At 38.7% G+C, this 144,179-nt stretch overlaps 1 protein-coding gene across 1 annotated transcript; it reads left to right on the top strand.

The window, feature by feature from the left end:
• Positions 1–25,659: 25,659 nt before the first annotated feature.
• On the top strand, positions 25,660–143,705 carry LOC149237401 (outer envelope protein 64, chloroplastic-like; the record flags this gene model as incomplete). The annotated part of the gene is made up of 5 exons (XM_089369259.1): positions 25,660–25,832; positions 26,979–27,103; positions 97,534–97,659; positions 143,082–143,264; positions 143,428–143,705. Coding segments are annotated over 5 exons (870 nt in total), but the record flags the coding sequence as incomplete, so codon positions are not given.
• Between the last annotated feature and the right edge of the window lie 474 nt (positions 143,706–144,179).

Here is a 144,179-nt window from a genome sequence, read left to right as displayed (position 1 = left end):
TTCTCACAGTTCAAGGATAGAGGTGGTTTTTCTAAGTGTCACAACCTTTTGAGCAATCTGGAGACAAGTATAATTGTAAGTTGGAGACCAACATCAATGTAATTAATAAATTTTTCAGATTATCCCTTTTATAGAGACCTCAAATTATTAGTTCCTAAATCTCTACATGTTTTCCTCCTTCATATAAATACCTTCTCCTACATACTTTATTTCCAATTGTTACTCAACAAGGTGGTGCTTACTGCACCAATAAATGAAAATTTCTAAGAAATAAATGAAATCTTATAGAAACAAATAGAGAACAAGTTTCAAAACAAAAACTCAAAAACAATCATGTAATTGGTCATTACCAAGTTAACCTAGTTTTAATTCTTTATTCTACCGTACCCTACTTGAAAAGGAAAATGTTTTCTAAAGTGTAGGAGTATTTCAAGTGTAACCATTTATGGATCAAAACATCTAATGTGCTCATATCCAGCTCTGAAAAATGTACCTCGATGTCTACTGGGATATGAGAGGCTAGTTGTACACGAGTTTGGTCCCAAGATTTGTTGAAGAATGGAGGAATGTTATGGCCTAAAAAATGTTTGGAACAAATACTCAATGCATTATTTTCTCTCTTGGTTATATTTAGTTCTCATGCCTCAAATATCTTCTAAAAGCTTTATTCATGCCTTAAAGGGAACCAAGGATTTGGAGACAAAAATGTCAAAATTATTTTAGTTTCTGGCTCAAATGGCTACTCCTAATTAGTTTTAGTCCATGACTCTTGGACCTCCTTAAAATTTCTATTAGGAAAACTAGAAGAAATATCTAAGTTCTCTTACTATGGTGCATGGATCTTCTATTCTTTTGTTGCTTCTTGAAATGCAATTATATCCCTCGTAACTATTCTGGAACTAGGACAAAGGTTTGCGAATATTTTCATGGGGTATGTCTTTTTCTTACAAACAAATGTTTGAAAATAATTTTAGTTCCTTTACTAGTATAGATCTCCTTCCCACAAATGGATTAGTACCACGACTCTTACAACGCCCAAAAGAATAATTGAATTAAGAAAAAATTGAATTTTAAACTAATTACAAAATTGAAAAACACACCACACTTAAGAAAGGAACACTCAAAACTTTGAATAGTTCTCACTATGGTGATGTGTACTAGGTTCTTACCTCTCATCTTATCATTTATTCTTCACCAAGTTATGTAATTTAAAAGCAACAAAAATTAGAAAGTAAATCCTATGTACACATCCCTAACAATGGCACCAAAAATATTAGTCAATTCAATAGTGCTAGAATTATGAAACATTTTAATCTTATCGATATGAGTTTGTAAATTTATGAAGCATAAAGAAAAATATATCCAATGACTTAGCTTCTAATTATATAAAATGTAAATTGACATGAAAGGAAATTCTACTATATGAAAAGAGTTAAATTTGATCCTTCTGAACATGAACATGGTTTTAAAACATTTATAGATCCTCTTTGACATGTACAAATTCAACTGATTTTTAACAACGATATTTTCAAAAGTATTTGAATATAATTGTGTGTATTTTTTAAAGATTTAACTCATATTCAATAAGAAGTTTTGAGTGATTGACCTACAACATATTAATGCATCAAAAGAAATCAAAATCCATACTTTTGAATTTGAAATGAAAAATAGGACCTGTGATGCCTTAATGCAACACTAGTTTGTATAGGTCATAAATGCACTAAAACCTATTCATGTAGGATGGTCATTCGTAGTCTTATACACATCTATCATTAAGCTCGACATTAAGTATATCGCTAATGCATAAAAAAAATTAATCTAACACATGAGTTCATAATTAAATTCTCATAACAATGAATGAAATCATATATATACATACCAATTATATACAACTATAAGAAAAGAAAGCAAAGAGTGTACATTCTTGGCAAAGGTCCCCTCCATTGCTTAGTAAACACACTACATTGTCTACCAAAAGTTGAAAATAAGAATGACATCATATATTAAGAGAAATAAGCTTGGATCTACAAAGATATTTGTCTAAGTATTCTAATTACAAACTCTAAATCCCTCCTCCTTTGAAACAGAGAAATCACTCTTATTTATACATGAATTTCTTTTAAAAGAGGATGAGCAACTCGTAAATTTAGATCCACTTTTCTCTCAAGTAAATACGACAATTTGTTCAAATTAGAAGATAATTATCTATACAAATCCTCTAACAAACCTCTAATATCTTTGATAGGAGATATTATTAAAACTTCCATGATTCTTCTCCATTGAATATGCTTGAATTATTATCTCAAATATTCAAGGGTTGAAGATGAAACTCCATTTTGAGGCTAAATGGTCAAATATGACTTTGTTGGATTCTTCAAAATATGCCTATAAACATCATAAAACTCATCCAACTATAAGTTAAAACATGTTATTTTTGTAATATTTAATCATAAACGCACTCAAAATACTAAAATAAATCTTTTAGAAAATAATAAGCCTAAATCAATAAATAATCATAAAAATTACCTAAATGAAATGTTATAGAGAAGTAAAATATGGTTAAAAGTGAAGAAAAATCGGGTGAAAAAATGACATTCTGGTGAGCCAAAAAAGATAATGAGGGATTGATGGAGAGGGATAGAGAGGGAGGGAGATAGAGACAAATATGTACAAGAGAGAGAGGGAGAGAAGTAGGGTGAAGGGGGAAGAGGGGGAGAGAGAGGGAAGAGGGGAGCTAGAAAGAGAGAGAGTGACATGTAGACAAAGATATGTCAGGGGGGGAGAGAGAGAGAGATAGTGAGGGAATGAGGGAGACAGAGTGAGGAGAGGTGGAGGGAGGTAGAGACAAAAGGGGAAGAATATAGAGGGGGACACATACAAATATATAAATGGAAATAAAGAGAGAATTTAGGGGAAAATAAAGAGGTAGGGAAGGAGATAAGGAGAAAGAAGAGAGAGAAGGATGCAAGTGATACTGAGAGAGGAGAAAGGGAGCGAGATAGAGATAAGGAGAGAGAAGGAGATAAAAATGGAGGAGAGAGAGAAATGGGGAGAATAGAGAGGAGAGAGAAGGAGTGAGGGAGAGATAAAGGAGAGAGAGAGAGACAGAGAGATAAATGAGAGAGAGAGGGAGATTGAGACAAATATAGAGGGGAGAGAGAGGGATAGATATAGAGAGAGAGGGGATGGAGGGGAGAGAGAGAGAGGGAGAGAGTTGTTCGTGTATTAGGTCTAATTATAAGGGCCATGATCCCCGGTACAGGAGCCCTATGTTTGTTGTAATATGCACTACAATGATTCACTGTTGTACACTTTATGCTATGCAAAGTGCTTATATTGTTTCATTTTAGTGTGTGTTTTATTTCTCTTTAGACATAAACGTAATTATAAAGTGCTAGGTAAAAATGAATATAGTATCAAAGCTACTTCGAAGGGACAACAGAATCAAAGTGTATACAACATACAACATAAGAGGGTTTTGGTTTCCTTGTTATTGGAGGAATAATATAAATAGAAAAGTTTGCTGCTAGTCTAAGATACGAGGATAGGTTTGATGGGTTGTCCAACTATAGTCCTTGGAAGGAAAGGATCAAGCTAGTCTTGTTGGTGAACAAGATCCGAGAGTTTTCTCACAAGGAGATCAAGAAACCAACATACCCTAAGGAGTTGGATACGCAGGAAAAGCTAATCATCCTAGGCTGTGTTAGAGATCACTTCATAACTCATTTGTATGGGATTGACACTTTACATGAAATGTGGAAATCTCTTTAGGATATGTTATAGAATAAAAATGAGAACTAGTCGTTGGTATTGAGAGATAAGTTGAAGAACACCAAGATGTTGGGTGGTGAAGGTGTGGCTCCATCTTTGAAAAGACTTTCTCAATTTTGAGATGAGCTTTCTACCATCGGTGAAAATGTTCCAAACTGTGTTGGTGAGGACTACTTTGAAAGGGTTTACCGAGGAATGGAAGTTGCGTATGAAAGGGATCGTTGCTTGAGAAATGCCACGAGATTGGAATAGGTTGTGGGATGACTTCATCCAGGAAGAACTGTAGGACAATAATCTTCATAAGAAGAACAAGTCTTCTATGATAATGTGGCTCCTGTAGGGAAGATGAAGCGCAAGTCAAAGAAGGACTTGAGCAAGATGAACTGTTATGCATTTGGCGAATATGGTCATTATCTAAGAAAGTTTCCGCAGAAGAAGAAGGGAGACAATGAGAAGAGGAAGGGGAAGGAAGTAGTTGGTGTTGATACATATTTTGAGTAGGACAACCTCTCAATCAGGTTGGATGAGGAATTTTCTCTAGTTTCTCATTTCCAAAGGGTGCCATTGTTGAGACTGCATGGTACATGGATAGCAGAGCATCAAAGAATATGATAGATTCATGTGAATTTTTTTATATTCTAACTGAATGGGACTCGAATTTGCACATGGGGGTTGGCAACAAGAGTAAAAAAGTGATCAAAATATTAGGTTTTTTTATATTCAAGATGATTTCAGGTGTTTTTTTTTATGAGTTCATGATGTACTATGGGTACCATGGCTAAGTTACAATGTGATATTTTTATCAATGATCAAGACGAAGGGGTCTGAGATGATTTTCTAGGATGGGAAAGCAAAGCTCAGGCCCAAAGTATCCAACTCTATTGGAGCTATAATTGGAGTTAGGGAGCATGGTCTATACCAACTAATAGATAATCCTATAGGTCATGGGAAGAAGTTGGTCTCTTAGACTCAAAGGGAGTCAAGTTCAAGTAGGATTATGCAAGTTCAGAGGGAGAATCTACAACACAGGAAGAGTACATGGTCAGTAGGGAGCAAGGGGACTTCTGATAGAAAGAAGGAACCGTGGGATGGAATGAATGTCGATCAATAAAGGAACCAGAGAGAAGCCTTTGATGGTAGAGACATTATCGATAAGTGTATGGTTCATTCTACAAGCTATGTTGTAGTGGTGAACATTAGAGATTGAGATAGTGTCGCAAATGATGATGAGTTATTTTTGAGTGGTGGAAGTGCCTCCCTCACTAAGAGGGAGTGTTGATTTGTGTAGCTTGTGAGATACTCCCGCAACCCATGGGGTATTGGATTTGTGTAGAGTTGATCCATAAAAGTAGTTTGTGTGCAATGTACCTAAGTGGTGTATTTTGTACCCAAAGTTGTGGGCTTAAGACCAAGATGGAAAATGTTAATTTAATCATTAATAGCATGAGGGACACCACTAAAGGGCTAAGGGATGCCTAGGGCTTCAATGGTTAAGTCAAGGGTCAAGCAAAATGATTTTTATGCCTCAATAAATTGGTGTTTAAGAAATATTGATAAGGTTGGCTTGGTTATATGCCATAACCCTTGGTCAGAAAGGACACCACCAAGAAACACTATAAGAAGGGATAGAATATAACTCATTTGGTATCAATCTAAGAATCTCTCTTGAGTGTATCTACCCTTAAAGAAGTGTGAGATTCCTCAGTAGAGCAATTATGGTCATTCATAAGTCTATTGAAGGGCGATTTTAAGACCAGGTAAGAGGGTGTTTAGTTCCGTGTTTTTTCAGCCCTTGTTGGAGGTCTATTTGGTAGGTTTTGGAGTAATTTCCTATGTGGTTCGAGCCCTAATTAGGGATTTTTTAAAGTGCTTGTAGCCTCCTATATTATGCCCCAAAGTTATGTTATGTTTTCTCTAGTTCAACACATGGAGAAAGGGATAACAATGCATTAAACGAGGCCTAAAAGGCCTTAGACTGTTGGTTGTGTAAGGACCACAAGGTCTCAAGTAATGCAAGTTGTCTCTGTGGTATAATAGGTTGAGAATACTTCCTGAGGTTCCCAAATAGATGTGCATGGTGATTATGCAAAGAGAAGGGTTATGACTAGAGAACAAGTGAACGACTACTATGTGGAGAGGAGAGGGTTGGAAGTAAAGGATTGAAGTCTGTCCTATGTGGAGGTTAGGATAACTGTTTAGTTTCCCTAGTTTAGTCATATTTTGTATTGTAAATGGGTTCGGTGTCGGCCACTTGGAGAAGCCCTAAGTACAGTGATAAAGGAGTTTTTTTATCATTGTTGTGAGGGTAGAATTATATACCCTAAGGATTGATTTTGAAGTAGTAAATATGTCAGTCAAGAGGGTTGTTTGGTAATTCTCTAGTTTAGTGGGTGAAAGTGGTAATATCATTGATAAGCAGGAAGAAGTTGAAGACCCTAAAAGAAGGTTGTCTTGGAAGAGCAAGAAGGTTGCAAAAGGGCAGTTTGGAGGCCTATGTTCAATCATTCTAGGAGAAACTAGAAGATTGATAGAGGCATATTGGTTAGCTGAAGATACAAGCATTATGAAGTTGCAGAAGTACTTGTGAGTAGTAGAAGAGATGCAAAGGGACCTTCCAGGTGTTTAAGGTACATGGAATGAAAGGGTTAAATTGAGATCTCCTTCAAAAAGTTGTAAGTCAAGTGTGTCTTTTTCAAAGGTAGATTGAGTGTCATAAGTTGTTGACATCAAGCCCTAGTTTTTCTTGTATCAAGGCTAATTGTAAGGGCCATGATCCCTGGTATGAGAGCCCTATGTTTGTTGTATTAAATTTGTAATATAACAAGTTTTGGGCTGAAAATTATCTTGTGTACTATATTGATTCATTGTTGTACATTTTTCGTTGTGCAAAGCAGTTGTGTTGTGGCATATTAGTGTATTTGTGATTGTGATTGTGTTCTAGACATAAACTTGATTTTGAAGTGCTAAGAAAAATCAACAAAGGAATGGTCCCTATTCCAAAAAAGTTAAGAAAAAGGAATGACATGCAAAGGATGGTTATGCCAATATTTTTCTTTAGAAGTAACAAGAGTGGAAACCAAAAAAGATATGTTGGGAAAAGTAGATAAAGGAAAATACGTTAGAATCTGTCAACTATCTGAATGCAAGTAAAAAATTTGATGAAAAAGAAAGGTCTTGATCCACAAGCTCAAACTATAATGCAAATGTGTTGGATTTCTGCCTAAATTCAGAATTTTTTTCTAATCTTGTTGCCACAAGAATAAAAATAACATTGTTTTTGTTGTCACCCAAAAAAGAGAAAAACTTGAGTAACATTGAAAATTTAATTTACATATATACTCATCATTCATTGTAGTATAATAAAAAAATTATGTAAGGCTTGAAATCTTGGTGGAATAGAAACTACAAGGTGAGGAAATTAGAAGCTAAAACACAAAGAGTCATGAAACTTTAAGACTAAGAGTCATTAACATATTTATTAAACAAAATCATTCTACTTATGTATAGGGATCTTGTTTTGGCATGGTACACTAAATTCATATGTTAATAAGAGATGATGTTATCTTGTCCTTTATACTCTTTCTTGCATGTTTGTGACTAGTGGAAAACTTTTCTCACCATTCACAATCTTCTTGGAGCTTGTGGGAATGCTCGTTGCAATCTATAAAACATTATTTTATGTTCTTATAATGTCTAAGCTTAGTTATCTTATGTAACACTACTAAACAATTGGTATGAAGCTACTATTTATCAATGAGTTCTAGGTTTGGTGCATGTCATTATTAACTAATTAATCATGTTTATAAATATGAATAGAGTAAAAAATCACCCGATACACATTTTAAACTTTTGATTACATATAAAAACATTGAATACATATTCAAATATTAGTTAACAATTTCCTTTCAATAATTTTTATTTTATATCTAATGGGAAGTGCTCTATCCTTTTGTGCATGGATTTCCTTGCACATGGTGTTCTTTATTATTATATTTTTACTAAATTTATCACAACTATAAGGTAGATACCACTAGTTAATATTCTCATCCATGATCTGAGAGAACACAAAATGATTTAGTTTGCTTGGGAACTAGGTATGCCATCTAATAACCTTGTTGAAGCCTAACTTCGATTAGGAATTTATTTATCCAAGAGTGAAAATATCCAATCCATTCAAAGAATAAATTGAATGCATAATTGCTCCAGCCAAGCAACATAGAAATATTCTCTAAATCTGAGGATGTTTGGTACATATGATTTCTAAAAGTATGATTGGTTAGAAACATTATAACACCACCAATTGTTAGTGATTATGTCTCCACTCATGCATATTAAGAAGTTTGTTAGTCAGGAATCCTTTTCAATCTATTGGGAGTGCTTATTAAGGTTCATGATGTTTATCCTAAGTCATCAATAAACATCTCCATCTAAGAATCCCAAAAGCCTAACTAATCTTCTATAGTTTACACTTTCGCAACAATGTAAACAGTCAGTGAATCGACCTATTTGTGCATCCTCTCCTCAAACCTATGGTGCCATAACAACACTTCCCCCTAACCCATATGATGAGTTCCTAACCTTCAACCCAAGTGTTTGATCAAAAGTGGGGTTGTATGCTCATTTCATATTCCTTAAATATGGTAACAAACATCAATTCAAACTTAGGCACCAAGAGACACATCACTCTAAACAAAAACCAGTCACATTATGTGAATAAGGAAGGGATGTGTGTTGTCCATTCCCCTCGCTTACTCTAGGTGGCTCTACAAAATGGTTATTTAAGGTGGTGGAGATAGCTCACACAATCTATTTGTGATTATGGATTTTTTTGGAATTGGTCAAGGTCTGGACATGGTGGTGTATTATTGTAGGGGATACAAAAATTAATCATTTGTTGGTTCATGGATCATCTCTCCTTCAACCATACTTGTCATTCCTATTCAAAGTAAGACCCACGTAGAGGGTTCCAGTAAATCATTAGTTTAGGCTTCCTTTGTACATTCATATCCCATTAATTGCTTTAAGTGGATTGAATGATGTTGTTACATCATATATATATATATATATATATATATATATATATATATATAACCCTCTTAATGAAATTATTTCGGTCTCAGGTGAAAGGAACTCTAGTTTCAATTTGAATACTATTTGGTTTTAGTTTGCATCCAATCACTCCCCTATTTTTATCTATTTTGAGTCATGTTCATCAGAGAGGGTAGAGATATACAAGGTGGATGTCAATGAGTTCTGTGTAGATAAGAAAAGAAAAATAAATGAAATAACAAAGCCTTCATAGCTATTATTACTAAATTAATAGAATTAGAAATCACCAATATAAATCACAATGCAAATGTAATGAGTCTCTTACACTTACAAAATAACCAAGAAATGGAATGTAATTATCTTTAAGCCAAAGGATTTTCTATGGTGAGGTTTATCATCACGACACTGTTTAGATTCGTCGTTCCTAACAGAATCTGAACAAGTGTCCCTACCCCTCCACGCACTCTCCTCCATTTAAAGTCATTGGCTTTTATTTTCACAATAATGTGCAAACACTAGTTATACTCTTATTCCAATCCCTGAAATAGATGCTCTATCTTTAATTTCAACGCATACTTAATATGCAAGACAAGTTCAGAAATAAACATTACAAAAAATAAAATATTAATGAAGATTGAAGAGTGGAACCCTTCTCACTATGAATAAAAATCTACTTAGCCTAATGTAAATCACTAAAATATTCTTATATTTTGAAGATAAGTAAAGGATATATCGAAAGTCTTGTGAATTTTATCAACACATGCAGTTTGTTTGCAACTATATAAACTCAACTATTTTCTTTTGTAGAAAAGCTTTAATATAATACCATTTCTATTTTGGTTGAATGAAATGAAATAAAATAATTTTTCCCCACCCCCATAACAACTAACGAGCTTCTTTGAACTGCGTCAAATTCAAATTCTATATTAAGAAATTAAATATTTCATTTTTATATTGTGTTTAACTAGAGTGGGAATATATATATATATAATGTTTTTAACTTGCATCATTATATCTTGCATGGGAACATATATACAGGGCAATCGTTGTGATGGTAAATGGAAGAAATGAAAAGGAAAAAAAATGATTTTAACGTCAAATGGTATAAGTGAATTCTCGTTCATTTTATTTCATATGTAATGTTCTATAATGATATAATTTTTTTATAAAAGCTATATATTATTAAATGTTTATCTAAAGCATGGAATCCATGTACCCTGTTTTTTCGAAAAAAAGGAGGATTTATCTTTTTCATATCAGGAAGATGAGGAGTCTGATGACGACATGGTCTCATTGTACAAGGCCTAGAATTAAAATCTTCACAAGCCCCATGAAGGAGGTTAGGAGATCCAAGTTTTTTAGAAGCGAAGTCAGAGATAATTCTTCAAGGGGTTCCATGAAGTGCACCCATGAATCAACCTCCTCGAACTCTGACAAGGATACCTCTTTATATTGTCAGAAAAATCTTAAGGTATCTTATAGTCACACCTCCAGAAGGTTGGATCAAAGTAGGAAAAAAGAAAGGAAAGAAAGGATGCACCGACGATCAACCCAAAGCTAGGTGATTTCAATGTTTTGTTTTCTACATGTGTTATGTACTTTGTTTCATGGTCATCCTTAAACTTGTTCTATTTTGTGGTTGGCCACCTTTAAGCGGGTTCTCCTCATATATATATCTTCTTTCTGCAATGAAATATAATATTTTTTGTTTACGAAAAAAATGCTTAGTTAACATATACATCATTGTGTACCGAAACTATTAGCTTCTTTTTTATTTTTTGAATTCTGTTTTGTTGGGGGAAACATGGGTTAAGTTGCTCTATTGCCACATAAATCGTTTTAAGATAATTGATCTCATGAGACTTATCTCATATGGAGCGGAGAAAACTTCACTCACTTTGTTGTAGATATCTTTTAAGCATTAAATTATAAATTTAAATTATATAAAAATTTAAAATACAATTAATTTTTTAATTTAAATTTAAGCTAATTTAAAGTAAATTTAGACTTGGATTTATATGAAAATCCAATCTAATAACCCAAATCTATAGTGACAATCACTCAAATGTTAATCATAGAACCAAAATGTAACATGGGAGGACTAACTACTCTTAGATCTTAATTATAGACCCATGATCTCAGACGGGAGGTTTAAAACCCCATATACTTTTCCATAGAATCAAAGCTCATGAAAGTTCAATCTAACTACCCTCTTAAAGCTAAAGGTAAATTAATTCCATCTAAAATTATGACAAGGTCTACAGTGGCTACAGTTCTGTGTGTGGGCAACCATATTGGAAGAACATTGAGTTATTTTTGAATCAACCCCACTTCTCTGGGGCATCATTCTATTGTGTTGTGAAAATGACAGGGTGCATCCTTAAACCTAGAAGTATATTCTTAAAAAATGATGTGGTGATTGATATTTGGTAAGAAAAAGAAAAATCATTTTATTTGAGTCAAAAAGTCAATTTTGTCATCCACAAGACTAAGTCGGCCCTGCTTGGACAAGTCGGCCTAGAAGAGTCACTTATTCGACCTCCTGGACATGTATGGATAGAAGGCAAGTCAACCTCTTTCGGATACTCATTCATCACTTCAATTTCTATGCAAGAAGGAGAACTTCAGTGAAAGTAAAAGGGGAGAGAGAGAACAAAGTAAAAGAAGAGAGAAATTTCTATTTCTGCCCTAGTTTGTGTTCACACGTGCAATAGTTTCTGTGGTATTGCAAACCCGAAATTTCAGGAGATGACCAAATTTCTAGAGATTTGACCAGCGTTGACTTCTATTGACTATGATTTGTTAAAGATGGACTGAAGGAGGGATGACTTGGGTCTTTGTGGCAGTCTTTGTTTTGGTCTTGGGTCTTGGATATCTCACTTTGATCTGATTCTATAAGAAGAGGATTTTCTTGAGTTTTCCCCCTTGGGTTTTTCCCTTGGTTTGGAGCCTAAATCTTTGTGTTCTTTGCCTCTTGTGATCTTCATGTTTTGTACTTTTGGTAATTGCTTGATGAAGAAGAGAACATGAATTTTAATAAGAAGCCAACAAACATTCACAAGTAATTATCAAGGCAAAGAAATCAACCCTATTCTACATGCATCTAGAATTCTCAACAACCATAAAGGTATCATAGTGGACCTTATTTAATGGAAAAGGCACAAAGTACTTCACACAAGCATTGTCTTCAAATATCTTTCTAGTTGATGATTTTCAAACAAGTTACCACACTGAGATATAGGAGGGTTATCCAAAGGTCCTATTAGGTGCTTCCATCCTTAAGGGGAGGAACAATTCCTAGGCCAATCCATCAATCTATAGGTGTATGTAAGAAGTGGTCATGGAATGGGACAACTTCATGGAAGAATGCCACAATCTTAGTATCAGCCTATGGCGTGTTGAAATTTCTAAGTCTAACACGTCATAAATTCTTCCTGCATTATCTAGTTTATTTCACCTACTTATTTATTCCTTAAAAAGTTATTTAACCATATAAGTACTGAAAATAAACACAAATGCAGTCTCAACTCATATACAGATCATCAATTGAAATAATAGACAAACACACAAGGGACACCGTTATTTCTAGGCAATCGTCCCCAGAAAAACCCAATGCGGGAAAACGAGTGCAACAGTGCTGAGGGTTTTATTATTAAGCAGCTTTCTTGAGTACAACTAGGGTGCCAAACTGATTCACCCAACAAAGATTTCTATCTGGCAGTAATACCTCTCTTCAGAAGCAGATATTCAGCAAGTCTGCCCCACAGAAATCCTTCCAGTGCTTCTCCAAGGCTCTGCGTCAGCCCTGCTAGCCTCTGCGTAGCTTTGGAACCCCCTGAGTCAGCCCTCTGCCCCTCTGTGTCAGCTCTCTGGCCTTCTGCGTCACCCACACAGGCCCTGCTACCCTCTACGCAGTCTCTCTGGCCTTCTTCGTGGCTCCTACTAGCTCTACGTAGCCTCCTAAATCACTGCGTTGACCCTCTGGCACTATCTCTGCCTCTTTGCTATGTACTCAGTGCCCCTCAATGAACTCAGATCACTTGTTCAAATTTTCTCCGCAAAACCCGCTCCAGAAAATCGTAATGACTGATCAATCTTGGTGTATCTCCAACTGACGCTCAGTCCTCCTTATACTTTTCCCGTTGAGTCTTCAACGGCCGAGATTAAGTCCCTAATCAACGACTAAGATTAGATTTGGCTTGATCCATGTCATTTAGAACATTCTCACTCAGTTTTATATTAATACCCATTAATATTTTAATTTTCCTGAGTTTAGACTTAGGAACTCCATAAAAAATATTAATTATTTTAATATCTCTCTAACTAGGTGGAATTTCCCCAAACCATTTCTAGGTCTTGGAGATCTCATGTGCTTTAGCCTCTCCACCAATTTTCATGGCTAGAGCACATCCGATGCTACCCCAAATCAACATGGTGTTCCAACATCTTGAGTGAATAACGTGAAGAGGGAGCTATCGTGGGTACTTGATTTACCCCTTTACTCGATCAATTTTTACCACCCTTCTGGTCTGCCTTTTGCTTTAATGATTTTCTTTTCTTTGCATAGCATAACTTGGGTTACAAGCTCCACATTAGAGGAAATTTGAGGTCTAAAATGGGCCTCCTAAGGAAAATAATAAAATAATAGTTAAAATAATAAAATGAGAGATGAAATTTTAAAGGAAAAGAAAGAAAACTATATTTTTAGTTGTATCTTTGGCTTATCTTCTTTCTTTTATTTTTTGTTTTGATTTTCTTTAATTTTTCAGAGCCTTTTTTTCTTAGGACTTGAGAGGGTGGGAGGGGGGCATAGTGAAGTAGTTTATTTTCTTTGCTTAATTTATTTTTCTCTTTACCTCTTTAGTCTTTATTTGGCTTGATTTAATTTGAGGTCTGCATTCTTTTTCTTCATTTTTCGTCATGACCCTTCTTTGGATGATTTCTGGTAAGTCAAACATAAATTAGAGGAATGTTTATTTTTATGGATGGGATGGAAATAGGAGAGTTTTCAGTGAAAAATGTTACATATAGAAAGGATATGACTACGCTACCCACCTTGAATTCCTAATCATACCTAATGGCCTAGGTTAAAACACAGTTATCCAGAGGCAATTCTTGACATGGTTTGATATAGTAACAAGATAACTACTTTACTTAACTATATGCAATAAAGTACCCATCTAATGCCAATTATACTTCACAAGCAAGTCAAAACTCAAGCATCACTTCTATGTGTGGAAAACCTCACAGTGCAACCATACCAGCTGTAGCCTGAGGTGTCATGCAACATCATCTAGCACAATTGATCTCGAGAGAATTGGGCGCCAGGAATGATACTGTTAAAATTGGCAACTAGGGCCAAACTCCATGTGGGTCATCTTATTTATGGCAGCTGACATTTTTCTTGGACTCCTCTCATCGAGAGGTGTAGGATTGATCAAAAGATCATTCGATTCTGATAAGTATTCATGGAGTTATGAATTCATTTGTTTTATAAGACAATTCGTCAAGGTCGGCCAGCAACCAAATAACCCACACGTGCTCAATGTTTTAGTATAAAAAGAGGTGACTTGATAGTCATTTCTACACACACTTCACTCTTGATTTCTCCCCACTTGTTCTGGGTTTTAGTGGAAGAGAAATCTAAGAGAGGAAGCCCTAAACGCAGAAGGTAAGGAGCCCTAGTATGAGACCTAGACGCAGTCAAGAAGGAAGGCTACACGCTGCCCCATACGCTGGTCTCTACAAGCCCTAACATAGTCCTAAGGAGGATGCCCTAATGCAGTCTAAGGAGGATGCCCTAACGCAGTCCTAAGGAGGATGATCTAGCAGTAATTCAAGGGAGGAGACCCCTACTTCTATACTCTGCCTAAAGGAGCCTAGTCGCAGTGCAAGGGTGGAGAAATAACACGATGGAGGAGGCCCTACTCACCGCCCTTATACGCAGGTCTAATCTGCCCTAACTGCAAGTCTGTCCAAGCCCTAGCCGCAGGTCACTTCAAGTGATCGAATTGATGGATAAAGGGCCAAGGATCTAGGGCTGAGAGGGCAGGCTACTAGGCCGAGTAGAGGGAAGCTAAACGCTGGAATTTGAATGGCTGTTTGGGCACGATGAGGAGGCTGAAAGCTACAACAAGCTAGGCTGCAGGCCATAGCAAGTTGTTGGAGTTACTCCATGGCTGCATTGAAAGGATAATGTGGCATGGGAGGAGCCTCTTCAAGGCTGGCTACTAGAGGGCTAGTATTGCTGTGTGTTGGGTGCAGTCACAACAACAACAATGGGACAACAACAACAATGGGACAACAACATGATGGGATAACAACAATGTTGGGACAACAACAATGTGCACTAACAAACAGGGTTGGAGTAGCATGCCAAAGTGTGAAGACTGTTGATGATAAAGGCTACCCAGAATACATGGAATAGTATGACAGCAGTATGGCAAACATGGAATAGAAATGTCACTAACATTGGGATAGCAGTGCTAGTAGTATAATGGCATAGTGCAATGATGGCACAATGGGACAACAACAACAAGAAGGACAACAAGCAATCATGGTGCAGTAGTATGAGCAATATGATGTGAAGTACTACAACACAATGATGGGCATCATGATAATGTGAAGTGTAGCACGTTGCGTGCAACACTTGCTAGCATAGTACAGTGATATTAGATGCTACAATGAGATGCAACATGATTGGCACAGCAAGGTACAGGATGAGGTAGCACTGGTAAGTGCAACAAGACGATAAGGTACAATAAGATGTTGCAGTGCCGGAAGGTGCAACAGTGTGATGTGTGCAGCATGGTAATGAGGTCCAACATAGTGATGATGGGTGCAACACGATGCAACACAGTGAGGTGCAGCATGATGACAAGGTGCAACACAATGCATGGTGATAGAGTCACTTGGGAGAATCAGTTGAAGCAGCATGTCTTCAACTACCTCATGTATCATCTACTTAGAGATGATCTATGCTCTTATTTAAGATAAGTCAAAGTGTTGACTTCTGTTGTAAATGTACTATCTCTCTCTCTGTGCTGAACTATTGAAGAACATATAAGAAGAATTGATCAAGGGTTTCGCCACATTGGGGTTTGTCCCTAGCTAGTGCCACATCTTGTGTCCTCTTGTCTTCGCTTGTCTTCTGTGATCTATGTTTATGTTCTATCTGCAATCTAGAAAAGATATTGAGCTAACTGTGAAAATTGAAATAAATTGCTCTAAGCATAGAACATACCTAAAATTAACATGGTATCAGAGCTGAGGTGAAGACAAAGCCCAAGCAAGAGTGAAAGAGCAATCACCGAAGACAGTTGGGAAAGGAAAAAAGGATCAATGTTATATTTGCAATTTACTTTAATGCTGGTGTGATTGCTAATCTTGAAAAGATATTGAGCTAACTGTGAAAATTGAAATAAATTGCTCTAAGCATAGAACATACCTAAAATTAACATGGTATTAGAGTTGAGGTGAAGACAAAGCCCAAGCAAGAGTGAAAGAGCAATCACCGAAGACAGTTGGGAAAGGACAAAAGGATCAATGGATTCCTCATCCCTCTTCAAATTCACCAAGGGTGAAGTCAAAGCAGAGAATATTATCAAAATGGTGCAGCAGAAGCTTCTGATGGCCTACCTAAAGATCACTTCAATGGGAAGTCCAGGTCTAAGGGTGGAAGGAAAGGCAGATGCCTTGTTTGTAATAAGTTCGACCATTATGCTGAGGAGTGTCCGAATGGTAGGGACACATCGCTTGATGATGATAACAATCATTCCAGGGACATCTTCAATGATCGAAGGAATGCAGGTCATCAAGGAAACAACCGACTCTTCAAAGAAAGCAAGGAACCCCAGTGCTTCAAGGCACTTCATTGGATAGAAGGGTGCTCTCTCTAATTCAGTAGAGATGGAAACAATCATGGGATTATACTTGGAGTCGATGCCACCTATCCCGGAAAGGGTGTAGGGAATGTTACCCCTCAATGGAATGAGAGTAACTTGATTCATTTACGAGAATCTCTTTATGTACTTGATTGCAAGAAGAACTTGGTGTCCATTTCGGCAATGGAAGTCAAAGGTTTCAGGGTAGCATTCATCGATGGAGCAGTACTTATATAAAAATGAAATTTTTCAAAGATGCTTTTACTCATGGGTTCAGGGTTGGCAATTTGTATCAAATTGCAGGATGGTCTATTAGGGACCATGTCATTTGACACATCTCTTCTATAGCACCGGAGGTCTACTTATTATGGGGCCCTACCCAATGTGAGTCAGATGGTGACAGGGATGCCTGATTTCAAGAAGAGCATGAAGGTACATGTCTAAAATGTACCGAAGGAAAATCTTGCAAGGGGACCATTCCCCTCATGTAGCAGGTCCACAGGTTTGGAACAACCCAAGGGGTTCGAGATTCATGATCGAGAATCTCATGTATGCAGGTGGAAGAAAGCCCTCCATGGCTTGAAGCAAAACACCCCGGGCTTAATATGAGAGGATTGATAGTTGTTTGATGAAGCTGAGATTCACTAGGAGTGAAGCCGATCCAAACCATTGCTTGAAGGTTCTGGATGATAGACCTCTCATACTGGCACCTTATGAGGACGACCTCTTTCTGACAGGTGCAGACCCTCTCATTTGCAAAAGTAAGAGGGAGTTGGATTCCAGATTTGGAATGGTGAATTGCAAACCCGCAACTACCTCGATGGATCTTAACTTTCAGAAGTTATGTGGTAAGGATACCAGACCTGTTTTGGGAAATGCCTCTGAGTTTCACAAACTCATACTAACATTGATGTTCTTGGTGAACTCCTGTCCAGATATATGTTTTGCAGTTAGCATGTTGGGCTCATATTTAGTTGAGCCTCACTGAATTGATGCCAAGAATCTTCTAAGATATCTTCAGGGCACAATCTCTCATGGATTGAGATACACTGCTAGAAATGTGAAGCTGCATGAATATTGGGTAGGCAGTGTGGAGGATTGCAAGAGCACTTTTGGGTGCTGATTCTCTTTGGGTTCTGCTCGATATCTTGGATGAGCAGGAAGTAGAAGATGGTTGCTTTGAGCACCGCTTAGACCGAATACATAGCTACGAGTATGACCTCGTGTGAAGCTGCCTGGTTGTGGAAGCTCTTCAGTGAGTTGTTTGTACTCATGATGGATACCATCGTGATCTTTTGTGTCAACCAAGGGGGGATTCGATTGTTGAGGAATCCCGTATTCTATCATTTCTCCAGCATATAGACATCAGATACTACCTTATCTGGAGATGGTACATCAATGAGCGAGAAAGCTCCATTGCATTGAGACTGATGTACAGGTCGTTGACATTCTGTCGAAGCCCCGGGGAAAGGTCAAATTTGTGACTTTCCCGAATGACGTGGAGTTGTTGAGAGACCCTCTTATGAGGGTCTTGCATGATGCATGCATTGAGCTCTGGGAGCTCTGGGGGGGCTTGGGGTACTTCTTGGAGCAACAAGCGACCATAGGGCGACTCACCCTCCCATAATGGTGCGCTGTGTACAGGGTGAATGGTTCAGCCTTCCCCTGTGATACCCCTATGGCGACTTATGGTCAAGATGAGTGGTTCTCCTGTCGAGGCATCCTACCCATGGAGTCTGGGACTCATGGGAAGTACCTCTCATCTAGCCAATGAGTAGGAAATGGGTTAGGGACCATAGTAGTACTAGTACTGTCGATGGACGCATCGTTGTATCTACTGTACTCCCTATGCTAGGATGACCTCCATTGGTCTAGGATCATTATGAGTGGTTTGAGAGACTCTCTTTTGATATTGATATGGGACCAATGAAACTGATCTAGGTTCAGTATGAGTGATTTGAGACACACTCTTTTGATATTGATCTGGGATCAATTGGAACTGACTTTGGGTCAGTAAGAGTGATATGACTCACTCTCTTGGAATTGATCATATGGAATTGACTTCGGGTTAGTAGAGAATGGCATGAGACATTCTCGATCAATTCTTCTTCTTCATGGTTCAGCAGAGCAGTGCAAGGCACTGATGGTGGAGATAGTATGGTCTGGCAGATGGATCAATGGATGGAGTTCTCCCTAGTTGAGAGGGAGTGTTAAAATTGGCAACTAGGGCCAAACTCCATGTGGGTCATCTTATTTATGGCAGCTCATATTTTTCTTGGACTCCTCTCATCGAGAGGTGTAGGATTGATCTAAAGATCATCTGATTCCAATAAGTATACATGGAGTTATGAATTTATTTGTGTTATAAGACAATTCGTCAAAGTCGGCCAGCAACCAAATAACCCACACATGTGCTCAACGTTTTAGTATAAAAAGAGGTGACTTGATAGTCATTTCTACACACACTTCACTCTTGATTTCTCTCCACTTGTTCTGGGTTTTAGTGGAAGAGAAATCTAAGAGAGGAAGCCCTAAACGCAAAAGGTAAGGAGCCATAGTATGAGACCTAGATGTAGCCAAGAAGGAAGGCTACATGCCGCCCCATACACTGGTCTCTATAAGCCCTAACGTAGGCCTAAGGAGGATGCCCTAACGCAGTCTAAGGAGGATGCCCTAACGCAGTCTAAGGAGGATGCCCTAACAAAGTCCTAAGGAGGATGATCTAGTAGCAATTCAAGGGAGGAGACCCCTACTTCTATATGCTGCCTAAAGGAGCCTAGCCGCAATCCAAGGATGGAGAAATAACATGATGGAGGAGGCCCTACTCACCGCCCTTATACGCAGGTCTAATCTACCCTAACTGCAAGTCTACCCAGCCCTAACCACAGGTCTGTCCAAGCCCTAGTTGCACGTCACTTCAAGTGATCGAATTGATGGATGAAGGGCCAAGGATCTAGGGCCGAGAGGGCAGGCTACTAGGCCGAGTAGAGAGAAGCTAAACGCTGGAATTTGAGTGGCTGTTTGGGCACGTTGAGGAGGCTGAAAGCTACAGCAAGCTAGGCCGTAGGTCATAGCAAGTTGTTGGAGTTATTCCATGGTTGCGTTGAAAGGATAATGTGGCATGGGAGGAGCCTCTTCAAGGTTGGCCGCTAGAGGGCTAGTATTGCTGTGTGTTGGGTGCAGTCACAACAGCAACAATGGGACAACAACACAATGGGACAACAACAACAATGGGACAACAACATGATGGGATAATAACAATGATGGGACAACAACAATGTGCACTAACAAACAATGTTGGAGCAACATGCCAAAGTGTGAAGATTGTTGATGATAAAGGCTACCCAAAATACATGGAATAGTATGACAACAGTATGGCGAACATGGAATAGCAATGTCACTAACATTGGGACAACAGTGCTAGTAGTATAATGGCATAGTGCAATGATGGCACAACGGGACAGCAACAACAAAAAGGACAACAAGCAATCATGGTGCAGCAATATGAGCAGTATGATGTGAAGTGCTACAACACAATGATGGGCATCATGACAATGTGAAGTGTAGCATGTTGTGTGCAACACTTGCTAGCATAGTATAGTGATATTAAATGCTACAATGAGATGCAGCATGATGGGCACAGTAAGGTACAGGATGAGGCAACACTGGTAAGTGCAGCAAGATGATAAGGTACATCAAGATGTTGCAGTACCTGAAGGTGCAGTAGTATGATGTGTGCAGCGTGGTAATGAGGTCCAACATAGTGATGATGGGTGCAACACGATGCAACACAGTGAGGTGCAACATGATGACAAGGTGCAACACAATGCATGGTGATGGAGTCACCTGGGAGAATCTGTTGAAGCAACATGTCTTCAACTGAGTTCAGCTACCTCATGTGTCATCTACTTAGAGATGATCTATGCTCTTATTTAAGATAAGTCAAAGTGTTGACTTCTGTTGTAAATGTTTTATCTCTCTCTCTCTCTCTCTCTCTACTGAACTATTGAAGAACATATAAGAAGAATTGATCAAGGGTTTCCCCACATTGGGGTTTTTCCTTGGCTAGCGCCACATCTTGTGTCCTCTTGTCTTCACTTGTCTTTTGCGATCTATGTTTATGTTCTATCTACAATTTACTTTAATGTTGATGTGATTGTTAATCTGGAAAAGATATTGAGCCAATTGTGAAAATTGAAATAAATTGCTCTGAGCATAGAACATACCTAAAATTAATAGATACACCATTGAATCCATGAAGATTTACGAGTCCACGAATGTAGTTGATTGGATGGAGGCACAGGTACAAACAACATCAAATCACACCCAACTGAGTGTGTCTCTAGGGGAATTACTTGAAGGCCAACAATGTCCATGCTTAAGCTTCCTATTCCCACTATGATTAGCAAAAGCAGCCCTTTATGTGAAGATGTGCCAGCAATACATAAATGGCAGCCTTACATGCACATGAGATCTGTGAGAAAAGAAGAAGATGAAAGCTCCAATTTGTTAAGCCCTTCCTCCCTTCCTTGCAAAAAACATTATATTTGGCCTGTTGGGGGATCCCTTTGCTTGAACTTCTAAATTACAAATGAGAGAAAGTTTCCTTATATAGTTTTCTTTTTAACCACTTTCCAATAAAATATAATTTAGAGAGGTCTAGGTCCATTTTTACTTCCATTATTTTACTATAAAGAATCTCTTAGAAGCCTCTTATCATAGAGTGCTCCTTTCCTAAGATGAATTTGTCATGATTTTAGGGTTTGAATGAGTCATTGCTTCGATCTGTCACCTCCCTATAGAGGGTGCTCCTAAAGATGCGTCTTTTCCCCCTTTCAAATCCATGAAATATGCTACCAAAACAATCTCCAATGAAGGGTGTCTCTCTTAAATGATGGATTTTGATCAAGTCTTCAAAACAAACTGTGCTACCTGCGAAATGGAAGCTTCATTTGTAGGGTATTCTCTAGGGATCAAGATTTATCATCATGACCTCCTTTATTGAAGGGTGTTTCTTTAAATATGGGCAATTGACCTTGTTGAAGAGGCTTGGATACCACATCTCATATCCCCAAGCTAGGTGCTCCTTTCTTGGAATTTGTGCTTTCATTAATGGTGTGGAAGAGCTCTTTGGACCACCCTTCACCAAGAGATATGCCATTCAATGCTCAAAGGTGGGGCACTCCTCTATTCTTGTGCATTTGACCATCAATTGTAACATAAAACTCCCCATTGTTTCCTCGTAGGTTGGGCATTCCTCTAGATAGGGGTATTCATGCTTGTGAAGTGTGCAGAAAGGTCTACATTACTCTTTGAATGTGAAACATGCCTCCAAATATGCATCTCAGGCCTTGAGAAATATGAAGACACCCCATAGGCAGCCTTCAATGGAGAAATGTGCATAAAAATATGTAGCCAAGTGTTGAGTGAAGTTGTCATTGATGTCAAAGTCCTAGCCCTAGGATTGATGCCCTAGCACTAGTAATAAAGCCCTGGCTCTACTAATGATGGCAAAGAGCTTGGAATGATGTCAAAGCCCTAGAAGGAATATCAAAGTATGTGATAGCAGTTCAGTAGAAGCCTTAAGAGCCCTAAGAATCCAGCAAGAGGTGTTGCAAAAGGGTTTAAACCCTCAAAAGGCAAAGATGACAACCAGAAGAAGCCCTTTAATAAAATCAAGAAATAAGTGGTCAAAGTCAAGGCAAATGTGAAGGAAAGCTACATCATCATGTAGCCCTCGTCGAGACCTTTAGAATGGTAGGTGGCATGCCTCCTAGCTCACAATTGAGGAGAAATGAATTTTTGAAGTTAGCATTAAAATCACATCCAGTGGAGATGATGGTTCAGCCAAAAGTCAGGTCGGCCCCAATGCGTGACCCATAAAAACTGGTATAAATAGCCACCATCTGTCTTGGCTCATTTTACACTCATATAATTTGCAGATCAAGGAAAACAGATGTCTGACAAACCACAGGAAGAGATCTGAGCTGAGGAAAGAGTGCCAATTCGAGCATAAGGGTGAGCTGAGGGAAGAGTGATTTGGTTCTGTTTTTAGAGCAGCGAAGGAGTAGGAAAAGGAGGCCAACTTCTGTAGGAGGCTGAGCTCAGCTAAAGGTAAGTTCTGTGTGGTTCTTTATGGTGTTACTTTGTGACAGGCTGTGCTGGGTTTGGTGGGGGCCAAGCCCTAGATGGAAGATTGAAGTTCCATGTTACACTAGCTGGTTCTGAAGGAGAAAACACTGCCCCTAGCCGAGCTGTGGGTGGCTGTCTTTTTGACTCTGTTTTTGAGATAATTTTTGACTGTTTTGGAAGCTGGCAGCTGGCTTAAAACAAGCCTAAATTTGACAGGCCAAATTCTTGAGTAGATGGCCTTGGAACAGGCCCTAATTTTCTGTCCTATTGCAGGCTGAAGTATACCTTTGTTGCAAACCTGTTTTAACCTGAAATGAGGCCCTGTTATAGGCCCGAAATCAACTTGAAGTGCAGACCAAAATCTGTGTTGACATGACTGTTTTAAGGATCAAACTGAGGATGATTGTTGAGTGATGAAAAGAGGAGGCCGAGGTCAACAAGGAAGGTGGCGGTGATGTCCATTTTGAGGCTTTTTAGTTCAGTGACCATTGTATTAAGGAAGGATGGTTTGTTGACATTGTTTTGAATCTGAAGACTACAAGTTTGAAGAAGCCCTAATTGCAGAAAGGAAGCTTCAGTGATGAGTATCAGTTACCAGGTGGACATACCCCATCTTTATCAGAGATAGAGGGTTGATGTATTGCAGAACAAGTCTGATGAACTAAGTCAATGTTGAAGAAGCAGAGAATTGTAGTGTACAGGCCAGGTGGCTGTAATCAAGGTAGAAGGGGCAAATCTGAAGATTGCGTGGTAAAGTGATGATCATTCGAAGGAGAATTTGTCGAGGACCTGATGTTATTGACAACAGAACCAAAGTACAGCTGAGTTGGTGCTCTGCTGGGGATTGGTGTCTCCCATAAGTTAGTGCCTACAAATTCACTAAGTTGGTGCTCAGTTGGGGGATTGATGTCTCCCATAGGTTGGTGCCTACAAAAGTTGGAAGTTGGTGGTTACAGAGGATTGGTGTCCTCTTTGTGACATTGTATCAAATTGAAATTATTAAAGAAAAGTTTTGAAGAAAATATTTGTGTTCATATATTGTTGATTGATACTTCTATGTGATCGTTGATTGATACTTCTATGTGATCATTATTCAAGAGGAAAAATAAGTTAATAATTGGTGTGATACTGATTTACCCCCCCTCTTAGGATCACTGTGTGTTCCTACACAAAGTGCTCTAGAAGTGAGATGCTGCCATGTGCAATAGTGCTTCCAAATGTGTGAACTCAACAATGAAACACCCCTCCAAACCAGAATATATCCTTCAACATGTGAAATAAAAAATAATCACATGAATCTCCATAACTATCTCTCCCTGCATGATAAACAAGATGATGCTTCAACCAATGACTCGTATCAAACTCCCAAAGTTCACATCTCTTGGTGCAGTGCTGCTGAAAATAATGCTTGTTAAATTATGTACTTAGGGCAGTGGCCAGGAATAACGGAGCTATGGGTGGTAATTGAAATGACTTGATTGCATTTGAGATTGCGACAATTTATGATAGTTGTCTCCACCAATGGATTGTTATTGTTACTGGTATATTGCATTTTTGTTATTTTATGAGGTTTGAAGATTCAATGTGCATTAGATTTGTGGTGCTATTTTTGAATTTTATGGCATTATCATCAATGTTCCACCAAGTGAACACATTTGGGAAATATGTGGAGACCCCCCCAAATTTTATGAAACATCATAGGAATAGAGGTCCCTGTTGGAATTTCTAAAAAAAAATAATTTAAGTATATGAGAAAGAATGACAAGTCACAAACATGAACATGGAAAATATGAAATAAATATTTACATTTGCTTTAGGATTTTGATTCCTTTGTGTTTAAAAATAATCTGTCTTCTTAAAGGCTGGTGGGAAAAAATCGTGGGGACTTGGGAGTCCCCCTTTTCCATGGGGTCCACCGATAAGCCACACTTTTCCAAAGGGGGATGCTCATGAATCCCCTACAAAAGGGAAATATCTGTGATTTCTTGGGAATGTCACCTTTGTGTTTCCCTGAGTTTCCTCCAGGATGGGATGTGGGGAAATGCTCCCTCTAAGTTTCCCCATCCCAGAAACGAGCAAAACTTGATTTAATTGGTTAGGATCCTTTGGGCCAATTGGTCTTTCGGACCTTTAGTTACCCTTGTATGTGCTTATCTAATAGAGACAGGCAATTCCTGTGCGGCTGTTTTTAAGCTATAAATATTTGGAGTTTGTATTTCTTCTGGTGGGGAATTCTGTCATGGTCCAATTAAGAGCATGCTAGAATACGTACTTCGTGACATGTGTCGGGAATTAAGTTCTGTTTACTACAAGAATGTCAGATTTCTGCGGGGGATTCACGATTCCAATTTCCAAGGCCTAGAAATTCACAGTTAAAAGGAAAAACTATCTACCTAATAAGTGCGTTTAAGTCATTTGTATTTTGGAGTGGATCATTGTACATTCTGTAAAAGAGATATGGGTGTTTAGTTGTGTTGTTAGTAGTATCAGATGAAATTATGTATCTCAATGGGTCTAATCAAGGAAACACATTTACAATTTATAAAGACCCCCTCTTCATTTATGCTTATGATAGAATTTATACTCAAAAGGCTCTTAATTGGCAAATAATTTAGCTGTGGTACTGGAGGGAATTGCCCTAGTTTGCAAAGGCAAGTTGGTATCATAATATGGTGATATTACTGGGTTCAGGGAGGTATGATGAAGTTAGATTTCTGAGTGGTTGGCTGTTTACATTTCAGATAGGTTTTTGTATGTCCGTATTCTGTATATTTTAGCTTTTGGACCTTGGTCCTGGAAATTAACATAACTTTCTAACTTATGAATACTTTTGTGTCATGGCAGATTTGATATAGAAGGATATGTAACTGGCTTTGGAAATCCAGACTGGCGAAGGACCCATGAACCTGCAGTTCGAACGGCACCTGTGGTTACATTTGTTGTACAAGGAGGAGCAACATGTGTTGGGAGAACTGTCATGGATGAGATGGCATACAGGTTGGTCATGGTACCCCAAAATGCCTAAAATTTGTTCTACGTTAGCTTTGCATTTTATTGAATTATGTCTTCAAATTTAAGAAAAAACTCTTAAACCTTTCCCTTAAAACTAATTAAAGGATAACATTTATCAGGGTCCAGAGGCCCTCAGGCTCAAGTCAGCAATTGTGGCTCCACTATCTGAGTGGCTAGTGGATACCCTCAGAAACAGTATCCCAAATTATGATCTACATAAAACATGAAACACATTAAGATATGCTATCCTATGAGCAAAGCCAACAGTCATCAGTGACTTTCCTATGCTAAAAAGATTGTATAGGTCAATGTATCTGGGAGGGAGAGATTCCTTTCCTCTGCCCCTGCTAAGTCTGATCGACAGTGAGCTTGGATCCCTGAAACAAGCTTTCTTGGACATCTGACCAGCTTCCTGTTCGATTTTCTGTAAAGGCGAATTATGTCTTTAGCTATATATTTATCAACCTTTGGATGAACTGTGTCTATGTTTGCCTGCGTAAATGACAAATATAATAAAATAGGCTCGTATCATCCTGAGGGAGCAAGTTAAAAGCCAGTCCTCAGTTTGTTGATATCATACTCATATTTAATTGGTTTGTTAAGTATCAGATTACAGTCAGAAATATTTCTAATACTGTTTCTTGTTATATGATTTTACATATTTTTGGATGCTGTACTAACTTGAAATGTATAGTCTATCGCATTTGCATTTGTTTATATCATTTTTAAATAAGTCTTTACTATAAATGTTTTTGGATAAATATAGGGTGTATTTTTCTAGAAGTATCCGTCTGTAATATCTATTATTAATTATCACTAGCAGTTATCTGATTTCTATTTAATCTATTTTTTCATGTTCTTTGCTTTGTTATAGTAGAAAAATCAGGACGCGATGGTTTTAATCATAATATATAGCACCATTCCTTATAAGAAGAGGCTATAAACTATGCCTGTCATTTATACCTCTATATGTTATTTGCTTGTCTGTCTTATGCAAACAAAGTGAGAATATCTTCTTGTTCTGTCTTGCCCCTCAGTTTATATTCCTCTGGCATTGGAATTTACTTATTATTCATGTCTTGAAAATAGTTGTTGTGTAATTTAGATCTTAATTATATTTCATATTTGCAGCATTATTGGAGAAAACAAACACTATGGAACTCCAACTAATCCAGCTGCACCTTCACGAATACCTGGAGGATCTTCTAGTGGGTCTGCTGTGGCGGTTGCAGCTGAGCTTGTTGACTTTGCTCTTGGTGAGATTTTTAATCCTAACTAGACTGCAATGCAATCTTTTTTTCCTTTTTAACTAATTTTAATTTGTCTTAGTCACCAAGCACATAATAATATATCCTATATAAGCATTCAAAGTGCAACAGCTACAAAATATTTAAAAGAAAAAGGAAATCTCTGTGAACTTGAATGGTTCTTAACAGTGTTACAAAAATATTTAAAAGAAAAGGAAATCTCTGAGAGCTTGAATGGTTCTTAACAGTGTTGCAAACATCCCAATTTTACCGCAATAAAATTGTGAAATCATGATTTTTTGGTCTAGCTGATGTTTGCCGATTTTAGCAATATTTTGGTGGTATCTTAATTTTGCCGATGTTTGCGTTTTTTACCGATATTTTCCCGATTTTTATGATATGTTGGTTTTCGGACCCTTGCTGATTTTATCCCGATGCTGATGTTTGCAACATTGGTTCTTAACACACAACTATAGTCTATCAATATAATTATTTGGAGGTATCCTGTGTTATAAATGAGCTATAGCAGCACTTTATGGAAGATGAGTTGGATTAAATTCTGATGTATTTGTTTCTGTTCTATTGCTTATCAAGAGTTATCCAACATTCAGAAGTAATGAACTCTCTCATTAATGCAAGATTACTCACCCTTGTCTAAAGTTGGCACCAGAAATAAGGAATGTTCGCCATCTGAATTACAATGGGATGCATGTGGGTTGAATTTACAGGGTAAGCTCCTCAGACAGAACACCAAAAGGACACCGCTCACAACCAGATCGCAGATCAATACACCAGTATTTTGACGTGGTTAAAACCCTCAAAGAGGGAAACAGTCCACGGCCTGAGCCAACGCGGCCACTTCAGGCAATTTATTAATAAAAGAATGAAAATTTACATATGTTTCTCTCATGCACGGATTACCCTATAAATGACCCTCCATGCGCTTTAAATAGAATTCATGGACCAATCGGGTGTCAAGCCACGGATCAAGTGTCGGTAATACCGAGGAGAGAATGAACCGTCGGATCACTACATATCGTGACCGTCGGATTGTAAGCTACAAAATGTACAACGGTAAAGAAACACACTTTACCTAACTCTATACCTAACTCTACACTAGACCAAGTTGAACTTAACTATTTCCTATGTGTCGGAATATCCTAACATCCCCCCTTAAGAACAACTTGGGATAGGATTGAAGGATTTACAAATATGACACAATAGGAGAAGGAAGGAGGCACTAGAGCCTATCCCCCCTTAGTGACAACTTCCTGAACTCCAACCATAAATCGAAGTTTAGTGAACTTTGCCTCTGTGAGAGCCTTTGTAAAGATGTCTGCAACTTGATCATCTGTAGAACAATATTGCACTTCAAGAACATGGTCATGGATGAGCTTTCTGATGAAGTGCATGTGCAGTTCAATGTGTTTGCTGCGTTGATGTTGGACTGGATCTTTGCATAGCTGAATGGCACTTTGATTATCACACCAAAGTGTAGTCGGATGCTGCCGCTGAAAGCCAAACTCTGACAGGATCTGACGAAGCCACAAGGCTTCCTTACTAGCTTCTACGGCACCACGATACTCTGCTTCTGCTGATGAAAGAGAAATGGCAACTTGTTTCTTACAAGCCCATGTAATAGGTCCTGAACCAAGAGTGAACACATAACCGGCAGTAGACTTCCGATCATCAGGGTCACCAGCCCAATCGGAATCAGTGAAACCAACCAATAGAGGAGCTGCTTCGGCATTGTAATGAATCCCAAACTGAACTGTACCTCGAACATAACGAAGTATTCTTTTAGCTGCTTTCCAATGACTTTCACGGGGGTTTTGCATGAACCGAGCAACAAGGCCAACAGCAAAGGAAAGGTCAGGACAAGTATGGGTTAGATACAAAAGTTTTCCTACAAGTTGATGGTATAAGGTAGCATCAACTTCAGGAGAATTACAAGTGACTGAAAGTTTGACTCCAGACTGAAAGGGAGAAGGGGCTGGCTTACAGTCTTCCATGTGAAAATGACGTAGAATATCACAAGCATACTTGGACTGGGAAAGGGAAATACCCTCCTTGGATTGCAAGACTTGAAGACCGAGAAAATAGTGTAAGTGTCCTAAGTCTGTCATTTCAAATTTCCTTTTAAGGCTAGACTTCACATGGTTTATAAGGTTGGGATCACTACCAGTAAGGATAAGATCATCAACATAAAGAACAAGGATGATAAGAGAGTTGCCCACTTTCTTGGTGTAGGCAGTATTGTCAGAATGACACCTAGAAAAGCCAGATTCTAAAAGAAAGCTATCAATTTTGGCATACCAAGCCCGAGGAGCTTGCTTGAGACCATAAAGGGATTTCTTAAGTCGACATACAAGGCTGGAGTCTGTTTGTATGAAGCCAATGGGTTGTTCCATATAGATTTCTTCATGCAAGTCCCCATGCAAGAAGACAGATTTAACATCCATCTGATGGACTTCCCATTTGAAAGAGGCAGCAAGGGAAAGAACAAGGCAGATAGAGTTCATTTTGGCAATAGGGGAGAAGGTTTCAGTGTAGTCAATGCCTTCAACCTGTGAAAAACCTTTAGCAACAAGACGAGCTTTATGTTTATCAACTTTCCCATTTGGTCCATACTTGGTTCTGTAAACCCATTTGCATCTAACAAGTTTTCGTCCCTTTGGTAGAGGAACAAGATCCCATGTATCATTTGCCAACAATGAATGATATTCTTCATTCGTAGCTGCTTCCCAATCTGGATGGCCTGAAGCCTCTGCAAAGGTGTCCGGATCATAATTTACTGGAGCTTGAGCCAGTGAAGAAGAGGCTCTCTCGAACTGAGAACGTGTGCGTCGTTGATCTGTAGGATCACCGGCAAGATCACCTGCTGCATCTCGAGTAGCACGAATCCATTTTGGAAGCTCAGGAGCTGAAGGAGGATCCTGAGATGGTGGGGGAGGATTGTCATCCTCACTTTCATCATCTGAAGAAGAAATGTTTTCAAAGGTAGAAGAGATAGGGAGAGGTGGCACATCCGCCGGACTAGGCTCACAGGCCGATATATTTTCATCAAATTTTACATCTCTTCTAATGATAACATTTTTGGACTTAAATGGAATAAGTCTATAGCCTTTGACATCTTCAGAATATCCAACAAAAGTACATTTTTCACTCTTAGGTTCTAAAGCTTTATGCTTTTCATCTGGAATATGGGCCCATGCTTCACTTCCAAAAACACGAAAGTGACTTACATCTGGTTTGATTGAGCTCCATGCTTCTTCTGGAGTGATATTCTTTAAAGCCTTAGTAGGAGTGCGATTTATTATGTAATTTGCACAGTTAATTGCTTCTACCCAAAAACTAAGACCAAGTCCTTTAGATTGTAGCATACAATTAGCCATTTCCTTTAAGGTGCGATTCTTCCTTTCAGCTACACCATTTTGTTGTGGAGTATATGGAACAGTATGTTGCATTTGAATTCCATTCTCAGTGCAATAGTTGATGAATGTGTTTTTAACATATTCTCCGCCATTATCAGATCTTAACTTAAGAATTTGATGTCCAGATTGTTTTTCAACAAAGGCCTTGAAGGCCAAAAAAGTGTTAAATACTTCACTCTTGAGTTTTAAGAAGTATACCCAAGTGCGTCTGGAGAAATCATCAATGAAAGTTAAGAAATACTTGCAGCCAGAGAATGACACAACTGGAAGTGGACCACATAAATCACTATGCACAAGCTGTAAAGGGGCTGAGGCGTGCCAAGAGGCACGTTTTTCAAAACTGTCCCGATGATGTTTTTCGAGTACACATCCGGAACAAACACCATCTCTGCAAGATACCATAGGAAGACCTGTCACCATATTTTCTTTACATAGATGCTGAAGGGAGCGATAGTTTAAGTGACCAAATCGCTCATGCCAAAGTTTGCTCACTTCATCGTTATGAGCAACAAATACTGAGGGAAGATTTGATGACCCAAAGTTGTGAAACTTATACAACCTTGTAGAATCATCAGCAATGCCAGTAGCCAAAATCTGTTTAGGATCTCGTAAGTCCTTGATTACAACATCATGAGGTGAAAATTCAACGATTTTACCTTCACCTGAATGAGTTATCTGATATACAGATAGAAGGTTGCAGGATAAGGTTGGAACACATAATACATCATTAAACTGACCATTGTCTAGATGAACAGTTCCAGTCCCTACAACATTAAGAGATCTATCATCACCAACATATATATTTTTGGTGTTACAATCATTTAAAGAAGAAAACATGGCTTTGTTTTTGGCCATGTGATAAGAAGCTCCAGAATCAATGAGCTACTCATGAGAATGAGAAGAAGAAGATACATTTAATGCATAGCCAGACCGAGATGCTTGACAACCACATGCAGAAAGTGCCATTCCTGAAGATGAAGTTGAAGTTGAAGATTGCCCCAAATGGATGTTATGCTTCTTCATTGCTGCTTCCAAGGCTTCCATCTTCTTAAAGCATTTTGATTCTGAGTGGCCATCTCGATTACAAAAATTGCAATGTCTATCAGTCTTCTTCCCTTTGTTTTTATTTGTCTTATCATTTTGTTGAAATGATTTTTCATTTTGGGGCTGAAATTTCTTAGGACCCTTGTTTGGTTTAGGACCATTCTTTTTAGGATATGACTTCTTAGGATTCTTTGAATTTGGTTGCTGCTGGGCGGCTAATGCTTTCTTGGAAGAGTTTCCAAGATTAAGAAGACCAAGGTGTAAGAGTTTTTCTTGTTCTCTTATTAAAGAATCACAAAAAGAGTCAAAGGAAGGGGGCTTGTAGTCTGTTCCTTGAGAAATGAAGGCTTCTCTTGTACAATGGAAGGTGGAAACAAACACAGAGTAGGCTGGTACCAACTTTGTAAGAATGGAATAGATAAGGTTACTATCTTCTTTCTTAACTTTAACACCTTCCAAAAGATATCTAAGGGTCTTGAACTTGGACAAGAAATCTTCAATGCAAGAAAAATTATTAGGGTCCAATGTAAGCAACTCATTTTCAAGTTGATGGGCTCTAATTTCATTTTTAATCCCAAAAACTTTATTGATTTGTTTCATTGCTTCATCAGGAGTATCAATTTCTGCAATATGGAATCTAAGATCTGGAGAAATAGACATCCCTATCAATCCACGTGCTTGATCTTGCCTATTTTCCCATTTAGCAGCCTTATCTTCATCCTTTGGTTTCTTTTCTTGGCCTGAGGCTATTCTGTAGAGACCTTTACTTCTAAGTAAATCCTCAATGTAAGCCAACCATTGGAAGTAGTTGGTGCTATCAAGGGTAACTTGGTATTGACTTTCCATTTTAATGGAAACTGAAGCTAAAGATGCTGAAAATAAGTGTTCCAATGGATAGATCTCGAAAAATTAGGCTGGTTTAAAAAAACGGCTCTGAAAACGGCTTCTGGATGAAGAAGTTATGGTTTTTTGAAAAAAAGTTGTTGAAGTTGCCGACGAAGTGCGGGAATGTGCGGAAATGAAAAAGTCCGCCCCCACAAAATGGAGACTTGAACCCAAGACCTCTACTCTCTTAAAATGGCTTTGAACCAATTGATCTATACAAAAAATTTGAGAGAGAGAGAGAGGGGGGGAGGGGGGGCGTTTTGGGTTGCGTGCTTGCTTTGAGAAAGCTCTTTTTCCCTACAAAACAAAAAACACAAAACCCAACACGGACATGCAAAGAAAACGAACCTTATGGCTCGAAGTTAGCTTTAGCCGAAAAACTAAATATTTTCAAAAATGAACCTTGCGGCTCAAAGTTAGCTTTGGCCGGAAACTAAATATTTTCCTCAATGTTTCTGATTTTCCGAGATCACCCTGAGGCGCAGGGAAAAGAGCATACGCACGAGAAAAATCCTTCCTTTCTGTTTCTGATTTGCCCAGATCGCATAGAGTCGCAGGGCAAAGAGCATACGCAGAAATGAAAGGTATAGATCCGGTAATAAAAAGGCTAAATAAACCGAAACCGAAATAAATAGAGAGAAAATAACAGTAAACTGCAAATAAACACTGTATACCTCCAGATCTTAAAAATGACGCAGCTAGGGCTACCGGAAACCTTTTCGCGTGAAACGAAAGGGGTTCCTCATTGGAACAGATGCTCCGAACACAATAGAGCAGTCCTCCCGGCCCGAAAGCAGTCAGAAACTACAGATCTAGGAAACGGCAGTCGGATGCAGTTCTACCGGCTTCAGATTTGGATCACAAACGGACGCGGCCCTCAAATAGCTCTGATACCATGTAGGAATTTACAGGGTAAGTTCCTCAGACAGAACACCAAAAGGACACCACTCACAACCAGATCGCAGATCAATACACCAGTATTTTGACGTGGTTAAAACCCTCAAAGAGGGAAACAGTCCACGGCCTGAGCCAACGCGGCCACTTCAGGCAATTTATTAATAAAAGAATGAAAATTTACATATGTTTCTCTCATGCACGGATTACCCTACAAATGACCCTCCATGCGCTTTAAATAGAATTCATGGACCAATCGGGTGTCAAGCCACAGATCAAGTGTCGGTAATACCGAGGAGAGAATGAACCGTCGGATCACTACATATCGTGACCGTCGGATTGTAAGTTACAAAATGTACAACGGTAAAGAAACACACTTTACCTAACTCTATACCTAACTCTACACTAGACCAAGTTGAACTTAACTATTTCCTATGTGTTGGAATATCCTAACAGGTTTATCTTAGAAGTAAACATACAAGATAACCTAAGATAAATTTGTCAATGTTCAACAAAATGATCACGAAAGTAGGTCAGATGGACTAAAAGAATACATCCATTGCTGTTAGTAGGTACAAAGTGGGAGTTGAGAGGCAACTCGTTGGTCAAAACTGAAAGTAGAAAATATAAAGAACTGAGTGTTTAGCTAGCCAGAATATCTAGCTAACATGAGAATAAAATAAAGTGCAAATACAATAAAGTCTTTATCTTGAACAAGAAGTCTCGGTGATGAAAAGAAGAGAAGAGCTCAACACCTGCTGGAGCTGGTTGCCAAGGACAATTTAGGGGACCAAGCAAGGGAAAATATGTCTTTTGATGTCAAATGTAAAAGACAGTGGGGAAATGTGGTAGACTTCTCCAAGGAATTTGAAACGACCCAATGAATTTACTTTGGGAATGCCACTGGGTTTACATTACAAGAGAAAATTTGAAGGAAAGAATTCTCGATTCAGGTGTCTATTAAAGAAGTGAAGCGGGTTTAAAGCGAGACAATAAAAGAAAATGACAGAATTTTGTCTAAAAATATGAGAATAGAAAGAAGATATGGAGTGAAAGAAGCAGATAGAATTGGGTGTCTAAAAACTAATAAACGAGGGAAGAAATGATGGAAGCTTAGAAATGACTATGAGCAATTAGTGGTGGTACCGTGCAAATTTATGTACAAAACAGAAATGAGGGAGAGTGTAAGTGATTCTACCACATCGAAAAGTGCTATCAAAGAAATTCATTATCATTTAACAGAGTATTGAGCATAGATTGATAACACTAAATTTAGTGTCAATGCTCTGTAGCGGAAGGTGTCGTGCAATGCAAAGGAAGTATGTCCTGCAATGCAAATGCCTAACAAGAAGTTTCGTTGATGAACTAAAGAGAAGATGTCGTTGACTGGACTGAACAGAGTGCAAATATGTCTTTTTTGATGTCAAATGTTAAAGACAGTGGGGAAATGTAGTAGGATTCTGTAAAGACGCTGAAATGACCCGTTGAATTTACTTTGCAAATGCCAATGGTTTTACATTACAAAAGGCTAAATTGAAGGAAAGAATACTTGATTTGGGTGTCTATCAAAGAAGTGAAGTAGGAAAGAAGAGATGGAATGAAAGAGACTGATGGAATTTGGTGTCTAAAAATGTGAGAATAGGGAGGGACTTCATGGAGTGAAACAAGCAAATAGAGTTGGGTGTTTAAAAAATAATAAACCAGGGAAGAAGTGATGGAAGCTTTAGAAATGACTGAGCAATTATGAGTGGTATTATGCAAATATATGTACAAAACATCAACGAGGGAGTCTGTAAGTCATTCCACCATATCCAGAAGTGCTGTCACCATATCCAGAAGTGCTGTCAAAGACTCAAAAGCATTCCTAACCATTTAACAGATTATTGAGCATAGGTTGATGGCTCTCAAGTTCTCACATCTAAGGGAACTTTGGAATTGGTAGGGGTTCCCTTTTGGCAGGGAATGATGTTTAAAACGAACCCAACCTTCCCAGTCAATTTCCTATCCAAAAAGGGAGCATTTGGGGGACTTTTGATTGTTCTCCCAACCCGTGGGGCCTGTTACTGATTGATTTGGCTTGTTGAGTATGCAAGGTCTTTCCCATGACAAATCAAAAGCAACTTGAAGACAAACTACTGTCACCTTGGTTTGTCTTCCCATTCTTTGGGGTGAATCTAATCACCACTAGTGAGGCTTCCCTATGTTAACCCTGCCATGAAATGGTAGCCGTTGAAGTATTATGATGAAAGGGAGGTAAAAGGGGATACAAGCTTGGCTACCAAAAATTGCAAGACAGTTGGACAAATGATTGATTCCTGTAGCATCCTTCTCCATAAAGTCTGAGCTTGAAAGTTTATTGGATCAAATATCTTGTCAACCTTGAACACACATATTATCCAATTCCGAATTCTGTAAACTCTGCATCTATATATATATATATATATAATATCCAAACTGCCTTGGCTGCTGCTAAAATATCTTTATATATAATATCCAAACTGCCTTGACTGCTGCTAAAATTATCTTTATATGCTGGTATGGATATGAGTGAATATTCAACAGTACCTTAGTACACGGGATTTCCTTCTTCACTGTTCCTTTAAAATGTGTTGCTATGGATAATAAGCATTAGATTTCAAGTTAAAGCTCCAGCAAGGATATTTTGGATATTCACGTCCAAGTTTGCTTCTTTTCAGTGATTCCAGAGTGATTTATGTAGCAGATTTGATTCAACATTTGAGGTTTATAAGTGGGTAGAATGCGGACCCGACATCACCAATATGGTTTACAGGTCACATGGATAGATTATCACACATCTACGTCATTCCTTCTCTCTGTTGCCAAGCCAACACACACACAGAATTCTGGGCAAAATTCTGAGAGATATTTGCCTGCTATTTATGAATTTTTGCCTTTGAAATTCTGGTCATACAAAAGGCTGATTTAATATAACTAGAATTATGGTCTCCAGGCAGAAGGTAAATTTACCAGTTTGTAATTGTAACTCTGAAACCAACATGCTAAGACTGAAAAAAAAGGTTGTTGTTCAGATATAAAAAAATTTCATACACTGATTTCTTCAAACAATTGTCATGCAGCCCTCTATTAGTCTGCCCTTAACTCATCCTATAACCGAAAAGTGCACCAGAAGACCTTGTATAAGAGAGACAAGGCCCCAGCATCTTTGATTTTATTTTCAATCTCAAATATAGGGAGGTCTGTAGGTAATCATATCTGCAGTAGATATATCAATGATTATTCAATCAAGGCCGTCACACAAATCTGAAAAAATTGCTCAAAGACATTTCATCAAACACTTTGCATGCAACTAAATTTGTCAAAGATGTTTTGTCAAACATTTAGCATGCAACCATGTATTCCTCTGATTGTAAACTTATTTTCAGCATCCAATACAAGGCTAAATTTTCTCATACACAAATCTAGGATCTTGGGCATGGAACAGAAGTAAGGTGTTCGAGAAAAATAGTGTGTGTGAGTTACAGCCAGCACCTTGGATTTTATTACCATGACATGGGGACGCGCTGACTTGAGGGGCAACAGAACTCAAAAGATAAATATAAAGCACATTCCAGATCTGCTACTGAAGGAAATCTCTTTGAAATAAAAGATTGGTGATGGTTGTAGAAGTGATTTACAGTGCTTTGTCAATCCATTGGGCTTGTTCCCTACCGAAAAGTGAGTAACCCATAGGAGAGAATTTCTCCTTCTTGGACATGTTGAGAAATCTAGGGGCAGCAAGATGAGTGCTTTCTCTTTCTTTGGTAATTGCTTGTGATGACTTTTTACTTTTCTTAGATTGTTCTTCAACTTGATTATTATTGTGTTCCTTTCATCAAACAATTACCAAAACATAAAGAACAATGAGACAAGAGGACACAAGATATAGGCGATCAGCCAGGGCCAAAACCTCTCCCAATGAGAGGAAAACCCACAAGAATTCTTCTTCTTATAGAATCTTCAATTGACGAATTCCAAGACCTAGACCCTTGACCAAGAACCCCTCCAAGACCAAGTCAAACACTGCTTTCAATTAGCACTTCTTCCACAAAGTCAACACTGGTCAAACTGAGTGCACTGCTACAGACCATGGCTCTTCTTCACTTTTTCGGCACATATCACAGGTCTGCGGTTTCGGTCTGCCTGTGATCTCTGAAATTCCACATGTGTGGACTGAATAGGACGGATTTACAAGACTTCACTTCTTTGCTGGGGATGATCTTCCTTCCTTAACAATTCAGCTCTATTAACTGATCCTTGACATGTTATTTTCTCGGCTTCCTGAGATGACTGTAACTTTGACCTTCACTGCCACAGAAAGTAGCCCTAACTGTCTTGCACGTGTAAGATGGATAACGCAAAACAGTCCTTACAATCTCTGTTCATCTCCTTCTTTTCTTCTCTCCTTTTTTGCTGGATTTACACGAGCTTCTTGTGCTATTGAACGAACCTGATTGATGCCCTCACAAATGAGGTCGAGCTCTCTATTTATAGTCTTCATGTCACTGCTTGTGGGGCGACTTGTCACTGTCCCTGGGCCGACTTGTCACAGTTTGGTAGGCTGACTTGTTGCTTGAATTTTGATGAGGTCTTGGAGGTATCTTTGACTCTTTTTGACTCAAATAAATTTTCTTTTACAATATGTAACATGCCCTAATTTGGTCTTTCATACATGACAATGACTTAATGACTTGTAGACTCAATGACAAGCCCTAGGAGCTCACAATGGGAGCTTGACCTATAAAATAAATTTCCTTTATCATGAAACACATGCCTCAAGAACAACAATAATAACTTCATTTTTCTCATTACATCAAATACATAAAAATCATGATTACATATGTCATTATGCAGATCGAACCTAGTTAGATATTTCAACACGACAACCAGCGAGCTAGCAACCCTATATGACAAAACATAACATAATGCCAGGATCCTCCACTTCTTTCTTCGGTCAAATTTCTCTCTCCCATCCAACATTTCTTCTGGAAAGAGGTGGGCCATCCATTGGGAAGGTACTTTAGCGATGTTGTAATCATGTGCTTTCACTTAATGTTTTGGGCATACTAATATGGATCAATGGGCAAATTGGATGATTGACCAATATTGACTTTATTCTTGTTCCCTTAGTTCACCTAGGAGGTTAGTATTCGACTCTAGGCCATAAAACTTTGGCTTGGAGGTTGATGCAGCGAAAAGAAAGGTAAAAGCATAGTAAAGCCATAATGAAAGAAAAAGATAAAATGCAAAAGATGGCTGGGACTTTTGATTAGCGCGTGGGAAAAAGTCTAGCATGAGCCCTATTCCCCTCATTAGCCATCACCTAGTTCCTCAAACACATGATGCTTCATCTATTAAAAAGAACTCTTGTATTGTCCCAACCCTGATGAACGGTAAATTGACTCATCTTCAAGGGGTATTAAATGCAAAGTCTCAAAAAGCAAGCTTGGGCTCCTGAGCTATATGTACCCAAATCAAAGCAAATCATAAAGAAGTAAAAGGCACACTAGAGGGGTGGAAAAAGCATGCCAAGGAAAGGGATAACTCATGCCTCCATGATTGCTCCCTCCTTAGATCTGTACACTAGGATGTTGGACCTCTAGTACCTGGTCACTTAGCTCTGGCATCTTGCTTTGAAGTTTTTCCCACTTTGTTGCAACCACTCTCACACACACCTATAATTGATGGGAAAACTTCAGACATGTCACTAACCTTTGGGCCCTGGGGGTTGGAAACATCTAAAAAGGTTATCCATCTAACCATCCCTAACATAAGGAGGTAACTTGTTTAAGGGACTTGGTCTAGTTAGACTTTTGAAGGTGAACTTTGTGTGAAGTATTGTTGTGCCCCCAACTTTAGTTATTGTCCACTATGATAAATTTATGATTATTGTCCCCAATGATGGCTGATTTTCACTTGATCTTGAGAGGGTTTTGCCAAGTGTTTGTGTCACAACAATAGAGGCCTCTTGAGAGATGATTATCCTCCTCAGTAGCATTGTAAAGACCATTTTACCCATTCCAGAGAGAGGATGTGACCTTCTTGATGCAACTTTGCCTATCCAAATTAGAGTTTCGGGCTACTTGATGACCCCACATGGTACTTGACACTCGAAGTACCCCTAGAGGCTAAAATGATAAGCCCATGAAGCTTTGTGTTGGAGATATTGATGATGTGCCTTGTAGACCCAGGATGCCCCCAAGTTGGCCTTGATATTGTTTGATGGGTGTTACTTTTAAAGGAGCTCAGATGTTGATGGTCATCGTTGAGATGACAGGGGAGGGCTTGTACATCACTAGTTAGCCCCAATGCTTGAGTAAGAGACTGCCACATCACCCCTCTTTCCCTTTAGAAGTTGGCATTGGGCACCATGCAAATGACGTCTTGGTATGGAGGCACTTTGGAGGCATGCCCATGATCTTAGGGCTACATATTGGGGTATGGATCACTCATTAGCCCACTTGACACTCACTTGTGGCATTTAGGGCACATTTGGAGGATGACATCATAGTGGAAGAAGTCTTCCTCCCACACATGTGGTCATTTATGGAATTTTATGTTTTGTTTTTGAGCTATGAGGTTGGCTTGTAACCTCTCTCCTGTAGAACACTCAAAGTAAATGTGTAATTAGGGTTTGTTACTTGTATTATTGTAGAATGAGTGGGATAAGTCTCATATAAATAGGGACTCCCCTCATTTCATTTTCATTGTCGAATATTCTATTCTTTTCCTCTCTACGAGTGCGAACTAGTCTCTTTCACTACTATGGGCAAGATGTGATCTTTTTGTGGTGCGACTTTTGTGGGGAATCAATTTTTGCATGGAGAATTTAATTTGGGATTGAAAGAAGTGCTTCTTTGAAGGATTTTGTAAGTTTAATGCTTTATCATTATATTTTGCATATTGAATTTATGAAGTAGGGTTTCTATTTGTGCCATGACTAAATGCTAATTATTGTTTGCATCTTGCTACATTATTGCATGTAAAGTTATTCTCCCAAAATCCTATAGGGAAACTTTGAATGTGCATTCCCTCTATTTAATTCTCCCCTTCACAAGAATAGTAGTTAGGGGTTTAAAAGTGGATGCCCTAGCCATCCCCTCTTACTCTATCAAAGTCTTTCCCTTAAAATTTAATCCCAAAAGACTCCATTAAACCCTGGTAGGATGATCCATAAGTTTTATTGAATTTCATCTTCTTTCTACCATTCATAGATGTCAAGGGTTAGCTGCTAGGGTTTCTAGGGCAGACTTATGCATAAAGGTGAATTTTATGTGGATGTCTGTGGCTCATAAATTGGGAATTGCATCATAAATCATAGAAAGGCAACATGTAGCATAGTGCATGGTAAATCTCCCTCTTTTAGGGTTGACATCATCCTTCTTTTTGCTGTTTATGCATACCTAATAACCATAAAAATAAATTTCCTAACCTAACCCTAGTCTCAATTGGAAGGCCTTTGTTCCCTTGTTGTTGATCATCATTGGAAGGCATCATTGGCTGCTATATGGCTTTGTGCACCTTATTTTTGCATATCAATTAAACCCTAATGTATAGTAGCGTTATTTTTGATGTAGGAATAGAGTATTTGACTTGTAGTATAGAACATCTAGGCCTTCCTAGGCCTTGATGTTACTCTATCCAATATTATAGACCTCTCATTCATCGCTTTGAGCCATAGTATGAGAATGTCCTTTAGGTGATCCAAGAAACCTCATTTGTGGTTTGATACCATTAAAGACCAGGAGAAAGGTTGCTAAGGCGACATTGGTCACCCTTTCTCCTATTACCATAAGGTTTGTCTTTGCGCAGTGAGGCTTTACACTAGGCATACTAGCTTTTGCAGCAACAGTGTTCTTGCAGTCAAGTGTGGACACTACCAAGGTTCCTTCTCATATATATTTTTTAAACCACGAAGTATAGGCTCAAAATTTTACAACTCTTGTTGCCTTGTGGTTTTGGAAATGGTTCAGACTATTGCAATTATAGATAACCCTTCATTTATCATGAAATCTTAAATTTGTCCAAGAACTTCCTCTTCAAATCTGCAACAAATCTTAAAGAAACAAACCCTTGCAAAGATTTTTTAAAAGACAACATAAGAAAAAGAGTGAGACATTATCAAATTAGAACATATTCATGATAACACATTCTATACCAAGTGCTCAATGAAACTTGGCGCTGAGAACCCTAGTGGGTGTACCTCACTTAACCATCCAAGAGGCAAAAAATGGAGCAAATTAGAGGCATTCTATTCCTCACTCCTTAAACCATGTTTTCAAATGAGAGGGTGAATATTTATAAGAGATGAGCGAAAAGAAACCATCATTTTACAAAATTATAATTTCCTAGGCCCAAAAAATTATTCAAAATATAAAATAAGCAATCTAAGTGGAGCACTAGGCTTCTAGAGAGGTGTAAGTCTCTCTCTTAGAATCTAGGTCAATACATCAACCTTTTACTAACATTTCTCATTAAATAATCACCAACAATATTTGAGGGCTATGCCCCTCCCCTCCCACTTTTTCTTTCTTTAGCTCCAAGGTGAAATAGTAATAAACACTAATTCTGTTTATGTGGACCCCTCCACATCACATGGGTCCCATTCACATCCATTTTGTTAATTCTTGAAATGAGGAGGCAGTTCCATTACCAAATGATGACTTTTTACTATGTTGGGTTTGAGAGCTTATGATTTCATGTGTGATAGCTTCTTTAAGCATGAGATTATTCCCCACATTATAATAATTTGTACCTCCTCAACACATGCCTTCATATAACCTTTAATTAAAGATCCCCATGTGGTATATCACAAATTAATAAGGTGGGAAGATCCCCTATATTTGCGCTTTATGCCTTTGAATCTTCATAAAATACCATCGCCTTTCATTATAATAGTATAATATAATCTTTCATGAACATATGTGTCCCCTATTTGCACATGGGGAAAACAAAGTATGCATCATAAAAAGGTGGGGAATCACTAAACTTAGGATAAGTGACTTCTTAATTGGCATGGTATCAAGTAGTAGCTCATAAGTTTTCTGAACCATGGTGAGAAAAGGTAGTATCTCCTTGGCACACCCCAACATAAGCCAAAGTCATAATGAAAGGAGACTAAGACCATCCATGAAGAACTTAATCATCTACTAATAACATCAAGGAGTGCCTCAATTTATGAAATGAAACCACACACCCTAACCCTGAAGCTTCATAGACCAAGATATGGCAACATGAAGAAGAACCCAACCACGATAAACCACCTAATAAGCCACTTCTCATCCCATGCCACTGGCAAACTCCTTCAACATCCCAATCTTGATACCAACCTTCAAAAATTTGAAATAGGGGATCAAAACCACAGGTGCAATCCTCATGCAATATGGTGGGTAATAGGTCCTTAACATGCTTGTTTGGTGTCAACTCAACTAAGATTGGGTCCTTTTGGGGACAACTTGGCTAATAAACCAAAAGCCAATAATGAAAAACAATCCTAACCCTAAGCCTACAAATGAAAAATAGCCTCCTCATTTTACATGTATGTATCATATAACTTGTTACTTTGAGGTTATTCTTTTATACTTTACATGCATTCATTTTTCAAGTTTTCATGATGGCTACGTCTCCTGGTCCAGCCTTCAGTGTTGACCTCTCTATTATGTCTTCAAGAGCAGAGTTTTACAAAATGTGAGCTCAAATTGAGTCTCAACACAACAGATACAAAACAGCAGGAGTTTGCTTGAATCCCTCAAGCCTCTCTGAGTACACAGACTCTTTCTCTCCTTCTTTGGCTCTGTTTTCTCTCTGTCTCAACACTGCTTGCCTTTGTTTCTGTCATTCTATGGCTTTTAAGCCAATCGGCACTGTCTGTTCGTTTCCTCTTCTGGGCTCTCTGGCTTCCGGCCTCTGTCCACTCAAATCCCCCTTTGAGCGTTAGCAATCATTGCTAAACGCCTTCAGGGATGGTGGCCACCTGTTCTGTAACGGAAGGACCATCAGCGCCTTTGAAATCCTCAGAATAGTCATTCTCTGTTTACACAGAGAAATACACTAAAACACGGGAAAATCCGCCAATCTGCCGTTTATCGGACCTGAAATATCATTAAATCCGCCCTAGACTCCTATCAGGTCCACCTTTATATCGCTATCGCATATCCACCATTGATCTGAGTGATCTTGATCCAACAGTTGAGATTCATTTCGAGCGGCTTATGCGTACAGGGATTAACCGCCCGAAAAGGGTGGTTTTCTCTCTCCGGCGCCTGGCCACGTGGCGGCCAGTGTATGGACTCGGGCGGAGCTCGGCCAATACCACTTACTGCCTACAACTCGCCCGAAATCCCGCTTGTTTCGGAACTCAAAACATATACCGTTGCGTCTAAAAACCCTTTCGGGTCCGTTATATCGCCCAATTCGCATTTCCTTTGGTTTTCATTTATTTAATGAAAACGCGAATTTACATTAAAAAACGCCTTTTTACGGAACTCAAAAGATATATATTTTGGCCCATAAGACCCGTTGGGTCCAGCTTTATCGCAAGTCGCATGTATTGGCCCCCGCTCCTCTGTATTGTCACGATGCGATTTTGCAATGCGATTTATCGCAATCGCATATCGCATAGTCCTCGGGCCTCGGTAGTCCTTCTGCATGTGAATTGCGATGCGATGGCGCGCGAGTAGATATGGACCGTTGATCTGCGTGCATAGATCAACGACTCGTTTAATCGCGCCGATCGCAATCACGATTTCTCGTAAAGCCGCTTCTGATGGACTCTGCTTGCCCTTGCCGATTGCGATATGCCGATCGGATCTGGACCGTTGATTGGCCAAATCTGACGGCTCCTGTGCATCATTCTTTTGACCTCCGATAGCTTTGTTTTTCACTGTTTCTTCATGTTTTTTCACTCCCGATAGTGTTTTCCGCCTTTTGTAAGGTTTTTCCTTATGCGATAGTTTTTGATTTTGAAGACTGAGAGGGTGTTTTGGATCCATTTTGGATCACGCCTTCCCACTGAAAAAGCTTTTGGACCACCAAAAGTTGGTTTTTAAGCATCAATCAAGTGAGGATACAACTTCCTCACTTGTCCAATTTCTATCCATCGTGCACTGCTTGGTTTTGAACCTTTGAGTCTGATTCTCAGGTACTCAACATCCCCTCTGCGCGTAGTTCTCACCTTCCTGTCCAGAACTGTATCTTCTTGCAACTCATTGAGATATTCAGGCAACAAATCATCAATAGAAGGCAACTGACTTTGCTCTTCGGGATCTTCAATCAATGAAGGTTCAAATAGTCTCAAGTTCTCTGCATTAACGACTGAATAGATGTGCATATAAGTTGGCAAATTAAGGCGAGAAGCGTTTTCACCAATTTTCTCAAGTATCTTGAAAGGCCCATACCTTATTGGCTTCAGCTTCTTACCTTCACCCTGCATTCTGTCTTTGCTGATGTACAACCAGACTTGATCACCAAATTGGAAGCTATGCTCACTTCGATGCTTATCATGCCTTGCCTTGTACTTGGCCTGGCTTCTTTCCAGCTGTTCCTGCACTGCCTAGTGAATTTCTTGGATCTGTTCAACTTGGTTGCTTTGTCCACATCATTGTGTCCATCAACTGCTATGTATTTACCAAAGACAAAATCCAAGGGAGACTTTGGTGTAAAACCAAAACAAGTCTCAAAAGGATATCTTTGAGTAGAAGAGTGCTTGGCATGGTTGTAAGCATGTTGCACATAACACAAATGTTCATCCCAAAGCTTGGGATGCTTGCTGCAATAACCCCTGAGCAACTGGATCACTGTCCTGTTGACCACCTCTGTTTGGTCATCTGTTTGTGGATGAAATGCTGTGCTCTTCTTCAATCTGGTGTCCATCAACTCCCATAGACTAGACCAAAACTTCCCAACAAATCGGGAATCTCGATTAGATACAATGGAAGTCAGTAACCCAAAATGAACCCATACATGCTGAAAGAACAACTTCGCTGTTTGTTCAGCTGTAATCTGCTTGTTATAAGGTATTAAAATACACATTTCGCTGAACCTATCCACAATAACATATAAATAATCATGGCCTTTTCTAGATTTTGGCAATCCCCCAACAAAGTCCATGGAAACACTTTCCCAAGGACGAGAAGGAAGTGGAGTGTACAAGCCTAGTTTTCTATTGCTGAGCTTGCTTTTAGCACACATGGTGCACCCTCTAATATATCTAGAAACTGTTTCATGCATTCTTGGCCAATAACAGAACCTTTGTAGCTGTGCACTTGTTTTACTTACACCAAAATGACTTGATATAAGAGAAGTATGTGCTTCTCGGATTATGTTGACTCTTTCAGTTTGAGGAATGCATAACTTTCCCAGTTTGAGGAATGCATAACTTTCCCAAATGATATAAGAGTTGGTCCTTAACATGATAATCAAATTCTTCTACTTGTTTGCCCTGACTTAAAGTTGCATATACATCTTTAAAATCTACATCTTGAGCATATTGTTCAATGTAGCTTTCATGCAATACTGAGTTATACTCAAGTATAGTAGATGCATTTATGATTGGTCTTGATAACATATCTGCAACCTTATTGTGTATGCCCTTCTTATATTTGATGACAAGATGAAACTGCTGTAGAAAACCCATCCACCTATAGTGTCTTGATAGCTGCAATTTAGTTTGTGAGTGCAAATATTGAAGTGGTTGATGATCTGTATGTATGATTGTTTCTTTGCCCATTAGGTAATGTTTCCACTTCTTCACACTCTGTACTAACGCATACAATTCTTTATCATATGTGGGATAATTAACTACTGTAGAAGTAAATGTCTCAGAATGATAACATATGGGTTCACTGTGTTGCATCAACACTGCTCCCATGGCATAGTCACTGGCATCTTTTTCAATCTCAAATGGTCGTTGAAGATCTGGAAGTGCTAGTACTGGTGCTGTACTAATTTTTTCTTTCAAGGTGTCGAAGGCTTTCTGCTGTTTGCCTCCCCACTGAAACACCTTGTTCAATCCTGTCAAAGCATGTAAGGGAGCTGCAATCAAGGAAAAGTTAGCAATAAACTTTCTCCAATATTGGAATGCTCCTAGGAAACTCCTAACTTTTGTAGCATATTTGGGTTTAGGCCAATTCACAATGACTTCAACCTTAGAGGGATCTATCTTCAATTCACCACCCCCTATAATATGACCCAAATAATTTAAAGATGTTTTTCCAAATTCACATTTTGATAATTTCACATAGAGAATTTCTCTTTTCAAAACATCTAGAGTCTGCTTTACATGCTTCAAATGTTCTTCCCATGTTTTACTGAAAACAAGAATGTCATCTAAATATACAATTACAAAATCATCAATAAAAGGTCGGAGTACATCATTCATAACTCTCATGAAAGTGGCAGGAGCATTAGTTAAGCCAAAAGGCATAACCAGCCATTCATATAGCCCTTGCTTTGTTTTGAAAGCAGTCTTCCATGCATCTTGTTTTGCTACTCTGACCTGATGATAGCCACTACGCAAGTCCAACTTGGAAAAGTAAACAACTTCTTTCAGCTGATCTAATAGATCATCAATGCGAGGAAGAGGATAACGATTCTTGATGGTTATTTTATTCAGTGCTTTGTAATCAATGCACATCCTCCACGATCGTCTTTCTTTCTCACCGACACAATTGGAGATCCACATGGTGATGTGCTTGGCCTTATGAACCCTTTATTGAGCAGCTCCTATGCTTGCTTCTTGATCTCTGCATTCTCTAAAGCGGATAACCTGTACATTACGATGTTAGGCAATGGAGCATCTTGCTGCAAATGAATATCATGTACTATTTCCCTTTCGGGTGGCAGACTTTTAGGTTCTTGAAATAGGATATCATATTCTGAAACAACTTTTTCTAAATCAACTTTCTGTTTAGTATCACAGCCTTCAAATACATTGGTTTTATCGAGGTTCTTTTCCTTTATAACCATTAGTAAAAATTGTTTGCATGAATTTACAATTCTTTTCATCTGCCCTGAGTTTATGAGAGTGTAGTTATTTTTGAGTTGATGAGCTCTTACAATATATTCTATTCCATCTTTTGTGAGTAGATACTTATTTTCAGTTCTATAGAAAATGGCTTTTCTATCATACAAGTAAGGACTTCCTAAAACAATACCACATATATCCAAGGGAACTCAACCTCATCTACAAAAGTTGACCCAATAGCAAAACTAAGTTTACATTGTCTAGCCACTTGTAGCTTTGCTTTGTCACATACCCAACCTAATGGATATGGCTTCTTGTGAGGTGTTGTTAGTAAGCCCAACTTCTTTACAATTGTTTCAGAAATCAAGTTTACTTGTGAACCACTATGAAATAAAGTATCAATCTTTTGGTGCTTGGAAATAACTCTAATATGGAAAAGCTCATGTCTTTTCCTCTCATTATCGTCATTATCAATAGATTGTGCATAATTACTTGTAGATGCTTCAGAATTTTTACCTTTTATACCTGTGGCTGTGACTGTTGTTTCATCACCTGAGTTTGACCCCAAGTCTTTCTGAAGAGCAGCAACAACCTTCTTCTTCTTATCGCTGAACTTCTTGGGTTTCAGCTCCGGATGCAAAGACCAGCAGTGTTCATCACCGTGTCCATCCTTCTTGCAGTGAGTGCATGAAGGTTTGTCTTTCTGTACAGCGTTTGCCTTCCTCTCTTTCCATTTCTGCTTCTTCTTTTCCTTGTTCTTACTTGCAGAGGGTTTTGATGATCCCCCAATCTCTGGGTTCACATTCTTGCCTCTAGCCTCTAGATGTGTAGCCTGAACTGATACATCATCTAGGCTAGTGGGGTTAAACATGAGAATGGTGTGCCTCAAATAACTACTATGCAGACCACCTATATACTTAAACAAAGTTTCAGGTGAGTCTAGAGAAATGCCTAAAGTTAAAGCTCTTTTTCTAAATTCCTGGGTATAGCTTTGTACACTTTGGCCCTTTAATTGGCGAAGAGTTTGCCAACTCATCATTGCTTGCTGCATATAAGCTAGAGGATAGAACTGTTTTTTAATGGCAGAAACAAATTCATTCCAGGTAGAAAGAATTTTACCATGCTTCTTCAAATCAGCTTGTGTCCTGCCTTCCCACCACACTAGGGCAGTTCCTCCAAGGTGAAGGCTAGCCAGCTGAATCTTTCTCCTTTCTGAATTAATGTTCTGCACCCTGCAATATACATCAATCTGTCTAATCCAGTTATCTAGCTTTTCTGCATTTAATTCACCATCATAAATTGGCAAATCAAATTTCACATCTAATTTAATCACAACTTCTAATTTAATCACAACAGTTTTCTTCTTTTTCTTTTTAGGGCTACTTTTATGTGAAGAAGATGATGAGGATGGTGATGATGGAGTAGATGGTGGAGAATGCCTCTCTGCTTTGCCTTTGCCTTCTGGATGGGCATCTAGAAGAGGTTCCTCTGCTCCTTTATCTGGTTGAGACGCTGAAGTGTTTTCACCTTGGCCTTTCTTAAATTCCCGATACATCTCTTCCACCATGGCTCTCATGGTCATGAAACTATCCATGAACTGAGGTTCTACTCCCAAGGGAATTTCTTCTGCCATTTTCCTCCGAGGATAGACTCTTCCAATTTCTGGATTGGCCTCAACAAGTTCTCCTTTTCTCTGTTTGAGCTTTGACCTAGTTAGCATTCAAAAAAATCCAGCACAAGCTTGTCTAACCTTAGCAAACCTAAAGCTTTGATACCACTTGATCTGAAAATGAGATCTTAGACTAATATTAAGGTATTACAGACTCATGTGCATGGATTTGCCTATATTACTTAGTGCAATGGATCGATAAGATTGCAAATAACATAGACAATGAAGCAGTTAAAGAAACATAATAGACAAACACACATAACACAACAAGTTTAATATGGAGTTCACCCAAAACTCTTGGGCTATGTCTCTTGGTCCAGCCTTCAGTGGTGACCTCTCTATTATGTCTTCAAGAGCAGAGTTTTACAAAATGTGAGCTCAAATTGAGTCTCAACACAACAAATACAAAACAACAGGAGTTTGCTTGAATCCCTCAAGCCTCTCTGAGTACACAGACTCTTTCTCTCCTTCTCTGGCTCTGTTTTCTCTCTGTCTCAGCACTGCTTGCCTCTGTCTCTGTCATTCTATGGCTTTTAAGCCAATCGGCACTGTTTGTTCGTTTCCTCTTCTGGGCTCTCTGGCTTCCGGCCTCTGTCCGCTCAAATCCCCCTTTGAGCGTTAGCAATCATTGCTAAACGCCTTTAGGGATGGTGGCCACCTGTTTTGTAATGAAAGGACCATCGGTGCCTTTGAAATCCTCAGAATAGTCATTCTCTGTTTACACAGAGAAATACACTAAAACACGGGAAAATCTGCCAATTTGCCGTTCATCTGACCTGAAATATCATAAAATACGCCCTAGACTCCTATCTGGTCCGCCTTTATATCACATATCCACCGTTGATCTGAGTGATCTTGATCCAACGGTTGAGATTCATTCGGGCGGCTTATGCGTACGGGGATTAACCGCTTGAAAAGGGTGATTTTCTTTCTCCGGCGCCTTGCCACGTGGCGGCTAGTGTATGGACTTGGTGGAGCCCAGCCAATACTACTTACCGCCTACGGGCCACCCGAAATCCTGCTCGTTTCGGAACTCAAAACATATACCGTTGCGTCTAAAAACCCTTTCAGGTCCGTTATATCGCCCAATTTGCATTTCCTTTGGTTTTCGTTTATTTAACGAAGACGCGAATTTACATTAAAAACACCTTTTTACGGAACTCAAAAGATATATATTTTGGCCCATACGACCCGTCGGGTCTGGCTTTATCGCAAGTCGCATGTATCGGCCCCCACTCCTCTTGTGTTGTTGCAATGCGATTTATCGCAATCGCATATCGCATAGTCCTCGGGCCCCGGTAGTCCTTTTGTGTGTGAATTGCGATGCGATGGCGCGCGAGTAGATCTGGACCGTTGATCTGCGCGCATAGATCAACAGCTCTCGTTTAATCGCGCCGATCGCAATCGCGATTTCTCGTAACGCTGCTTCCGATGGACTCCGCTTGCCCTTGCCGATTGCGATATGCCGATTGGATCTGGACCGTTGATCGTCTAGATCCGACGGCTCCTGTGCATCGTTCTTTTGACCTCCGATAGCTTTGTTTTTTACTGTTTCTTCATGTTTTTTCACTCCTGATAGTGTTTTCCGCTTTTTGTAAGGTTTTTCCTTATGTGATAGTTTTTTATTTTGAAGACTTAGAGGGTGTTTTGGATCATATAAGTTATATAATGATTGATTTATCAAAGTTCTGACTTAATCCACTTCATCATATATTAAACAGAAAATAAGGGGTTGATTCACTTAATGTGAATGAATGCTTTTTGCTAAAATAGTCATGAGTAAAGCTAGCAAGAGGACGTGATGTTTCCACGGAGATACGAGCTAAGAAAATCATATTTTCTTCTTTTGCTAGAACAATTTAGCCGAGATAACCCTTTCGACCTCATTTTTTGAGGATTTTATTATTATTTTGGTAAAATACTTCCTAAGAGTGAGTGAAGGAGAGGAGCAAACTGCTGAAGGAGGATATACAAGTCATCTAAGCCATATTTCAGCCATGGAAATGAGAACACAGATAGGTTCAATAGATCTTCCTGATAGTAAAGGCAGGTCAAGAACCGTGGATGATGATGCTTTGAGGAATTTTGACACCAATTCAATGTCTTTTGGTATTCTTATGGAGTTTAATGTTGCCGATCTTTCTGCTACAGAAATTCAGTGGGTGTTCATCATTGGATATACTTCATACAAATCTGAAACATCCAGCTTGAAAACTTTACTTTAATACATTACCAGGCTTTTATGTGCAGCTTAGGTTATCAAATTAAAGGTTTTTACCAGCTTTCTATGGTCTTAAAAGATGGAGCTGCAAATTAAAATTAATGGAAGGTCAACTAGATCCATATCAATCTAATTCCAATTACATGGGTGGAAAATCCATTACAACATAAATTTCTGAAGTTTTTTCTTTTTGATAATAAGGAAGTTACAAACTTTTTCTAGATTGCAAGAATCTATTCATATCTGGTCATAACCATCTGTTCCAGAGATACTACGTGGTTCTAATTCAGATGCAAAGAAAATTGATCTAAGTTCATCTAGCAGCATTAGCAGTATTGTGAATTGAATTGAATTTCATCAGATAAAATAATCACAACTCATATACAAGTCTGCAGAAAATACATCTCAAATTTTCAGGCAAATGGTTCAAGCAAATGGAAGCATTGGCAGGTACTTCTGCACAGGCCTAAGTGTGTAGGCATGCAGAAGTTGCCCAAGATCTAGTCACTTGCTCTAGTGTGAGCACGTTGCTTTTGTAACTTAGCCTATGTTTTGACTTAGGAAAGCACATTATCACTATGTTGGCTGATTGAGCTGTAAACTTAGGAAAAATGAAATATTTACTTTAATAATTATATTTCAATCTCAGCCCTTGATCTCAAGTGAGGTGATATCTAATCTCAGTTGTCAATCACTTTGGAGATTAGAGTTAGGGATTTAGCTCAATGCAAAGTTATAAAAGCAAGGCTAAGGAGAGGGAGAAGACATACCATACAACAACACAAGACATTGAGAGAGACATCTCAATGAGGAGTGTGATACTTTAGTCTGTTGGGTTCGAGGAAGTGCAAAAGAAGAGATTGGAGATCTCTATTAGCCAAGGGGATCGATGATCGAACTAGGACATGATCTGTTGAATTAGATCCAAGGTATATTATAATTTGTGATTTTCTTAGTTGGGCTATTATCCCTGGATGAGAGTCCAAGTAAGTTCTGAATATTAATGAAGAACTGTTGATTGGACATAATCTATTTGTATAATATTGAGATTGGTTGTGTGAAATCTTCTTTTACTAATTATGTTAAGAATCTAGCCGTGCTTTCATTCAGTAGATTTGTAATTTGCTAGGTTAATGAATTGTCAAGTGCTAGGTTCAATGAAAAATTAATAGTTTGCAGGAGGACTTTTTTTTGTTTTTTGTTTATAGAGGCATGTTGGATGAGTAGTTAAGAGGTTGGACATTTCATTTTCTAGACACTTTGATAACAACAGACAACTCTTCACTTTCCCATTATTTAGTTTTCATACCACTAGCTCCACTTCAAGCGAAGGAATTCATGGCAACCTGTCACCCATGACTCATTATGGTGCGACTTATTTCTTTGGTAATCTGTGATTTTTTTCGATCCTGTTTAATCTAAACTAGATGAATGCATTGAGTGCCATTGAATAATTTTTCTTGCAGTGTTTTGGTAGTTTAGAGTGCATTTATTTTGAATTTGCTTCACTTAAGGAATGCATTGATAGAGCACTTTCCTAAGCCAATATTAAAGAGCATTTTTTTTGGGCTCAAGACATATTTGGATGTCTATAAATAATATAGTGATCTGTCATTCAATGGGTAAATTTGTTGTAGAGGAGGAATACACATAGGAAATACAAGCAATTTCACTTGGTTGGACACCCTTGTAACAAGTTGCTGGCACCCCTTCAAGTAGTACCACATTAGCCTTCATCTCTATATATAATTTTCACTTCTGCATATCTTAGGGTATTTTGAAAGTTCCCTAGGCCACTTGGAACCAACTTTAGCTAATCTGATCGATTGTCTTGTTGCTATAGTGCATCAAGAACCACACTTGGAAATATTACTCTCTAGTACCTAGGTCAGCAGGTGGTATGGCTAAGGGTATGGTTGAGCCTCCATAGTTGGTGCCCAAAAATTAGGTCTAGTACTACTACTGGACCTTGCACGTATATTAGAGAGCTATAGCACTTGGCACTCCCTTGTGCTTGGGACCCTCAAAACCTCACTCCTTGCTATTAGTCCATAAAATTCCTACATAAATTGCAGTATTGGGAATTTGAGAATTTTGTCAACACAATAATATCCAGGCTAGTATAACTTTGTACGAGTAAGACAAAAAAAGTATGGGTCCTACTCAGAGGACCTATCTTAGCAAAATCTTCGTGTAGAAAATATTGTCTTGGTACCACTCTCTAAGTAAAGTCTTTTTGGAGGACTCTTTTTCCCTACTACTAGGCAACTATCTCAATAGACCCATAACACAATGTTGATTGGATGGTACCATCTTCTGGGAACCTTTTTCTTGTGGACCTGTTATTACACAAACTAGTAGGCCATATAAATAGGTAAAAGCTAGAGGGGACAGCAACACACTGGGACAGAGGCCCGCTACCACCACAACCCAAGTCCCCTTCTCTTCTCTGATTTTCACCGACGAGAGTAGTCCTAGTATCCCTCACTTGTGATAGATGTGTCTAGGATAAGTTTGAAGTGAGGCAAGATGGTTCATTCAATGGAAAGGTTCAATGACAGTACGAGCTTTGGGAGAAGCTGGGAAGACTTTCCAAGAAAAACCCCTTGAAAGAAAGACTACACGAGACCTAGGGTCGAGATATTTGACAAGATAAAAGTTCATCCAAGATCAAGGTAGTCCAGAGAAAAATCTATGAAAGATATACTTCAACAAGTACTAAAGCACAAGCCTTAAAGAAATCCCCAAGTTGAAGGATTAACACCTAGGGTTCCCTCTTGATGTGATGACTAGGGTATCAAATTATGTGGACAATCCACTATGGGAATTGACTCAAATCGGGAGGAGAGCTAGAGGAAACACCAGCGCAAAAGGATGTCCAAATGGTTTTGCAAAAGATCCTCTCTAATGCAATTCGCACCAAGCCCTAGGGAGGCCTCCTTGTCCTTAAAGGGATGAGGAAAAAGAGGGGACAAAAAGGTGAAAGAAAGATGATTTGTTGAGTTGAGAGTGATCACCAAGGGTTTAGGACCGATGCCTAGCTATTGGGAGAATTGGAGTCAAAATGATCTTGGTTTGTCAACCTCGCTCTTCAAGGAGACCCAGAGGCAACTTCACTAGCCCTAATGGAGGCAACTACATGACTACTATAGAAATTTACACTTCGTTGGCAATGATTAATGGAGTTTCAAGGATGCAATATGCAAAATGACCTCTAGGAACATTCATTCATTCATTACCCATGAATAACACATGCAAAATTTCCAATAGCTTCAATGTTCTTACAAAATTTCATTAATTAGGGCACATTAAAAACCATAAGACAAGATTCCATGCATTAGACATTCATTAGATCAGAAATATAGCATTAAATGACACCTACAAGACAATGATGAATATATCCATCCACCAAATTGCCAACAATGAGCTACTTGAAAATCCCAAGTGTGATGGTTTTTAACGAGACTGAGTCTCATGTATTTATACAAGCTCTAGCAATTGAATTTCTTATTACAAAGCCCCTAAAACATAACAAATGATGTGAAGACCCTTGGTTACAAACCAACCAAGATAACATTAACATTAATTATTATTTAATTTCTCCTTTAGCCCATGTCATTAATGCAAAGTGCTCTCCAATGCTAGCATTGAGGCCTTATGTGTTGAGGATGAGGGTGAGGGCCTCAAAAGTGATGAATAAGAGGGGGATGCCCTCCAAATGTTGCAAAACATCTCCAAACCCTAAGTTGGGATTTGTGGGCTCCAAATGGGTCTCATGGGTCTCCAAATGGCTCAAGATCAAGTCGATGCTCCATCAATGAGGGCTAGAAAATGACACATGCCCTCTCATGTCTCCCCAGGAAAGACAAAACCTTCTCTGGGCCCTGGATCAGTTGCCAAGTGTCGAGTGCAATGTGTAGCTGGCTAGGCAATGTGGTCCAAGTGCATCATCATCTCTGTATAACTACGACGCGAACAAGCAATGTGGTGGTGCTGAAGAAGGCCATGGTGTGGCAATCAATGCTATGAATGGATGGAGGCCCGTAAGTCTCAATTTTGACCCTACTAGTGCCATTATGACCACCCTCTGGAGGGCTTGGATCCCTTTTAGGGAGGCCAAGTCTAGGACGAAAACCCACCTGCAATTCTGTATAAGATCCAATGCATCTCCTCATCTTCTAATACAATAATTCATTAGTGCGATTGAGTAAATATGCTTGCTAATCAAGGGCAGAAGTGGACACTTCATAGTGGCTTTCCCTTCCAAATGAGGCTTTAGACATGCCCAAAGGTTTCCTTCCTTGGCAAGAGATGTTAATGAAGGACCCTATTAGGTGGTTTCAACCTTTAAGGGAGTAACAGGTCCATGGTACATCCATCCAATGGCAGGTGTCATGTGAAATAGTGATGGAACAAAGTAGGGGCAAAAAGGGAGGCTTCAAGCCAAATGCCATGGTACAAGGGTAGCTATGATGAAGGAGGCCCACACCTTGGGTGTACGAATGTAGGAGGTAGCGATCATGGTACATGAGTTATTCCGACCTTTGTTTTTCAACCCTTTTTCATTTGTCTTTTGCCTTTTATTGTTTTTTTTAAATTTTACTGCTCGGGGATCAAGGGGATGAGAGCATGGTGTGTAAGATAAACAATGATCACCCCCTTAAGGTGGGGCAGTTCATCGCCCACTAGGGGTTGGGAGATTCATGGGTTCCTTAATGATGCAAGGGGCACTCATAGAGGCCCTAGGAACTAGGGTGATGGCCATAATGATAGGGGGTAGAGTTCATGCTTGGATTTTGCCTACATGCTAAATTTTATTGTCCCAACCATCTTTTGCATTTTGTGTTACATTTCTTGTTGTATGTGGCCATGCTATGCTTTTATCTTTCTCTTTAGCTGCATCAACCTCTAGGGCATCGTTCCAGGCTCGACCCAAGGTGTGGACAAGTGGAAGGGGCGACTAACACCTTGTGGACCTAATGGCCAAATTTGGACCTAGATGGGGAAAATGTTAAAAGGGCTTGAAATGAGCAAAGGGGAGTGAAATATATGGTATTGAGAAGTGGGATCACGCGACCAAATTTTAGGGTTTCCCATGTAGTGCCACTCCTAAAGCTAATAGCCAATAAAGGAGATCCCATGGGACTAGGATATAGGGTTAACCCCCAAGTTGAGGTAAGTGAACAAGAGTATAGTCAAAACCCATTCTTTCCTCTGAATCCCCCCACTAATCCATGCCCAAATGTGCACAAGAAAAGCAAGCATAAACACCCAATTACATAATGAAAAATCATACCTTCAGGGTCGGATGGACCACCTTCAAAATATGATCACAACAGATGAGTGAGGGCACACAATGGCTGGCTCAGGTCGCGGAGAATGTTAGCACATCAAGCTATTGGGTGGCTGCAAGGGGCTCTTGGCTGCCGACTGAAGACAAATTTAGAAGAAAATTTCTCCTATAGGGATCATGTACTGATGGTGGGTAACATCTGGCTCCAACTGGGACATGAGCTCTTAGTAGAGTGCATGAACGATGTACTCAAACAGGGAGGTCATGAGAATACCAACAATCACTTGGGACCGTAGACTTGTTAACTTCATGTCATAGACCAAGCAAATAGGGCAACATGTTTTGATGGTGTCCTTTGATCGCCCATGCTTTTGTTAGTCCATAAAATCAAACAGGAAATAAAATTAGTGCAAGTCTAATCTGAATGCACCTAATCTAGCATGAGAACTTAACGTTATATTAAATTCTAATGCAAAAACTAGTATTTAATGCATCCTACTCTAACATGCACATAATATACAAATGCTAAGTGTAATTATAGAGCCAATGCAACAACCAAGACATTGCTAGATCAATATAAAAACACCTACCCCTATGATTATTCATGTAATAAATCCGTAAGTAAAGATAAGAAAAATCATATATAGGGTCACAAGGGTGGGAGGTGGGAAAATAAGAGACCCATACATCATAGAAATGAACTTTGGCTGAAGGGAAAGACATCAACTTTCATAATTGAATCTGTTCTTCCAACCAGAAGATGGAGATGTCGATAATCAAGCTCATGAACCTCTGATGAAGAGCCACCTCAAGCATATCATCCTTATCATGGTCCCTCACAATGACGACATACTTCATGTTTACCATAAGGTCACGATGTGAAGGAAAAGGGGACTGATGATATGGAGAGACACAACAGGAAGATTGCTCAATAGGATGATTGGATGTAAGGAAGGGAACCACCACGTGCTCATTATCTTCAGAGCATGGTTGGGAAGAAGTGATATATCTAATGAATTGCTTATCCTCTAGGCCATCCTCAGAAGGGGGATAAAGCTCATAATCATTAGTGATTGCATGAAAAGGGGGCGAGGAAAGGATCCACTAAGTATTTATCCCCAAGTTCATAAGGAAGGCAAGGCAAGATAGGGCCTTATTTATGTCATCATCGGTGTCATAGATAGGGTCTTCATTACAAGGATGGCCACTAACCTCCCATTTCCATTTTTCGATATATAAATAATCTCCATTATCATCACCCGTATGCATAATGAGAGGCAGAACACCCTGATTAAGATTTGGGCTGCATTCAACCACCCCTTCCAAGGTACATTTTCCATCAACATCCTCAGCACTCGATTCATGCGGATCAGGTAGGAAAGGCTTTTCTTGGCTTTCTTCTTCTTTATTACTTTTATTGTTGATCTCATCTTGATGATCTAGAAAGAGGGCTTCCTTTCCCTCATTTTCTTGAACATTACTAGAGCCACCTTTCTCGACTTGGTGATTAGTCCATTGCTTCATGAAAATATCTTTAAATTGATCAAAGTCGAAAATGCTTTCTGGATGCAATTCACTATACCAATTCCAAGCATTTCCTTCTAATGTTAATGCAAAGAGCATCATAATAATATCTTCTATGTCTTCTTTGTACACAAGAAGCTCATTGTAGAACATTAAAGTGATCTCGTATGCAAAACTATGGACATGGTCTAGGGCACCAACAACATCACTTCCATCAAACTTAGACAACTACTCTAGGTACTCGTTAGGCAATTGGTAGATGGGATCAGGCTATGCATCAAAGTTCAATGGTTTGAATGAAGTAGACTTGTGATAATCAACAACATTTTGATTTCTTTGCTGACGACATTCATCATAGAGCCCTTTAATCCTAGGAGGAGGGTCTTCATGAATGCAAGACATCCTATTAGCTTATGCATATCACTTATGTAGGAGTTGCCATGGTGAACTTAAGTTTGCCTTGAGAGATGCTTGCTTCACCCTACAAGCATTGACCTTGAAGTTCAATGAATAACCAGGGTTTCGTTCTTCCAATGGAATATGGGAACAAGACACACGTCTCATGTCCCTGACAACGACACAAAAATGCTACTGTAGAAACTAGCAGGGCTTGTGAATAGGCAAAAGCTAGAGGGCATAACAACACCTTGGGATAGAGGCCCACTGTCACCACAGCCTAAGTCCCCTTCTCTTCTCGGAATATCACCGACGGGAGGAGTCCTAGTATCACTCACTTGTGGTAGATGTGTCTAGGATAGGTTTGAAGTGAGGAAAGTTTGTTCATTCAATGCAAAGGTTTAGTGAAATTATGAGCTTTGGGAGAAATTGGAAAGAATTTCCAAGAAAAACCCCTTGAAAGAAAGACTACACAAGACCTAGGGTCAAGATATTTGACGAGATAAAAGTTCATCCAAGATCAAGGTAATCTAGAGAAAAGGCTACGAAAGATATACTTCAACAAGTACTAAAGCACGAGCCTTGAAGAAATCCCCAAGTTGAAGGATTAGCACCTAGGGCTCCCTCTTGATGTGATGACTAGGGCATCAAATTTCGTGGCAAATCCACTGTGAGAATTGCCTCAAATAGGGAGGAAAGCTAGAGGAAACACCAATGGTGAAGGCTGTCCAAACGATTTGCAAAAGCTCCTCTTTAATGCAATTCACACCAAGCTCTAGGGAGGCCTCCTTATCCTTAAAGGGAAAAGGAAAAAGAGGGGAGGAAAATGTGAAAGAAAGATGATTTGTTGAGATGGGAGTGATCAACAAGGGTTTAGGACTAGTGCCTAGCTATTGGGACAATTGGAGTCAAAATAATCTTGGTTTGTCAACCTCACTCTTCAAGGAGACATATAGGTAGCTTCACTAGCCCTAATGGAGTCAACTACATGACTACTCTAGAAATTTACACTTCATCGACAATAATTGATGGAGTTTCAAGGATGCAATATGCAAAATAACCTCTAGGAACATTCATTCATTCATTATCCATGAATAACACATGCAAAATTTCTAATAGCCTCAATGTTCTAACAAAATTTCATTAATAAGGGCATGTTAAAAACCATAAGACAAGATTCCATGCATTAGACATTCACTAGATAAAAAATATAGCATTAAATGACACTTACAAGATAATGATGAATATATCCATCCCACCAAAATGCCAACAAAAAGCTCCAAGAGAGATGGCGAAAATTTCCAAATGTCAAAATGCATTTAATCCATCCAAATCTCTCCACAAATTGCAGGCCAAAAATATCTAATGAGCTAGCTGAAAATCCCAAGTGTGATGGTTTGTAATGAGACTAAGTCTCATGTATTTATACAAGCTCTAACAATTTGAATTGCTAATTACAAAGCCCCTGAAACATAACAAATGACGTGAAGACCCTTGGTTACAAGGCAACCAACATAGCTTTAACATTAATTATTATTTAGTTTCTCCTTTAGTCCATGTCATTAACGCGAAGTGCTCTCCAATGCTAGTGTAGAGGCCTTATGTGTTGAAGATGAGGGTGAAGGCCTAAAAAATGATGAATAATAGGGGGATGCCCTCCAAATGCTGCAAAACACTTCCAAACCCCAAGTTGGGCTTTATGGGCTCCAAATGGGTCTCCAAATGGCTCAAGATCAAGTTGATGCTCCATCAATGAGGGCTAGAAGATGACACATGCCCTCCCATGTCTCCCCAAGAAAGACAACCTCCTTCGAGCCTTGGATCAACTGCCAAGTATCGAGTGGAATGTGTAGCCTACTTGGCAACGTGGTCCAAGTGCATCTTCATCTCTGTATAACTAGGGCACGAACAAGCAATGTGGTGGTGTTGAAGAAGCCCATGGTGTGGCAATCAATGCTCTGCATGCTGGGAGGCGAATTCTAGGATGAAAACCCACCTGCAATTTTGTATAAGATTTAATGCGTCTCCTCACCTTCCAATACAATAATTCATTAGTTTAATTGAGTAAATATGCTTGCTAATCAAGGGCACAAGTGGACACTTCATAGTGGCGTCCCTTCTAAATGGGGCTTTGGACATGCCCAGATGCTAATCAAGGGCACAAGTGGACACTTCATAGTGGCTTTCCCTTCCAAATGGAGCTTTAGACATACCCATATGTTTCCTTCCTTGGCAAGAGAGGTTAATGAGGACCCTATTAGGTGGTTCAACCTTTAAGGGAGTGACAAGTTCATGGTACATCTATTGAATGGCAGGTGTCATGTGAAATAGTGATGGAAAAAAGTAGGGGCAAAAAGGGAGGCTCCAAGCCACACACCATCGTCCAATGGTAGCGATGATGAATGTAGGAGGGAACAATTGTGGTACATGAATTACTGCTTAGGGCTCAAGGGGATGAGAGCATGATGTGTAAGATATATCAGTGATCACCCCCCTAAGGTGGGGCAGTTCATCACCCACTAGGGGTTGGGTCATTCATGGGTTCCTTAATGATGCAAGGGGCACTAGGAACTAGGATGATGGCCATGATGATAGGGGCTAGAGCTCATGCTTGGCTTTTGTCCACGTGCAAAATTTTATTGTCCTGACCATCTTTTGCATTTTGTGCTACATTCCCTGTCCTATGTGGCCATGCTATGCTTTTATCTTTCTTTTTAAATGCATCAACCTCTGGGGCATCGTTCCAGGCCTAACCCAAGGTGTGGACAAGGGGAAGGGCACGACCAACAACTTGTGGATCCAATTGACCAATGTGGACCTAGATGGACAAAATTGTTAGGTCTCTATAATACTAGTGATTCCCCCATTAATATTGTCATTGTATTCCTTATTGTTATTATTGTGCCCCACAGAATCCAACTATTGTTATTTTTGTGCCTTTATATTATTATTGTTAGGTCAGCTTGGTTATATTGTGACCCCTTAGACTCCTATATATAGAAAGGAGGTTTTGTCATTTGTATCATCTAAGAATTGTTCATTTGTGTAATGTAAAGGAGGTTGCCCCCTCGAAGAGGTTGAATTCTAAGGCGTTGATCTATCTTTTCTATCTTTTGTGTGTTGGTTTCATAACATTTGGTATCAGAGCTTTGGATTCTAGGATTTCAATGCTCCAAACAGGTCATCGTGGAATTTTCGCTATAACTTTTTTTTGCGATGTTTCAGAAGTGAAAAAAAACCCATTTGAAACGAAATCGTGCTGAACCTCGCGTTCGAATTTCAGATCTTGTCTCACTATATTTTCGGAGATATAATTTGAGGAAGTTAGGGTTTTTGCAGATACCCGAATTACATTCCAAACAGGTCACCTCGGGAAAATCGTCATAACTTTCTCTCTGAGCATTAGATTGAATGTTTGTAAGAAGTTGCAGAAAAAGGACAGACTGTAGTTGCTTGGGTACTATTTTCAGAACCTAAGGTTGAAATAGTGACCTGCAACACATTGTACAAGTTCGCTCTACTGAACAAGTCTATACTTAGGTCATCGTGGGAGATTTGGCATAACTCTTCATTGGAAAATCCAATCTTGATCAGAATTGCGGGGTTAGAAAGATTACTCAGAGGGTTACCGCAGGAAGCAATTTCAGACCTAGGAGATCCAAAATTACAGAGATACATTAGATTCAATATCAAGCACCTACAAAGTGAAAAAAGGTGTGTAGTTTTTTTAAAATTTTTGCATAAGGTTGGTTTGAAAAATTAGTTTGAAGGAATTCAAAGGGCATAGTGAAGTATTATTATCAATAATTGATGCCCTGAAGAAAGAAAATGGAAACACCTAGTAAGCAACCTGAAAGCTTTAGCATGACTCATGAAGAAGAGGAAGAAATGCAACATGATATATTAAAATTACGTGAACAAGTGCAACAAATTTCGCTCGCACAAAAAGTAACAAAAAATAAGATGGATGGTTTAAAGAAAGACATAGAAGCTAAGATGGATGGTTTAAAGAAAGGCATGGAAGCTAAGTTGGATGGTTTAAAGAAAGGCGTAGAAGCTAAGATGGATCGCGTGGAAGCTAAGATGGACGGCGTGGAAGCTAAGATGGACGATTTGAAGACAAATTTGAAGACAAGCATGGAAGATTTGAAGACAAATTTGACAAATTTTCTACAAGAAATGCTTACTAATGGCAAAAGGGTAGTAAAGGAAACTCATGATGAGAACAAAATAAATGTTAATCATGATTGCATAGACTCTAACGTTGCATCGAAGAACCACCATGTTCCAAAGATCGATATGAGGAAGTTTGATGGCAAGGATCCCGGAACATGGATACTACAGATGGAACAATTTTTCGATCTCCATAATGTGCAAAAAGCACAAAAGGTACGCATTGCAACTTTATATTTGGAACCAAATCAGTTTTTATGGTATCGATGGCTTTGCTCTCGTAAACAAATTGTCACTAGGGCTATTTTTATGGATGAAATGATAGCACATTATGAGGATACAAAAAACAACACTTTTTTTAGCCAATTGATAAATCTCAAACAAAAGGGTTCAAGGATGGAGCACATTGAGGACTTCCAAAAATTGAATATAAGGGTAAAAGATATTCTAGAGGAGCATAGGATTGATGTGTTCATAGGGACTTTAAAAGATAACATCCAACATGCGGTTCGCCTTTAGGAACCAGATTCATTGGAGAAGGCATTCAGGTTGGCAAGAAAAATGGAAAGCAAAATTATGGCAACAAGTTAGCCTACCACTCACAATCATAAAGATGGAAGTGTTGCTGCCCCTAGCCATCCACAACCTACAAGGTTGACACCACAACAATTGGAAGAAAAAAGAGCAAAAGGGCTTTGTTACAGTTGTGATAGAAAATACACTAAAGGTCATAAGTGTGTCACTCATTCAAAACATACAACAAGATCCCAATACATCTGATACATTTAGCTAGAAAAATGATTCGTTATGGTACAAGGATTGGTTATACCTATGTAAGAATTCCCAACTCAAACAAAAGATTCTTAGGGAATTGCACACCTCTCCCTTAGGAGGGCACTCAGGATTTCTAAAAACCTACCACAGGGTTAAGAAGTATTTTTTTGGGATGGCCTTAAATCAGATATTCAAAAGTTTGTGGCGGAATGTTTGGTTTGCCAACAAAATAAAGTTTAAACCATTAAGACCCTAGGACTATTACAACCTTTATCAATTCCAAGCCAATGTTGGGAGGAGATTTCAATGGATTTTATCACAGGTTTACCCAAGCCCAAAGGAAAGAGTGTTATCATGGTGGTAGTTGATAGACTTACCAAGTATGCACACTTTTGTGCATTACCTCATCCATTTAAAGTGAATACAGTTTCTACTGCATTTATGGAAACAATTCAAAAGCTACATGGAAACCCAAAGATTATTGTAAGCGACAGAGATCCCATTTTCACTGGAAATTTTTGGACATAATTATTTTCTTGTCTCGGTACTGAGTTAGCTCATAGCTCATCTTATCATCCTCAATCTGATGGGCAAACTGAGATAGTAAACAAATGTTTGGAAGGATATCTTTGTTGCTTTGTATCTGGTAAACAAACACAATGGGTCAAATGGTTGCCTCTGGTTGAATGGTGGTATAACACTTCCTTCCATACGGCAACAAAAATGGCCCCATTTATGGCACTTTATGGATATCATCCACCATCCATCACATTGCGCATCAACAAGAAGTTCTCCAACTCTTCAAGGATAACCTCACCTTAGCACAGAATATAATGAAACAACAGGCATATCAACATCACAGGGAAAGAATTTTGGATCTAGGTGATTGGGTATTGCTACGACTACAACCATATAAACAAATGTCCCTCAAGCAAGCTAAGAAGGATAATAAATTATCACCAAAGTATTATGGTCCGTACAAGGTGTTGCAAAAGATAGGTACTATGGTATACAAATTGGAGCTTCCTGTAGCTTCCCGAGTGCACCCAGTTTTCCATGTTTCATGCTTAAAGAAGGTTATAGGTGACAAGATTCCAGTTCAAGCAATATTGCCAGAACTTGATGAGGAAGGAAAAATCATATTGGAACCTGAAGCAGTCAAAGAAACAAGAACTTGACAGCTACAAAATCGATCAATTTCAGATTATCTCATCAAGTGGAAGAACTTACCCGTTGAAGATTCCACATGGGAGGATGAGAATTTTATACAGAAGCATCCAAAACTACTCAAGCATCGAGGACAACACTTTTTTGAAGGAGAGGAGCATGTTAGGTCCCTATAATACTAGTGATTCCCCCATTGCTATTGTCATTGTATCCCTTATTGTTATTATTGTGCCCCATAGAATCCCACTATTGGTATTTTTGTGCCTTTATATAATTATTGTTAGGTCGGCTTGGTTATATTGTGACCCCTTAGACTCCTATATATAAAAAGGAGGTTTTTTCGTTTGTATCATCCAAGAATTGTTCATTTGTGTAATGTAAAGGAGGTTGCCTCCTTGAAGAGGCTGAATTCTAAGGCGTTGATCTATCTTTTCTATCTTTTGTGCATTGGTTTCATAACATTTGGTATCAGAGCTTTGGATTCTAGGATTTCACTGCAAAACTAGCTACCAGAGTCTCCACTTTGGAAACTATGTGTGATAAGTTGTAAGACATAATAGACTAGAACCACTCCTCTACCTAGCAAAATCTTGATGCCATCCAAGCGAAGCTTTTCAACGTAGAGTCAATCCCAGATTAGTTTTCCAAACTCACGGTGACGCAAAATCAAGCCAAGAGTTATAAATTGTAGGACCGACTGCCCCAAAAGAAAGGAGTCGAATCATCCATTTCCACAAGGCCCCACTCTACTCCACGTGTTTGTGATTATATGACTCAAATATATTATAAACTCCCTCAAGTAGATCTCAACATATTTGATAGATATGATGCCATGAGTTGGGCCACCATATGAAACATTATTTTTCTTGCATGACATCATAAATGACGTAATAATATTCTGTGTGGGTGTTGTATATTTAGGTCTTGAACATTGGTAATGGTGGGAATGGCATAAGAATTCCCACCAAGGTTATATTGTTTGGACACAATTTGTTTGAGACCTTTATGTAGGGTTTGAAGCAGATACTCATTATTTGGGATGATTGACCAAGCTTAAACAACTTGATACCTTTGAAGAGTTAATCTCCACTTTTGAGCAACTTGCCATCTGCATTGAAGGCATGTTTGATACCTTTCTTTTGGGAATTCTTTATGAATGGTTTGAAAGAAGAGATATGTGCACAGGTCCTAATCGCTCATCCCACTAGTCGGAGTGAAGCCTCCTAAAGAGTTGGGGAAACCAAAAACATGATGACTGCTCAAATTAAAAGGACACTTTTTGTTCATCGTCCTTATCCCACTATCTCCCCCTTACTAATCCCTCTCGACCTCTCAAGATCTAGAAGTTAATCCATGCTGAAATTGTAGAGCACCAACTTAAAGGTCTTTGCTACAACTCTGATGAGAAGTTTTCTTCCCGAGAATAAATAAGAGGATTAAAAGCAAAGACCAAAACTTTGCAAATACAAAGAGGTGGGAAATGATGTTTTATTTCCATATTTTAAAAAACCCAAAATTCTTCTAGTTGAGGATACATTTCCAACTATACAAGAAGCAACTATGGAATTGATGGATCCAACCATATCTGAATACATATCCAGGTCTGATTTGATGATATGTTGGATCTAACCTCCAAGGTTTGCAGATCAGAGAACATAGGTCCGGACTCCAAACTTGCTTCAATCACTAAATTTGATTGGTTAGGCCTTGCTAGTGCAAAATCTAACACCTTAGTGCAAAGCCACACTAAGTAATTTAGATTGAGAGCAACAATGGGGTTAGTTATTGCTGTCACCTTAGCAACTGATCCCCTACTATTTTGTGGTTTGATACAATCTCCACAAGGGAGGCTGACCTAATAGATCTTAGTGATTAAGTAACCCAAATGGTCTTTTAGGCTAAATACCCCCCTAATGGTTCTACTACAAGATTCACGCAAGGATAAATATTCAACGATTAGGGTTTTAGGTGATTTAAGATGTAAATTCAAGAGGGCAAGTTCAAAAATCCCAATAGCTAAATCTAGGGGATTTCGAAAATCCTAAAGAGGTTCATATAGGTTCCTAAGCAGAAGCAATCTAGAAGTCACGCTTTGCTGCTGTAAACTAGGGTTATAATAAGTAAAATTACAACATGCAAATATTTATAACAACAATAAGAAAGTAAGTCTAAAATCTACGATAAATAAGTGAAAAATTAGGGCTATTCAAAGAGTAAATGAGAGGAAATTATAACAATTTTCAATGGTTGAAAACACATAAAACTCAATAAAACCCTAGACGTCAGCCCTAATCAATAGCTGAAAAATGATATTTTTTACATTTCCAATTAAATGCATGCAAAGTCAAACACTAGGACACTAGGGTCCAAGGTAAATATTATGCTGTAAAATGCAGATTTTGTTGTAATCTAAGCCTAATTTACCCTAGAAAACATACAAATGAAAATTTTAGGGTGTGATTTTTATTGATTTATGGATGGACACAAGAAATAGGACTAGTATCTTTCTCAATCAAGGGCTAATGGAGTCTAGTGCTACAAATCTGTTGAAGAGGACTGATGGAAGCGATTCCAAGGAGAGAGAGAGAAAGTTACACTTAGGTTTTTCAGTTCCTTAAACTCTAGTGTCCTTCTATCTTCTATGGAGATTGAAAAGGAGGAAGTTACATGTAAGTTCCTCAAGAGAAACTTGATGAAAATCTTGTTGAAGGAGATGTTAGAACCATAAAACATTCAACATTACTTTGGTGAAAATTTCATTAAAACCCTAATCTTTCAAAAAGTACAAGATGGAATAAGATACTTACAAGAAAGTAGCACAAAGTCATCATAGAATCATCAATCCTCATCCAAGAGAGAAAACCATCCAATGAAAATATCCTCCCCAGGACAATTTGTTCCACTATTGCTCTATAGTGACAAAGAGAGAAAAAGTTAGCTAGTGCGCTTTTATCTCCAAGTACGTGTGACAATGAATTGAAGATAAATCAACTTCCCTCTATCTATGAGGGAAACCAAGTCGATTTACGTTAATATAGACAAAATTCCCTTAAAATAATATTAAATGTGATTACAATTTGCGTAGGTCACAAACTGACCTCCAAAGATAGCTAACTCAATGATAAAACATAAAAATAATCCTCCTTTAACTCACACACATGAGCTAAAATCACTCCAAGGGTGATGCCATCCTTCAAAGGGTGTGCCTGTCATCAAAAGGTGCCATGGATGACTTAAGGCGGTGCATCTTATCCCAAATGTCACAACTCTCCACTAAATGGCATCCGATCATCAAGTCTCCATCATGGAAAATGTCATCCTCATCCAAGCGTACACCATTAATCCAAGTCTTAAGAAGGGGATGTCATGGAGCAAGGTCATGATGTATTTATCTTGAGTAATGTACCATCCCCTCTAGAGGGGTCTCAAGTCATCATCATCAAATGTACTAAAAAACAAGGCAACCCCCATCAAGTAAGTACAATTCTAGCTTGTGGGCCTCCTGTCATCCTTGGGGTACATCAACTCTATAAGTATGTCCTAGTTCTTGGAGGGAGAGAGGAGTGTTATCAACTATATTGAAGGCACCCCAAGGTCAACACTTCTTAAAATGTAGTCAATGCCCTAGGTAAAAGTGCCCCATGGAGTCATCAAGTGGGGTTGGACGTCCTCTCTAAAGTGTTGGAGAAGCTCCTACAATCCCTGAAGGGATGGCAATTGTACATGGAAACAAAATCTAACACATACAAAATCAAGTGATATGAAGGTCATAGGTGCATAAAGCATAAGGGTATTAGAGTGCGCCATATTTAATAGAAAAGGGCATCAAAGTATTTCACACAAGCATCATATTCAAATGTATTTCTAGCGTAAGACTTGTAAACATGTTATTTCTTAGGTATCGAAGGATCATCACAAGGCTCTATTGGGTGCTTATGACCCTAATGGGAGGAAGAGTTCCTAGGCTAATCCATCAATTAGCAGGTGCGAATGATCAATGACAAGACATCAATTTTACTTCATGGAGGATGCCCTTGTCTTGTACTAGCTATGAAATTCCAGCATCCTTGAGCGTTATAATGTGAAGGGGGAATGGAACGAACAATGTTTGTCCTTCAAGTTAAATACTCTAGAAGACTTGGAATATGTAAATCTCCATTGAGATACAAGAATATATATTAGAAAGTATGAATAAGATTGATGATACAATTGAGAGTGAGGGTCTTGTATATATAGCTAGGAAGTACCTTTTCACGAAAAGTCATGTCTGTAGAGACATGCCTCTTTGTTTAACTAATTATTATTTAATTACATATTATTATGATTATTATTTATTATCTATATTTATTATTTTTACATAAATTATGTTCATAACATTGCCTTCCCCTTCAAAAAGCTTTGTCCTCAAAGCTTGTTGATGAAAGGACTTGATCTCTTTTTCTGCTACGAATGTCTTCTTGTCTCGGGACAGTCATCTTTGTCGATACAAGTTGATATGATCCTTGGAGTGACATATAAAATTGTCGCACGGAGGAAGGATCTGACCATCCTAAATTAACCTTCTGTGGAATCTTCTGATCACTAGAATTTTGTGATGAATAGTTATCATAGGACTGGATTTTACAAACTTCAGTATTCTTTGGAACATACATCTGTTGCTTGTGTTCTAAGTGATACTGGTACGTAGATTGATTGGAAAGTCTGCTCTTGTGATTTGGATGTCGATAAATAGTTCTGCTGGTTGGACTTTCCTTTATCATTTTGACAACTTCCTCATTTCCTTCAGGTCCTGCTATTGTTGAGCTTGCATCATCATTTGGAATTTCCATTGTTTGAACTACAACATTTGCATAAGTTTTAACTTTCTTTGGTTTCTCATCTTCTTGAGTTATGATATTGATGGAATCGTTATTTGTTCTTTTATTTTCAACTTGAACTATTACATTTGACGACTTCGATACCTCCTTTGTGAGAAATTCTTCTAATTTGTTGTTTAGTGATTTTTTTATCATTTTTAAGTTTCTTAATTTGAGTGAGTAGACTCTGATTATGATTTTTGAGACATAAGAGTTCCTCATTTTCTGAGTCAACTTTATTTTGGCATTCAAGCTTCTCGTCTATTAAACACTTGATTTGTTCTAATAATTTTTTACTAAGGTTATTTAAGTGTAAAATTTTCTCTTCCTTCTCTGATAAACTTCCGTTGAGCTTCTTGTCAAAGATTTCTTTTTCTTGTTCTAACTTTTGCTTCTTAGTTTTACAGTTTTTGACTTGTACAAATAGTTTCTGGATATGATCTTTTAAACGAGATTTTTTGTCGTTTTTATTGGATATGGCCTCCTCAAGCTCTTTCTGCTTCTCCGATATTGAGTTTTGATTCCTTTGAGGTATTAATTTTGTAACAACTTTAAAGTCTTCTGATGAGGACATAATTGATTTTGACTTCATTGTCATGTCTCGAAATGTGATCGTCTTTCCCTTATAAAAAAACATCTATTTTTTTTCTCAATGTTCAACATGAATGCACCCCATTCTCTAAACTAAGGTTGACCAAGGATTATGTCAATCTTTCTATTATACGTGGTTACAACACGAAATTGAGATATGTACTCATAATGATCTACTATCACTTGTAAATCGCTAATTTCATACTCCTTTTGGCCACAAATATCTATTCTTTCACCAATGCTTGGCTCTTGAATTAATAGCTGATTTGTCAAATTAATGTTGATGTAATTTTCCTTGTTGCTTGTGCTGATAGCGATAATAATTTCTTTTCCTTGGATCTTTCCTTTTGATGTAATTAATATGTGATCCATAACTGAAAGACCTTTATAGGAAAACCTTTCTTCCTTTGTCATTTTCATTTTTTTTGTGAATAAGATAGAATATATTATTGCACAAAAGTAATATTTACAAAAAGGGTTGGGTTGTGCGAGAAAAACGCTCTAGCACCAGAGCCAACAACACAAGCCTTCATAGCCTTAGATGGACCAATTTTTACATTGAAGTTTACAAAAGGAGGGAGAATTTCTGAGATGTTTTGAGAAAAATTACAAAAACAACTGTGCTGAGACTTTCTCCCATGATGCAGAAAGGAGGGATGACAGTGATGGAGGCATAACTGTCCCTAAGTTCCTTATTGCCGATGATTTGCATGCCAATGAGAGCCCTTCGACGACCGAGAGCCTGAGAGAGGTACATAGCAAAAAGAGTGGCTACCCCTCGTGCTAAGAGTTCCCCCCCACAGGGTCGTCGTCCAAGCTGATGGGCAGCTCTTGAGTAATGCCTTCCTGCGTATTGGAGCCACCGGATGACTGGAGGAAGCGCTGACTGCCTCCTTCTTGACGCGAGGAGATCCTTCGATGGGCGAGCGGACACCCGTGGCAGCACGCTTCTTCAACATGGTGTAGTGCGGAGATTCCTTGGTTACAAAGCGACAGTGGTGCACTGATTCAACATAGACCACAAACTTGTCCGTTAGCATGTCAATTTTGTCTTCCACAGCCTTGGACATTTCTGTTTACTCCTGCATCGCAAGACTGAGGATCGTTTTAAGTTGCCAGGAGAGGTCAATTGCGCGAGTGTATAGATTCTCCCTTGCCCTGGTGAGACTCGGGTCGGGGGTCCACTCAAATTCCGCTGCCACCTCTTTCAAGGACACCTCGCGCTTTAGGACCCTCGCTTTAGCTTCCAGGTTAGCAATCCTTTCCCGCGTCTCAGGGTTAACAACAATGGAATAGTTCAGAGCAGCTCTCTTGGTGGATGATTCGACTCTGGTGGTGGGTGGAGTGCCCAAGTTGCTTTAGCGAGAGGGGTCACGGCCACAACCTCTACCGTGCTGGGGAGCCAGGCTAGAACCACGCCTGGGCGCCATGAAAGGGGGAGAGGGGATCAATAGGTAGACTGCAAAAGGGGGCCGGGAGAAACAAGACACAGGAACATGCAGGGTGATGGGGAGGAGCAGGGGGGAGGGGGTATACATAGGGGCAGGAGAGCATAGAGGGGCGGGATGTCCTGAGGCCGGGAATGAATGCGTGTTGTGGGAGGTACGAAAGGTAGGTGAGGGAGGCTGTACCAGAGAGGGATGATGGGATGGATAGATGACGCCCAGGAGGGGACGCAAAGCTTCTATTTGCGCTCATAGAAAGGCTGACATTGGGATTGCAACTCGGGGTAAATTCCTTTAGCATTACCTATGGCTGAGCAACTGCTTTCATTATTATTGAGATTGGAGATCTCAGAGCAGTTGAAACTTGAAACTCGTTATTCTGTTTGTCTTTTTCATTGATGGTCTCACATTGCTGACGCAACATATCGTTTTCCAGGTCAGTCCAAGCAAGCGATTGTAAACGATGGTTGCCCACCGTACCCTCATTTGCTAGCCTATCAGCAAGGCCATTCCCTTTACGCCTGACAACTTGGAAATGAAGCCCGCTGACCTTCTCTATGTGGCCCTTTATCCGTTGGAGGATTCTGTTTAGGCGCTAGTTGTCCGACACCCGTGCAACTTCCATGCCTTGTTGTAATTTGCGGCTAGCCTGAGTTGCCAGCATTGAGTCCCCTTCGATGATCAAAGGCCAAAAGTTGTGGAGTTTGGCTATGGCCAACCCGTGTTCCAGGGCTTGTAATTCCGTTGCATTGTTGGTAGTGTTGCCAAGATTGCTCGCATAGATCCATATGATTTCCCGTTGAGAGTTCCAAAAAACACCCCCGAAGCTTGCTTTGCCCGGGTTTCCTTTTGCTGCCCCGTCATAGTTTAATTTGAGAGTACCTGACTCCGGGGGAGACTAGTGATTTGTAGATCCCTGATTACCCGGGATCCTTGAGGCCATTGAGTAATGGGTGAGATGAAGGTCCATAAGGGTTAGAATACGCTGTTCCGAACAACTAGGAGGATTGTCGGGGCTCTCAAGAGTGGAAGAAGCCACAGTTTCCCTGATAGTCTCCTTGACTAGGGACAAAACAATCTCTTCCGGATTGTGGATTCCCCTGAAGATTCTCGCATTCCTCTCCTTCCACAGAGCCCAACAAATGATACTTGGTATAAGATTCTAGGCTCTATTCACCAAGAGATTAGGGGAAAAGGAGGATCTCTAATTCTCAATGGTATTGAGGATGGAGGAGATGTCCCTATCTGAAACTTTGAAAACTAAATAGACCAAGTTCCACAAATTGTTAGCAAATGGGCAATCATTCAGTGAATGGTTAGCTGTTTCTTCACTTTGCTCACAAAGATTGCATCTGGAGGTGCCAGTGAACCTCTCCCATAGAGTTTTCCATTTTCGCTTTGGTTGACATTGGTTGTGGAGCACAATGTAGTTGTAAGCCTCCTTTAGGTTTGAAGTGCCTGACCGGATTCTTCCCCCATCTGATCTTATCCTCATCAGTATCAAATTGAAATTGTCTTTCCTGGAGTTCGATCGAGATCTTCTGCCACTCCAGAAGGTTAGGCGCGGGGTCCCAATCTTTTTCATCCAACCATTCCCTCCAGTTGTCCTTGCCATTGCTAGGCTTCAAGTAGTGGCTGACCCTGTTCTTGCCCTTGTTTTGCATGTTTATCTGGATCTGTCTAAATTGATCTTTGTTTGGATCCGACCTTTGTTGCCAGGGGTCTTCCCAAATGAGAGCTTTATCCTCGTTGACAACCTCCCAAAAACTGTGATTACGTATGAGTGCTCTTTTGTCCCAAGCCTGGTTCCAAATGGCATAGCCCTTGATGGTAGGGACATATTTTGCCTTCCAAATGATGCCCCAGGGGGAGTTTGGGTTTGCAATCCATCTCCACCACGTTTTGGCTCTAAGGGTTTTCCCTAAGAGCTCAAGGTCCCTCAAACCAAGACCTCCTGCTTTTTTAGGTTTGCACAACTTGTCCCAAACCACCAACGCCCACTTTTTCTTTTTTTGTAAGCTCCTCCAAAAGAAATTTATCTGGACGTTTTTAAGAATGTTGGAGATGGATTTGGGGACTGTAAGGGCGGAGTACAAGTATTGGGGAATGGCATGTAGCATTGAGAGATCTGAAGGTCCAGTTAGCTAGTCTTTTTTCCATTTTGGTGATAAGATTTTCCCACATTGAACGAGCCAGGGGCTTATGAGTAAGAGGGACTCCTAAGTATTTGGAAGGGAGGTTGCATCTCTGAAATTCCATGATTCTAGCAATGTTCCTTTGGATAGCTAGAGGGGTGTTGAAGAAAAACAATTTGGATTTCTCCTAGTTTATGGAGGTGCCAGAAGCTTCAGAAAAACCAGGAGAGGATGGCTTTGAAGGATAAGGCTTCTTTGATAGTGGGGAGGCCCATTAACAAGGTATCATCAACAAATTGCTGATGTGTGGAGGGAGGAGCAAAGGCATAAAGCTTGAGGCCAGATAGGGCATTGTTGGAAGAGGCGACCATGATGGATCTGCTAAGGCCCTCGACCATAATGACAAAAAGGAAGGGAGAAATAGGATCCCCCTATCTGATACCTCTGGAAGGGCAGAAGGGTTGAGATGGGGAGCCATTTAGGAGAATCGAGAAAAAAGCCCCAGAAACCATTGCCATTATCCATTTAATGCAGTCCTTGTGAAAACCAAAAGCTGCTAAGACACCTTTCATATACTCCCAACTGATTTTATCAAATGCTTTGGACATGTCCAATTGCATCAACATTCCAGGCTTTCTCTGAACTTTAAGGGAATGAATCAATTCATGGGAAAGGATGATGCTATCCAGGATTTGCCTTCCTTCCACATAACTTGATTGGTGCGGGGAAATCAATAGAGGTAGGATGGTTTTTATTCTATTGGCCAAGACTTTTGAGATGATCTTGTAGATGACGTTGCAGAGGGCAATAGGGCGAAATTTATTCGGGGAGTCAGTGCCTTCATCCTTGGGAATTAAGGTTAGAAAAGTGGCATTTAGGGCTTTTAGAACAGATTTTTGTATTCTAGACTCCTCCACTAAGGTGTGAACCTCTTTTTTTATCAGGGGCCAACAGGCTTTATAGAAGTCTATGGTGAAACTATCCAGACCCGACGCTTTACCATTAGACATAGTCATTACTACTTCCTCCAACTCTTGCATTGAGACTCTTCTCAAGAGCATTTTATTGTGATCTTCGGTGAGGATAACCAGAGTGTTGTTGGTTATTTCCTGAATAGCCCTTGCCCCATCTGTTCTAGGCTCAGCTAGGAGATTGTTGAAGAACTGATTTAGTTCGGTTGCCATGTCCTCATGAGAGTGGATAAGGTTTCCCTCTCTAATTTTTAGGCCCAGTATCATATTGTGTCTTCTGTGTTGTATCATCAAACGGTGAAAGAACGCTGAATTTCTTTCTTCGCACTGAAGCCAGTTAATGCGGGATTTCTGATTCCAAAGTTTCTCTTCTTGAGAGACCCTTTCCTCCCAACTTTTTTGAAGATTAAGCTCTTCCTGCTTTGTTATGAAACCAACTCAAGAAAAGATAGAAAAGATAGATCAACGCCTTAGAATTCAGCCTCTTCAAGGGGGCAACCTCCTTTACATTACATAAATGAACAATTCTTGGATGATACAAATGACAAAACCTCCTTTCTATATATAGGAGTCTAAGGAGTCACAATATAATCTAGCCGACCTAACAATAATAATATATAGCCACAAAAATAATAATAGAGGGATTCTATGGGGCACAGAAATAACAATATGGGGGTAATAGGGGCACAACAATATAAATAAGGGGTATAACTACAATAGTAATGGGGTAATCACTAGTATTATAGGGACCCAACATGCCCCTCTCCTTCAAAAAAGTGTTGTCCTCAACGCTTGAATAGTTCTAGATACTTCTGCATAAAATTCTCATCCTCCCATGTGGAATCTTCAGCGGATAAGTTCTTCCACTTGATAAGATACTCTGAAATTGATCGATTTCGTAGCTGTCGAGTTCTTGTTTCTGTGACTGCATCCGGTTCCAATATAATTTTTCCTTCCTCGTCAAGTTCTGGCAATATTGTTTGAATTGGGAGCTTGTCACCTATAACCTTCTTTAAACATGAAACATGGAAAACTGGGTGCAATCGAGAAGCTGCAGGAAGCTCCAATTTGTATGCCATAGTACCAATCAGTGTTTTCAAAACCGTTTTAAAAAACCGGTTACCGGTCTAATCGGCCGGTTAGCAAGGCCGCCAGTCTAGACCGGCCAAAAAACCCGGTTGGAAGGCCCCCTTCGCCCAGTTTTTGCCCTAACCGGTGAAAAACCGGCCGGTTTTAGGCATGCTCTTCAAACGAAACAGTTTGTACTTTGAACTCAGTAACAACTAATGCCTTTTTCTGCTTTGGTAGAGAAGCTTCCGCTGCTTGAAGTAACAGGTTCGCAGCTGAAATCCCTTGACTTGAACCCACTCTGTAACATTAGAACAGTTCACGTTTAAATGTTGTAAACCACCATAACTGGTGTCGGCTAGATAATGCATCCAATCCATTAAAATAATCAGATAACTTTGCTGTGAAGCACTCAACTAAAAATGATGCATGAGGCCAGACTATAGGACCATTAAGTACGTGTTTACTGATCATATAAAATACCACTGGTTAGAAGGCTGTCAAGGTTTACAAGATGTACATGCAGTTCTCAAGGTAACTCTATTTTATAGCATGAGGATTGTGATGAATGTGCTTCTAACTTTCTCGGTACAGAATCTACTAGTGCCCTCAAATGGTAAGTCTATCAGGATTGGGAAGAGTGAAAATCCTTGTTGGTAAGGTTTATGCTTCGTTAATACATTTTACCAACCTTGAATCTGAGGCTAAATCAAAAAGATCGCAACGTTCATTGATATCACACCCCAGTGATCCTATCTTTGTGCTTGAGTTATGATTTTGTATTTATGACCACACTATGATTAATGACACTGTCAAAAAGCCACAAGATGAAACAGATTCATGCAACCAACTTCTTGAACAATGGATACCAAAGTTCTGTTAAAATTGGCCAAGGCGATTTAAGATTCAGGAACCTCCCAGTGATTTAATTAGAAAGACAACCAACTTCCAAGGTTTTGCAGCAATAATTTCACAAAATTGCCTTTTATCGGAACTCCCATGCACAAACTTGAGTTTCAGATTACATTTCAGTTGGTTTTTATAAGACTGATAAGAAATTTCACAGAAAGCTTTTCTGATTAGGTCAATTGCCAATCTTGGAAATCATCAAAGACAACCATTTATGTAGATATGTGATGTAAGCTCAACAGTTCAACATGAAACTTTGTAATCAACAGATCACCTGTGTTCCTTTGTGCAGGATCTAGGGTTAATTCAGGCACAAACTCAGCTATCTAAGAGGCATCACTCGGATGTTGTGTTGTCTTGTTCTGAATCTCAAAGAACTCTCAAGCTGAACTTTGCATGAACTTGAACCATGGAACCAAAGGGTATGCTCACAAATGTGCATGATCATTTACAATAAATTTGTGAATTTTGTGTTAACAACTAATAACTCATGTGAGCATTAACCGCCATTACACTATTTTTTCTTTTTCTTCTGGAGCATTGTTAGAGGTTCAATTATCCTCATTTTATATTTAACTGCTTTTCTTGTAGAAAGAGTCAAAGTTGACAAACTCTAAGGCTTAAATAAGATTACAGTTGTCTTCATTATTATGTGCAAACTCCATTGCTTCCTGCACGAAAGTATATCTTTCTTTTAAACTAATTATTTCTTTCAATCTCGTGTATTTTTTAACATGATACTTTGGATCCCATCTTTTTTCTTTTTGGTAAATTTATGTTGCCTAGCTTAAAAGACATTCCCACGATGTTGTATGTGATCTTTAAACCCCCTGAATAACAATCAAACTTCCTCTTAAGCTGGTGTTCCCCCAAATCCCAAGTGCCCACAATTATGCTTGTTTTTGTACAATTTTGAAATAAAACACCCCATGTGACTCCATATTCCTTTGGAATGTCCTCCCTCAAGCATTCTCACCTTGTCCCAGTAATTGAAAGCTTAAAATGTCATGTACATCTTCAGAATTACGAGTGACTTTTTTATCTGTAACATTTCTCCTTTTGCACTTAAAATGCCTTTTTTTATGGTTGCTTTAACATCACATTACCGGTCCTTGCCAGACAGACGTTAAACTTCAAATCTAGGAAAGGTTTCGTTTCCACTTCTATTGTCATTGGTGGCATTGATACTGAGGTTGCAAATCAGGCTGAGGCATCCTCAGACTCTGAACCAGATGATGTCTATGTAGCTCCTGATGATGATCCTGTGTCTAGCAGTGGTGATGAACTTGATGATTGATCATGTGTACACTGTAGACTTGTAGTAGGACTGTAGGCCAATGGCCTCATAGCTTGCAACATTGTTTTTGGACTTTATAGGCCATTTAGAGCCTCATTTCTTATGTATTTTGCTATTTTGTCGATGATATGTATTGCACTCGTTGCCATTTTGATATATTCACCTTTACATGGTATATAAATGAACAAACTTTGCATATTTTGTCTCTATTGGCTTGGAATCATGGTTTTACATCTTAAAAATAGTTTTGTTTCATTAAAAATTAATTATTTAATGTTTTTTTTAAAACCGGTTCGTTTAGACCAAACCAGTCCCGGTTAGACCGGTTCCGGTCGGTAAACCGGTTCATTAGGTGGACCGGTCCGGTCATCGGTTCCAGTTTTAAAAACATTGGTACCAATCTTTTGCAACACCTTGTACGGACCATAATACTTTGGTGATAATTTATTATCCTTCTTAGCTTGCTTTAGGGACATTTGCTTATATGGTTGTAGCCGTAGGAATACCCAATCACCTACATCAAAACTTCTTTCACTGCGATGTTGATCTGCCTGTTGTTTCATTCTATTTTGTGCCAACACGAGGTTATCCTTTAAGAGTTGGAGGACTTGTTGTTGATGTTCGATGTGATGTTCCACTGCCTGAACCTTAGAATTTTCTCTTAAATATGATGTGATGGATGGTGGTTGATACCCATAAAGTGCCATAAATGGGGTCATTTTTGTTGCTGTATGGAAGGAAGTGTTATACCACCATTCAGCCAGAGGCAACCTTTTGACCCATTGTGTCTGTTTATCAGATACAAAGCAACGAAGATATCCTTCCAAACATTTGTTTACTATCTCAGTTTGCCCATCAGATTGAGGATGATAAGATGAGCTATGAGCTAACTGAGTACCAAGACAAGAAAATAATTCTGTCCAAAAATTTCCAGTGAAAATGGGATCTCTGTCACTTACAATAATCTTTGGGTTTCCATGTAGCTTTTGAACTGTTTCCATAAATGCAGTAGAAACTGTACTGGCTTTAAATGGATGTGATAATGCACAAAAGTGTGCATACTTGGTAAGTCTGTCAACTACCACCATGATGACACTCTTTCCCTCAGACTTGGGTAAACCTGTGATAAAATCCATTGAAACCTCCTCCCAACGTTGGCTTGGAATGGATAAAGGTTGTAATAGACCCGGTGTCTTAATTGTTTCAACTTTATTTTGCTGGCAAACCAAACATTCCGCCACAAACTTTTGAATATCTGATTTAAGGCCATCCCAAAAAAATTCCTTCTTAACCCTGTGGTAAGTTTTTAAAAATCCTGAGTGCCCTCCTAAGGGAGAAGTGTGCAATTCCATAAGAATCTTTTGTTTTAGCTGGGAATTCTTACAGAGGTATAAGCGATCTTTGTACCATAACGAATCATTTTGCTAGCTAAATGTATCAGAAGTACTGGAATCTTGTTGTAGCTTTCGAATAAGTGCCCACACTTCTTCGTCATTCTTCCATTCCTCCCTTGCTTCGTTTATCCAATCTGGTTGGATAATAGAAATGGCACACAACAATGCTTCCACATCCTCATCCTTTCTTGAGAGTGCATTTGCCACCACATTTTGCTTCCCTTTTTTGTAGATGATTTCAAAGTCATAACCCAACATCTTTGTGACCCACTTTTGTTGCTCTTCAGAGGATAATCTTTGTTCTAAAAAGTATTTAAGGCTATCATGATCCGTTTTTACCTTGAAGTGTCTTCCCATTAGGTATGGTCGCCATTTCTTAAGTGCATGGAGTATTGCCAACATTTCCTTCTCATAAATAGCTTTGCTTAAAAACTTTCCCTTGATTGGACGACTTTCAAAAGCAATGGGTCTTTCATCTTGCATTAGAACAGTACCAATTCCATTTCCTGAAGCATCACATTCCACAATAAAGGTTTTTGTGAAGTCCGGTGTAGCTAAGACCGGTGCTTGGCACATTGCCTCTTTAAGATGTTCAAAGGCCTTTGTTGCTTCCGGAGTCCATGAAAATGAATCTTTCTTCAATAATGTTGTTAGAGGTGCTGCTATTCTCCCATAATTCTTAACAAACTTGCGATAATACCCTGTCAACCCAAGAAATCCTCGCAGATGCTTTATGGATGTGGGGATTTTCCATTTCTTAATGGCTTTAATTTTGCTAGGGTCTACCTTAACTCCTTCATGAGATACAATATGACCCAAATATTCCACCTCCTGGACTCCAAAGAAACATTTGGATCTTTTTGCATATAATTGTTTCTCCTCCAATAGTTGTAGCACCCTATCAACATGTTCAACATGATCCTTCCAAGACTTGCTGTAGATTAGTATATCATCAAAAAATACTAACACAAATTTTCTAAGGAATGGTTTGAAAATTGAATTCATCAAACCTTGAAATGTTGAAGGTGCATTGGTAAGGCCAAAAGGCATGACCAAAAATTCATAATGACCCTCATGAGTTCTAAATGCCGTTTTCGGAATGTCTTCAATCTTCATTCTGATTTGATGATATCCCGAACGAAGATCCAACTTGGTGAAGTAAATTGATCCATGCAATTCATCCAGTAATTCATCAATAACAGGAATGGGGAACTTATCTTTAATAGTGAGCTTGTTGAGCTCCCTATAATCCGGACACATGCGCCATGATCCATCCTTCTTGTGCACCAATACTACTGGAGCTGAGAAAGAACTTTGACTCGGTTGAATTATACCAGCCTCTAGCATTTCTGCAACCATACGTTCAATTTCACTTTTTTGGACATAGGGATATCTGTACGGCCTGATGTTTGGAGGAACACTTCTTGGAATCAGATGAATAGCATGATCATGATCACGCATAGGTGGGAGACCCTTGGGAGTCTCAAATACCTTGGAATGATTGTCCAGGACTTTTTGGAGATCTGGAAAAATAGATGATTCCAATGTGGAAACATCTAGCGAGCATAATTGTGCAATTACACCTCTTTGCTCCTTTTTTAGAAGCTTTGTCATACCATGAGAGCTGATTATCTTTCTTGGTTTCCCTGCAATACCCCTTAATTCAACTTTCTTTCCTTCCGTAGAAAATTTGATGAAAAGTTCTTGAAAATTAAAAGCTATTGTATCCAAGGATTGTAGCCATTGGACTCCTAGTACAACATCTGCACCTCCCATTGGAATGGAAAGCATTGGGCTAGTCAATACATATTCTCCCATGGATAGCTTGATATTATGGCACTTTCCAGAGCAATTTATTGTTCCTCCATTTGCAATCATCACTTGACACTCTGGTGCTGGATATAAGAAGCAATTCAATTCTTTTGCTACCCTACAATGAATAAAATTGTGGGTGCTTCCTGAATCAATCAACACTATTACCTTTTTCTTCTTGATTTGTCCTTCTATCTTGATGGTTTGAGGAGTGGTAATTCCTGTCAATGCATTACAAGATATGGTCGGATTTATTTGTTCTTCATCTAGGCTTTGTTCCTGGAGTATATCTTCTTTTTTTGACCTTTCTTGCTCCTTTTCTTCTTCCTCTTCACAATCTATGTAAAATAATTTCTTCTCAGCACACTTATGACCTTTAGTGTATTTGCTATCACAACTGTAACAAAGCCCTTTTGCTCTTTTTTCTTCCAATTGTTGTGGTGTCAACCTTATAGGTTGTGGAAGACTAGGGGCAACAACACTTCCGTCTTTATAGTTGTGAGTGGTATGCTTCCTGGTTGCCATAATTTTGCTTTCCATTTTTCTTGCTAACCTGAATGCCTTCTCTAATGAATCAGGTTCCCAAAGGCGAACATCATGTTGGATATTATCCTTTAAAGACCCTATGAACACATCAATCCTATGCTCCTCTGGAATATCTTTTACCCTTATGTTCAATTTTTGGAACTCCTCAATGTGCTCCATTACTGAACCCTTTCGTTTGAGACTTATCAATTGGCTAAAAAAAGTGTTGCTTTTTGTATCTTCATAATGTGCTATCAATTCTTCCGTAAAAATTGCCCAAGTAATAAATTGTTTACGAGAACAAAGCCATTGATACCATACAAACTGATTTGGTTCCAAATATACAGTTGCCATACGTACCTTTTGTGCGTTTTGCACATTATTGAGATCGAAGAATTGCTCCATTTGTAATATCCATGTGGTGGGATCCTTGCCATCAAACTTCCTCATATCGATTTTTAAAATATGGTGATTCTTCGATCCAACATTCGCGTCTATGGAATCATGATTAACATTTCTTTTGTTCTCATCATGAGCTTCCTTTACTACCTTGTCACCATTAGTGACCCTTTCTTGTAGCAACTTCTTCAATTCTTCCATGTCTGTCTTCAAATCTATCTTCAAATCTGTCTTCGACTCATCCATCTTAAGCTTCCATGCCCTTTATCTTAGATTCCACGCCATTTACCTTAGATTCCACGCCACTTATCTTAGCTTCCACGCCATTTATCTTAGCATCTGTTAACTTTTGTGAGCGTGACATTTGTTGCACTTGTTCTTGTAATTTTGATATATCATGTAGCATTTCTTCCTCTTCTTCATGAGTCATGCTAGAGCTTTCAGGTTCCTTACTAGGTGTTTGCATTTTCTTTCCTCGGGGCATCAGTTACCGATAATAATGCTTTACTATGCCCTTTGAATTCCGTTAAACCAAGCTTACACAAAAATTTAAAAAAAACTACACACCTTTTTTCACTTTATAGAAGCCTGATATTGAATCTGATGTATCTCTATAATTTCGGATCATCTAGTTCTGAAATTGCTACCTGTAGTAGCCTTCTGCGTCCTCTTTCCAATGCCACAAGTTTGAGCCAAATTGGATTCTCCAAGGAAGAGTTATGTGAAATCTCCCACAGTGACTTGCTTTTAGACTGGTTCAGTAGAGCGAACTTGTACGACGTGCCACGAGTCACTGTTTCAACCTTTGAATCTAAAACACACACACAAGAAACTACAGTCCGTCCTCTTTCTATACCTTCTTACGAAAGTTCAATCCGATCCCCAGAGAGAAAGTTATGACGATTTTCCCCAGGTCACCTGTTTTGAATGTAATTCAGGAGTCTGCAAAAAGACCAACTTCCTCAGATCATATCTCTGCAAATATCGTGCGAAAAGCTCTGAAATTCGGACCCAAGGTTCAGCGCGATTTCTTCTCAAATGGGTTTTTTTTTGCGACTTCTGAAACGTCACAGAAAAAAAGTTATAGCGAAAATGCCACGATGACCTGTTTGGAGCAGCGAAACCCTAGAATCCAAAGCTCCGATACCAAATGTTATGAAACCAGCTCAAGAAAAAATAGAAAAGATAGATCAACGCCTTAGAATTCAGCCTCTTCGAGGGGGCAACCTCCTTTACATTACATAAATGAACAATTCTTGGATGATACAAATGACAAAACCTCCTTTCTATATATAGGAGTCTAAGGAGTCACAATATAATCTAGCCGACCTAACAATAATAATATAAAGCCACAAAAATAATAATAGAGGGATTCTATGGGGCACAGAAATAACAATATGGGGTTAATAGGGGCACAACAATATAAATAAGGGGTATAACTACAATAGTAATGGGGTAATCACTAGTATTATAGGGACCCAACATACTTCCTTTGTTCATTGATGCCCTCGCTAATGATTTGCTACTGGAGGATTTCCATTCTAAGTTCCAGGTTCCTTTTGTCAGTGGTGATGTTGCCAAAAGTTTCCTTGTTCCAGAGTTTGATCTCATTTTTGATGAATTTCAGTTTCTGTTGGAATTTATACATCTTGTTTCCGGTTTGGGGCATCAATGTACTCCACCATTCTTTCATTTTTTCCATGAAATTGGGGTGCTCCATCCAGAAGGATTCAAATCTGAAGGGTCTATTCTTCGGGCTAGAGGAAATGTGAACCTTCAAGGATATTGGCCAATGGTCGGATCCTGATTGAGGAAGAATTTTGGCCTTCGTTTCCCAGGAGGTGAGATAAATATCTTATGAAAGAAGGAAACGGTCAAGCCTGGAAGCAATTTGTTGATCTCCCCCTCGTCTGTTATTCCAAGTGAAGATTCCATTGTTCGTAGGGATGTCAATTAGACTAAGGCCCTTGATGGTGGACTGGAAGGCTTCAGAGTCCTTATCTAGTTTTCTGATGCCTCCCTTCTTTTCCCCAAGGTTTAGCACCATGTTAAAGTCACCCACAATAATTTTGAAAGGCTGGTGGATAGAATCAAGGAGCTGACTTATGCTTTGCAACATCTTGATTCTTTCAATCGCTCTGTGTGGAGCATAGATGTTGGTGACACAGATACTATCGTTGGTGCCAATGATTTTCAAAACAGTTGTGATGGAGTATTTTGTGGCGACTGAGGAGGTTAGATTATACTGAGAGATTTTCCACAGAGTCATGATTCCCCCTGCTGATCTAGTGCAAGAGTTCGCTATATAGCTGTAATGCTTGAAACAATTTTTTGGAGGAGGGTGAGGTTAGCCATGTCAAGTTTGGTTTCTTGGATTAATAGGATATCCGGTTTGTCAGTTATGAGTATGTTTTTCAAGACTCTATTCTTTCCAGGACCATTGAGTCCTCTAATATTCCAAGAGATGCAATTCATTGATAAAGAGTGGGAGTTAGGGCTAGGGCCTTTACTGTTCCTTTGTTAATGAGTCTGGCCCCGAGTTCTTGAAGAAGCTAATTGGTTGTTTTCCTTTCTCTTTTCCTGCTTGGGCCGTTTGGGTTGTATTTTCCAGCTGCCATATTTTCCAGAATGCTGTTGACTGCGCTATTTCCAGGTGGTGTTTGACTTGTGCTTTGTTTTAATTCCTCTTGTAGGAGGTAGGCTCCTTTGATTTTTTGGATTTGGCCTTTTGGAATCACAACAAGACTGTTTTTCTTCCATTCCTCTACGACCTATATGAGGTCGACTCCTTCCAATGCCTCTTCTATTGTGTTTTCCTCCGGGGTAGAGTCCACCAGAACTTGTTCCATTTCTGTCTTCTTGTATATTCTCATCTTTAGTGTTGTTGTGTTCCAAGTATTGGTCCTCTTGCCTCTGATTTGCTGTGTTTTGTGTATCTTCTTTGGCCTCCTTGTCATTTGAGCTGTTTGAGAGCGATTGTTCTTGCATTTTGTTCAGAGCTTCAAATTTATTTAGGCTGGCTGCCTGGTGCTGCTCTTTCTTTTTGTGTGTCTTCTTGCTGTTTTTGTTCCTTGTTCTTACTCTAGTGAAACTCTGTTCATCCTTTTTCTTGTGAACCTACTCATAGCTTTGAGGAGCTTTATTTTGTGGACAGTCCCTAAAGAGGTGTCCATGCTCATGGCATTTTCTATAGCGGAATGGGATGTGTTCGTAATCAATGCTCTGGAGCCAGACCTCATCCCTGAATATCAATTTTATGGCCTCTAGAAGGGCTCCTAAGACGTCGATGTAAACGCATATTCTGGCATATGAAACATAATGTCCGTTTCGTGTGCCCTCAGACATTTTTTTATATTCTCCTAGTTGGTCTCTAATGCCTTTAAGGACTGATGGAGCATAGTGATCAGTGGGCAGAGAGTAGAGGCAAACCCAGACTGGGGCCCTAGTGAAGTGCTCTTTGTCTGGAGTGAAGTTTTCTTTCCAGAATCTCATATAAAGTCCTGCAGAGTTGAAGAAGTAGGGGCCTCCCTCAAATATCCTATCTCTGTCTTCCAAGAGATCAAAGATGATTGTAAAAAACCCTTTTGAGCCTAGTTGTAATCTGATTTCTCCCTTTGGTTTCCATTTGTATTGAATCCACCAGTTTAGTGCTTTCTCTATGGGCCAGATGTCCATGAATTTACATATTACTGCGTGTTCTTGCTTATAGTCTCTATAAACTGCTAACTTGGGTCTTGTTATTCCAACTCCGAGATTTTTTTGGCTTTTGGGTTGCAATTGCTTCTTAGTTTTGTTCTTGCCTTTTGCAGATCTTCCTCTATGTTTTCTGACTCCACCATTGCTGAAGCATTTGCAGAGGTGGTGCCTATAGCTGGTTGGGCCTCTACATTTTTCCCTTTTTTTCCTTTTGTTGTTCCCTTGCTTCAGGGCTCGTTCTCGAGGAATGAAAAGTTGTGCATGAAGCTCGCTTCATGAAAAAAAAGGATTCCTGATCCTTCGGTCGACCAGAAACCATATCATGAAAGGAGGGGGCCTCGGGGCCATCTTCCAACTCCATAGAAGCTTAAGAGGCGAGGGTCATGCCCTGGTAGCGGAGCACCACGACGCTCTGCTGGGAGCCACCAGGAAAGCACATAGGAGGCTTGACCTAGTGTGCCTGCGCTTCTAGTTCACTTGTTGAGGTTTTCGAGCACCCCCCAAAATATGCTGCCTTCTTCCCTTTTGGAATCATTTTTTTCTTTTTTTTGTTCTAAATTGTATGTGTATATATATATATATATATATAGTTTTAAATTAAATAATTTTTTTTTTGTACTTCTCTTTTTTTTTAAATAATATTATCCGTTTTTGCTGATATAATAAAATCTCTTTTTTAAAATTTTATACCTAATTACTCTCTTTTCTTTTTGTATAAACTCCTTTTTTTTAAAATGATCTATATATCCTCTTTACAAGATATGGTTTATTTTTATTTTTTTAATGTCGAACTCATACAAGAAATGAATGAGCTGTGGTGATTTGCGGATTAATTACTTGTTTCCTTGATTGGTTATTTGTTTTGTTGTATTATTGAAGGGTCACATTGGTTATTCGTGGCATAATAACTTTTAGAAACTAATAATAGCTTAGATGGTATGCAATTTCAAATCGTAGCCTCTTTATTTTTGATTTTGCAATTGTTTGATGGTTTATTAGTGGCTACTATGACGTCTGTGGACTGTGGATGTTTTCCTCAGTAACGGTGCATGGAGTATGACGACGAAGATAGCTATAACGCTATTGGTTGGTTGATTGGTATGTGGTCGTGGTTTGGGCTACAGGGGAAGTAAATCAGGAGCTGTGGTCGATGAAGGACGGTGGAGAGACGTAGGGATTGAAACAAAGTAGGGATAGTGGCTTCGCAGCTGCAGGACGAACAATTTAGTGGACGCTTTGTGTGGCGATGGTGGCTGCAATGGATGGTGGATTGTGGCAGACTTATACACAGGGATCGATGGTCAATAAGGAGTGGTGCCACGGGGAGCAACTCACAGGCTGCTAGCGGTGACTTCTTTGGTATGTTGAGGCTTGATCAGGGATGGCAAAATTTGTGGTGTGCTGGGGCCAGGAGTGCGGTTGCTATGGATGACAGAGAAAGCGTATGAATCGGGTGGCTGCATGGTGGTGGATGAACAACGGAACAATGGATGAAGAGTCGAAGGGTAGCGAGGGGCAATAGCTGCAATGGTGTTTGGCAGTGGCTAACAAAAATCCTGGCGCCAGAGTGTACTTGAGGGGCAACCTTTTGTTGGCAGTCGTCAATGGTTGTGGCAAACAATAGTCGTCACAGGTTGTGGCTATTTGCGGATAATTGCGTTCTCTGGTTGTGCTCGATAGTGGCGGCGGAGCAGTATAGGTTTGCACGATTGACTGGCGGTTGTGGTGGGCGACATCCTGTGGTCCACACATAATGTTATTTTAGTTTTATTTCTATTTCTTATTATTTTTTGTTATATGATTTTCTTTGATTTTTATTTATTTTTTCATATATATATATATATATATATATACCTTTTTTCTATATAATTGTTTTTTTATTTTTTTTCTTCCTTAAAAATGGCCAAGGGCCTCTGACGAACTTAGCAACGAAGAAACTCCAAAAGTTTGTAGCGAAACGCTTCAACGACAACGAAGTTGACGAATTTCAATGGTCAAAGACCTGGACCAGAGAATGAAGCTCTTGTGCAGCGGTTGAGCGGTCGAAGGATCGAACTACTATGATACCAATGGAATGAACAAAGTTTGTCCTTCACGTTAAATACTCCAGAAGACTTGGAATATGTAAATCTCCATTGAGATACAAGAATATATATTAGAAAGTATGAATAAGATTGATGATGCAATTGAGAGTAGGGTCCTGTATATATAGCCAGGAAGTACCCTTTCACGAAGAGTCATGTCTGTAGAGACATGCCTGTTTGTTTAACTAATTATTATTTAATTACATATTATTATGATTATTTTTTAATATCTATATTTATTATTTTTACATAAATTATGTTCATAATAAGGAACAATCATGGGACTTGAGTTACTCCTTTCGTCAACTTATTTTTACCACCCTTCTTGTGTGTAATACCCATAAATTGGAAAACAGAAAACATGTAGATATTCATAAACTGGAAAATAGGAAGCTTAAAACTTAATTTTTGCACTTACTTGAACTGCTAGCTGATCCTGTGAAGCTGTCGATACTGTTGCTGTTTTGTTCTGCTGCGTTTGCTCCAATCACTGCTCCAATCAACCGGGGAGACCAATTCCACCCAACCTGATTGAGCAGAGGCTGGCTGCTCAATCCAGCAAGCTTCTCACAGAAGCCCACTGTCCCCCGTGCCCAGAACCTCAGTCGGATTAAAGCTCATCCAATAGTAAATCTCTGTCACTGCTAAATTCTGCTCCACCTCCTCTGGTTTCACTGCTCCATTTTTCCCCCCTTCTCTCGGTTCAGGCCTCTGCTATTTATTTACCGGCCTGGCGGTGGCCGCCCTCCCACTTGCAGCTACCGCCTTCCACGCATTGAAGGCTCTTAGATATTTCTCACTGTCCTCTGCACTTTGTAATAAGTATTCAGCTGGTTCGACCGACTTTATTAATGGACTGGTATATATATAGATTCTTTTAGGGCAGCTGATATTTACGATTATAAACATTTCCTGCATACGTTATAAAGTTTTATAACTGATATCTTTTATAACTTACATTATAATGTTATAAAGTTTAAATGACACATTTTATAACGTTTACATTATAAATGCTATAAAGTTTTAAGTGATATATATTATAACATTTAAATTATATATGATATAAAGTTAAGTAATATATTTTATAACATTTCTTTATATATGTTATATAAGTTTAATGATATGTTTTATAAATTCATATTATAAAGTCTAACCATATACTTTATAAAATTTAATACACATATATATATATATTTATAAAGTTTAAAGTCTAAAATTTTATTAATGGGTTGTTACATACATTCCCCCTTCTGAAAACTTCGTCCCGAAGTTAGAGCTTTTAGGTTCAAGGTTTTAATGGACATGACCTTTTCTATCTAGGTCCCCAAGCTATCCTCAAATCATCCTATCCTTCCTAATCTCTTCCGCTCCCATCCTATCCGTCATCTACTGGAGTATGCCATGGCGCTAGTTTTACTGATTAGACCATTCATAAACTCTAAGGTGACAGCGTCGGTTATACCGACCTGATCCCTAGTAGGCATCCGGCAGTCATCATCACACGTCTAGGGCAGCGTGACTCGCACAGTCCTCCCATGACTCCAGGGTTCGGAGGATAAACGGTGGGTAACACCTCCACCCCTCCCAATAGAACTCAGGGTTAACACCCTATCATAGAATCACTTGGAGCTTTAATTTTTCTGAGGTTCTGTCATCACGTGGTCATCCCGGTAACTGTCTATTACCTGCAATCAACGCTTATCCATGCATTCGTAAAACGTGCATCAGCATATTCAAGTAACTCACTTATTATCCCTTTATGAGTTAATCTATGATACTATAGTACAACATATTTTTCCATATTCCATGCATGTCTTTGGACGTTTATCTAGAATGTATTCACTTCCTGATTTCTATCCCATTGATCATATTGACATAAATAAATAAATCAGATCTATAATATCTTAATTTCTATCAGAGGAAAACTTATTCAACTGTCTTAACTTTACTTCAATAATTTATGATTTAGTAAAATAAACCACATATATTGTTTTGGTATCCATGTACCAGCAGGAATTAAACATATATTATTTTGGTATCCATGTACCAGCAGGAATTAAACATATATTATGCCACAAAATTTCATGTTTCTCCATAATCATTCAAAATGTTTTTGAGTCTCTGATTGTAGTGAAGTAAATATATACTAAACATAGTGTAAGGTTCTTCAAAATGGACATAAATTAGGGTATCTCTGGCATATGTCCTCTGTATCTTCCCAAGTCGCTGATCCAGGGCTATACTTGTCCCATTGGATCTTAACTTGGTCCACCAGGCGGTTCCTCAGCTGTCGAATTCAACGTTCCAGTATACGTAACGGTTCGACCGTCACGATTCCCTTGATCCATACCTGAAGATCCCGCTATAGTAGGTTGATGCGCTGCTTGGTCGTTGCTGATTACTGCATGAATTCTATGATTATCTTGATTGTTTGGTATTGGTCCCTTTCCAGTCCAATGCGACATATTCGACGAAGCTTCAGGGCAATCCCGTTGAAAATGCGGTCCCCCACATCCCCAACAATTTAGCGGCATTGATCCTCTTGACTCAGGACGTGAATTTCTAGAGAACGAGCTTCGTCCTCTCATGCTGATTTCTCTCGAATTTCTACCTCTGCTGGCAGTCCCTTGGGATAACCATGACCTAGCGTTCGATGGTTCCGAGGCTATAGTGTTGACTGCCATGGGAGCTCTTGTTACAATATTTCTAGAGGTAGACCTGTTATCGTAAGGTGGCCTTGAGCTGCCTCCGTTGATAAAGTTTCGAGGAGTCTTTCCTGGAAATCTTGATTGTAAAGGTTCCGCTAGCCCTATCTCATTTCTGATTCCAAGGTGCTCTTCTGCATAACGACTACATTCGACTGCCTCGGCTATAGATGATGGTTTCCACATACTTACCAAGGCTCTGATGCGAGGGTTTAACCCAAATATGAAGCGTTCAACTTGACGTTCATCAGAGTCTAAGTAGGGAATGTATTTTACCAGCTCCATAAACCTTATTTCGTACTCTTCCACCGTTTTACTTCCCTGGATTAGTGTATGAAAGGCTCTGGCTTGCTGTTGTTGAAAGTATGGAGGTAAATACTTCGCGCGGAACCTTTCCTCAAACAGATCCCAAGTAACGTTATCTGATGTAAGGTGTAGCTGCTTTTCCAGGTTTCCCCACCAAATCAAGGCACTTTCCTTTAGTTGAAACACGGCAATTTTTGTTTTTGCTGAAGGTGAATATTCTCTTAACCTGAAGCACCGGTTCATTCCTTCCAACCATGCCTCAGCGCGTTCACCAGCTCGACCTCCCGAAAATTCTGGGAGTCTAATTTTCTGAAGCTCTCTACAGATGTCTTCTCTCGATCTTCTGGGCTCCAAATTATTTGGTTCCGCTGAACTGGTGGCTACATGCTGAAATTCCTCTTTGTTTTTAGCCTTAGTTGATTCCTTTAATGTCTCCAATAAGGCTTCCAAAGAGTTCATTATCACAGTCAACTCTGGCGCTGGAGCGTTTGATGTTGACTGTTGCCTTGGTGGTGACGAAGGTGATGGGGTTGATGATGGCGACGGTGGCGGTATTAATGGTGATGATGCTGCCTGGTCACGTTGTCGTCGCTCATACGTCTTTACCATAGTAATGGTCCCTGAACACAAAGTAAAATTTATATATATATAAAAATTGAGGCGGATAACCGAATTTTAACACACAATTTTCCTTGCAACTTCACATTTATAAACGGGTATAGTTTTGCTATTTTTACCCGCTAGGCAGATCTTACTGGTACCGAGGCCAAGGAGGGTGGTCTCGCGACCTCCTTGCCCTAATGCAGGGTATTCTATCCTAGTATGAATAATGCAGAAGTATGGTTATAGACTCCTAATAATTGGGACTATTTCTCTGTCTGGGATGTGATTTGCTTCAGTGGAGGAATCACATGAATAATACTGTTAAAGATTTTTCAAATTCAAAACACCCAGATTCCTCAACTTGGATATGGTGACAAGGCAAGGAGCATTAACAAGCTTGCTCGTTTGGCCCGCAAGCAAGGTCTTTATGATGTGTCACTGCGCTGAACAAAATGCCGGCTATTCACACGGGAGATCCAGCACGAAAGGTTTGTGAAAATAAGAGGACAAGCAAAACTGATTTAGAAATGAGAGGGAAATTAAGAACTGGGATCAATTTACTAATAGTACCAATCTGGAAAACTGTCCTAGTCAGCACCGGGCAGAAAATTTTTTTTTTTTCGCTTTAAGGGAGAATACTTCTAGAAAATGAAATAACGCTACCTATGTTAATGAAATTAAGATGTCTGATCTTGTAAAGGTTTTGTGGACATTTCTTTGCTTTTGGCAAGTATACTTCCAACATCAATGGCTTTCTCATAAATTTTATACAGAATCATATATACTTCCTGTATATCACATGTTTTGTTCAGTTTTTAGAATTGACAGGCAATTGTGTCCTCCATGATACTACGAAAAAAATAAACTCATAGGTGCTCTGAAGAGCTATTCACAATCAGTTTAGACATTTATAACATCACGTTAAAGTATCAAATCTATACCGTGAGATCAGAACCATGCATCTGTCAGCTGAAGTATGAGGCAGAGCTAAGCAGAGAAGTGCAGGCATCTGAGAGTGATGGAGGCTCTAATAGGTAAAAAGAGACCTCATGCAAGCTGGGACATGCCACACGGTTCCTTGGATGGCTTGGGATTGTTACCCGTGAAGAGGCAACATTTGCAATCTAGAAATCCCCCTTAACATGAAATAATACTTTTTATGTTTACCCAGATTGTATTTTAGCTCACTACAAAATTTTTAGCATACTGTCTTAATAATTTCCTGAGGTGGTTATTTATCATCCTGCAGGAATAGTCAACATATGATGTTTTAATGAGATTACTTACCAAAAGAAGTGAAATTTAACTTTTATCATGTCTCTATGAATATAAACATGTTAAATGCTTATATATCGGAAAACGCACAAATTACTGCTTTAGTTATCATTGATCAATAACTATCGGATTGAAAATAATAACTGAAACTTTGAAAACATGAAACCTGGGCATATTCCATATAATTACATGAAATTGATCTCTCGTATCAGTAAGACCATGAAAATATATCCTGTATAAAACAAATTGTACTGTCAATGTTTCTAACTTCATATATATATATATTTTTTTTCTGTTGAATTTGTATCATAAAACAAGAAAGATTGCTGGCAATCAAGATATGAAATATTTAATATACAATTTCAAAAGTGTCTGCTATCTTAATAAGGCTCGATAATTTTGTAAAAGAAAATTAAATGAAAAAACTTATAAATTAGCCCCAGGAAAAGGCATATATATTGTGTGCGTGTACACAAGTATGAATTTTATCATGAGTATGTTTATACTGCATTTCCGTTTTGGAAATGTGTACTTGATTTCCTGTACAATGAAGCTTAGATAGAGCAACAGATTTAAATAACATCGGATACCTGGTTTTCACCCAGGCGACCCGGGTTCAAATCCCGGCAACGGAATGGTACATTCTGTTGAGATTTTAAGAAAAATCCCGGCAGAGAAATGGTGGATATTTTGCTTGCGGTTGCATAATCTATGCACATAGTAAATATGCGGCCACAGCAAGGATAGTTTTTGAACATTGAATCAAACCGCGAATCCGCGAAGATAGTGAATCGAACACAAGATCCGAGTCCCATATGCAGATGACGACGATAAATCAAAATAACTTGAGGATGGATTTATCGAGAACGCATATAAATGAAGGCATCGATGAATTTAATAACGAAAACTTTGACAAAATGAATCCAAAAGCGAAGTTTCTGGCACGGTTATCTGCTTCAGAGCGTGATCTAACATCTGGTTATATATATAAAAAAAAAAACGAAATGCGGCAGGACGAGTTCTTACATGTGACGGAACGAACCGGCAGCGGAAATACTAGCTGGTTAGGATACTCGGTTCTCACCCGAGAGACCCGGTTTCAAGTTCCGGCAACGGAAACTTTAATTACAGCTGGAATCGAATTTTACTATTCTCATTGTCACATCGCGGAGATGTTCCTGGATTTAAATGTGATTGGAAAAGAGACCCTAGAGACCCAAATTGCCTCAGGTATTCAATTGCCTCAGTCAAAGTTTGTTAAAGCGAAGCCGTATGGACATTCCGGTGTCAAATAACGGTGTTATCTCGTTAATTTTAAGTGAATAAAGGGGCAACTGAATTGGTGCGGTAAAAATAGACGTTTAGTTTATATCATTTTCGGATCCGAAGAAGTAGACTTCAAGCAAAGAGAATTCGGAGAGGATCCGAAAGTGAAAGCCAGAGGGGGTAAATTTGATCTTTTACGACTGTCTGAAAACAGCAGTGCAGAGAATATAGAATGTACACGAGAAACAAGCTAGATTCATCCCGTCAAAGTGCTGGCCGGACTTTCGATCTCAGGGCAATTGTTTGAAGGTTCTCTGATTCTGCGTGAATTCTCCTGGAACAGAACAGTACTATTTTCCAGAGCAGTCCAATGGGTGGGTTTATTAGAGATTGAGGTAGACCGAACCTCTTGAGATAGTCGCAGGCCCTGAGACAGATTTAGAAGGGGATTCTTGAGGCGACTAGAAGGCGGAATCAGCAGGTCCTGGACAGAATTAAATCACAGCGTACAGGAGCGTAGGGCTGGGAGGTCCGAAGGTTTGAACACTGGCTCCGATACCATGTGTAATACCCATAAATTGGAAAACAGAAAACATGTAGATATTCATAAACTGGAAAATAGGAAGCTTAAAACTTAATTTTTGCACTTACCTGAACTGCTAGCTGATCCTGTGAAGCTGTCGATACTGTTGCTGTTTTGTTCTGCTGCGTTTGCTCCAATTAACCGGGGAGACCAATTCCACCCAACCTGATTGAGCAGAGGCTGGCTGCTCAATCCAGCAAGCTTCTCACAGAAGCCCACTGTCCCCCGTGCCCAGAACCTCAGTCGGATTAAAGCTCATCCAATAGTAAATCTCTGTCACTGCTAAATTCTGCTCCACCTCCTCTGGTTTCACTGCTCCATTTTTCCCCCCTTCTCTCGGTTCAGGCCTCTGCTATTTATTTACCGGCCTGGCGGTGGCCGCCCTCCCACTTGCAGCCACCGCCTTCCACGCATTGAAGGCTCTTAGATATTTCTCACTGTCCTCTGCGCTCTGTAATAAGTATTCAGCTGGTTCAACTGACTTTATTAATGGACTGGTATATATATAGATTCTTTTAGGGCAGCTGATATTTACGATTATAAACATTTCCTGCATACGTTATAAAGTTTTATAACTGATATCTTTTATAACTTACATTATAATGTTATAAAGTTTAAATGACACATTTTATAACGTTTACATTATAAATGCTATAAAGTTTTAAGTGATATATATTATAACATTTAAATTATATATGATATAAAGTTAAGTAATATATTTTATAACATTTCTTTATATATGTTATATAAGTTTAATGATATGTTTTATAAATTCATATTATAAAGTCTAACCATATACTTTATAAAATTTAATACACATATATATATTTATAAAGTTTAAAGTCTAAAATTTTATTAATGGGTTGTTACATTGTGCACCTTTTTCATGAGTGATTTTCCTTTTTTACATATATAGCTTGGGTTACAAGGTTTCATTGACTCATCATTGACCACTTAAAGGTGAGGTGTTTCATTACTCATTGGGGTTGGGAATCGGGATATTCAAAGTTCCTTTCATTTAGATAGTTCACACATTAGCCAAGAACTAGGTGAGGGCTAATGAGGGGGGTAGAGGTTAGGCTAAGCTTTTGTCCACATTTTTATTTCTCCCTGCCAATCTTTTGCATTTTAACATTATAGCTCATGCTTTTTCTTTTCATTCTATTTCATCAACCTCTTAGGGCAATGTTTCTATGTCCCTACTTATGAATGAGGAAAACAGGGAACCGATACTGGTGATAGATAGTAATCAACCCAAAGATGGGATATGGATATTTGGGAAAGATGGAAGGTGTTAAGTATGGATTACCATGGATAGACAACATCAATTAGAGCCTCCAATTTGTGCGCCTCCTAGATAATGGAAGAAAGGCCTCAAGGAAGGTCACACTGGAATAGGGGCAAGTGATAACACCAACATGAAGCAAGGGAACACATGTACTATCAAAAGCGGTCTATCTGTATCATCCAATTCAACCTGTAACCCATACTAGAATGCCTTCAAACATTAAATGAAAGCACTTCAATATAAAAATGGTTAATGTATCTCATATTTGATGACCCACCTTCATTGGATGAGCAAGCTAGATGAAGAAAGCACTGACTGGAGCATAGATGAGAGGCATTTGAGGCTAGCTATCAGTGGATCATGATAGGGCTGTTGTCTGGTTGGCTGACACAATAGGAGAAACAATTTCTCCCAAGGGTTATTTACATGTGTTGGTAACAGGCCCAAACAACAAACAAGTTTGAAGTTTGAACTGACTGGTCTTGGTCTGGTTCTACCCATTTTGACAACTATGGTGAATACACAAAGTACATCAGGGTGAACAAATCAATGGGCCAAAGGAGGTTCAACCTATTGTCCTCTCTCTGAATTTCAGTAGAGGCCACGACTTGATAGAAAATGACAGTTTTGGCCGGAGCATGATCTGCCAATCTTTCTTTAAATGTTGTAGTCTCTCCTGAAGGAAAAGGGGAAGATTCCTCTCGAACTTATGGCGTTCCATGTTCCGTTGCCATACTGTCTGATCATCTAGTTGTCACCCAAAATGACCCCTCTTCAGTGAATAGGGTTGACAAAAAGTATGTCATACTCGTAGGCAACCTGTTCCCAAAAAATAATCTCACGGCTATGCACTTCTAGAAAACATGCTCAATAGTCTCTGATTTGTGACAAATCACAAAACCATCTGTTAGACAACAAGGGTTTGACTGAGAACCAATCATGCAAGCACCCTGGTCTTAGAGGACTAGTTGGCTTTCTATATATCTTAACGTTTCCTAGCCCATTTGGCTTCAACATCTTGTATGGTACATATTTTATTAAGATGTGCTACAATTGGGGGCTTTGATTTGATTTTATCATATAGTTCCTTACTCCTGCTAGCCATAAAAGGCTTCTCATAGATGCTCTTCATATCCATCTAAATTGGTCACTGGGCATCCGCTAGAATTTGAAATAACCTTATAAAGTAATATGAAAAGCATGTTTGTCAAATTCAACAACCTATACCATCCTGATTCCTGTCATCTCTATATCCACAAGTCCCACTAGGAAAGTGCCATTATTGTGGAAAACCTGGTCACTGTGAGAAGGATTGCAGGAGAAAAAAGTTGGAAAACTTTCAACCCACTTTTTTGTGAATGTTTCTGTTTTCAATCTGCAACATCTGACATTCTTTGTTTGTCTCTGCCTGGCCATTCACTTAGTAGGTGTGATTTCTGATATGTGGCATCTCCTGTGATTTCTTTATCTCATGCTCTACTTTCACAAACTCATCTCTGCTCTGCAAAAGTGGTTTAGAGAGGTCTTTGTGTGAAACTTCTAGGAGAATAAATGTACACAAAAAATGCTACGATATATTTTGATATATCATGTTCACTTTTTAAAATAATTTTTATGGACAGAGAAGAACAGCACTTATAGATGGAAGATATTGCGTGATTGTCTTTTTAGAACTTCTCTTATTTATAATATAGTTTTTTTAACATTCTGCATGATGCTTTTACTACTAAGTCGTATGATTGATTGCGCCAGTGTCTGCGCCTTTTCCTTCTGCAGGTACAGATACAGGAGGAAGTGTCAGAGTGCCTGCTGCATTCTGTGGTATTCTAGGGTTCCGTCCTTCCCATGGGGCTGTTTCCACCATTGGTGTTGTGCCAATGGCTCAGAGTTTTGATACTGTTGGTATGAAATTACATAAAATAGCCAAGATTTTCCTTGCATCATATTCTTGGCTTTTTTAATTTTTATTTTTGTGTTAGAGATTATTATATTGTACTTTAAATGGTTGCATATAAAGAGGACCTTTAGTTCATTTTATCTTCCAAATGAGTATCTGTCTGAATCAGGGTGTATAATTACTTTTTCATATTTCTGTATGTACTTTAAATTGCATACAACAACAAATTTCAATTAAGTGATGAAACATTTGCAAGCGTGCTAATACATTCATAGAATTTATGTAGGTTATTTGTGTGAGACCCAAATATTCTTGGCTTTGTTTTGTGTTAGAGATTATTACATTGTACTTAAAATTGTCACATATAAAGAGAACCTTTAGTTCATCATACCCTCCAAATGAGTATCTGTTTGAATCAGGGTGTATGGTTATTTTTTCATATGTCTGTATGTACTTTAAATTGTATGCAACACCAAATTTCAATTGAGTGAAGAAATATTTGCAAGCATGCTAATACATTGTAACGAACAAAGTTCGTTTACTCAGAGTATCTGTTTGAATCAGGGTGTATGGTTATTTTTGCATATGTCTGTATGTACTTTAAATTGTATGCAACACCAAATTTCAATTGAGTGAAGAAATATTTGCAGGCATGCTAATACATTGTAACGAACAAAGTTCGTTTACTCAGAGGAATGCTCTGTTGAGAATTCAGTAGGGCAGTGAATATGTTAATTCTCTTTAACTTGATAACTGTTTGTTTTACCTTTTTCCTTATTAGCTTTGTTCTTTATTGTGTATGGTTATTTTTTCATCTTTCTGTATGTACTTTAAATTGTATGCAACAACAAATTTCAATTGAGTGAAGAAATATTTACAAGCATGCTAATACATTGTAACGAACAAAGTTCGTTTACTCAGAGGAATGCTCTGTTGAGAATTCATTAGGGCAGTGAATATGTTAATTCTCTTTAACTTGATAACTGTTTGTGTTACATTTTTCCTTATTAGCTTTGTTCTTTATTATTATAGTGTGAGATACATCAAACAACTACCAAAACAATAAGAATAGTGACACAGTGTATAGGCTGCAAGCCAGGGCCAAAACCACTCCTCTTGAGGGGAAAACCTTTGAATCTCTTCTCTTCTTATAGATCCTTCAATTGACAAATACCGTGACCTAATGAATTAGACAAATACCCTCCAAGATCAAGATCAACTCAACCTCTTGCTGCATGAACTTCGACCTCCTACTGCAGATCCGAAATTCTGTCTTCCGGCAACTGCTGCTGCTCCTTTAGAAGACTTCGATCCTCTTCGTATGGCCTTCTCTTCCCTTCACTTGCCTTTCCTTGTGACTTAGGGCTAGTGAGATATCCTAAGTGACCTTCGCTTGATTTCCTTTCTCTCTTTCCTCTAAGATTGAACCAAAGATAGCCCCAACGCAGAAACCCTAGCTTCGACTTGTACGTGAGAGAGAGACTTTACCCAAGCACTTCGACTTCCTTTTTTTCTTCTTCGTCCTTCTTCTTTGACTTCCTTTGCTTTCCTCTTCTTCGCATAGAATGAGATGAGTGTGTCTAATGGAGGACGAGTTCCTCTCTATATATCGGCTTCTTCAAGGGTAGACGTGGCTCTTCATGTAGGCTGACTTTGACAACTTCTAGGCTGACTTGATCTTGGAGGTATTTCGACACTTCAAAGACAAACAAATTTTTCTTTACAAGATACAATGTGCCCATAGGGTCTTCAATATATGAAAATGACTCTTAAACCTAGGACAAACCCTAGAAGCACTCAATGGGTGCTTGACCTATAAAATAAAAGAACTTGAGCATGAAACCCATGCTTCATTAAAGTAATTTCTTTTCATTTTATAATTTACAAGAATATGTTTCATACTTATGAAGACCAAACCTAGTTACACATTTTTCATTACACCCTCTTAATTAGGGAGGTATTCATAAGAGGTACATGGTCATTCTCAATCTGAAGAGATCTCATAAAAAGAGTTGGATCGGTAACCCATTTGTGTAATATCATAACAACTAGCATTGTCACATAGCAAGGCCTTGACTAACAACTCTGTCTCTCCACAAGATCCGAGCACAATGCTAGTGAGACCAATGATGTATAGACACCATAATCATTGTCTCTCAAGGTACATACTCCACCCGAGTGTTCACCAAGTATGACCTTCCATGGGACTATTCTTGTCTTGGGTAGCCAACCCTCAAAGAATATCGGTCCTCCACGACTCCTCTTATTTTGGATGCGATATCTCATCCTCAAAGAGTATCGGATGCCAAATGATTACCCAATCCTCTATTCTGTCTTCCTAATTGAAGACAAGAATAATGTGTCTATCTCTCCCTCTCAATTAGGGATGATACATCAACCAACCAAAGCTTGTCTCTTAAGTATACAAGCTTCTTGTTGGGAAGTGACTTTGTCAGTATGTCAGCTACCTGCTCATCAATGGAGAGATACTGTAGCTGCAACACACCATTTTGCACTAGCTCTTGTATGTAGTGATACTTGTTGTTTATATGCTTTGTCTTTTCATGAAACACTAGATCCTCAAACAAATGTATACAACTGGTGTTATCACAAAGTATCACTGTAGGGTTCATTGGTCCGTTAAACAGGTCGGATAACAATTTCCTCAACCATACTGCTTCTTTGCTTACTTCACAGGCTGCAACATATTCAGCCTCAGCACTACTCAAGGCAACGGTGTCTTGCTTTCTGCTCATCCATGAGACCATGGAGGATCCTAAACTGAAACATCCTCCCGTAGTGCTTCTTCCATCTTGCTCGCTGCCTCCCCAGTCAGAATCTGTATATCCAATTAGTTGGACATCATCCTTCTATCTTACTTTAGACAGTAGTGGATGGTTCCTCGCAGATATCTCAGAATGTGTTTTGTTGTTACCCAATGATCATGCTTCTGCTCCACTTGGAATTGACTGAGAACATTTACTGCAAAACATATGTTTGGTCGAGTACTCACCAAGTACATCAATGAGCCAATAAGTTGTCTATACTTGGAAGGATCCACTCGGCTAGATTCAAAACTCCTTAGTCTCTTCAATTTTGTGACCATCGGAGTAGTCATAGGTTTGCAATCCATCATGTCAAACCTTTTCAGCATCTTGATCACATATTTTCCTTGACCCAAATAGACTTCATCAGATCCTTGCCATACTTCTAGTCCCAAATAGTAATGCATCAACCCAAGATCCTTCAGATCAAATTTTGTTGCTAGTTGCTTCTTACATTCTTCAATTCGACTTTCTACACCTGTCAAGAGAAGATCATCTACATACAAAATAATGATTACAGGTTCAGATCAGTAGAACTTTTTGTGAAGCCTATTATTTGTAGGTATGCATCCATTCTAGCATACCATGCCCTTGGTGCTTGCTTGAGGTCATATAATGCTTTCTTCAATCTGCAAACATATGCCTTCCTATCTTTAACTTCAAATCCCAAGGGTTGTTCTATGTAGACTTCTTCATCTATTGTAGTCTCAACATCCATTTGGTGGACGTTGCATCCCATCGAAGCTGCCACTGAGACTAATGATCGAATCATTGTATATCTTGCTGTTGGAGCAAATGTCTCTTCATAGTCGATGCCTTCAAGTTGAGAGAAGGCTTTAGCCACAAATATTGCTTTATACTTATCTATACTTCCATTTGCTGCATGTTTGATCTTATAGATCCACTTGGAAGTAACCACAAATTTGTCGTCGGGCTAGGTATGATCTCTCAGACTCCATTCTTCATTATAGATTCATATTCTTCATTCATGGCATCCTTTCATTCTTGATTGTTTACAGCCTCTTCAAAAGTGGATGGTTATGATTCTATTAGTTTTGTCATTTATGCAACATACCCATAATATCTTTTGGGTTTCTTGCTCTCTCTGAATGATCCTTTCATTGCTTCATGACCTTCTGCATCAAGTAGAGTAGATTTTAACCAATTAGGTCTTTTTCTTGTTTCAAGAATGACCACAGGTTGAAATGGCTCACTAGGACCTTCTTCTTCATGGTGTGATTCTTCTTCTCCCTTATCCACTTCCTCTTTAAATACGGGAAGTTCTTCATCATCAGAGTCCATGGAAAGTTCTTTTGATTTCTTGAAAGCTATACTTTCATCAAATATGACATCACGACTAACTTCTATGTGATGTCCATCTTTCATGTAGATTCGATAAGCTTTTGATGAGTTGTTGTACCCAACAAATGTTCCCTTCATTCCTGAAGGGTCCAACTTCTTTCTTTTATCCTTAGGTATGTGGATATATACAAGACACCCAAAGATTCGAAGATGATCTACAAATGGATTCTTTCCAGTGAACACTTCTTCCGGAGTTTTGTTGTCTAGAGATCTATGGGGACTTCGATTCTGAATGTAGACAATGGTCTTTGTGGCTTCTCCCCACAGGAACTTAGGAAGATCTTGATCGTGTATCATTGCTTTTACACTTTCTTCAATGAATCTATTCTTCCGTTCTGCAACTCCATTTTGCTCGGGATTGTATGGGACTATCAACTCCCTCTTAATCCCAGACTCCTTACAAAATGCTATAATTTCTTTGGATATATATTCTCCTCCATTATCAGATCTTAATATCTTGATTCTTTTTCCTGTAAGGTTTTCCACTTCAACTTTGAATTCTTGAAATTTTGGAAATACTTCATCCTTGGTTTTCATTAGGTAAACCCAGGTTTTTCTTGAATGATCATCGATGAATGTGACATAATATAGGTGACCTCCAAGAGATTTAGGAGTCATAGGGCCAGATACATTGGAGTGAATGAGATCCAAGATTTCTTTTGACCGTGAAGCACTGCTTCCAAATGGTTTCTTGGTATTTTTGCCTAATGCACATCCCTTACAAACTCCTTCATGATCTTCTTTCAGATTTGGAATTTTGTCTACTATGGATCTTAGAGTTGGAAGGATTTTGAACTGTAGATGACCAAATCTTCTATGTCAGAGTTCACATGGGCTAATTTCAATGTGAACTAGGGCTTGGGCGACAAGAGACATTAGTATGTAAAGTCTTTTTTCTCGAATGCCAATGACTTTAGCTTGATCTATACTTGAACCTTTACTCCATACAACGACTTTACCATCAATGAAAGCTACTCTATCACCCTTTTCTTCTAGACTTGAAATGGAAAGTAAATTTTTGTGCAAACCTGGAACAAATAGAATGTTGTTGAGGTGAATGTTACTTCCATCTTCTAGCTTTATGGATGTTGGTCCAATACCTTTCATGGGATAGCTCTTGCTATCTCCAAGTTGCACTGAATAAACAAATTTTCCTTTTGATAAGGTCTTCAATTGATTGGAGTGGCCAGTCATGTGCCTTGATGCACCACTATCAATTACCCAAATGTCTTCATCTTGGAATGTGCTAGAGAGAGCCGAGAAGAGACCTTCATCCTTTTCTTTGATTGATCTCTTCTTAGTAGAGAATAGGAAACTCCATGCTGCCTTGATACATTTCTTGAGATGGCTTGCAATCTTCTTGATGAACTTCTTCACTGTAGAGGAGATCTTCATGATGCCCTTAGATGACCTTAACTCCGATTCCATGTTGAGAATTCAATAGGGTAGTGAATATGTTAATTCTCTTTAATTTGATAACTGTTTGTGTTACCTTTTTCGTTATTAGCTTTGTTCCTTATTATTATAGTGTGAGATACATCAAACAACTACCAAAACAATAAGAATAGTGACACGGTATATAGGCTGCAAGCCAGGGCCAAAACCCCTCCTCTTGAGGGGAAAACCCTTAAATTTCTTCTCTTCGAATAGATCCTTCGACGAATACCGTGACGTAATGACTTAGACAAATACACTCCAAGATCAAGATCAACTCGGCCTCCTGTTGCATGAACTTTGACCTCCTACTGCAGATCTGAAATTCTATCTTCTGGCAACTACTGCTGCTCCTCTAGAAGACTTCGATCTTCTTCGTATGATCTTCTCTTCCCTGCACTTGCCTTTCCTTGTGACTTAGGTCTAGTGAGATACCCTAAGTGATCTTCGCTTGAATTCCTTTCTCTCTTTCCTCTAAGATAGAACCAAAGATAGCCCCAACTCAGAAACCCTAGCTTCGACTTGTACGTGAGAGAGAGAGAGACTTTACCCAAGCACTTCGACTTTCTTTTTCTCTTCTTCGTCCTTCTTCTTCAAATTCCTTTGCTTTCTTCTTCTTCGCATAGAATGAGATGAGTGTGTCTAATGGAGGACGAGTTCCTCTCTATATATAGGGTTCTTCAAGGGTAGACGTGGCTCTTCATGTAGGTTGACTTTTACAGCTTCTAGGCTGACTTGATCTTGGAGGTATTTCGACACTTTAAAGACAACAATTTTTTCTTTACAAGATACAATGTACCCATATGGTCTTCAATATATGACATTGACTCTTAAACCTAGGACAAGCCCTAGAAACACTCAATGGGTGCTTGACCTATAAAATAAAAGAACTTGAGCATGAAACCCATGCTTCATTAATAATAATTTATTTTCATTTTATAATTTATAAGAATACATTTCATACTATGAAGACCGAACCTAGTTACACCTTTTTCAACATGTTTTGATACCAATGTAACGAACAAAATTTGTATTCTCAAAAGTTAAATACTCTAGAAGACTTGGAATATGAAAATCTCCATTGAGATACAAGAATATATATATATATATATATGAATAAGAATGACGTTACAAATGAGAGTGAGAGACTACTTATATACCCTAGGCAGGTGTCCCTTTATGAACGGTCATGTCCTTAGGGACATACCTCTTCATTAACTAATTACTAATTAATCAGTATTTATGATGTGTTATTATTATTATTTATATTTACTTTATTTATACTTACATTATTTATATCTATATTTTATTCATAACATTGTCTTCCTCTTCAAAAAGTTTTGTCCTCAAAGCTTCCTGGTGAAAGGGCTTGATTATTTTTTTTTCTTCTATTTCGAATGTCTTCTCGTCTCAGAATTGTTATCTTTGTTGATACAAGTTGATATGATCCTTTGAGTGATAAACAAAACTGTCGAATTGAGAAAGGATTTAACCATCCTAAATCAATCTTTTGCGGAATCTTGCAGTTACTAGATACTTCGTATGAACTTGTATCACAAGACTGAATTGCACTGACATTAGTAGTCTTTGGAACAAAAGTTTGTTGTTTCTGATCTTGAGTGATACGGATATGCAGATTGATTGAGTTGTCTGCTCTTGTGATTCAGATGTCGAGAGGGAGGTCTTGTGGTTTGATTTTCTTTTACCTTGTGTGTAACAACTTCCTGATTTACTTCAAATACTGATGTTGTTGATTTGGTTACAAAATCTTCATTTGGATTTTTCATCATTTGAACTGCAACATCTGAATATGTTTTTCCTTCAACTGGTTTGTCCTCTTTTTGAGTTGTGATATTGACTGGATCGGTATTTGTTCCCTTATCTTCAATTTGGATGGTTACATCTAACGACTTCGATACATCTTTTGTGATGAGTTCTTCTAATTTATTTTTCAATGATTGCTTATCATTTTTAAGTTTCTTAATTTGAGTGAGTAATTTCTCACTATGGTCCTTTAGACGAGTAATTTCTTCATTTTTGTCGGTGATGATTTTGTCAACTTCCCTTTGCATATTTTGTATTGCCTTTTTACTTTCTTGAAGAATTACTTTTGAGATTTTTTGTATGTCTTCTGGCGTCACTAAATCTGGCTTCAAAGTAACATCCTGTAGTGTTATTTTTTTCTTTTTGTGGGAAAATGTCAAAAAGTTATTTTTCGTATTTAGGATAAAAGACCCTAGGGTTTTCATCGAGGGTGAACCCAAAACAAAGTCACTATCGTCAAAAAAATAAGGTTTTCATGGTGAATTGCGAGATAAAAGTATAATCCCTAATACTCAGTTGTAAATTGCTTACGTCATATTGTTTGTCACTTGTGTCAACAAAATTCGTTCAATTATATTCGATTCAAGAATCACTAATTGGTTAGGACATTTAGGACTAACATAATTACTATCTTCAGTAGGACTGATAGAGATTGTAATATCTTGTCCTGCAAGTGATCCTTTGATTTTAAATATTGTACTAATACATTTACTAAATGTTTTAGGAAATCTTTTATTACTGGTCTCCTTTTCCTTTTTCCCTGGATGAACTTAGGGTTTTTTAAAGTAACCATTTTTTCCTTTATAAATATCTCTATATCAATTAAAAAAATATTCTTCTTTTATACTTTACAAGATATCTCTTTTTAGAACTTTAGAAGTATATTTCCTTTGACTTAATAAATACCTTCACCTTAAAACAAATGTCCCCCTTTTTTTAAATAAAAGTGGGTCAAATAAACCTTATATTAACTTAGTTTAGGATGTATATATATATATATATATATATATATATATATATATAAAGTAAGGGATTAATAATATCTCCCTTCGTGGACCTTTTTATTACATTTATATTATTTAAGTTTGGGTGGTTTTTACCTGTTAAATTCACTTATAGTCATGCCTTTACATAAACCAAGGGTCACAACGTTTCTCTCACCCAACGTTTCGAACAACATGAACAAGGGATAGAGGACCACAAAATGTATACGCACTACAGCTGGACAACAAAAGCTTATGTGTATGGTTTAGCCGATTTTTCTTCTTCCGTTTGTAGACTTGTCAAGGTATTATAATTTACAATAGTAACAGAAGAATGATCTGCTTCTTGAGTGTAGTCAAATAGGATTTGCAACGATGTCTGCACGTGGTGGAAGAGGATTTCCAGTGGCGACGTCAGTGATGGGGAGTAGAAGAATGGAATGGCGGGAGAATGCGGTCGCTGAAAACGATGGCCGACGATGGTTGATTTTGGTGTGTGGGCTATGACTGACGGTAGATGGTGGACTCCAATGGCTGCGTTGGTGTCAGACAACTGCAACGAGGGTGGTTGACTGATGTGAACTGAACCCACTAGGGATCGACGGATGAGGCGACTGGTCAATTGAGTTGTTTTTGGTTGCCGGTAGGTATGGTGTCTCCTTGTCGTGGGGAAGTAGCTATGAATGGCAGCAAGAGCTTTCGACGGTCGTGGCTTTTGTTTTTTTGGTTTTTATTTTTATTTTTATAACCTTTTTGTTATCTTTGACTTTCATTTTTATTTTTTTTAATATATATATATATATATATCTCTTTTTTATTTTTCTAATAATTTTTTTCTTTAATTTTTTTTCTAGTAGATATAATTTATTTTGATTTTTTTCTACTTTTTTTTTGAATATATATATATATATATATTTTGAATTCAGGCTTTTGTGATCCATAATGAATTAAGTAAGAAATTTTTCGGTAGAAATCACATACCGATGCGTTTTAAACCATCCAGTGTGGTTCATCGTGAGGACAAGATGAAGAGGCAGATCATGGCACGAGCATAAATAGAGAGCAATGTAGAGACCCTTGGTTCAATTAATGGCTATAATAAATGACTAGTTTATAAATAATATATTTTTATAATTTCTATAATAAACGGCTAGTTTATGAATAATAATTTTTATTTTTAACATTAATCATTAGGATCAAACTAATCTAGAATAGGTTAAATATATATAAAAAAGGAATCAAACTTTCAAAGTCAAACTTCAAACAAAGAGTGAAGTCAACAATAACAAAAGGAGTCAGGACCCTATTAATAAATAATGGAGTCAAGACTATATTAATAAATAAAAATATAATTTATGAGAAACAATGCCATAATTCAAAAAATATTCATATAATGTAAATTAATAAATTTCAAATTCAAAATAATCAAAGAAAGACTCGAGAATCAAGGTCAACCATAAAATAAGGATGCAGGCCCTACAGATAATCCAAGGAATTAATAAAATAAACAAAGTCTAACATAAAATACAAGCTTAGAGGAGCTAAGAAAGATTAAGATGATAAAACACTCCCAGAGTTAGGAATGCCAAGATGAAAAAAAACTTAATTAATGAAAAACAATCAGAGAAACTTAATAACATAAACCATATAAATAAATAAGAAACAGAGACAAAATTTTCTTTATTTAATTTTTTATTTATTAAATACTTAAGAAGACAAGACAGGGACTCAACTTCTGCTAATATTCCAACCATCATCTCTATTCAAATTATTGGGTCTTCTTTCGATTTCTAGGGCCTCCCTAAATTTTCGATGATGGAAATGACTAATCCTAGCAATGACTTGGGCATCCTCATTGTAGATGTGATGCTTAAATTTATCTGCCAAAGTAGAGGAGCGGGTCCTACCATGCTTGATGTTAGCGGCGTGCTCACGAATCTTTTGATTAATCGAGTGATTGGTCTCACCTATGTAGGGAGTCCCACAAGAGAAAGGGATAAAAGAAACACCTTTCATATTTTTAGGGTCCACTGGGTCTTTGACAAATCTTAGGGAACTTCGGATGGTATTTAGAGGCCTAAAGGTTGAAGGAACCTTATGCTTCCTTAAGATCTTCGCATTCTTGTTAATGGTCCCTTGGATAAAAGGGAGATGAACTCCAATAAATTGATTCTTGAGTTGTTTCTTAGCTCTAGGACTTTTTTCCAATGTTACCAGACTCGGAATCGACAATAAATCGGCGAGGCAAAAGAGCGAAGAGTTTTAATCGGATCGGGAAAAAATCGGCAAATTCATTAAATAAAAATATACACATATATTGAATTAAATAAAAATATACGTTTATTAAATTAAATATAATTTTAGTAACGTCTACTTGTAAATATGGTTATTGCAAATTAAATTAGTAATATTTTTATATTGCATGGAAATGATAAGGCCATCAAATTTATCATTTCCATGTATCCCCATTTCCTTCGAATACAAGTAGATTATAAATATTAATACCATTCAATAACAATTATCCCTAAAATTGTCTAACTGCTTTTGATGTACAAGAGGTCTATATTTCATACTTGATGACCCATGTAAATTTTTTAATTTTATTTTTTTCCAATTTATTCACCATTAGTTATTTCAAATATCTTAAATTTTCTATAAAAGTTATCAATCATCTTATCATTATAATTATTATACACATTAATAATAATTATTTTTACTAAGCTACAATTAAAAATAATAACCATCCTTGTTATCAATTTACAATAATAACCATCCCCGTTATCAATATCCACAACTCGGTAAAAGAAAAATCTCCCGACCGTTGCTGACGGAAGTGAAACGAAAATGAAAATAAACGGTGAAATCAATTTCCGTCAATAATGTTCGCCTTAATTGGCATCCTGGAGGTCAGGAAAGTTGCTCTAACAGTGCGTCTGCGATTGTAGTTGTCCCTCGGTGATATTGCAGAGCATCAGGGAAGACCCTCCCTCTCTGCCTCTGCTCAACATTCTCTTCAGTGAATGGAGCGCAGTCTGCGATCCACTGTGCACGCACGCCTGTTTTTCGCTCAAGAAACTTTCAGGCCTCACAACCATATCAATACTTCATACGTGGTAGGCTCTGCGGCTTCGAATGCTGCTCTGTGGCGCTGCGGTGTTTCAAGTCGGAACTTTTTGCCGCCGAGCCGATTCATACTCGTGATTAATCGCCAGAATCGGCGATTCCTGTTTCACTGCTTTTTTCGGCTTTGAGGAAAGCCTTAGTGCATTGGTGTCTACTGCTTTGGTAGAACATGCAGATAAATCTATAAGCATTACATCTGCATTGAGGATGCCCAAGTCATTGCCAGGATTAGTCATTTCCATCAGTGAAAATTTAGGGAGGTCCTAGAAATCGAAAGAAGGCCCAATAATTTGAATAGAAGTAGTTGGGTCCCTTTCCTGTCTTCTGTTATAGATCTGATATGAAAATATAAATATACCCAAGAAATAACAAGATCTGAATATAGAAATGCTTCACTTTATTAATCAAACCCTTAAGGTAGGGCAACACCATACATTCATTTTTTAAGGAAGGAGAACACTCCACAAGCCATATGCTTGTTCATACAATATTCCTTTACATCTCTCAATGGGGAGTCTCTAGCCTCTATATAGGCCTCATACATACAATACCACAAGTCATTACCATGGTTCCCTCAATACCATCTATCTAATACAATAGGCTTATTACCTTATTGCTAACTACTTGTGGTCGCTTACATGATACGGGTTAACCACTTTATTTAATACTATGTCCCATCCCATTATTACATTATTCCCTTGGGTACTCCCTCTGTACCCCATACTATCCCCCATACTATCCCCCATACCTCTATATACCTAGGGGGATAGTATGGGGTACAGAGGGAGGTACCCAAGGGAATAATGTAATAATGGGATGGGCCATAGTAATCAATAAAGTGGTTAACCCATATCATGTAAGGGACCACAAGTAGTTAGCAATAATGTAATAAGCCCATGGTATTAGATAGATGGTATTGAGGGAACTATGGTAATGACCCATGGTATTGTATGTATGAGGCCTATCTATCTCAAGGAATATTGTATGAACGAGCATATGGCTTATGGAGTGTTCTCCTTCCTTAAGGAGTGAATGTATGGTGTTGCCTTACCTTAAGGGTTTGATCAATAAAAAGAAGCATTTCTATCTATATTCAGATCTTGTTATTTTTGGTGATTATTTACAGTTATTGGGTATACTTGTATTCTCATATATCTTCAAGTCAGATCTATAACAAGTGGTATCAGAGCACTTTCTTGGGCAAAGCAAAATTTTTTTATTTTTATTTTTTGCAGGAACTTTTTGGGGCGATGAGTTTGCAGATCAGATCTATATGTTCTGGTGCAAAATTGGCAGAATCTAATTGCAGATCTGGGTTCCTTGCGAAAAAATACCCAATTTGAAAAAAAAATCGGCTGAATCAGAGTTCGGACGAGGGAGATATCGCTGTGTTGTAGACATTTTTCTGGGCGGTGAGTTTGCAGATCAGATCTGTACATTCTGGGGCAACATTTGCAAAATCTAATTGCAGATCTGGGTTCTTTGCAAAAAAACACCCAATTTAAAAAAAAAAACAGTCGAATCGGAGTCTGGATGAGGGAGATCTTGCTGATTTAAAATCAATTTGTTTTTTTTCAGAAATTTTTGTGCTGGCGGGATAGTTGCAGCGCGAATATGAAATTCTAGTGCCTAGATCTGGATTTCTATCACATGGGGAGAAGAAAAATGGTTGTTCCATTTCAAAAAATAGATCATAATAGGGATTCTGAGCAATATTGACTGAATTGTGGCCATTTCAAATTTTCGCCAAGTAAGCGATTTGTTTTCAAAACTCTCTTCATGCCTTATAACAGTAAGTTTTTTTACAGGAAAATATGATTGGTCTTCTATTGAAAATTTTATAGCATATCATAAGTTGGACTTTCCAAGGTGTTGGAAGGACAAAATAGGGTCTTATTTGAAAAATGAGGCAGCTATATGGTGGAAATCACTTGACAGTGAGTTTTTAAAGTTATGTAGTGCTGATGAAATAGAATAACTATTTTTGGACAAATGGTCTCATACTAGAAAGGAGGAAACCACAAAACCTAGTAAAGATTTTATTTTTACAGGAAAGAAGGAAACCAAGAAACCTAAAGGGTTATTTTCTGCTGGTATCTCCTTATTACAGGTTCATGGATTGATTCAGAAGGAGAAGATCACTGTGTCTATAAATCCTAGCTGCAAGCATAATTTTATCAATGTTAAAAACACATTGAAAACACACAAGTTGATAATAAGGAAGTTCAAGTTTATAAAAATTTGAGGCTTTCTATGGATAAGTATGTGTTGCATTGTGATTTTTATACTTCAGATATGGATAACATGGATGTTGTTTTGAGATACCTTTGGATGCAATCTGTGGGTACTATCAATATTAATGTGCAAAAAAAATTCTTGAAGCTTTGGTATAAAAAGAAGAAAATTACATTACAGGATATTTCCATCAATAAACAGGTAGAGTCCAAGGAGGTTGAAACAAAAGATGTTCCAAGGACTGACACATCAGATGATGAGCCCTTGATGGTCGACAACCAAACATAAACATCAAACCAGGTACGAGAAAAACAGGTAGAGTCTAAGTGTAGTGCCCACTCTAGTTTCCTGACCCGGATACGACATTATCTTAGACACTCTCTTCTTCGAGGACCTCAGATTGAGGATCTGGACCCATGACACTATTATTAGCGATTGAGATATTCATGGTTGTGATGTTTATGAATGATTTCCATTGATATTATGGTAGCATGAATGGTTATGTATCTTATCTATCAGTATTCTGATGATTGCAATATTAATAGTTAAGTTGGTATCTATTTGAAATTATGATGAAGGTAGTAAAGAATATGTATGCGCTCTACTAAAAGCATAATGAGGATAAATTTTATGGATAGGTATATTTCTACGATGTTACGATGTGATAGCTTAATGAATATGTATGTTTCCATTGATGATTATTGATAATAGCCATGAGGGATGTGTCCCCTATGTTACCCACTTCCTTTAGTTCAGACTTACAATGGACAATGATGTGAATGACCAGGAATTGTTAATGGTGCTATGATGATACTTGACTAACATTGAGAAACCGTGTTACCGATGATTATTGAGTATGGCAGGAAACCATCAGAGGCACTCGCATATGACATGTCGATGACACCTGGTTTGATGAAAATTTATATTACTTTATCTTTGAAAGTCTAAGTTGATCTTGGAATCTGCCATATATGTTTAACTATATTCTGATGATATATTAATGGTTGCAGGCACAGATTAGTTGCTTGACCGAATGACTCACATATGGGTGATGGGGTTGTACAAGTGGATGGAACTACATGGGAGGGGTGGGACAGAGTCCCTGATCTCACCCACTAGCACTCCCGCCGTGACTTGGGCTGGAAGGGTTGAAACACCTTCGCCTTGAAGATCACGATGCCATGAGGGCAGGTTCCAAAGTTGGTTCGCTCATGAGGACTTTACCGGGGGGCGTGCATCAAGGCGGATTCCTTGATCCCCGACTCCATTAGTCTCACTATAGCAGGCAACATAAGAGATGACAGTGGTCTATGACGTTGCACTATACTTTTCCCTCGTAATCACTGGATGCTTGAAGGGCAAGTGGTGTGGCACCCTTGGAACTTCAGGGAATTTCTTGAAGGGCACGACCAACTTGGCACCCTTGGCATCACAAATAAACTATTAGGTGTGGCACCCTTGGAACTTCTAGGGAAGTTCTTGAAGGGCACAACCAAACTGGCACCCTTGACATCACAAATAAGCTATTAGGTGTGGCACCCTTGGAACTTCTAGGGAAGTTCTTGAAGGGCACAACCAAACTTGGCATCCTTGGAATCAATAAAAATAAATAATAATAAATAAATATAAGCAAAGAATGAAAACTAGGTAAATTTACATCAAGGGTAAATGATGATTATAAACCAATGTAATTAAATAAAAAATAAAACTTGGAATAAGGAGGACCATAGGAAGAATTAAAATAAAGTACCTTAAAAACTCTACCCTTCCCATTTTGGAAAATACTAGGAAGATTATGTGGTTTAATTAGGAAAAAGGGGAAAGACAAACATAATAGTAAGGATAAAGATTAATCCTAAACTAATTTAAACCTAATTAAGAAAAGGGGAAGGTGAATTAAAATGAGAATAATAAATTAAATTTAGAGAAATGTAGAGAAGCTCCATGTGTCAACAACCAACATAAGAATATCCATGTAGGAGATAACCTGAGTTAAATTAGGGAGTAGATTGGGGATAAAATCTTGACTCATTAATTGACTTCAAGTAATGAACACAAATGAAGGAATAAAAGGGGGGAATAAAGAGACAACTAGGAGAAGAAATAGGAATCTTGTTGAGGTGAGGAAAATATTAGTTTTAAATAAAAATTTAAGTTAATAATTTGGGAGACCCTTGATGTGAGAATGACACATGGGTGGATGAATAATCAAGCTATTGAATTATAAACAAGTAATTAATTATGCATGACATGACAAGTGTCACCTATGAGGACTCCTATAAAAGAAGGGGCAACCCATGGAAGAAGGGACTTTTGGGAACCCTATTGTTGGATGGATGAGATGTTGTGAGAGCAGTGATTACGAAGCTATAGTGAGTTTGGTGAGGTAGAGGATTTAGAGAGGGGACTCTTGAGCCAAGATGTGCTCTCCTCTACCAGCTAGTGCTTGCCTCCATTGTACCACCCCATTGCAGCTCGGGGGTCCGCGGGGAAGAAGAGTACCCAAGGAGTAGGCTGGGAGGTTAACCGGTGAGTCTTCGCATTCGGATCAAGTGCGTCATCATTCACTCGCAGAGGTGACCAGCGACAAGGGAATACCAGTAACAGCAGAGCAAGCGGAGTCTCGCCTTCTGGTGAACGGTACATATGTATTTTATTACTATTGATCTTAGTTAAAGGAAGGAAAATGTTATGGTATGTTTCCTGAAATGAGTGGCAGGAACTTGTGTGTTAATAAATTCGAATTTCAATGCATTTCTTTCTGGTTGTTATAGCTGTTAAAAAAAAAAAAAAAATAGTTTGGATAAGGTTCTTACACTTGGTATCAGAGCACAAGTTGAACCCTTGAGGCCTATGGGCCCATGCATGCATGACTAGCTTTGTTTGCTATATGTGGGTATTTTTCTAAAATCAAATTACTCAAGTTCAAAAAAAAAAAGAAGACTGAATTTTAGCTTCCTTCTACTCCTGTAACTCCTATTTTCCTGCCATTATTCTCTGCTACATCCTGTCTCTATGCATTGATCCTATTGAGGCATTTGAATCGAGTTGTCCCTTTTCTGCATTGGTTAAAGCACTATCGTGAAAGCTGGTTCGTATGCGTTGGAATGTATGCATGCTGGTTGAATCTCTCCAAGCCGTGACTGTGGTCTCAATGGGGTGTAACCCTTGCAAATCATGTGCGTTGTTTAAGTTCTATGTGATTAATGGAGAGGTTTACAAGTCATGTATATGGATGGTTCTTTAAATGCTACAATGAGTTTTTTTTAATGGTCGCGAACGATGCTGTTGTACGCTGAATACCATTTTATAGGGTGCATTAAACTCTGTTGAATACCTTGAACTGCGTTGAATGATGATGTTGAACTTACCAAGTGGTTAACACATGATATAAACATTCAACATCATCATTAGGACCTCTCATGCTATGGGCATGCCAGCGTACAAGGACCTCTGGACACTCTCAGAGGCCTGCATGCCAACGTCCAGGGACTAGTTTGCTCAGTTTTGTGCCTACGTCCTCAGGGTTTAAGCCACATTTTCAGGCCCAGAGCCCAGGTCATTGCCCAAAAATTGAATGACACCTTAAGAACAATAAGATAACATGGAAACAACAATACTAATGCAATTACTTGAATAAGACCTTGACTGGACCCCTACTAGCCATGACAGACATTTCGTCAAACTATCATGAATATGTAGGTGTAAATAATAGATTTGAGCATAGGGGTCTTGTACTTATTTGAGATTCACTAAGAGACATATATACCTCAACATATTAATTTCCATTTCATCCATTAAGTCATAGATACATTGATCATTCATTTACAAGTAAAAACATGATGAGAGCCATACATCTACCCACAAACATATAAACCACATATAATCCAGTATAATACTCATAGAAATACAAGGAGAAATAGCCTCTTATTGATGATGCAAAATCGAAACCCGGGATGGGACTTCTACGTTCCACTCGAACCTAAAATGGCTGAGCCAAATCTCTCTTCAACCATTCACCCCCGTGCCATATTCTAAGCATGAATGTGGGATCTCATAAAACACATCAATCATAAACCATCCAGGGCTTCTAGAGGCCATCCACCTCAACCCATCAAACAATGATTCCACCTCATAGTCGGACATCACCAAACCATCACCAGATTGGTTTCTACCCAAGCCTTCTAGAGCTCCAGAGCGTTTATTCCAACCAAGGCTTCCAGGGCTAGTAACTCAACCCACAGCTACCGCCAGGCTTCCAAAGCGTTTGTCCAACCAAGGCTTCTAGGACTAGTAACTCAACCCACCACCAAGGGCTTTCAGAGTGTTTTTCCAACCAAGGCTTCCAGGACTAGTAACTCAACCCAAGGTGTTACAGGGTTTTTAGAGCGTTTGTCCAACTAGGGCTTCCAAAAACTAATAACTCAACCTAAGCTAAGGAAACATGAGAACCAACCAAAACAAACAAGAAAATAAGCCCACAACACCATGGCTATCCAGGAAATGGCAAGGCTAGGCAAATCCACTGTCAATTCAGGCAATCCTTCGTGCTAGTGATAGATCGTAACCAAGAAACGACATGCATGCCAAAACTAGTGAGGAAAATATACATGCAACTCGGTACCTGCAAGCAAAACCCACTGTAGCTGTTGATCCCGATGTCCTCTGGCACTTTCTTGCTCCAAAACTCCAAGTATGCCACACTCTCCAAGAGTATGCGAGAGAGAGTGAGGAAATGAGAGAGCTCCAAAACTGAACTGACCAAACTTACAGTGACCAAGCCTGCCCATTGATCCTTTGAAGCCTTTTTATGAATGAGGCCTCTATTTTCTTCATTTTCCGTTATTTTCCTTCAATTTCCTCCTCACATGCAACCTGTGACCTTTCACCTTCATTTTTCTCTTAATTTCCATTATTTTCATAAATAAAATGCCAAATAATGCCTCTTTGCCTTTCCAAAGTCTTTGCCAATTTCCTTAGCCATAATAAACCGAATAAACACCCACACTAGGATGTTTTGCCCACCATTCAACTTGGAATACGTGTCCCATCACCATGGTCTTACATATGTTTTACATGTATTTTTTAACTAGGGTTGTTACACATGTAATAGGGCTGAAGGAATAATCATCCCTAACACAAGTGTGGTAACCTGCCTACAAATATTGAGGTAGAAAGACATTGGAAGGCAAGGTTCGTGTGAACTATTTTTGTACTCCTAACATTGAATATGATTCACAATGATACTTTAATAGCTTTTGTCCCTGATCATGTTGATATCACTTGATCTTAAGGGTATGTTTCAGGTGGTTCATTACTCATGTAGCATAGATCCTTTGAAGGAAGGCTTGACACTTATTCAACACCTTTCAAAGGATGTTTTTCCCATTGTGGAGAGCGGACTTGACCTTGTAGTCCTAGCGTTGCCCTTATGAGATAGGCACTCGAATTTGATGAGGCTCCACATGGGTTTATGCCCCCTGCCACACCTTCATATGCTACAACGCTATAGTAGGAAGCCAAGGCATCAACATGTTTGGTGATGTGCCTAAAATCCTAGATGGGCCTAGGATGCCCCTAGGTCGGCCTTGACCCTGTTTGATGGACATTGCTTTGTTCCAAAGCCATATGAGGATGGGTGTCACTGAGTTGACTTGGAGGGGCTAGTACGTCATGCCCATGTGCCAATGCTTGTCTTAGAGCTTGCCACATCACTCCCACGTGCCCTAGGAGGGTGACATGAGCCTTCTTGTAGATGATGTCATGATGGAGGAGGAGTTAATTGGAGTTATACCCATGCATTTTGATAATTTTTTGGAGTGAGGAGTGAGCCTCTTTGTCACTTTCTTGATGGAGATTGACCATTTTGAGAGGATGATGTCATCACGAAGAACCTTTATTCCCACAAAAGTGGGCTATTTTGATGTATTTTTCATGTTTTGAAGCTATCTGAAGGTCAGCTTGTGACCTTTAGGCCTAGTTGGATGCTCAAGTAAAGTTTAGGGCTTTTCCTTATAAATTAATGAAAATTGGCTTGGTTATCCTCATATAAATAGAGGAGAGTCACTTTCATTCTAAATCATCACACTTCACATCACTTCTCTCCGTCTTAAGAATTGCTCACTAGCTCTATTTTCTTTTCTCTTATGCAATGTGATCTTGGTGGAGTGAATTGTCTTGGGAGGGATATTTTTGCCCGAGGAGACTTGTCTTGGATTGATGAAGTAATTCTAGATTGAAGGTGTAAGTTTATTGCTGATTTTCTTCCATTTTGCATGCAAATTTCTGAAATCAGTTTTTCATTGTGCCATATTGAAAAGTGTAACATCTTTTATGAACTATTGTTTCCTTATGCTTTGCAAAGTTAGTCTTTCAAAGATCCATTAAAGGAACATTGTGTGTTCCTCCTTTGATCTTATATCTCCATTTAGTGAAAGTAGTTAGAGTTTCTATTAGAGGCTTCTTAGTGCTCCACCTACCTCATGATGGAACTTTGTGTATTCCTCCTTTGATCGTAAATCTCCATTTAGTGAAAGTAGTTAGAGTTTCTATTAGAAGCTTCTTAGTCCTCCACCCACCTCATCCAAATTCCTCTATCTTTGACCTCACCATTATTGAATTCAATTGCCCAGTTGAGAAAAGGCACTAGACTAGATTGTGGTGGTCATTTTAATTTCTCCCTTTTCTCTTAAATTTATGGTAACTAGGGTTAGGGTTAGCTTAAATATGCATTTAATAACAATTATTGTTCATTGGTTATTGCCCATTGAAAGGGATTGTATTTAATAAATATAAAAAGGAAAAATCTAGCATTAATTGCATGTTTTGACACCAAAATTAGGGCTGACGTCTTGATTTTAATTGCTGTCATATGCATTTTCAGCCATTAAAAACCATTGTTTTCTTAACCCTAGCTTGCCTCCTTTACAACCTTTGTTTCATTGTTGATCTTATCACTTATAAGCTATTTCCTACAACTACTATATGGCATTATGTACCCTAAAACTGCATATCATACAAACCCTATCTTTTAACAACCTTCTTCGTCATTGTAAAGGTTTTAGAAAAGTGTACACCTCTAGGCAACTCTCATCTTAGCCTTTCAAGGCTTGGCCGAGACTTTTTTCTTCAATTATTAGACCTTGCATCACCATTGAGCCCTCTTTAGTTGAATATCCTGTGGTGGTCTTTTGTAGGGAAGCCTTCTTTGGGATAATATCCATCGCTAAATGGTTGGGAATAAATCACCGAGGTACAATGATGGTTGATCTCTTCTTGTCATAAGACCTAGGTCGCTTAGTGAGGTTTTAGACTAGGCCTACTAAATTTTGCGATAACATAATATGCCGTGATTGGTCAAGTTTATGTAAATAAAGTCAGTTTGAACTTTTGAACTAATTTATATATAGCTTAATATTACATACATACCCTCTACTTACCTAACCAAACTAAATATGCTTAAGCCATATGAAATTTGAGTGCAATTTTTGAGAACAATTGTATTTTGATGTTTGTTTCTTAGCGATTGGGGAGGTGTATGAGCAGATGGGTAACATGTTGGGGCAAATAAAAGATATTGTTCAGGAAAACGATCCCAACTTGTATGATATTATTCACAAATTTGTGTGTGCACTATGGGATAAATATAATTTTCCACTACATGCCTTGGTGTATATCCCTACGCCAAAATACTACTCTTCATCTTGGTTGGGCAAACCTGCACTTAGGGGTTGGGTTAGGGCCAAACCCCATACAGATCCAAGGGTACAAAATGGATGTATGACAACATTAGACAAGATAGTCCCTGATAGGGAGGAGTGTGCTAGATTGTGTCTTGAATTAGGCAGATACTTCACTAGCACTGGAGTGTTTGGTTCTTTGCATGCAATGGAAGATAAGGACAAATTTGATGCTATCACATGGTGGGATGCGTATGGTGGCCAGGGACTTTTGCCAAAATTGGCAAAAAAAGTGCTTTCATAGGTTGTAAAATACTTCTTTTGCAGAGAGGTGTTGGAGCGCTTATAACTTCATCCATAATGTGAGAAGAAATAGACTCAATGAAAATCAAACAAAAAGCTTGGTTTATGTGCACTACAACTTGAGGTTGTGGAGTCATTATTGTGATCAGGCTCAAGATGATACATCATATACAACTTGGGACAACAATCCAAAGGAAGATGATTTGGGGGATGGTGCTTTACATCTAGAAGAATTGGAAACAAAACTTTTGAAAGATGATGAAACAACAACCATGCCACCCCCATTATCCAGTAGCAGTGCTAGAGTTCCACAATCTTTGCCCTTGCTGCCGCCACCTCCATCTACATCCTATGTCACATGGTTTGGGTTGAAGTTTGAATTCGACAACAATTAAATTTGATTTGATTTCGAATTTTCTGATAAGGTTCGAATGAGGTTCGCTATATATATATATATATATACATACAATGAGTTACATATTAAAGTTAATTAAATTTATGTTAAAGTTAACGATGTTATATTGAAGGATCAAGTCCCACTAGTGCAACCGGTTGAGGATGGGCCTTGTTAGCAAGGCGACCTAGGATCAAACTTCACGGGAGTGGTTGTGCTTATGCTAGGGGGAGAAGACATGCTAAAAAATCTAGTCAGCTAAGGGCTAGTGTGGCCCAGGATGGGTGCGATTCCCGGGTGACTTTGACAGATTAGATGCCCCTGGGTCGCGGTTTCTCAAGCCACAAGTCAAACTTGGAGGATCACAAACAACTTGACAAACAAAAAAACGATGTTATATTGAAGGAACAAATTCATATATATATGTGTGTGTGTGTGTAATTTACTTAACTTTAATATATAACCCAATATAATATTTATGAATTTGTTCCTTCAACATAACATCATTAACTTTAACATACATTTAATTAAATTCAATATATATGTCATTATAATATTAATAGAATAACATATATTGTCAATTATTTATAAATCTGCGATAAAATCTAATCAAATTTAATTTATAATTCATCATAATATAATTATTTTTAATATATGTAGAATTATAAGTATATGAAGTGAATCATAGAAATGTGACTCAAATTATAAAGCGATTAATGTCATTCCTCTTTGTGCGAGTGCAACTCCGTCCATGGTCGTTCAACACACATTTTACCTACGATAATTGGCTCTTGGAGGCACGATGGTGCTCATACAATATGCGCTAAATTTCTGTGCACATTTTTGTTATAATGGTAAATTTAAATATAGATGATCCGATGACCCAAACTAATTTAGTAAGGCGAATTAAATTTAAATGGTTGAATAGAGTGCTAGAAGCGATGCATTCGAAACACAATCGAAGATGTGGTACGTGATTTATGGCAGCTGGCGATTTTCAAGCTCCTTGAGCCAAAGAACACTCTAGACATGCATTTGAAACTTTGAATATGCAAAAATATTATCTAGGGTTTCCAGATGTGGACAAATAGAGAAATACTTAGTATGGCAATACATATAGGTTGAAGACAGATCTCTGGGCATTCACATGGCTAAAGAATTCCGACGAATCTATTCGAGGATCTGTGCAAATTTACGAGGCTTTAAAATTTGAAGAGATTCGAACTCCAAAATTAAATTTTTCGGACTCTGTGATGTAAAATAAGGTAGGTGGTAAAGAAAACTTGAACCAACATTATCGAACCTGATCGAACTTGAAGATAATTTTTGAGGTTCCTCGAATTTCGAACCTCAAGGTTCAAATTCGACGAGCCATGTGACATTGTCTACATCTACATCCTCACATGGGGGTCATGTGCCTTCTGGTTTTGGTCGTCCGACTATGTGGGAGGAGACTCCTAGTAGACCACCACGACCTTCTAAAAAATTAGACATTTCTCGTGGAAAGAGGCCTGTTGACCACTGGAGTGGCACTAAAAGATTTTTTGAAGACTCCATGCCTAATGGTGTATCAGAAGCTTCAATGTACCATCAGAGTTCATCATGTCATTAGAGTTTTTCAACTCTACTTCTTCGTCTCATCTTTTTCTATTGTACTTGAATTCCACAAACCCTGCGGGGATAATGTAAAAGTGATACTAGTATGAGGAGTCGAATCATGTAACAGGCCTAGGTAACTTGGGACCTTGTCATCAAGTGGGTTTACTCTGCGAGATTTTTTTCACTTGTTTAATTATCATATCCTTACGATGACTTAATAATTAATTGAGTTTTTTCTTCCAAGCATAACCCAAAAGCCGAAGTGCGGCTTTATGGTGAGGCCTTGGGTGAGTCCTAGTGTTTAGGGTCATTGCATATTACCATACTAGGTCACACAAATTTTTGTGGAATTTGATTAGGTCTATGGGGCCATTTTTTAATTTTTAAAATTTCCCGTAGTGTGGAAATTTGAATAAATTTTGTATATGAAATGTAATAAGTGATGTCTAGAGAAGTTGTATTTTGTATGTGTGATCAAAATTACACCTCTCACCCTCAAATTTCTACTATGACACACTTTGAGGGGTTAAAAATGTGTTCTAGGCTGTCAAAACCCACTTTTCCTAAGTTTAGTGGGAAATTTGAAAATTAAACCAAAAATAAATTAAATGGAGAAAAATAAATAGCTCCATGTGACAAAATGACTTGGAAATTATCTCAAGTCAAAGGAATGAGTCAAAAGACAAGTGGGTGATGATATGGCACTTTGCATCATAAATACATGGCCCACTCAAGGAAATCAAATTTCTGGCAATAAATGAGGAAGTCGCTTAGTTGGAAAATTCGAATTTGTGGAGTTAATGCACATTTGGGAGGATTTGGGAGAATATTTGGCAGAGATTTTTGTGGGAAATTGAACCCACCTGGGTCCCTACCCTTCTACACTTGTCATTTCATCATGGAATTCGATTTTGCATGGGGGATTCTTGATGCCACTTGGGAAATTCGAATTTGCATGAAGGAGCATTGAGATTGTCACCATTTGCCTTGGGATTGGCTCCCAAACTTCTATATAATAGAGCCATGGGCTGTCACTGTAAATCCATTTGTTACAAGCTATTGTGCTTGGGGAAGCTCTGCTCTTATGTACACTTGTTCTCAATTGCAATAAAAGACTTCGGGGTTCATTAATGAGTGTTGTTCCATTGGAGTATGATGATTGACTCACTATTGGTATAATTTCCTTTGCTCATGCTTTTGATTTATGTTATTTCCATATGCTGTTGTAGATTTGTTAATGTAAAGCTATTTTGCATTGGCAATTGATTTAGGAGTATGATCTAGGTGTAGAAAATTCTAGCTATTTTCCACTAAATTTCTAGAGGTTTCTTATCATTGCATTTGTTAAATCTATATGGGACTAATGGTATAATTTCCTTTCCTTTGCTCATGCTTTTGATTTATGTTATTTCCATATGCTGTTGTAGATTTGTTAATGTAAAGCTATTTTGCATTGGCAATTGATTTAGGAGTATGATCTAGGTGTAGAAAATTCTAGCTATGTTCCACTAAATTTCTAGAGGTTTCTTATCATTGCATTTGTTAAATCTATATGGGACTAATGGTATAATTTCCTTTCCTTTGCTCATGCTTTTGATTTATGTTATTTCCATATGCTGTTGTAGATTTGTTAATGTAAAGCTATTTTGCATTGGCAATTGATTTAGGAGTATGATCTAGGTGTAGAAATTTCTAGCTATTTTCCACTAAATTTCTAGAGGTTTCTTATCATTGCATTTGTTAAATCTATATGGGACTAATGTTGGATTGAAGTATTGTAGAGGAGAATCTTGTTGGATCAAATATCAAGCGTGAGGGGAAGTATTTGGAGAGATTAACCCACTCTTGACACATTCTCCAAGGAGCTCCCATTGGTTCTTTAAATTCTATAGTTTATCTTACGAAGTGATTTTCTTGCAGGGGTTTTCTTTGACATAGCTTGTACACAAACAAATATTTTTAAATTTTATTCTCTTTAAAATTTGTGTTTTCATCGATTTATTTAGCTATTTAAGAGCATTTTCCAAAATAGGCAAGTGATGGGGTTCACTCCCATCATTTGATTTGGTTTTGTATATTATTTTTTATCATACTTACATGCTCTTTTACACTAATTTTGTCTTAGTGTTGCAACCCAAGGTTGGAGATTTGATAACAAGTGCCTTGAGGAAAGACTATTGAACTCTAACCATTTTTTATAGGACCTCAAGAGCATTTGAGCATTGACTTCAAGGAGGTCGTGAACACTAGAAGGAGCTGCAAATAAGAATAGGCCGTGGGCCTTTGTGGAGATTTTAATTTTCAGATTTTAGCAAGTCTTCATTGGCCTTTGAGGTTGCTATTGTTGGAGGGAGATTATAGCTATTTCTAGCTCCAAATCTTGTACTATTTCCCTTCATCTTTTGGGCAGTCCTTTAAGAGGCTTTAACTCCATTGTAATATCATAATAAAATATCTCTTTTTCTTGTGGGAGCTTGAGTTTTACCCAAGGCATCCTTTCTCCTCTTTTATGAGGATTTTGTGTAGGTGGATTAATTTTGCATCTTTTCTAACTTTCATTTTAGCTCATTTTGCATGCTTTCAAACTAACACAACCTCACCATCACATTTCAATTTCTAAGTTAAATTTTGCTACAAGTTTCACTTGATGCTTTGCATTTCATTCTTTCTTGGAAGTACAAGTTGATATTTTGTTTTAGTGCCTCTCATTTCTTACATGCAAGTATTTGGAATTACGTGGCAAGTTTAATTTAGATGCTTAACAATTTGCTTTCTTTGAGATACAATTGCCTTACTATAGGCTCATTTGTTATTTTGCTCACTTATTTTCCAAGCATACTTTACAAGCAAGAATTTCATTTTTAGCTTAATCTCATTTTCAATTGCTATAAGTTTATGGTTTGTGACATTTACTTAGAGCAATTTACAATTCCATTTATTTATGAAACTTATGTTTATATGTCGTGTACAAGTTTGAGAGAAATTTTTCAAGTGTTATCATTGTGAGTGTTGATGGAAATGCAACTAAGTTCGGTCTTCATAAATGTACTTATTCCAGAAAAGAAATATTATTTTTATAATATATGTCAATGAGTTTCTTTCTCATTGAAGTAGGTCTAGCACATGTTAAGTGCTATAGGTGAGTCATATAGTCAAAAGGAAATGTTGAAGGCCTTAAGGGCATGTTACACCATGTATGAATATGTATTAAACTAGGTCTAGCACATGTTAAGTGCTATAGGTGAGTCAAATAGTCAAAACGAAATGTTGAAGGCCTTAAGGGCATGTTACACCATGTATGAATATGTATTAAAGTCAAGAGAATACCTCCAAGCAAAGTCAAGTCTCCTCCTATGCAAAGGCACCACCAAAGAAGCTCATTCAAGCATGTTACACCACCAAAGAAGCCATCCGAAGTAAGACAACAAGTTGGCCTACAAATTGTCTTCTAGTCGGCCTAAAGGGAGGGACAGTCCTCTATATATAGAGGTTATCCACTCCACTATAATGCCATCCATCTCTCTAAAATCAACGAAGGTAGCCGAGAAAAAGGGTGAAGAAGGGACGAAGAAAGGGTCTACAAGTATGGCGAAAATGGAGGAAGAAATACCGAAGCCTTGGAAGTCTATTCTAGGGCTAAAAGACAATCACACATGCGAAGAAGGAGAGGGTCTCTCTGTTGTCATAGCAGCCCTCTATTACAGTCACACAAACTTCATTATTTGGGATAAGAACATAAGCCTAAAGGGTTTCCAAGACAAGTGAAGGAAGGAGGAAGAAGGCCGAAGTGAAGAGGATTGTTTCTAGGGCTAGAAACAGTGACACGTGCGAAGAAGAGGTGGGTAAGCCTATGGGTATAACAACAGGATCAAACAATTTAAGAATTAGTGTTGGTTGGGTTTGAAATTAGGCCTACAAGGCCTCCCAAGTCAAGCGAAGAAGCCTATCTCTCTAGCAAAGGAAAAAGGACCCTAATTCCCTAAGGTACCTCCCACACATGCGAGAATTAGGGTTGCAGCGCTGTCACACTAAGCTTTCCACCATACACCAAGAAGGAACTCAGATGATCAAGAGAAGGATTGAGTATCCTTAGGTGAAGGATATCACTAAGGAAAAGTATCTCTTCTACAAGATCTACTTACAGTGGAAGGAAGAACGAAGTGCCAGAAGAAGGATGAAGTGCCGGGGAACGAAGTGCTGCAAGGAGGTAGACAGAGTGTTGGGGAAACATAGTGCAAAGAAAATGAAGGACTTGACTTGTGCTTGGAGGTTCTTCTAGTCAAGGGTCTAGGTTTTGGCATTGATCAAGAAAGAAGCTTCAATAAGAGAAAAGTTACCGAAGGGTTTTCCTCTCAAGAGAAGAGAGTTTTTGGCCCTGGCAGAGAGCCAACATCTTGTGTTCTTGTTCTTATGTTTTGGTAGCAGTTTGATGAAGTACACACACATGCATTAATAATAATAAGAAGAAGATTAAGCTAACAAGAAAAAGTAAAAGGACTCCACAAATTGTTATCAAGTAACGAAGAATGACACTACACTTATTTTCCCTAGATTCTTCAACATAGTATCGGAGCTAAGGTGACACATCAAGGAAAGGGCATCTCAAGAACACTCATCAAGGAAGGACATCTACAAGGTTGAAGCTTCAAGCCAAATCTACTCATAGCAAGAAGAAGAGCCTTACATAAAGGCACCTGCAAAGAAGAGCAGATTGAAGCAGGACCTACATCAAGCTATGTTAAAATTTGCAACTAGGGCCAAAATCCATGTGGGTCTTCTTATTTATGGCAGTTGATATTTTTCATGGATTCCTCTTGTTGAGAGGTGCAGGATTGATCTAAAGATCATCCGATTCCGACATGTATTCATGGAGATTTGAATTTATTTGTGTGATGCGACAACTCGTCAAGGTCGGCCAACAACCAAATTGCTCCCACTTATCCTCCACGTTTTAGTATAAATAGAAGAGGACTTTAAGTCATTTGACACACACTCACTCTTGTGATCTCTCTTCATTCTGTTTTGGGTTTGATGAAGATGAGATCTAGAGGGAGTGCCCTAGGATATATGCTGCCCTAAGAAGACATGCCCTAGATCTAGATGCAGTCATGGGAAGGCTCTACGCTACCCTAATGTGGTAGAAGCCTCACGCTGTCATGGAGGACAACCCTTATGGTGGAGTCTAAGAAAGGTTCTACGCTGTCCGAAAGGAGACCTTCTTTCACGGCAAGAAGAGGCTTAATGATGCCCTAACGATGCCCTATATTACAGTCTAGTAGAAGTCCTAAACGTGGACCTTAACACAGTCATAAAGGAGGTTGTCATAGCACAATCCATGTGCCCTAAACATAGACCCTAAGACACTGCCATTATATGTTCTAAACGCATTCATCTAGACACAGAGGAAGGAAGGTATTGTTATGCCCTAGCCGCAAAAAATAGGAGGACTGTTGCAGCCCTAAACACAGTTAAGGGAGGAACATCTGGACGCTGTTAAGGGAGATATGCCATGCCCTAATCCGCTATTCTGAAAGAGTCAAGGATGCAGTCAAAGGTGGTCTTATGTGCTGTTTGTAAAAGCCTTTCACGCTGTCATAAGAGATGACCCTAACGCTATCATGGAGGTAGTCAAGGAGATGACCTTAACATTGTGTATGAAAAGGCTTAACGCAGTCCATGGAGAGGCCTTGACGCAGGCAAGAAGACACCCTAATCTTAGCCATAAAGGAGAAGCCTTATCACATGTATGGAGATGCACTAGGAGCAGATCAGTGACTAGGTGCTGTCATAAAAGGAAGCTTAGCAGCAATAGTAAAGCCTGCTGTTCTAAGGCATGATTTAGGCATGTCTGGGAGCAGTTGTCTCTATATTAGAAGACTGAGGGCAAAGCTGTTTGCATGGACCTGTTGAAGGAGTCTGCAACTATAGCCTAGCTGCTCTGCTAGGCTGTAAGCCATAGCAAGCAACTAAGGCTAGTATGCACTGAGTATAAATAGTTGCAACATATTAGATGCAGCGACAACGGTGCAACATACTGATGTGATAGGTGACAACATGATGGGGGCAACATGGTGCAGTATGGTGCAACACAATGGATGCAGCGTGATGTAGCACAATAATGATGGCACAACATGGTGCAAATCAGTGATGTGAGTAGTATAGCAACATGAATGTATTGCAACAACATGATGATGATGTATTGCAATATGCATAGTGCAATGAAGGGTACAACAATGCAACATGAAGGATGCAACATAGTGATTGGGTGCAGCACAGTGTTGGGTGTAGCATGATGATGAGGTGCAACACAGTGATAGGTGCAACATGGTGATGAAATCACTTTGAAGGATCAGTTGAAGCAGTATGCCTTCACCTGAGTTCAGATCAGCTACCTCATGTGCTATCTTCATAGAGAAGATCTCTGCTCTTATTTTGATAAGTCAAAATGCTGTCTTCTGATGTATATGTACTATCTCTCTTTGTGCTGAACAATGGGAGAATATGTAAGAATAATTTATTAAGGGTTTCCTCACATTAGGGTTTGTCCCTGGTTGGCACCACATCTTGTGTCCTCTTGTCTTGGCTTGTTTTTTGATGTTTGTGTATGTTCTATCTGCAATTTGCTGTCATGCTGATGTGATTGCTAATCTGGAATTGATATTGAACTAAATGGAAAAATAGAAATAAATTGCTCTAAGCATAGAACATACCAAAAATTAACAAGCTACAAGTCATCAAACAAATCTCATCACCAGGCAAGTCCACTTGGAGAAGGCAACTTGAAGAACATCAAGATCCTAGGAAGGCAAGCCATCAAGTCTTCAAGGAGAAAGCAAATCCACTACATCTTAAAATCTATCAAGTAAGTACATGTCCCCTTCTAAATATACATCAATGTCTTTTTGCAAGGAAAGCAATCAATTGGTAGGTACCAATAACTTTCTTGCGTGGAAGAAGAGGACTGATTTACTTCTCAAGGAGAATGAACTCCTAGAACATGTCAAAGGGAATATCGCTATCCCTGCTAAGGAACAAACTCAAGCCTTAGCTAAGTACAATAAGGATGAGACAAGACCTCAAAGGATTATAATAGAATCAATCAAAGACTCTCTCATTCCTTATGTCTCCAAATTTGAAACATCAAAAGAAATTTATGATAAGCTAGTACAACTATTCTCGGTATCCACAACCAGAGAAGTAATATTTTTAAGGAATGAATTGTACAAGATGAAGATAACAAAGGAAGGAATAATTCCCTACTTAATGAAAATCTCTGAAATGAGAGATCAACTTCAAGAGCTTGGGGAAGTCATTTTTGACAGAGAGATAACAACTGTAGTACTCAATGGTCTACCTAAGGATTGGGGCAACTTCACATCAAACATATATGCCAAGAAGGAAGCAACCACACTCAGTGAAATGTGGTCTCTATGTAGGACAAAGGAAACCAGACTTAAAGCAAAGGAAGATGTGGGATCAAAGGAGCAAGCATTTGCTACCATGGCCAAGAGAAAGGGAAAATTTGGCAAATTTGGTCCACGAAGAACAAACAACAAAGACATGTCCAAAATCCAATGTTTTGGATGCCAAGAATATGGACACTACAAAAGGAATTGTCCTAAGCTTAAGAAGGACAACAACAACAAAAGAAACAGGGAAGCAACTCACATGACTCAAGAGATGAAAGAAGAAGAAAATAAGCAAAAGAAGGAAGAATCTCCGAATCTCTACTATGACTAGGTCAAACTCTTTCCTTCAAGTCTTCTTTCAAAGTTTTGAGTAGGATAGGAGCATCTTCTAGAATCTAGAAGCATGAAGTACATAGAGTTCTAGATACTCATGAAGATGTAGCATTTATAATGAGAATAAAAATGCATAGGTAGAAATATCTTCTAGACTTTAGGAGCATGGTAAATATCAGTGTTGCGAAAATTGCGATATTATCGCCCGATTTTTACGCTTATTATTTATTTTTATTTTTTCCAAAAAAAATCGCGATTTTTTGGTAAAAATCACGATTTTTTCGATTTTTTATGAGGAGGAGGTGACACAACCTACACAAGCTACCCCTGTCACCAGTAGAGGACGTGGTCTACCTCCTGTAGCTCCTAGTTCTTCAACTTCTAGAGCACAACAGAGTCCACTGCCAACTCCACCGCATCTACATCTAGAGGGGCAGAGGAAATTAGTAGTATTAGACTTTAGTTATTTGGTTCATTTCATTGTATATGACATTATGACTCATGATATGAGATACATTATTATATTTTTTGTTGATATTTTGAGGCTGAGTTGGGACTCAAGAGTTAGGACTTACTATTCAAGACATGATTCACTGTTATGTGTGATGTAACACTAGAAATGATATTACACATCTTATATATTAGTTCTTTTATCATATTTATGTGTCAATGTATTTATTTTATGTTGTAGATGCTTTAGATATTAAAAAAATTGAAAAAGATGAATATTTTTGTATTTTACGATTTTTTCGCAATTTTTACCCATTTTTTCCTGATTTTTACGATTTTTTCCCGATTTTTTCCCGTCGCCAATAATATCCCGATAAAAATTACTGCAACATTGGTAGATATAGCTCAAGATATTCATATTGAAGGAGCATACCTAGTATAGGACCTCATCCATGATAAAAGAAGATTGATCATGATTAAGAATCTTAGAAGACCTCCATCATCAAAAGAAAAGAAACATTTGCAAGGCAAGGGTCTTTAAGATCCTATAATGGAATCTTAAAAGAAGGTTCATAAACCAAAGCAGATGTCTCATTGGGTATCCCATTCATGGGGTTCAAGAAAAGGATGATATGCAGGCAAGCTAAGATGAAGCAAGAAGGGCCATACCAAGGACAACCAAATGAAGCTAAGATGATCAAAGGAGAATCAAGATGAGGTATGTATACATCAAAGTTTAGTCATGTTATCATTTGTATATTATTGAGTCATGGGAATAGTTCTATAACATGATCAAATATGAAAGAATCTCTTTCACCAAGGACATGCTCGAAGGCATGTGTGCAATGAAGGTCAACAAAAGAATATGCTCATGTAAGGAGTATAAGATTGTTGACTACGAAGCAAGAAGAAACGCTAATTGGTTGTTAAAATTGGCAACCAGGGCAAAACTTCATGTGGGTCATCTTATTCATGGCTAATAATATTTTTATTAGATTCCTCTCGTCGAGAGGTGTAGGATTGATATAAAGATCATCCGATTTCGATAAGTATTCATGGAGATATGAATTTATTTTAATTATGGAATTATTATCAAGCCGACCTACAACTCATGTAGGCTCAGAAGCCCAACAGTCGCATCTATTCACCTACCAACGTTGTGTATAAATATAAGAGGACTTTTCCTCATTTGGACTCACTCATCTCATCACATGTCTCTCTCTACTACGCAGAAATGAGTCTCTTCTCTACTGCGCTGAAATGGGTCTCTCTCACACATGTGAAGCCGGAAGCTGTTGAATTTGAAGCTGCAACTGCAGAAGTAAAGATTGACTTGCGTTGCCTAGAATATCTCCTATTTGGAACTGCGCTGTAGGTTCATCTGAACCTCCTTTGAAAGCCGCAACTTTTGGTGGTGGAATGAAGTCAATCCGACAAACGGTTTGCAAGATATCGACTGCCCTAGTTTGAAGCCGGAAACTGCTGAAACTGAAGCTGCAACTGCAGGAGTAAAGATTGACTTGCGTGGCCTAGAAGATCTCCTCTTTGGAACTGCACTGTAGGTTCATCTGAACCTCCTTTGAAAGCCGCAACTTTTGGTGGTGGAATGAAGTCAATCCGACGAACGGTTTGCAAGATATCGACTGCCCTAGTTTGAAGCCGGAAACTGCTGAAACTAAAGCTGCAACTGCAGAAGTAAATATTGACTTGCGTGGCCTAGAAGATCTCCTCATCTGAACTGCATTGTAGGTTCATTTGAACCTCCTCTGGAAGCCGAAACTTTTGGTGGTGGAATGAAGTCAATCTGACTGTCGGTTTGTGAGATATGGTCTGCCCTAGTTTGATAATGAAGCCACTAATGCTGATGCTACTGATCTAGGGTTTGCTACTACTGATATGAATCAGATTTATTGTACTATTTCTCTCTGCTGAATTATTGAAGATAAAAGAAGATTTGATCAAAGGGTTTCCCCACGCATTATGGGGTTTGTCCCTGGCAAGCCGCCACATCTTGTGTCTCTTGTCTTGGCTTGTTTTCTGTCGATCGTTTAATGTTCTATCTGCACTTTACTTTATGTACATGTGATTGCTAATCGGTGGAATATAATAAGAAAAAGAAGTAAACTGTTATAAGCATAGAACATACCATAACTTAACATGGTATCAGAGCTGAGGTGAAGACAAAGCCCGAGCAAGAGCAAGAGCAATCATCGAAGAGAAGATTGGCAAGGCTATCCTAAAAGAACTATGGGGTCCTCAACACTCTTTCCTGCCGAAGACAAGCTCCGTGAGAAAGCTGACTATCACGGATGGAAGATGTCTATCGATCTAACCCTTGAAGATCAAGGAGTGCTGGGCCATGTAAGAGGCAATATTGTTGAGCCTTCATCAAATGCATCTGCTGCTGCCTGGAACAAATGGAAAAATGGAGAAGTCAAAACAAAGAAGATCATCCGGGACTCTATCGACAAGCGCTTGGTGGCCTACATCTCTGATCTAGACACCTCTAAGGAAATCTACGACAGACTGGTGAGTTTATTTAAAGTTAATGATGCAAATCAATTTTGTTTCTTAGAAATAAGCTGAGGGAAATCAAGAAGGGTAAAGATGAAAGTATGCAAGCATACTTCTTAAGAAGAACGATCTCCTATCTATTGGGGAAACTATTACTGACAGAGAAATGGCACTCACGACTCTTGGAGGATTACCATCCGAATGGTACGTGTTCAGGACTACTCTTCTGAATTATAATGTAATTCCTGGTTTCGAGGAATTAATGGCTAGATGCATTCAAGAAGAAACAAGGGAAGAAGAGCAAGAAATTCCCATGCCTAAAGGTCCTCCTGCTGCCTTTTCTTCTCATGCTAAGAAAAAAAAAATAATTCGGGGACTAAATCAAAAGGAAAGGCTGGACCTAAGGGTGGAAGAAAAGGACGATGTTACATCTGCGATAAAGCAGGTCACTATGCAAGAGAGTGCCCTGATAGAAAGGACTCACACCGGGACGATGATCAAAATCCCTCTGATGGCAATCAAAGGTATAACAAATTCAATAGCAAAGGTAAAAGGAGAGCTGGGAATCAAGGAAGAGGACAAGCATTCAAGAAGGCTAGAAATTCCAGGATGTACTAAATGCACCTGACCTCCGAAAGAACCTGGTGTCCATCTCGGCAATGGAAGACAAAGGCTACAAGGTAACCTTCAGCGATGGCAAGGTACGTATATGGAAAAATAATGTTAAAGATGCCTTTACTCTTGGGTTTCGTGTTGATTCATTATATCAGGTCGATGGAAGTCCGCTAGGTGTCATGTCTTATGACACATCTCTTTAGTCTGAACTTTGGCATCGGAGGTTTGCCCACCTTCATTACAAAGCTCTACTCTATGTAAGACAGATGGTAACAGGGATGCCCAAATTCCAAGTAGAGAAAGAAGGTGTATGTCTGGATGTGCTAAAGGAAAGCTCAAAAGGGGACCATTCCCCTGAAGTCAAAGCGAGACCTCCGATATATTACAGTTGGTTCACTCAGGCATATCTGAGGCTGGCATTAAGAGGGAGACTACTACACCACATACTCCTGAGCAGAATGGTGTGGTGGGAAGGAAGAACCGCATGATGATGGAAGCTGTCTGGGCCATGCTACATGATCAAAGACTTCCGAAGTTTCTATGGGTTGAAGCTGCAAACACTGCCGTATATGTACAAAATCGATGCCCTCATCAAGCATTGGGTTCCAAGACTCCTGAAGAAATGTTCACCACTGGTCAAAGGGAAGTCGTGATTAGTCATGATGTCACCTTTGACAAAGATATGGCTCTCAGCAAGGTGATCAATCTTCCGACTTTGAGGAGCTCTCAAGAAGCCGACACCAGAGAACCGAAAGAAAAGGATGATGAATCAATGCCTGATGTAGAAGAACCCATGGATCCGATTGATCCTCCTCCATATGAGCCTTCCTCTTCTAGGAAGAGGCCTTCATGGCTTAAGGGGTTACTTGATGATGCTGAAGGACATGCTGCACCCCGAGGAACCTTTCGTGAAAGTAAGAAACCCATAGGTATCAAGGATACCTGACCATCATGAGCACGATCATACAAAATGAGCCTTCGTCATTCTCAGATGCTGTCAAGCATCAAGTATGGAAGGATGCTATGACCGAAGAATATGAGTCTATCATAAAGAATGATGTTTGGGAAGTAGTTCTTAGACCCCAGGACAAGACTGTTGTTACTTCCAAATGGCTTTACAAGATAAAGCATGCAGCAGATGGAAGCACGGAAAAGTATAAGGCTCGTTTTGTTGCTCGAGGTTTCTCCCAAAAGGAAGGTATAGACTATGATGAGATATTTGCACCTGTTGCCAGATATACGACCATCCGCTCGATCATAGCCCTTGCCGCTTCACAAGGATGGAACCTACATCAGATGGATGTCAAGACTGCGTTCTTGCATGGCTCGATCAAAGAAGAGGTCTACGTGGAGCAACCCGAAGGATTTGAGATTTATGATCGAAAATCTCATGTATGCAGGTTGAAGAAATCTCTCTATGGGCTGAAGCAAGTACCCCGAGCATGGTATGAGAGGATCGATAGCTACTTGATGAAGCTGGGATTCACTAGGAGTGAAGCCGATCCTAACCTTTACTTTAAGGTTGAAGATGACAAGCCTCTCATACTGGTATTGTATGTGGATGACCTCTTTCTAACAGGTGCAGACCCTCTCATTCACAAATGTAAGAGGGAGTTGGCCTCTGAATTTGAAATGAAAGACCTAGGACTGATGCACTACTTCCTAGGACTTGAAGTGTGGCAGAAGCCAAGGGAAATTTTCCTATCTCAAGGAAAATATGTGGTAAATATATTGGAAAGATTCGGTATGATGGACTGCAAGCCTGTGACTACCTCAAGGATCTTAACTTTTAGAAGTTATATGGTAGTGATGTTGGACCAGACTTGGGAAATGCCTCTGAGTTTCAAAAACTCATTCGCATTGATGTTCTTGGTGAACCTCTATCCGAACATATGTTTTGCAGTTAGCATTGTGAGCTCATATTTGGTTGAGCCTCACTGGATTGATGCCAGGAATCTTCTGAGATGTCTTCAGGACACAATCTCTCATGGATTAAGATACACTGCCGGAGATGTGAGACTACTTGGATATACTGATGTTGATTGGGCAGGCAGTGTGGTGGACCGTAAGAGCACTTTCGGTTACTGTTTCTCCTTGGGATCTGCTTCGATATCCTGGATGAGCAGGAAACAAAAGTCGGTGGCTTTGAGCACCGCCGAAGCAGAGTATATTGCTGCTAGCATGGCTTCTTGTGAGGCAGTTTGGTTGCGAAAGCTCTTCAGTGAGTTGTTTGGATTCACATTACATACCACTGTGATTCTCTATAACAACCAGAGGTGGGATTCGATTATTGAGGAATCCCGTATTCGTCGATTGCTCTAGCAGATAGACATCATCTGGGACATGGTAAGACGATGAGCAAGGAGGCTCCATCGCATTAAGATGATGTACAGGTCGATACACCTTGTCAAAGCCCCGAGGAAAGATCTAATCTGTGATTTTCCCAAACGACTTGGAGTCATCAAGAGACCTTTGTAAAAGGGTCCTGCATGCTACATACATTGAGCTCTGGGAGCTCTGGGGGGCTTGCAGTTCTACTGGAGCAACATACGACCACAGGGTGACTCACCCTCCCTTGGTGGCACGCACTGGAACAAGATGATTCGCTCTCTTGTGGGACAAGATGATTCGCTCTCTTGTGGAACAGGATGATTCGCTCTCCTGTGTAGCAGGATGATTAGTTCTCTTGTGAGGCCTGGATTGATGTGTTCTCCATGGCGATTGTAGCAGGATTGATGTGTTCTCTTGTGAGGCCTGGATTGATGTGTTCTCCATGGCAATTGTAGCAGGATTGATGTGTTCTCTTGTGAGGCCTGGATTGATGTGTTCTCCTGTCGAGGCATCCTACCCACCCATGCAGTCTGGGACTCATGGGAAGTACCTCTCATTTGATTAATGAGCAGGGAAATGAAGTTAGGGACCATAGTAGTACCGATGGACGCATCGTTGTAACTACAGTACTCCCTACGCTAGGATGACCTCCATTGATTTGGGATCAATGATACTGGTCTGGGACCAGTGGTAGGAGTTGTACCATACTATGACGCTGACTTCGGGTCGGTTGTGACTGGTCTGGGATCAATGGTACATATTCTGAGACTGACTTTGAGTCAGTGGATGATGATATTGGTCTAGGACCATTGGAGTTGTACTCACTATGACGCTGACTTTGGGTTGGTTGAGACTGGTTTGGGACCAGTGGTACATACTCTGAGATTGACTTTGAGTCATTATGATACATCCTCGATCATTTCTTCTTCTTCATAATTCGGACAAAAGCAGAGTAGAACAGAACAATGCAAGAGCAGAGCAGAACAAAACAAAACGGTACAGATCAGTGTAGGGCAGAACAAGACAAAGCAGAACAGCCAAAATAGAGCAGAGCAGGGCAAGGGTCAGGCTGTACAAGGCAGTGCATTTGATGGATGAATAGTAATGACCAATAGACAGATTGCAGATGAAGTTCTCCATGGTTGAGAGGGAGTGTTAAAATTGGCAACCAGGGCAAAACTTCATGTGGGTCATCTTATTCATGGCTAATAATATGTTTATTAGATTCCTCTCGTCGAGAGGTGTAGAATTGATATAAAGATCATCCGATTCCAATAAGTATTCATGGAGATATGAATTTATTTTAATTATGGAATTATTATCAAGCCGACCTACAACTCATGTAGGCTCAGAAGCCCAACAGTCACATTTATTCACCCACCAACGTTGTGTATAAATATAAGAGGACTTTTCCTCATTTGGACTCACTCATCTCATCACATCTCTCTCTCTCTACTACGTAGAAATGAGTCTCTTCTCTACTGCGCTGAAATGGGTCTCTCTCTCACACATGTGAAGCTAGAAGCTGTTGAATTTGAAGCTGCAACTGCAGAAGTAAAGATTGACTTGCGTGGCCTAGAAGATCTCCTCTTTGGAATTGCGCTGTAGGTTCATCTGAACCTCCTTTGAAAGCCACAACTTTTGGTGGTGGAATGAAGTCAATCCGACGAACGGTTTGCAAGATATCGACTGCCCTAGTTTGAAGCCGGAAACTGCTGAAACTGAAGCTGCAACTACAGAAGTAAAGATTGACTTGCGTGGCCTAGAAGATCTCCTCTTTGGAACTGTGCTGTAGGTTCATCTGAACCTCCTTTGAAAGCCGCAACTTTTGGTGGTGGAATGAAGTCAATCCGACGAACGGTTTGCAAGATATCGACTGCCCTAGTTTGAAGCCGGAAACTGCTGAAACTGAAGCTGCAACTGCAGAAGTAAAGATTGACTTGCGTGGCCTAGAAGATCTCCTCATCTGAACTGCACTGTAGGTTCATCTGAACCTCCTCTGGAAGCCGAAACTTTTGGTGGTGGAATGAAGTCAATCCGACTGTCGGTTTGTGAGATATGGTCTGCCCTAGTTTGATAATGAAGCTGCTAATGCTGATGCTACTGATCTAGGGTTTGCTACTGCTGATATGAATCAGATTTATTGTACTATTTCTCTCTGCTGAATTATTGAAGATAAAAGAAGATTTGATCAAAGGGTTTCCCCACGCATTGTGGGGTTTGTCCCTGGCTAGCCGCCACATCTTGTGTCTCTTGTCTTGGCTTGTTTTCTGTCGATCGTTTAATGTTCTATCTGCACTTTACTTTATGTACATGTGATTGCTAATCGGTGGAATATAATAAGAAAAAGAAGTAAACTGTTATAAGCATAGAACATACCATAACTTAACATTGGTCCAAGAAGCAAGCAATAAAGAAATGCTCTCACAAGAAGCATAAGATGGTTGACCTATCTATCTAAGAAGAAGCAAATGAAGAAAGAGATCAAGCATGTGAAGAACACCATGATCACCAAGAATCACTATCTGACAAGATACTTTGAAGATATCTCCCGAAAGAAGGCAGGACAACTCTGACAAAGGAAGGAAGGACCCTTGACACCTATGAAGGCCTTGGAGATATAAAAGATGCAGATAACTGATTCTACTCTACAAAAATGTTGTGATGAAGAAGCCATCCAACAAAAGAAAGAGCAATGTTGAAGCAATATTAGGATGAAGTCATGGTGGGCTATTAGGTTGAAGCATGTAAACAAGCAAATACAACGAAGCATCCATGAGAAGAGTATTCCGAAGCATGGACAGATGACAAAGGAGTAGCCAGATGACAAGAAAACCTGATGTACGGTAAGAAAGACACTTTCCACGAAGGAAGCAATGACATGACAAACCAAGAAGGAAAGTGATCAATGGATGGTGCCCTACCTAGAAGAAGTTCGAACAAAGACTTCATGACATCAAAGAAAGGAAGGAGATCAAGCAACTGAAGGACCCATGAAGAAGAAGCTGCCAATGAATGAAAGAGTCCCTAGTAAAGAGGGAGTTTTGGATCACCCCTGATTACAAATGAATGACAATTGTGTTTTTCCATTTCATGGGTCATGCACTAGACCAATACTAACAACCGTAAGTCTAGATGAAGGCCATAAATGGAAATGTAGACACAAGATAGACACAACATTCTTGTCTTAACCTGGGAAGAAAGAATGGGAGGATTAGGTAATCATCTGGCATTCGATACTCTTTGAGGATGTGTAGGGCATCTGAGACAAGAGTAGGCAAGAGGACCGATATTTTCTGAGGGTTGGGAACCCAAGATAAGAATAGTCGTAGAAGGTCATACTTAGAGAACACCCGGGTGGGTATGTACCTTGAGAGACAATGATGAAGGTGTCTATAAATCATTGGTCTCGCCAGCATTGTAGCTCATGACCTCATGAAGAGATGGAGCTGTTAGTCAAGGCCTTGCACTATGACAATGCTGATGGATATGATGCTATAACAGATGGATTTCAAATCCGGTTTCTCTTATGTGAATTCTTCAAGATTGATAATAGGCAAACACCTTGTAATGTTGTACGAATACCTCCCTAGTTAAGAGGGAGTGTTGAAGGAAATGTAACTAGGTTCGGTCTTCATAAATGTACTTTTGATATTTGTACTTATTCAAGAAAATAAATATTATTTTTATAATATATGTCAATGAGTTGCTTGCTCATTGAAGTAGGTCTAGCACATGTTAAGTGCTATAGGTGAGTCAAATAGTCAAAAGGAAATGTTGAAGGCCTTAAGGGCATGTTACACCATGTATGAATATGTATTAAAGTCAAAAGAATACCTCCAAGCAAAGTCAAGTCTCCTCCTATGCAAAGGCACCACCAAAGAAACTCATTCAAGCATGTTACACCACCAAAGAAGCCATCCGAAGTAAGACAATAGTCAACCTACAAATTGTCTTCTAGTCGGCCTAAAGGGAGGGACAATCCTCTATATATAGACGTTGTCCACTCCACTATAACACCATCCATCTCTCTGAAATCAGTGAAGGTAGCCGAGAAAAAGGGTGAAGAAGGGACAAAGAAAGGGTCTACAAGTATGGCAAAAAAGGAGGAAGAAATACTGAAGCCTTGGAAGTCTGTTCTAGGGCTAAAACACAGTTACACGTGCGGAAGAAGGAGAGGGTCTCTGCTGTCATAGCAACCCTCTATTACAGTCACACAAACTTCATTATTTGGGATAAGAACATAAGCCTAAATGGTTTCCAAGACAAGCGAAGGAAGGAGGAAGAAGGCCGAAGTGAAGAGGATTGTTTCTAGGGCTAGAAACAGAGACACATGCGAAGAAGAGGTGGGTAAGTCTGCGGGTATAACAATAGGATCAAACAATTTATGAATTAATGTTGGTTGGGTTTGAAATTAGGCCTACAAGGCCTCCCAAGTCAAGCGAAGAAGCCTATCTCTCTAGGAAAGGAAAAAGGACCCTAATTCTCTAGGGTACCTCCCACACGTGCGAGAATTAGTGTTGCAATGCTGTCACACTATGCCTTCCACCATACACCAAGAAGGAACTCAGATGATCAGGAGAAGGAATGAGTATCCTTAGGTGAAGGATATCACTAAGGAAAAGTATCTCTTCTACAAGATCTACTTACAGTGGAAGGAAGAACGAAGTGCTGGCAGGAGGACGAAGTGTCGGGGAACGAAGTGTCGAAAGGAGGTAGACAAAGTGCTAGGGAAACACAGTGCAAAGTAAAGGAAGGACTTGACTTGTGCTTGGAGGCTCTTCTAGTCAAGGGTCTTGGTTTTGGCATTGATCAAGAAAGAAGCTTCAATAAGAGAAAACTTACTGAAGGGTTTTCCTTTCAAGAGAAGAGAGGTTTTGGCCCTCGCAGAGAGCCAACATCTTATGTTCTTGTTCTTATGTTTTGGTAGCAGTTTGATGAAGTACACACACATGCATTAATAATAATAAGAAGAAGATTAAGCTAACAAGAAAAAGTAAAAGGACTCCACAAATTGTTATTAAGTAATGAAGAATCACACTACATTTATTTGCACTAGATTCTTCAACATTGAGCACTTCATTTACTTGTGGCAATTTCCTTTTGCAAAACATCAATACACTTGCATCACTTTAATTCATTTACAAACTAATTTCCTTTTCCAATTGAAGTAACATTTGCAATTTACTTTGAGCACTATCTCATTTCCATTATATTGAAACATTGCAAATCTCTCTCGGGAAAACTTACTTGCATAGCATTTAGGCATTTTAGTGTAGTTTGCATTTTAACTCAATCAACCTCCAAGCATAAGCTTGTTTGATAGACATCTTAGGGAATAGACATTCTTGGAAAGTTCTTCCAATTGGTACAAAGTAAGGTAAAGTGTGTGTGACTCTGCAGTTATGAAGGTGGCTTGTCCCCTTGTAGGAACAATGGCACATGCTGGTTAGTAAAACTCAAGGGAAGGGTATTATTAATGACACCATCGTGTCCTTAACCCCTCTTTCTTACAGTCACCCCAATATTTACCCTTTGAAAAGAGTTCAAGAGGAAGATCTCTCACTTAGAATAGACATTTAGTTTAAGATTAACCAAGATAATTACATCTAACCTTAGTTAAGTGAATTTCATATTAACACACTTTACTTTTAAAGCTATTTTACTTGCAATTTATTTATATACTTGTCATGATGAAAATGTTTTGAATTGATTATTTTGTAACATCGCATATGGGCAAATACCATATCTTTCATTTTGCATGTGAAGTTTTAGTTTGTTTCATTTTGCAAGTGAGGCTTTAGCTTGTTTCATTTTGCAAGTTATTGCTCCTTTACATGCTCTAGCATTGTGAAGCATTTCTTTGAAAACAATTTTAAATCTTGCAAGTGATATAATTTTTTTCTAACATCTATTTGATTGACAAAGTTACTTGTGTTTCACTTTGAAACATTTCATTTTTGGAGCAAGTGTTATTTATTTTGAAGCAATATTGAAAGCACTGGTCTTATATGCTTATCTTTGATTTATGTGTTGATGGTTATTGAAGTATATTTCATGTCATATTACTCATCATATTTGCTCATAATCTCAAGTAATCTAAATTAATCTTAACATCTCCTAGAAACCTCACATCACTTTTTACTTAGCTTTTCATTTAGGGACCACCCCCTTAGCTTGCCTAGGGGAGAGCTTAAATGGAGAGAGAGTTGGGAATAGGTGACAACCCCATCTCTTAAATTTTCCACCAACCACTCCTTGTGGGGTTAAGGGCTTTTCTTACTAACTTAGGTGTGTGTGTAAGGCATAAACAAAGTGCAAGCATTAACAATAGATAATGGATTTACTTGTCTTTTCTAGTTTCTAGTAATTTTTATAACTGTTGACTCTTTCATATTTATTATGATATTTTTTGTAAACAATATATGACAATTTAAGTTTGCAGTTTGAAGTTGGCAATTAATGAATGAAACATTTCATTTCATGTTAGATATTCTTTGTTATCGTTTGGTTACTTGGTAATGGTAATGGTTACAAGTACAAGTTACAACTTTAAGTGATCAATGATGATAAATGTTATATATTGAATTTTGAAAGCTTGAAACTTTAAGATTGAAAAATCATGAGACTCGATATGTTATATGTTGCTAACTTGTGGACGTAGTTGATGGAGATTATAACATCTAGATGATTGATGTTATATGGTTCAATCCATGTTTTTATGCTTTTTATATCTAATTCATCATTACATGCTTTTGTTGACATATATGCATCAAAATATATAAAAAAATATATATTATATAAAAATTTGCTCCCGAACCAGGAACTTTTGAAAATGTCGCTCCCTGCTCCCGCTCCCAAGTAACTTTGGTCTATTGAGTTTTTTAGATATAGGCTTACAATTACTGTCAATCCAAAAATTTACTATGTTCCCCCAAGTTTTTGGAATAGGAGAGTAGGGAGACGTATAAGGGGCGTGTGTGGGAGCACCCCCCAAATTTTAGGAAAATTCAGCGGGGATGGGGGGATGTAGGGGTCCCTTGCACAGGAGACCCAATGTCTAAAATTATAAAATATAAAAATATTAATGATAAAATCACAACAGTAACAATTCATCCCATGCAAATTCATTATTGTGCAATCTAGTGGAAATGCTACAATCCTGCCAATCTTGAAATCCTAAACACTGTTAAGTCTGCTGAATTTTGAATGTGATATGAAATTCTATGTTCTTCGTATGTAGTCTAATAAGGTTGGACCACTCTCAAACATCCTGAAACAATTAATGGCATTCTCCTTATCTTACCTAAAGTGACATTCTCCTTTAGATTTTTCTATCTTTTTACTTTAAGAATTTAATATTACCATTAATTACCAAGGTCCTAGACTTGCCAGAGCTCTATCCCTTATTTTTTGTTCTATTTTCATGGGTTGCTAGACAAAAAATCTTTGGGAGGGGGAGCACCTAGATGTCCCCCTTCTAAAGGTGGGGGTGACCAATCCCCTTTTGGGGAAATGTGTCCCCCCCACACTTGGGAAACGTTTCCCCATGCATTACCCTGAGTTTTCCCCAAAGGAGGACATGGGGAAATGTGGGTGGGGGTCGTGCCCTCATGGAACAATAAAAAATTAATATACACCTACATATACTAACAAAAGTTTTCATTTATTGGAATCTCAAACCTATGCTTTGTTTTCTATAACAGTTAGCCATTTGATATATAAATTGCTATTTATCTTGTGATCAAGGTGTAGAAACTATGCAAAAGAATACAACAATATCCCATCTGTTTGTTGGATATCTAGACACTTAGAAATGAGTGGACATTTCTTGATTAGGACATGTCTTGTGCATGTCTGGCACATAGGTCACGTGTGTGTCAATGTTGGCCAATTGTTAATGTCTTGTGTATTGTCATTGATCAAATATTTTCAGGATATTAATAAAAAATTGATAAAAAATTGATCTACCCAGTAATTATACCAAGTTTATCATATTTGTCATCTTATGCAGGTTTGTTTACAAGGGATCCAAATATTTTGCGTCATGTTGGTCATATACTACTACAGTTGCCATTCATGGAGTACAGGCAACCAAGGCGTATTATAATTGCAGATGATTGCTTTCAGGTTACAGATATTCCTAATGATCGAACAGTGAATGTAGTCACTCGGTCCACCGAAAAATTATTTGGACGTAAGTAATTATCTTTTTTAAGATTGTTATTGCAGTTGCCCACAATGCAAAGGAATGTGTTTGAAGATTACATTTGCAATATGTAACATAGTAAAGCTGACCTTGTTAGAGTAAGCATTAAATGCTAATCTCTGTCCATATTTTGGCTTCTTTAATATGGCAGGTCAAGTTTTAAATCACATGAGCCTCGGCAATTATCTTGCTACCAAAGTTCCAAGCTTAAAGTATTTTCAAAATGAAGAAGAGAGCAGAAATGGTGAAGGTGGGGTTTCTGCTTTGAAGGCTCTTTGCAGTGCATTACGCCTTCTTCAGAGGTATAATGATTGTGCTTCAAAGCTTTATTTCATAACATGCATATTTCATATTCTGAATACTGATAGATTTTGTCCTCAAAATATGTATTGTTATTTCTTGAATCCTATATAGCAGAGTAGATGGAAATCTGTTTTTGAAATTTTATGATTAGAGTTGTAATGTATCAAAAGTATCAAATATCTTATTAATGACCGCTTAATCAATTTGGCTTGTTGGGCACATGTTAAGTCCTTTTTAGCATGGACGGAAAACAACTACAGATTAGGAACTGAAGAAATAGATATGCACAGCTAGAATCAAGATACTTTCTGTCAGTAAATGTACAGCCTAATCTGGAAGCCACACTAACTATTCAGATAATATCTGCAAGTCAATTCTATGATTTCTGTGAAGATACACCGAAGATGTACCCTATAACAAATGCATTTGTACTAGACATATGTCTTCATTTCAGCATACATTTGGGATATTATCTAGATTCTATGCTGGCTATTTCTAATATGGATCAAATTGACGTCTCTTGGATCTTGGCTTGGAACTAGTGAGAGACTGTATGTCGTTTGGCAATTTTCTCACTAAGGTATAATCAAATTTTAAGGT

Source organism: Pinus tabuliformis, chromosome 8 (assembly GCF_031772625.1).
Source record: "Pinus tabuliformis cultivar Carrire ecotype Pingquan chromosome 8, CPIR1, whole genome shotgun sequence".
NCBI lineage: Eukaryota > Viridiplantae > Streptophyta > Pinopsida > Pinales > Pinaceae > Pinus > Pinus tabuliformis.
This window is presented reverse-complemented; position numbering and strand designations above follow the sequence as displayed.